The sequence below is a fragment of the Sphaerodactylus townsendi genome, linkage group LG05 (genome assembly GCF_021028975.2).
Source record: "Sphaerodactylus townsendi isolate TG3544 linkage group LG05, MPM_Stown_v2.3, whole genome shotgun sequence".
NCBI classification, from domain to species: domain Eukaryota; kingdom Metazoa; phylum Chordata; class Lepidosauria; order Squamata; family Sphaerodactylidae; genus Sphaerodactylus; species Sphaerodactylus townsendi.
In genome coordinates this window covers 93,339,625-93,457,111 of record NC_059429.1, presented here as the reverse complement: position 1 = coordinate 93,457,111, position 117,487 = coordinate 93,339,625, and the positions used below count along the sequence as shown (strand labels likewise).

Sequence of the window (117,487 nt, the reverse complement as noted above, 5' to 3'; positions counted from 1 at the left end):
TTAAAATGATACTTTGTTTTTCATTAGAGTTGAAACAAATGGGGGAAACATATTTGAATTCACAAATGCAAATGTGGACACCACAGTGGTTCTCTTCCCCTCCCCCCTGCATGCTTCTCAGCTCAGCTCCCTGCTGTTCCCATTGCTTAATGCTGAATAGCTCTCTCATCAAAGCTTCTGCAGGCCAGTAGCAAACTGTGCCAATACAACACTGCAAAGAATGTGAGAGATGACCTTCTTGTGCAGGTGGGAAAGTTTCAAAGTTGAGCTGCTTGTTGCCATGGAAGCAAAGAACCAGGTTCCCAGGTCTATGTTTTCTTCCTAATCAGACAAAATGAAAGCCGGGTGCTATTTGTTCTCAGTATTTCTTAGACATAGTCCATCCTTATGAGCATAAAAGTTCAGGCACACAATAGGCTTGGCGGCCTTTCAGCATAATATTTGATAAGGGAAGGTCTTAACGATGATCCAGTTTTATTTAGCCATTTAAAAAAAAGTTCTCTAGAAGTGTGAGTTCAATTTATGAAGACTTCTTTATGTACCTGAGCTTTCAGATTAGCAAATAAATCACTACCAGCTGGCAAGAGTTCATCAGAAATTTCTCTTATTTTCTATATGGACAGCTGTTTGAACAGCGAGGAGCTAAGCTTTGAGCAGCAGCAAAACTTTTTAATGGTGCTCTGTTTTAAATTTCAATACCTTCACCTATTTTTATGTAATCTTCCAGGAAGACCTTTTTGGATTTGGATGGTGCAATGTCTCAGCAAAAAATTGGGAGTTTGCCACAGAACAGAAATGTTGAATTACAGTATTGACTTGATTTTAAGGATGAGCAATTCCCTTAAATATTTGACAATGCATTGGGTTGGATCCAAGCAACAGGGTGAGACTGAAAAGATGTATTTTTATAAATACAAAGAATCCTTCCGCTGACAGAGTGGGTTTACCTTTTGCATCCAACCCAGTATTGTTCCATGTGACTATCCAGTGATAAGCAGCAATGACTTCTGTGTTGTCTGGTTTCTGCAAGGTCATTGCCTACTTTATCAGACCATAACCTCTGACCCCATTTTCTAAGAAAAAAGGTCAATGCGGTACAGTAGATAAAATGTTGGATTTGAATGTGGATGGTGTCAGTTTAAACATCAGTTATCGAAACAAAAAGAAACTCAAATTGAGCACAATAGTGAAACTCAAATTGAGCACAATAAATAAAACCAACTACACCACAGCTATCGGCCAAAACAAATCTAGTGCAACTCTTTAATAATGTATAATAGTGTAAGCATATAAAACAGTAATAAGGCTCAAACAGCTATGAGGTGGAAAAAAATAAACATGAACCAAAACCGCATTTAAAAAATCACAGAACAAATCACAAAGTACATGAAGCACAAAACAGACTAGTGTCACAATAAGAAGACCAACAAAGTGAATAGAAAATTCTCGGGTAAGTGGGTTCTCAACCTGACTCAAGGGTCTCACAGTCTGAAAGTAGTTCTTTTCAATGGTACAACTCAGGAGTCACAAAATGCAATCCGAGACACGGTTTCTGGATAAACATCACCTGTTTTGTCCAGACTTTTCAGGCTTTATAATTCCAAAGTGGATGGTGCTTGTCCTATCTTAGGGATTCTTAAATAGGCTTATGAGTTAGATAGCCTTTGTGGATTCCCATTTCAGTATAAGGACTATGCAGAAACGATTCTCATGCAAAAACGTCCTGTGGTTTTTGAATGCAGTGTTGGTTCATGTTTATTTGTTTCTACCTCATAGCTGTTTGAGCCTTATTATTGTTTTATATGTTTACACCATTATATATTATTAAAGAGTTGCACTTGATTTGTTTTGGCTAATAGCCACAGTGTAGTAGGTTTTATTTATTGTGCCCCATCAGTTTAAACAAGTCATAAAGCCCACTGTCTAATCCTCTTTAGAATTGTCAGGTACCCCCTGCCCTAAAAAATGTGTGTAGAAAAAAAAATAGTAAATGAAAGAAAAGTTATGCAATCCTACATGTTTACTTATGAGTGGGTCACACTGATCTCACTGGAACTTATTGCTGAGTCCCCAGGGTGAATGATGAGGCTGTTAATATGACGCTGCTGGGCTCTGGCTGGTCAGAGATATGTTACACTCCTATTTACTAACTTGGAAGCTTCGTACAGATTTTAGCCCCTAAGGCAGCGATTCCCAACCAGGGTTCCGCTGTGAGCATGTCCCAGGGGTACCGCAGCAATGCTACCGGCCCCCCTCATTTTTGTGGTGTCTCCTGCCAGCGCCAGGAAGGACATGAAGCTGGCCCAGGAGGCAGGGCCTGCCGCAAGATCAGCAGCCAATTCCCACCCCTGCAGCCCAGTGCTTCCCTTCAACCTGGGAGGGGAAGGTGGGGGATGGCAAGCAGGGGCACTGGGAGGGGAAGGTGGGGGGATGGCAGGGGTACCGTGAGATATGAAGAGTGAGGTCAAGGGTCCCGTGATGTCGAAAAGGTTGGGAAACACTGCCCTAAGGAATGTGCAGCTGTATCAATTAAATTTCTGTATTGATTCAAGAAAAGTATGTTAAACAAAACTGGTTCAACCCTGTGTTGTGGACTTGATTTAGACTGATTTGCTGACTTCTCTAAGTTCACCGAGGTTACATGAACGCTATAAACCTAAGCCAATTTAGATCTCAGGGTTTCCTCCTAAGGAATGAAAAACTTCAGCTAGAGACTGCATAGTCATCATTAACTGAGATGCTGTCGCTGATGACTGGGTTAGTTTGTACTGAGGAACTTTATAGCCAACATTTTAAAAATGATTGACGCTTTTGCACATGCACAGACCCACACTTTTGTTCCACGTATGTTGAATGAAGTGAAAGGAGACCTTCAAAAAGTCCATGTTCTGCAGGTTCTACAGGGCTTTGCTCAGCAGATGTCTGATGACAGAAGCAGGGATGGCAGAAGACTGTGGGTGTGGAAACTACGAGCTCAGGAACTCTGTGAGATTGCTCGTTACTGTGCAATATGAGCTGATGAAGATGACCCTTGTGCTCATGTCTATCTGTTGTATGAAGGATCAGGGATTTCCTTTTGCCTAATTATCTCTGTGTCTGCATATCAGACAATGGGAAGAGATGAAATATTGGCCAGGGAAGGAAGGATGGGAATGAGAGAGAAGGTGGGGTTGTGATGGCATCTATCTTATGATGTCTATCTTACGACAGCAAAATGACATCTTGTGCTTTCTAGCCATTTAGGGTGGCAAGCTCCCTTCAGTCTTGAGTCTTTCTTCTGACATAACTAAGGTGTACCAATAATGCAAGCAAGGACTTGTTACCTAATTAGTCCTGAATGTAGGAAGCCACAAAGCAGAAAACATCTTTTTTACTGATACAGGTTTATATAGATTTTTTTTGATTTAAAGTATTTAAAGCTGTGTACAAAATGTACAATTGAGTTTGTACAAAACAGTCACTATTATATTAGTGTCCTTTGAAAACCTACCAGTTTGTCCAGACACACCTGTGCGCTCTGACTTTCCCTGACTGTAGATACTGTTCTTTTTCTTTTTGCAGATAACTTGTAATTCCATCTCCAGCTGAGGAGGACAATTAGCAGTCCTTTTACACAACATTGCTTGTGTCCAGACACTGTCCATAGTGCAGGCATGTGTGGCCTCTGTTTGAGAGAAGACCTTAGCAGAGTATTAGAGTTTCCTAATGCTGTATAGCTGTCTTTCTTTGAGGAGAAGAATGCTTTCTTCCAGGGCTGAGAGATTTTTTCTCTCTTGCATTTTGGTACACTTCACTGGCTTTAGGTCTTGCAGCTAATTGCAACTTGATTCTTGGTCTCCAGAGCTCCTATGAAATTGCATTCTCTCTCCTTTTTTAAATACAGAATGTCACTATTTGTAGGAAACACCACAGTTCGATGTAATTTGCAGATTTCCTTTTTTAAAAAATGTAGGGAGTGAGTTTTGCGGGTGAGCAGAAGAGCTCAATGTTTCCCCCTCCCTGGGAAATGTGGTCTTCTCCTTTTAGTGCTTTGCAGAATTAATTAAATAAAAGCCATGCAGTTGAACTACAACTCCCAGAATGCCCAGGACTGTGAGTGGCATTATGCCAGTTTTTTCTTTTCTCTCTCTGGCTCCATTCCACACTGTCTCAAGTTTGGTCTACCCATTCTGCCCGTTTTGGTGCTTTACATGTGTGGATGTCCACGGTGTCCTCACACTCTTTGCAGCGGACTGCACAGCACCAGTGGAATTTGCACTCACATTTGGTAACTCGCGTCACTCGGGTGGTGTCATAACCTCGGCCGCAGCACATGACCTCACACCCATCTGTCCCACGTGATGCCTTGTTGCACACTCGCCCTGCTGTCCCTAATGAACCTGTCAAAAAAGAAGGGAATATGTTTTATTTTGCACCAAACAACCTGCTATACCATTCACTGAGAGACCCCCAAGAAGAGGGAAACATTATGCATGCAAGCACTGTCAAGTAGAACAGTGGAGTCTCTTCCAAGGTGAGGAAATTCTGGCCTATCAACAAGCACTTAACCTCAAAAGATCCTCCTACAGATATCTGTAAAAGTTGCAGTTGACCTGTCTAGTTCATGCTCATTGTGCCTAGGAACTGCTGTAGGCTTCATTTTAATGACTGGCAAATTCTTCTGGCTCTGAAGCAGTAGGAGATGAGAGGCCCTGGAGAAAGATGCTCTTAGACTAAAGTGACTTCAATTCAGGAGGAAAGGAGAAAGGGGTATTAGGAGCAGAAAAGCCCCTCCTCTGAACAAAAAAGCTAGCTTTGCAAACATTGTCATAACATTTTCAAAGTTATCCCCAAAATCATGAAGATAAGAAAGCTGGCATTACACACACACCCCCGCCCCCAATATTTTCAGCAATATGACAGCTCTAGGTTTTGCATGGACTTTCACCCACTTCATTATTCTTCACACAATGTCAGACTGTAAGTAAGTTCCCAAATGTTCTTTACCTGCAGACTTGTCCATCACACAGTAATCAGGAGAGTTCTCAAAATATACAAGGTCAGTTTTCGTGGGTTTCCGGAAATTCTTATTGGCCACGGTAAATCCAGTGCCATCCTGGTTCATGGTGACTTGGACGGCCCCGTTGTATTTTTTCCTTAAGTAATCTCCTGTTCGCCGAAAGTCTGACATTGCCAACCAACATGTCCTTAGAGTGCAGGAGCCACTCACACCATGACATTTGCACTCGAGTTTCAAAAAACGTTTCACAGCCTGGAAAGGAAGAGCCAACATCAAACCTAAGAAATGGCCTGGCACAATCCCAGCGAGGGTGTAAACTGCTCCAAGGGAGTTTCTGTGTTAGGTACAACTGCCAGTGCCTTTTCCATTTTTTTGCTGTCCTGTCTTTCAAATTTCAAAAGACGGCCTCTCTCTACATGCACCTGCTCTCAATCTTTGGTCAGTTCAGCATCTTCTCCTACAAGCAGTGGCGTAGCGCCGAGGGGACGGGGGGTTCGCAATGCACCAGATGTGTGCTGGGGGCGTGGCGGGGGTGTAACAGGGCAGAAAGGCATGGCAGGGGCTCAGGGCGCATGTGTGCCCCGGGCGCAGTTCCCCCTTGCTCTGGCCCTGCCTACAAGTCCCCGCCTTTCAGGAAGAAAACTTGACTTCTATACGAACTCCAGCTTTTTCTGTGGCAGACTTTATCCTTTGGAAAAGTTTTTCAGAAAAGGTGTGCATGATACTCCCTCTGGCAAGATATAGGAAATGATGGAAAGCATCTGATTCCATTGAGCTATTGGAAGGTCCAGTCCATATGTGTGATTCTAGAGTTTTCTCATAGGGCTAATTGCGTGCAATCAGTTCTTAGTATCTTTAGATACTGACGTTTCCTAGTGTGCGTGCGTGCGTGCGTAAGTGCGTGAGGGCAGGCAAACGGACGTGTGGGCGGGCGGGATAATGGCATTTTATTATAGTCTGAATAGTTTATGAAATGGTGTAATTATGCTGATCTGCTCTTAAAGGAGAGGAATATGATTTTTTGATGAAATCCTGCATTAGGAAAGACCTGTGAAACTGGCTAACAATAAATACCTTCATCTTCTCTGGTTTGCTAACTAAGAGTCATGAAAGATTCACCCCAATGGAAAGCCTCCCTTTAATTATTGCAACAGGGTAGCCACGTTAGTCCATTATGGCAAAACAGAAGAACAAGTCCAGTGACACCTTAAAAACTAACAATAATGTATTATTGAAGGCTTTCACGGCCGGAATCACTAGGGTGCTGAGGGTTTTCCGGGCTGTATGGCCATGTTCCAGTAGCATTTTCTCCTGATGTTTCGCCTGCATCTGTGGCTGGCATCTTCAGAGGATCCACATAAAATGCTACAAGAACATGGCCATACAGCTGGAAACCCTACAACACTCGACTAACAATAATTATTTCAGTATGAACTTTTGTCAGATTTACTTGTGACTCACAAAACCTCATATTTGAAATAAATGTTGTTAGTTTTAAGGGTGCCACTGGACTTCAGCCTTTAATGACCAAATTGAAAATGCTCTGACTGGAAAGGGATAACTGTATCTAATCCCACCTGGATGAATGTTGCTTTTAAATAGGGATGCAAATGGGACATTCCTGACTGGAACAAGCACCTTATAATTCATCCACAGCCACTTATATTCATTCACACATATGCTACATTCACATAAAACATATATTGTTTTTCATATGAAGAAAACACATAAGTTAGAACAGCAAGGGTTGTCTCCTTCCTTCACTGTGATCCTTTTCTTGAAATATCTTTCTTCCCAGCTCAGCTTAGTTCCACTATCATAACCATGTGTGCGTATTAAGTGCTGTCAAGTCACTTCTGACTTATGGTGAATCTATGAATCAATGTCCTTTGAAATGTCTAATTAAATAGTTAACAGCCTCGCTCTGGTCTTACAAACTGAGGGCCATGGCTTCCTTTATTCATGTTGGCGCTTTCTCTTTTCCCACTGCCTGCAGCTTTTCCTAGCATTGTCATCTTTTCCAGTGACTCTTGTTTTCTCATAATGTGACTAAATAACGATAGCCTCGGTTTAGTCATTTTAGCTTCTAGGGATAGTTCAGGTTTGATTTGATCTGCAATCATATCGGGAAACAAAAAGGCTTGAAGAACAGTAAGTAGGAGAAGGATGTATCCCCCCCCCCCCCCCAATACTTGTGTGCTCTTTTTCAGGGGGAAAATAGCTCTATACTTTGCTTTACAATGGATGAGAGACACGTGAATGTGTCTAAAAAGACCTAAAAAGCAGCCATTTGATGGTGCTAAAAACATTCCATTACATATATACTTCTCTGTGTAAAGCAACATTTCTAAAAACAATAGAAAATGAGGTCAGGAGATTGAAACAGTAATCCTTTTCCCTTGATACCTTATCTTCTTTCCCCCCTTCCTCTGTTTTTATTTAGCCCATTGGTATCTGGAGTCCACAGAAAGATAATGGCTGGAAGTGAACAAGACCAGGACACCCAAATTATAAAACTAACAGCCTGATTTCTGATTTAAATTTTAGATGCCAGTATTTTGTGCACGTGATGCTCTTCAACATAGAAAGTGTTCTTAGTGTTTCTGACTCTGAAGTGTAAGCCATCTTACTATATAATTGAGCAGCATGTTCCCAACAACAAAACAGAAAAAGCAAAGGACTCTGGGAGGTGTAATCCAGAGTGTCCATTTCTCATGTGCAGAGAGGCTGACAACTACTTCACCCTCAGTCAATGACACTTCTTAAAGCTCTGGAGTCCTTGCAGGGGTTGTCCTATTCCTTGCTTGAGTCAACTCTGGAGGAAGGCAGCAGCGAGCTTAGCGCCAGCTGCCAGGACTGAACAGGCCATCCTGCCCCAGCTGCTGGGGGGGCCGGGGAAGGCTTCGCAGCACCCAGAATGGCTCTGGCTGAGGCAGCGAGTATTGGCATGTGCAGGGAGAAGCCTCACCATGTTCACCCACTCCAGGCAAATTACCAGGAATTGGGCTTGGGGGAGTGGAGAGAGAGAAAGAGAGAGAGAGAATTGTAGTAGAAACAGAAGAGAATGAGTGCTGAGGAGAGGCAAAAAAAAAGCTAGGGTAGGTGACCAGAAAGAGAGAATGAAAGCTGAGGCAGGGTGGCAGAAAAATAGACAATTGGGGTAGGAAGAGGATAAGAGAGAGCTGGAATAAGTGAGCAGACAGAGAGAGTTGGGGTAGAGGGGGCTGAAAAAGAGTTGGAGTAGCAGGGAAGAAAGACAGAGAAAACGAGAGCTGGGATAGAAGGGCAGAAAGTTAAAAACAGCTGTAGTAGGGGGGCAGAAAGAGTGTTGGAGTAGTGGGGCAAAATAGAAAGGATTAAGAGAAGGGGTAGCAGGATTGAGAGTGAGAGGCAGAGGAGAAGGGGGGAAACAGGTGTGTGTGTGGGAGGGAGAGTAATGTCCTCTTGAGTCCCCACTTGCGGGCTACCACACAACCGGCTCCCCATCTTTACAGGTACCCTGTGGCTGCCCCCCTTGGAAAGATGGAATTCAGCTTTTCAAATGGAACTCTCCCCACCTTCACAGATACTCTGCTGGCTCTACAAAGTCAGGGTCTAGCTTTGCAGTTGAGGAGAGGTGCCCATGAAAATGGGGAGAATTCTTCTCACCTTCACAGGCATCCTGCTGCACCTCCCTGGCAAAGCTGGGATGTTTGGGGGGCACAATTACAGTGTTTGTACCAGATGCCATTTCCTATAGATATGCCCTATTTACATATCTTGCCCTGGGAGGATTAGATTTTCTAGACCCCATCATATTTTTTTCACACAATGGGCTTTATTGCTAGTTAAGCATAATTCATGTCCTGGCTACTGCTTAACTCCTAAGAGCATCACTAACCGTTCTGCCGCAGCGGTTGTTGTGCAGGTTCATCAAGGCCCGGGCATCTTTCACTGTTTTCTCCTTGGCATCCACAAAGTCTTTTGCAAACTTGATCCCATAGTTGATGTTGTCACTGCAACCTCCCCAGTCAAATTCTCCTCTATCATCTTTGGAACGGCCCCGCTTGTGGGGATCACAACTGCAGGCTTTCAGCTCACCTTGGCTGCAAGCCCGGGTGATGGCATATACAACTCCAGCAGAGGAGATGGCATAGACAAAGGCAGCTTCCCTACTACCTGCCAAACAAGGAGGGAGACAGTGAGGAGACGGTGTCCGCCGACTCAGATAGTAGATATGTGTGACACGAGTTGAGCTGAGAGACACCCCCCTCCCCAAACACACACACTGACTTCTGTCACATGTACAATCAGGGAACTAAATGCTAGGGAGAACAGACTCAGCTTGCAAGTGTGACAGTCCTGCTGAAATTAGTTAAATGCATTTCACGCCATAGACAACACTCAGACATCCATCTGAGATGGATCTAATGGCATTCCCAAGGTGCCCAATCTTGGAGTTTCTGCAAGAAGCCTCACAAAATGTGTTCCAACTCTCACTGCCATTCCTTTGTGACTGCAGAAACCATTTGGATTAATTCTCAGTAACCAGTGAAGCTGGGGCACTGGTGCTCTTCCTGCATCCCAGTCTGATTTACAATGTCATTTTTATTTGATGTTTGTGCTAATAGGGTATTCAGCAATGTAGACTATCCCCAAACCCTGTTTTACTGTTGCATACCTTGACATATTTAGCAATTTACACAGAGCATATACATCTTTGCACAATTTCCAAAACAGGTGTACACAATAAGTTTGTGTGGAAGGAGTACTACATACTATATATCTATGGTTCAACACATAGTGCTTTGAAATTTCATGCTGTGAGGGGACTAAGGTACATTTCTTGAGTATGAAAAACAGAATAGCAACCAAAACCACACACACAAACCTGGTGTACTGATCAAATGCATTTGAGTTATTTTTTAGAATGCTATGACAGAAAAATTCTCATAGCAACCATGAAAAAAAGAAGTCAGTTTTAGAGTGCACTTATTTATTTATTTATTTTATTTCTAAGTTTTATATACCGCCCTACCCCCAAAGGGCTCTGGGCGGTGAACAACATAATGTTAAAACTTATACAATTAAAAACCATTAAAATAAGCACAGCGGTAAATATAATAAAACAGTGTCAGCAATAAACCCTTATTAAAACTCTCCCAAAGAAGGGAGAAGGAAAAATGGGTCCCATGGATAGTAAAGGGACCCCAAGCACAGGAGAATAAAGGGGCACTTTATCAGCGGCTGGACACTCCAAAAGCCCGGTGGAACAACTCCGTCTTACAGGCCCTGCAGAACTCACCAAGATCCCGCAGGGCCCGGACAGCTGGAGGAAGAGTGTTCCACCAGGCAGGGGCCAGGGCTAAAAAAGTCCTGGCCCGAGTGGAGGCCAGCCGCATCATTGAGGGGCCAGGAACCACCAGCAGATTGGCCTTTGCTGAACGCAGAGGCCTAGTAGGGACATATGGGGTAGTGCGGTCCCAAAGGTACGAGGGTCCCAGGCCACATAAGGCTTTAAAGGTCAGCACCCATACCTTGAAGATGATTCAGAACTCAACTGGGAGCCAGTGCAGGTGGCGCAGCACAGGTTGAGTATGATATGGTAAATAGTATCAATCCTGGCTCCTGGGCACATGGAACACATGCTGTTGTGCTGATGTTTGGTGTATCCAGTTGCTTTTTACTTTCTGTACCCTCTGTTTGTCCACTACAAGTTACCACACATGGAGAGGAGGAGATGCATTTTTACTTGTCCAGTTCGAGGTTTCCCTTTTACTCTAAACGACTCCTATAGTTCCAAGTCGCTTAAATGGGTGCAGGGGTGACTAGGAAGGGTAGAGACAGGGGGGATTGTAGAAGCAAGGGAATGTTTAGTTCCTAATATGATGGCTGTGGAACAGCAAGGGTGGGGAACAATTCCTGCAGCATTGGACAGCAAGGACTCTTCGCTCCTAGATTTGTAGACCCATGCAGTAGTTCAGCTGGATGACTTTAGACTTTGGATTTAAATCAGAGATGTCTGGCTCAAACAATCACACAGGTTTTAATGGGTCTTGACTGGAGCTATGTGAGCCACCCTATCACATCACCTGGCTCCATTTTGGTATAAATGGTTTTTTTGGGGGGGAGAGGGGGGCTCAGAATGTTGCCTCAGCTGTTATTTGGTTAGACCCACCCCCAGCAAAATTTCTCTTTGCAGTCTGTGTGCTTGCAAATGCTAAGTTGTGCTGACTGTAGAGGTGCCATCCTCCAGATGTGGTCTGGAGATCTCCTGGAATTACATTTCATCACCAGACAATAAAGGTCAGTTCCTTTGGAGCAAATGGCAACTCAAGAGAGTGGACTCTATGGCATTTTACCTTGCTAAGGTCCCTCCCCAGACCCTGGCCTCCATAGGCTTCACCCCCAAATCTCCAGAAATTTCCCAATGTTGAGTTGAAACATTTTGCCACATTCCAGAATGGGGATGCAGAAGACATTTTTGGAGAAGTGGTAAAATCCCACCATATTGTTGCCTTCTAACCCCAGACTCATGAGAGGAGATTGTGGTCTTTCAACATGACTCAGCCAGGCTGCATGAAACTGACCCCATCTTGGATGGCTGTAGAGACTTCAAATGCAAGGCTGCAACCTTCACTGAACCTGAGACCAAACTCCAGCTCTGACAGCATCACTGGCATGATACACTAACCCAATTGGCCATGCTGGCAGGGGCTGATGGGAATTGTAGTCCATAACATCTGGAGTGCCAAAGGTTCGCCACCATGGCACTAACCTCTGACCAAGGATGTTCTTGGCTTAACTTGAGAGCATGAGAATATCAGACTTACTAGCCAACTGACTTGCCAACATCTCCAACCTTAATGGAGATGACAGTGAAAGTAGGCTAAGAAATCTAATACTAACTGCTCTAATGGTAATGTTCATCTTTATGGATTACTTTAGATAGTGCTAATGATCCTCAGAAGAATCACTTTCTCAACTTGATGAACCATGAATCCATGCCCTAGTAGCCAAAGCAAGGCATTCAGAGGAAATCCTTACATTATGTTTTCAGTTTCAAACAGGAATTATAGACAGGCAAGCCAAACAAGTGCCAGAAGATGAGAAACAGTGAAAATTCAAGAAGAGCATGCTGGGGAAAAAGAATGCTTACAGATGAACTAGCTTAGGAAAGAGGCTTGAAAGTCAAGGATGTGAGACCCCAGTGAAGAGCAATTTTTAAAACTGCTGGAAGAGCAATTAAAAAAATTATTTTTTAATTAAATGACAGAATCTTCCCAGGATTCTTGGATCTTCCTAGGAGGCCAAACTGGCTGGTCCTCTATCCACCTCTATTTCCATAGTGTCCCAAATTTCTGAGATTTGGGGTATTTGGGGGGTTTCTTGGTTGCTTATGTGTTAGTACATCTGTAGAAGTTTTCCCACACCGTTTCTTAGTTCCACACTCCTTCTCCTTATACCTCCTGAGTGTGAACAATATTGTACCCTCCCCCATTCCATTTGGGTGGCTCTTGTCTTTTTGGACAAATGCATACAGTATGGATTCTTCCCAAAGCTGTAAATTGCCTGGCAACTTCCCACACAGTGCAGGATGCTGCCTGGTATTTTATAGTTCTGCTTTGAATTTGCATCTGTTTTTATAATAGCCATAAAAACAGCTGCAAATCAAAACCACACTGTTGTGTTCCTCCACCGTAGCTTTAGAATAGGAGCTTCAAAGTGAGTTGTGCATTCTAACATCCTTAGGTAGAGATTTGGGAGGAAAGATTTCCACCAGAAGAACACAATGTAAGCTTGGCCCTCTCTCTCCCTTTCCAATTCTAGAGCTAAGGCTTCTAAATCTCTATAACCTGCCAGTTAAGAATACCCCGTGCCTTGTATCCATTGTGATCCAGCTGGAGGCCAAACTTAGCTTGAGAATATGCAAAGCAGCAGTAATACCCCTTAATGAATTTATGTGTGACAGGTTTTCCTGCTTCTATTCCTGTGATTGGATCAAGGCAAGTGCAATAGTGATTAAGTCTTATTCCACTGAGGAAGACTTCAGTTGAAAATGCAAGCTTGCGTTTTGGATCTTGGATTTGTCGATTTGGATTATTGTTTCCATATCATCTGTTTCAACAGGAGAGCAGCTGTCAGAATCTCCATTTGGGGGAACACATACACATGGTTTGTGCCCCAAGAACTCTACCAGACAAACAGCAGCATTGAAATAGTAGAGGCACCTATAGATACTGACTTTTGGGTCTTTAAATAGACTTGGACTGGTCCATTCATTTGTTCTTTAAGTAGACTTGGACTGGATTATTACTTATACACAATAGCAAGTGCTACTATAGTATGATGTAGGAATTGTATGTATATGTATCACTCTTGCACATTTGCACATTTTTGTAATTTGCAATACCAAATTCCACTGTCTATGCTTGAGTGTATTTCAGCAGCCAGGAGTACAGAGTAATGCTAAAATTTTATGGAATTCATTAACAAAGTCCCTTGGTCATGACACTGTAAGTGTGCACAATTGACAACAAATCCCATAATATTTTGCACTACCACTGTGCCAAAAACTGGTAGAAAACTCTCATTCTCAGCATCCTGTCTAGCAATTGAACTCCGCCTCTTTTGGGTAACTTTATACTTATATGCTTGGATAACATTATACTTCAAATACAAAAGATGATATGAGTTGCTGATGATCCTGAAGTAACATTATTTTCCTAAATGAAAGCAGAGTTACAGGAAACATAAGTGCACTTTTGTTAAACAGGCAGACAGCTTTGCAAAATCTTGTGCAAAAAAGAGGGACAGGATCGTGCCCAAACCAGTTTCATATTTAAGCCTAGCTTTCCTAATATTAAGCTCACCTTCTGGTCACTTGCCTATGCTGGTTTTAAAGTGAAGAAAAGCAGTGGTGCAGAGAGCTCTGAAAGTTTCCTCTAGATGCAGGCTGTACATGATTCAGGGATAGGTGGGGCTTTCCTGGGGACACTTTCCATCCCATGAGTGCTGACCCTATTTAAGAGGGAGGTCAAAAGGGTGGCTTGGCCTTTTGCACTGCACACAGTGATGACAAACTTTGCCCTCAACTGCTGACTCCCTGCCAGTTCTGCTAGCCAAATATTTATATATCTTGTTACAGTTTACTTTTGAGCTCATGCTTCCAGAGGTGTTCTCTCCCATCCTGAAGTGGCTACTTCCAGCACAGTGACATATCCCATTACTGTTCACTTAGCATACAAGGGAAGCAAAAACACAGCACAGGGAGATTTAGGCTCTGCTCTTTTCCCAGTTAATTCCTCTCATTGTAAGAGCACAAGAGCATCACTTTCTCTAAAGGATAGAGATCCAAACTGGATGCTGCAGGGGTAGACATGCCTCCTTAAATAGGGGTCTGCCCTCCCATGTATAAATCAAGATATGGGGTGTGATTTCTAAGAGTCCCCTCACCTGTAGGCAGGGAAGTTTGAAGTCTAGGTTGCTGCATTGGTTAAGATCAGCTGGTTATTCTTTTGTGGCAAATAAGTCACACTTTCCCTCATAGAGACTGTGGAAGCTGGGTTTACTTACTTTGTTACATTACAAACAACACAAAGGTCGATTCTCCACTTGCGTTATCGACCTAAGTTCGAGCTGCGTTCGACCTAAGTGCTCCGCACAACCACTGGGATCAACGTGGTTTTGTTCCAGCTTCGCCCCATGTAACGGTCAAATTTCCGACTCCAGTTGGGAACTACTACTTTTTCAGGGAACCACGCTCGAACTCAGCTCGATTCCAGTAAAGTGCGGAATCTCTGGTACCAGGAGTCCCCCATTAAGCCAATCACAGCTGAGTGTTTCGGGCATGCATACAGCTGGAGAACCGCTGCGGCGAAAATCGCGCCTAATTTTTTCCCCCTCCTCTTTCTTGTGTTCGAAGCGATGGCTGGTCACACAAATGGTGCACAATTTCCGTGTACCAATGTATGCAGCCCATCAAAAAAGGCCACCTTTGTCCCTCCGTTCCTGTGGCAGTTTTTTTAAACATGTGTGGGGGGATAGACGGAACATGGCCGTAGAACAGTAGCCAATCAGAACGGAGTGGCGAAGAGACACAGGATGATTCCACCCTCCAAGCTGGGATCAAACTGGTTGTGGTGGGGAACAACAATGGCTTCGACCTAGGTTAGTACCCTTCTCAGGGAACTGGGTTGAACCTATTTTACTCGTGTGTGGAATCGCCCAAAGTAACTCTTTTTTCATATTTACAGATTACAGGTTTCAGGTTTCAGATTTCAAGATTCAAGTAGAACAATAACAGTCTCTGAACTGTCAGAAGTACATGCACATACAGAGATTTTAGTTAACAGAGAGAGAGAGAGATCTTAATCAACTGACCTAACTGGGTCAGATAAAATGTTCACTTTGAAAATTCTCCCACCATGCATTGCTTGTGTACTAGAATGAAAACAACAACAACATACATCTCTTTCTGTGTATATGGAAGAGGAAGAGGAGTAATAGTTTGGATTTATATCCCCCCTTCTCCTTTCCCTTCCTCCCCACAACAAACACCCTGTGAGGTGGGTGGGGCTGAGAGAGCTCTGAAGATCTGTGACTAGCCCAAGGTCACCCAGCTGGCATGTGTTGGAGTGCACAAGCTAATCTAGTTCACCAGATAAGCCTCCACAGTTCAAGTGGCTCAGTGGGGAATCAAACCCAGATTAGAATGCACCTGGTCTTAACCACTACACCACCCTGGCTCTCTTTGGTTTGCTGCTTTGGTTTGGGCAGGCTCCCTTGCTGCTTTGGGGTAACTGTGCATGCAGATCATAAGTTTGTCACTGAATGCCAACTTCACACTTATTTATTTAGAATGCTTATCAACTGCCTTTCCATTCAGAGGATCTTGATGTGGCTGCTGGGGAAATCCAAGATATTTAAAACCATTTTGCAAGGTGCATTGCAGATATGCTGCCAAATGATGAGAAAACATGGCAGGAGCCACATTTGCTTTGGTTGTGGAGGTCAACAGCATCACACGTGTTGCCTTTCCTTTAAATGAGGAGGAGTGACATGGCAATTGGCAGCTCTGATGACCTTAAATGACAGCACCTACGTATGCATAAAAATAAATAGCAAATCAATGTGCTGGACATCTCATTAATGTAGACTCAAAGATTATCCAAAATGCTAATATTGCTAGATTAAAAATTGTTCATTGCAATGTCTATGAAATCTACAATCTCTCAATTCCAAAATAGCCCCATTACTAGGGCTGGGATTAGGGGCTGCAGGGCCCAATTGGGAACATTTTTTGGTGGGGCCCAAGGTTCAAAGCCAAGATCTGTAGAATCATAGAAATATAAATAAAACCTATTACAGACTTTATATCTCCATGGTAGAATGAAAAGCAATTAAAATGTGTCCTGAAACCTGCATGTGAGTTAATGGACCAAACAGATCTACATCTGCTTTAAGGTCTGGCTGAACTTCATTTCTATATCAAGCATTCCTCCCCCCAAACAGTCTTACTACATCTTAAATGTAACAAAAGTTTATTAAATATGCAGGTGGCATGTAAAGTTTATTTGGGACTGAAAATGTAAAGTTTACTTGGGACTGGAACCAGTTGACTATTTTACATGCCAAAGTGGCAGTCCCTCTGTAGATAACATATTATTTAAGTAAAGTACAGTAACAAATTTTCAAGATATAAACAGTGTAAACAAATGGATCTGGTGGGTTTTCTGGGCTGTGTGGCCGTGGTCTGGTGGATCTTGTTCCTAACATTTTGCCTGCATCTGTGGCTGGCATCTTCTAGAGGTGTATCACAGAGAGAAGTCTGTTACACACTGTGTCCAGTGAACCTCACCTCCTCCCTGATGAAATCAATCATCTAGACTGGGCTCACACAGCCCAGAAAACCCACCAGAACCAGTTGAATCCGGTCGTGAAAGCCTTTGACAATACAGTGTAAACAAACACTACTGACTTCTTAAGAATTCAGAAGAAAATTATAATAATTGCTGTTCTCTGTAAAACCTGCAATGTGGTTGTAGGTATTTGTTGCAATATGTTGTTGAGTGTAATTGACAAGACTAGAGTAGCTTACCCTAGTGTTGGGCCCCTTTGGGCATAGGGCCCAGTTGGGAGCAGTTGGTCCAATTGACTTAAAGCTGGCCCTGCCCATAATATGATTTATAAATAATAGACCCTTTCTGTTGCAAGTTTCCTAAATAATATTGAATGGGTATTCTGTGTACAGGTTGTGATTAACTGCATCAACATATACAGGGGTTTGTGTTCTGTTATTAACCCATGATGGTATACTTAGAACTAGAAAGCTCAGCCAGCAGTACATCCCCTCCCCCCCCCCTCCAGTTGTCAGAAATGGACTTTGGTGTCTCTGCAGCATGCCTACCCAATATTACAAGAGAGTGGAAAGTCCTATGCTTGTCAATGTCCAGACTATCAAAAGCGATTAGACAGTTTCACTGAGATGTCTCTCAGTGGCTGTTAGCTGTCATAGCTACATGAAACACCATGTTAAGAGGCATAGTATCTGTGCATATCAAAGCTGCAGAAGATCAACAGGTGGAATGTTGCCAGCATGTCCTTTTTGTGAACTTCCACCCATGCTGAGCTGTTGATGGAAATGGAATCTGTACTGTTCTGATGCAGCACATAGGTCTGATTCCTTTACTCTGAACAGAATAATACCACAGTACTCATTGCCAATCCTGGCCATCTGTGATGTAGAAATATAACACAATGACAGTGGGGCTTTTTTCCTCAGTGGACTTTAGAAAAAAATCAAAATAATTCTACATAAATGAAAACAGAGACAGTGATCCAAAGAAAGCCCCTGCTGAGGAGGGCAAGAAAAGAAGACCCACTGAAGGGTACCTACTTCGTAGCATGACTCTGCCAAAGACTGTGTAGTCCCTGTCCAAAGTACTGCAGTTCCAGCGGTGGTGACGAAACTGGTGCTGGCATTCCCGGATCCACTCCTTTGCTCCTTCTCCAACTGACTGCATAATGTCTGGGTAACTCTGGCACAGTTGTCGCTGTTTGTTTACCAGTCCAGGGATGTTATCACAGATTACCCTTGCTCCCAGCGCCCCAATATACCTGCAGAAACAGCAAGAACCAAGAGCACATCACTAACCATGTATTCAAGGTAATACATGAATATAATGGGAAGGCAGTAATCAAATGCTGGGCAAAGGAAGAGCAATGCATGTGTGAACCAGCCCATACAGATACCAGCAATATAGAGACCTGTCAACTGGGAATCATCAGATTCCACCTCAGCCCCAATCTCACAAAGATGGCACAAACAAGCTATTCTTCTCTTAGGTCCTGTGCTCTCAACTATTTTTGCCTGTGGCTGCAAATGCTGGTGGCAAGGATTGTAAGGAATCTAAAACAGAATTCAGTTTTAAATTTGAGTTGCTGATGGGTCACTCTTACATGGAAACCAAATCAACACAGAGGCAGCCAGCATAGGAACAAGACATCAGGATATTCCTTTGATTAACAAGATTATCATCTCCAGTCAAAGGAACAGGATGCAATGATACAAAGGTGCAACTTCTGCCAGGGTGGTGGGAATTCAGCAAACTGAAGTGCCAGGTTTCCAAGCTGTACTAACCCATTGGGCTTCTTTAAAAAGATTCAATGTTGCTGTCATTTTTAGAATGTTCTAAAACCATATGCCAAGCATGCTAAGACTAAAATGTAAAACAGGTGTTTTTTTTTTACTGTCAGATGCAGCAAGACTGAAGGTTTGATTCTTGTGTTTAAAGCAATATGTTATTTTCTCTTGAGACTCAAAGATAACTGAGAAAGAAAGACTACCAGAGTGACTTGCAGAGTAGATTACTGTACATGATATTTATTGGTACTACTATGTTTCTTTGTAACATGCCACGGGTTTTCCTTTGCTTACAGACTGTCCACCCCCAACTTAAAATAGGTTCTCACCAATAACCATCAACCACCCATCAGAGACACAAACCCAGGAGCCAAACTCTGCAACAAACCTAGATGCCAATTTTGTTGGCTTTTGAAAAAATTTGCAGTCTAGTGTCAATTACCTATGGGTTTTCAATGACCCATAAGGTTTTCAAGGCAATAGACATTCAGAGGCGTTTTGCCATTGCCTGCCTCTGTGTAGTGACCCTGACTTGGCTTGGTAGTCTCTCATCTGAATGCTTGAACTGACCCTGCTTGGCTTCTAACAAGATGGGACTATCTAGGTCAGGGTTTGTCATGCTCAGATATACAGTATGGGACCTAGTAACTTCAGCTACACCATCCATGGCTCATCAATTTGCATTTCATCCAATTTAATATATGACATCATCTGCCAGCAATGCCCTTCTATTGTTTATATTAGACAAACCTATCAGCCTGTGCTTGAAAGAGAATCAAATTGGACATAAGAAACTGCAAAATCCAGAAACCAATCAGAAAACATTATACTCTTTTTGAACACACTGTTACAGACTTGAAAATCATAAATAAAGTAAAAAGTAAAAGCTAAAGGTAATATACAACACAAAAGTGCTGAATTAGAATTCATTAAGAAATTAAACATTAGTGATCATCCTGGCTTTACACAGAGTTCTCCTAAGGCTGGTTTTTTTTAACTCACTACAATCTCTAACAACTCTACAGAATCAGCTTGATAGAAATTTTGATTGGCTGCTCTTAGTACATTTAATAGACTGTAACTTTGTACCAGTATCAATGAATTTTCATTAAATTTTATTACCTTTCTTATGTGTTTGAATCTCTGACCTTTCTAATCATCCATTATTTGTACCCGCTAACTCTGTTTGAGATGTAAAAGCCACACTTCAAAGTTTTATGATGGGATTCATTCATACCTCTGTGCCCCCCCCCCCCCCCGGCCCAATAGCAAATCTTCAGTTAGAAGGTACTCTTGGACTTTTGTTGTATTTTATTGTTATTAATAACAATAGCATTTAAGTAGTACTAGTAGAGTGTTCAGTGCACATCCATTGTACCATGATACTTATGAAAAGTAGGACATTATTATTATTATTATTATTATTATTATTATTATTATTATTATTATTATTATTATTATTATTATTATTATTATTGATACAAAACAGTTATACACAGCAAGCAAGATCAATATGCTGGATTTTGTATTACATCACCCTTCGGACACTTCCCAAGCATCTAGGACTGTGTGATGTATCGACGAATAATGCGTGCAGAGCCGAGTAGGGTGGCCTTTTGCAGCTGACATATGGTGATTTTGTCAGCGCCAATTGTTTTTAAGTGCCGTTCAAGATCTTTAGGCACTGCACCCAGTGTGCCGATCACCACTGGGACCACCTTTACTGGTTTGTGCCAGAGTCTTTGTAGTTCAATCCTTAAATCCTCGTATCGTGTAAGTTTTTCCAGTTGCTTCTCATCAATCCTGCTGTCACCAGGAATAATAATAATAATAATAATAATAATAATAATAATAATAATAATAATAATAATAATAATAATAATAATAATAATAATAATAATTATTATTATTATTATTATTTTGTAGACAAGAATGAGGCAAAGAGAACAGCAGCTTGCCTATGTCTTCATTGTGGAATTATAGCTAACATGGGACTTAAAACAGGGGGTTCCTATTTTATCCTGTTTGCCATCCCGCAACTGATCTGGCTCATTTTATCTGCTTCAGATGAATACATCTACACTGTCTTATTCATTTCTTATGTCTTCTGTACTCCCTTAACAGGACCCTGGAGGCATCGTGGTTGATATGAAAGTAACACAGACAGTGTAGTCAAGTGTGGAATTTTCCATATCCATCCAAGATCATCCTTTCTTTTAACTCCAGACCAAAAGCAGTAGATTTTTTTAGGCTGGAGAATGGCTTTTGCCACATATCACTAGCTGCATTTCTGGCTGAAAAATTGAGAAATCTGGGCAGCATTCAAGTGTTTCAAGCTCCTAGACTGGAATTAAGACCCTCCCTTTAATAATAATAATGAAAAAGCAATAAGCCTGGGCAATATTTCACTGTCTGCTTCACCATGTGCTATCATTTGTGTTGGTCACAGAGATAGCTTGCAGCCCTACGGAAACTCTGAGAATACAGACAAAAGCCCGTTATTTTTTCCCTTCTAAAATATTTGGTTTAAACTCTGGTGAGAAGTCAAGGTCATCGAGGATTGGCAAAGTGGCTAATAAACATTGCTCCCTACTTTGCAAGTGAGGAAGGGCTGTTTTGGTTAACACGCACTGTTTTCACAGGCCAACCCAACAGCCTTTCAGCAGCAAGGAAATTCACAGGGAGAAGCATCAGAAAAAAGCATCTTGTCAAATAAAAATACAAGAAAGTTAAAAGACCCAGGGGATTAAATCAGCGTCCACAGAAAAAAAGCTTGGTATGACTATAAATGTGGTGTGTTTAGATCCAGGTCTGGTCTTTGGCACTTCCTCCTTATCTGATGTAGAAAGATAAAGGCAGAAAGTGTTCATCACCCTGAATCTGAAGAGCAGTTTTGCAGATTCTAAGATAACTTATTCCAAAAAAAGTCAGTCCATAAATAGAGCATTCCTTTCTTGGTAGAACTGCCCATATTTACAGCTGGGGTATCAAAGAAATGAATGGGAAAAAATCGGTGAGTTCTTTAAAACTGACAGGTATTCTGGAGAGCCAGTGGGTTGGATCCAGCACAAAAATGTATATCTTCCCTGTTCTATTCTCCTCCCAGACGCCTGGAAGACCCTGGTAAAGTTTATTCTAGCAGTCTGTTGATCCATGTGGATTAATATCCATAAGAATCAGCAGACTGCAGTGAGGAGGGGCAAGATAGAGAAGTGATTACAGTGTTGGTCTAGGATGAGTTGTGTTTATATTCCCAACTTACCTTGACGTCACGGAGAGACCCAGAACTAGCCACTGATTCTTGGTCTAACGTACATCACAGGGTCTTTGTGAAGGTAAAAGGAAAGAGGGAAGAACCACGTGTTCTACACTCAGTTTCTTAAAGCGAAGCTGATGTAAATACTTTAATAGACATGTCTGACTATTTTGCCAATTCTGAGAGTGCTTGTGTTTTAGAGGCTTTGGTATGTTAGGTCAGAATATATAAGCTGAATATTCAATATTATTGATTTCCTAATCTTTCCTTCTAATGGACATTTTTCTTAAATCCTGAAGATCTTCCTTAAGTTATTGTTGCTGCTCTCTGCAAGCACTCTGTTGTGCTAAGAAACCATAAAAACTGGGGCTGGGGAGTAAAGATTGTTTAAGCATGACAAAGTAGACAGCAATCTTGGGAAAATTTACTAGAGAAAATCTTGTGTAAGCACAGAGGGGGTTTGAACCTGCTATGGGTAAAGTTAAGGATAGGGTATTAGCAAGGCTGGATTAAGACCTTTAAGGCCCTAAGCGGAGAAAAGATTATGGTACCCCAGTATACTGTACATGTAATTCAAAATAAAAACACTAATAAACTATTGTCTCTCTGTGTAATTTCGAATCAAATACTGTCATTATTTATGTGAAAAATATTTGTATGAAACAAAACACCTATTATTCCACTGCTTTCTTGTCTTGAAGATACATAGAATTTTAACTTACATAAATCAAAGACGCAAAATGTTTGTTGTTGCTTACTTATAATTTTATCAATACTACAAACATTTTCTACTGCATTTTTTAAGTTTGTGATCATATCCTCAAGTTTGTGATCATAACCTCAAAATTAATTTGACTTAACAAATCTGCTTCAATACTTAGCAGAGATAAGAAGAAGAAAAACTTCTACGGGGCCCTTTTTACTTGAGGGCCTAAGTGAATGCTTATTTTGCTTAATGGTGAATTCAGAGCTGGGCATTAGTGAAAAATTCTAAAAAGAACATTTGTTAAATGGAAATGTCTTAAATTATAAAACTTATGTTTTGAACTTTTTTGTGGCTGCATCGCTGCAAAAGAGACAGAGGATTGTTAGAGAGATAAATTTATGAATAAGTCTTATTTTCTAGAGCTCTTAAACTCTAGAAAACAAAAGTTACATGTAAGTGGTTTCTTCTATTGCGCCCAGATGTGCAGAGGTTCCACCTGGTGAATAACCACAGGCCATGTCTTGGAATTAAATTGGGCTGCAGCCCTTTTTATTGAGGCAGAAGCTGGGCAAGCAAGAGGAGCGCATCCGTTTTGTGGCCGGTCAGCACTCTTGGATGACCCCAGCACCACACCCCAATCCATATTGGGGAGGACAGGAGGTACTGGGCCACCTGGGCACCCACCCACTGTGGCCCCCTTCCTGCTGGGATGTCAGACTCTAATTGCAGAGGCCTCCGCAGCATGCGCCATGAGCCAGCCCCACCCCAAGCCTCTTATGGAGGCCCCCAACCACGGGGGGGGGGCGGGACCGGCACGCAAGCTCTGCCTCCCCCTAAAGATGTGCTCCTCTGCCCAAACCACCAAGGCTGCGACAAAGTGAGCAGCACAAAAACCCTGCCCAAATAAGGAGGGAGGGTGGGTCAGTTTGTTCCAGGCGTCGAAGAAGAATGGAACAACCGCATGCTGCCTAATATATAGGGAGTGTGCTCCACCCCTAACACTCGTGTGCATCACACGATCAGGCCGGGTGTGGCTCAGCTGTCTGGTTGGCCCAGGGCACGCATGCTCACTGCTCCAGAGCTCACCATGTGCCCTGCCCCCTGTCGCAATTACAGCCCAGTTGATTCTGGGGCCGTTTTTTATAGTTCTTACACCACAAAGACTACTCAGTTTACTGAATAATATGTTTTTGTAAGGCTGAGTTATAATAGCCAACTTTAGGTTGGGAAATTCCTGGCGGGGCTTTTGGGGGTGGGGGAGCCTGGGGAGGGTAGAGTTTGTGGAGGGGAGGGATTTCAGCAGGGCATAATGCCATAGAGACCTCCCTCCAATGCAGCTGTTTGCTCCAAGGAGAACAGATTCATGTAGTTAGGAAATGGGTTGTAATTTCAGGAGATTTCCAGGCCTTGCCTGGAGGTTGGCAACCCTCACCCAGAGCTCACTTAGTTACACAAGATGTCACAGTCAGTTGGCAGATATCTAATGATATGATGGATGAATACAACTACTTACTCAGGGGCAACTGAGTGTACATTTAATTATTTTAAAAAGTTGTTTGTAATGTTTTAGCATATGGTGAAAATGCATCTCTTCCCCAACTTCCCTGAGTTTCTGATTGGGCTCAAATGTAAGGTTACTAACATCCAAAGTGGGACCTGGAGTTCTCCAAATGTTACAGAGACCTTGGAGGACCTTGGAGGAAATGGCAGATTCAGATTCAGATCTATAGCACCTCTGCTAAGCTGCCTCCCCAAACACAGACCTCCCAAGGTTCTGCCTCCACGTCTTCAGAATTTCCCATCCTGGAATTGGGCTTGATACTCAGAGGCTTGGTGAAACTTAACAAGACATAATAGAGAAGAAATTACATGGATAAGCTACTCTTTGGGAAATGGTTGCTGGTATTCAGCCAGTGCTGCAGTGGCAGTTAGGCTGCCTCACTAACTTCCTGTCCGTATTCAGAGCTCTTTTAAAAAAAACAGAAGCCCAATCACTTTTGCAATATGGTCACCCATAACCAGGCCAAACCAGTTATTAAGTCTTCCAGGGAGGAAGTGCCAAAGTATGCAGAAGTATGGTTTTCAGAGATGCAAATAAAGTTGACCTTGCCAAAAAAGCCCACCTTCAAAAATAATATAGAGTAGGGGATCTTTCTACAGCATTCTTGGAATCACTTTTTCTCTCCTCCTCCTCTCTTTCTTCCCCTTGTTTATCCTATTTGGCTTTTTGACTCTGAACTCAGGAAATTGGACAAAAGGGAAACAAAACTCTTTGCATCATCATTATGGTGCTAACGAGGCTGTGAACAGAAAACAGCTTTTCTGAAAACTGCAGCGCAGTGTAAAGCTCCAACCTACATCCCTGAAAAATAGCCTATTAGTTTGACTTAGTATGTGAAAGCCAGGCTCAGCCTCCTCTTGGACTTAGCTCTGTAGCCTATACATTAATTCCTCAGCCTAGGAATCACCTATTCCAGCTTGCCTGAGGAGTTGTAGCTTACTAGTTGAGCAAGTGCTTTCTATGCACAAGATCTCGATTCAGTCCCTGGAATCTCCATTTTAACTGTCTCAAATTTCAAGTGTTGTTGGGAGGCCCTGGAGAGTCTCTGCCAGTTACTGCACAGAGCTAGAAGGTTCAGTAATCCAAATTGGTATAAGGCAGTTTCATATGTAAGGTGCAATTGATGGCACAAGACTCCAGCTGTCTCTATGACAGTGACTTTCCCCACTACCCTCTTTGCTCTTGGACATTGTTTTGTTCAGCTCTCTGCATTGCTCTCCCTTTCAAGTCTCTGACCCCAATCTAATGCCTATGCTGCAGGACTTAATGGGGAGCCAGGAGTCCAAAATTTAACAAGGCCCAGTCACCGTGTCTTTGGGAGCCAGAACTACCTTGCATGTGTTTGGAATGTGAAGGAAGCCCCCAGTAGAACTCATGATGGGAGCCCATAGTGGTTTCTGAGTCAGTCCTATTAACTCTATCCTCCTATTTCAGCCACTGTGCCTTTCAGCTCCCTTACCTTCCAACTTCAACAAGCCTTCATGTGAGTCTAGAACAGTGGTTCTCAACCTTCCTAATGCTGCAACCCTTTAATACAGTTCCTCGTGTTGTGGTGACCCCCAACCCCAACGTTTATCCATTTTACAGGTGGAGAACACTGATGCAGAGAGTCTTAGACGACCCCTGTGAAAGGGTCGTTTGACCTCCAAAGGGGTCCCGACCCACAGGTTGAGAACCACTGGTCTGGAGCCTCTGCCCCGTCCTGATTTCTCTCAAAATCATATAGTGCCACTTTTCATAATTTTATTCACCCACCATCCACCACAAATGTTGACTCCAATGGTTCCCTTATGATGTGTGAGGAATTTTCTTTTGGAGGAAGACTGCTTCCATCAGAAAGATTCTTCCTCACACTCAGGTCGAATCCCCACTACCTTCTTACCCAGGTTTCAGAACACAAACTAACCAGGTTTGAGAGACGACTTCCCCATTGCTTGTGTAACCCCCATGCCCAGAATGGGTTGGCCCAGAATGGGTTGACCCAGTAAGGGGGTGGAGACTCGGAGCAGCAGAGAGGTTGCAAGAGCTCTTTTGCAGAGGACAAGGCTACCAGACTCGGACCTTGATTTCTATAAGCCCTTAACACCTTGTTAAGGGTTTTCTTTTGTGGTTGTAATGGGTGAGAGTTCTCCTGGAGACCTTCATCATGTTGCAACCTGTTCATCAAGCCCTTGGAGTCTTCAGGAGCCAGCCAACTTGCAAAGGAGAATTTGGACTTGGCAATATCAGTAGACTGTAAATAGAAGGACTTGAAATGCAACCTGAAAAGGACCTTGAATTGTAACGTTAAATGTTGATGTTTTAAAAGTGTTAATTGTAAAGAAAAGTAAACCATTTTGTTGTTTAAAAATTGTTGTTGCAACTCATTCCAAGTACTGCCCCACAGAACCCACAGTTAGAGGTTACAAATGGCGCCCAACCAGCGTGGGGCTTGGAAGTGAGATTGCAAATATAAATTGCTTGCAATGGAAGTGTGCAGCAAGTTGGGGTTTGATCCCCATAAAACTGTTTTGTTATTTGATGTAAGTTCAAGAGATGTTGCTGTGTGAATTTAAAACACTGTTTGGAAGTTAAATGAAGGAAGGGATTCCAGTTGCAATCCCCCATCCCTTCTGCAAACTGCTTGGCTGAATTGCAACAATTGCTGTAAAGAGTTTTGCAAATGGCCAGTGCAGCTAAGCTTAAGGGAAAGACAATGTTCTGCATTCAGATGCACCAAATGTGGTTCCTCCAAGTACAGGAATCTCTGGGGAAATCATTGTTTAATGATTTCAAAAGTTGCATTGCAATTACTGTCGGGACGACAGAATTTTAGTGGGGGAGAATGTAACCCCCATGCCCAGAATGGGTTGGCCCAGAATGGGTTGACCCAGTAAGGGGTGGAGACTCGGAGCAGCAGAGAGGTTGCAAGAGCTCTTTTGCAGAGGACAAGGCTACCAGACTCGGACCTTGATTTCTATAAGCCCTTAACACCTTGTTAAGGGTTTTCTTTTGTGGTTGTAATGGGTGAGAGTTCTCCTGGAGACCTTCATCATGTTGCAACCTGTTCATCAAGCCCTTGGAGTCTTCAGGAGCCAGCCAACTTGCAAAGGAGAATTTGGACTTGGCAATATCAGTAGACTGTAAATAGAAGGACTTGAAATGCAACCTGAACAGGACCTTGAATTGTAACGTTAAATGTTGATGTTTTAAAAGTGTTAATTGTAAAGAAAAGTAAACCATTTTGTTGTTTAAAAATTGTTGTTGCAACTCATTCCAAGTACTGCCCCACAGAACCCACAGTTAGAGGTTACACTTGCGTGGCAGATTCCATTTCTGGTGCTCGTTCTCCCTGTTAAGTTTGCAGAATACAAGATCATATAAGATCATAATCTTCTCACTTTCTTTATCGTATGACAATATCCTCCATTAACCCTCTATTAAGGCACATAGTTGTCAAGTATGCTGCTTATGAAACAGAAAATAGAAAGTTACTGAAGTAAATGTTTCATTCAAAAAGTATCTAGCAAATAAAAAGTCATCCAGATGGCTCCAGCAAGTAAGCCTGAACAGAATTTGGAGGAAAGCAATTGCTCATCATCAATAGGTGCTTGCAAGTCTTTTCTGAGGCAAATTTTGGGACTCCTGGGATGTTGAACATAGTCCATGAAGTAAAGCCTCCCTCAAGGCAAAACCTCAAGGAAGATTGTCAGTCTACAGCTCATGTAACTGATTTATGCTTCTGTCCACTTTCACTGCCAGGGGTCCTGACTGAGATGAATATTATCTTAAGGATAAAGCAGGAGAGAGCAAGAGCACAGGAAGGTCACTAATTGCTTTCTTTTCCTGCAGTTCACCTTGCCAACAAAGTCCCACTTCCAAAGCGCCAGCCTCATGCTGTGAGGTGATTACTGTCTGCAATGACAGGCCAAAAATTTAGGAGACCTGTTTTGGCATTGCCCTACATAAATGTTAGTAGAAGTGTTTTTCATATCTGTTGCACACAGGCATAAATAAAGACCCAGTAGAGAATTAGAACCAGAACCAGCTGTTTACACATAACATTGTGTAGGAAAAAAAGTAGCAACATCTTAACAGTTGAAATTCTAGATAAGCTTGTTCTACAGTATCAATAACAGCTTGGGAACCTTGTCATGCTCAGAATTGACCTCATATCTTGACCTTGGGTGCATGTCTCAGCAAGTACCATGTTATGTTAAATATTTTTGATTTTGACCAGTGTGTTGGTCTGAGCTTAGCAATAACCAAGCACACCAATGTAATCAAATGCAGTGCGGTGCTATGGCTAGAATGTTGAACTAGAACTAGACATGCCAATTCAATCCATGATGAAGAAGAGGAGAAGAGTTTGGATTTATACCCTACTTCTCTCAACCATAAGGAGTCTCAAAGTGGCTTACAGTCCCCCTTTCCTTCCCCTCCCCACAACAGACACCTTGTGAGGTTGGTGGGGCTGAGAAAATTCTGAGAGAATTATGATTGGCCCAAGGTCACCTGCAGGCTTTATGTGTAGGAGTGGGGAATCAAACCCAGTGCTCCAGATTAGAATCCACTGTGCTTAACCACTTCCCCACATGATTCACACTCCTTCAGTCTGACTTCCTCACAGACTTGCTGAGGAGATGAAATAGAGGACAGAACCATACATGTGGTCTTGAGCTCCTTGGGAAAAGGATGGGTAAATAAAATTGCAGTGGACTGGTGGCAGATTGTGGGTGACTCAAAATCCATGCCCTCAGCTCAAAGGCTCAGTAGCAGTGCCTATATTTTACAACATTTAATTCTCTCTATATATCAAAGAGGCTTTGACCTTATTATATAGTGCAGGGGTCATGGTTCAGTGGGAGTGCTTGTCTCTTATGCACAAATTCTTAGGTCCATTCAAGCAAAAATGTAGCAGGTACTGGGAAAAACTACTCTGCCTGAGGCACTGCCTCACTATGATGAGCAAAGTACCCCTCCTCCCAATTTCTACTTCTTAAGCAGCTGCTAAAGACTCAATACTTATAGTAATCAAGAAGCATTCTTTGCAATCCTGAATATATTTACTTGGAGGTAAGTGCCATTGTCTGTACTGTCAAGAAAGTATGACAGAATGTTTATCCACAATAACATGGAACTAAATACTATAAGAAGTCAGTTTTCCCCTCCTTCATAACATGTAGTAGCTTATTATACACTGACAATTTAACATTTTGCATTCCTCTCAGGGAAACTTCCAAATTCTTCTAATTCAAATGTCTTCCTGAGTTTTGGAGTTCCAAATTACTTGGGCTTGTGTCCAAAGTGGAACTGACACATTTGGAATTTCTTGTTATGTGCACATTTTCCACAATGTACAATGTACCTGCAGGTTACTGCTGTTTCTTGCTCCTTCCTCTTATACATATTTTCTTCTCTTTGTGTATATGTGCACTGATAAGAGACAGCTGCAAAAAGTCCGTTGTATCTAGATTCTTTGAGAGTGGGGTCTTACCAGTGTGCAGGAGTGCAGGTCCCCTGCAGAGTAATACACACAAAAACAATCCTGATGCAACCGCTAGTACATTGCATCTTTTAAAAATCAGTGTGTGTGTGTATGAGAGAGAGAGAGAGAGAGAGAGAGAGAGAGAGAGAGAGAGAGAGAGAGAGGAATGTAAATGTAGGAAACAAAAAATTCACCAACTCCACATAATCTAACTCTGGAATTCATTTTAGAAATTCTCCTGTTCAACTGCAGTTGAGTGGCACACAGAGCAGAGACATAAGAACATAAGAACTAACCTGCTGGGTCAGACCAGAGTCCATCTAGTCCAGCACTCTGCTACTCGCAGTGGCCCACCAGGTGCCTTAGGGAGCTCACGTGCAGGATGTGAAAGCAATGGCCTTCTGCTGCTGCTGCTCCTGAGCACCTGGCCTGCTAAGGCATTTGCAATCTGAGATCAAGGAGGATCAAGATTGGTAGCCATAGATCGAATTCTCCATAAATCTGTCCAAGCCCTTTTTAAAGCTATCCAGGTTAGTGGCCATCACCACCTCCTGTGGCAGCATATTCCAAACACCAATCACACGTTGTGTGAAGAAGTGTTTCCTTTTATTAGTCCTAATTCTTCCCCCCAGCATTTTCAATAAATGCCCCCTGGTTCTAGTATTGTGAGAAAGAGAGAAAAATTTCTCTCTGTCAACATTTTCTACCCCATGCATAATTTTATAGACTTCAATCATATCCCCCCTCAGACGTCTCCTCTCCAAACTAAAGAGTCTCAAACGCTGCAGCTTCTCCTCATTAGGAAGGTTCTCCAATCCTTCAATTATCCTCATTGCCCTTCTCTTTGATATCCTTTTTGAGATGTGGCGACCAGAACTGAACACAGTACTCCAAGTGCGGTTGCACCATGGCTTTATATAAGGGCATGACAATCCTTGCAGTTTTATTATCAACTCCTTTCCTAATTATTCCCAGCATAGAGTTTGCCTTTTTCACAGCTGCCATGCATTGAGTTGACATTCCCATGGAACTATCAACTAAGATGCCCAAATCCCTTTTTTGGTCTGTGACTGATAGCACTGACCCTTGTAATGTGTATGTGAAGTTTGGATGTTTTGCCCCTATGTGCAGACATCCTGGAATTATAAAAGGAATGCAAACTGGGAATTGTGCTCTTCCCAAGTTTCTGCCTTATCATTGCTCCACATTACTGGCTGCTGCTGGTGGAAGTGAATGGGAAAATGCAAAGCATGCAAAGCATGGACTGGCGTATGAGATTATTAGCCTCACCATCTTTCAACGAGCTAAGGTTTGTTTGCATGATCCCTGTCTGTTTTTATTCTCTCTCTCCCTAGAGAGGGACTGGACCAGTGTCTCCCAGCAAACTTCATTAGCTGAGGAGGGATTTGAATTTACTTATTTACAATCTAAATAGAACACTGGCATTGGCTTTTCAGCTACGGAAGGGATGGGAAGCTTGTCATGGGGGAACATTATGGGAGGCAGCCCCATTTCCTGATTTGTTTTATTTTCCACTAACATAAAGGGATGACATAAAACTCAAAGCAATAGCATAGTGAATATGGCCAGAGCCTAGAATGAGCCAAAGGAGGTTGGAGGAGGGGTTCCCCTGACACTATGCTTGAGTTTCAGATCACACTCTTGGGAAGACTTACAAAAAAGCTTCTAAATAATTCCCGTCTTCCTTCCCACTCTAAATCTGTTTGGCACTGCTTGGAAGAATCCACATTAGATTGTTCTGAAGAAATGAAGTTTTACTGCTTTTCTTTCCCCTGTCTTCCCCCCCCCCCCACCTCATGAGTGAATCTCTTATCAACATAAATCTCAATAGGCCATTGCCAAGGGCTCTTTCTCTCCATGGCCCCTTAATGGAGGCTGCCCTTGATGCAGCCCTCAAGAAAACAGAAGAAAACTGTCACACATCGCCTCCCAGTTGCCTTAAGAATCTGCTGGCTCTTCTTCCAATAAACAAGGAGAATCCTAAATTGCCTCTTAGATAAACACAACAATCAGAGGCAGCCATATCTATTTACTCAGCAACATACGTTTCATTTTAAACCCCAAGAAGCATGTATTCCTGGTGCACACATGTTCCCAAGAGAGAAACAAGGAGTCAGAATCTCTAGGGACCAGGTGGTATTTGACTTGCTATTGCTGAGATGAAAACCATAATGATTTTCTGCTCTACTTATCAGTTTAAATATCTAGAAGATAGTTTCCCAAGTGCAATGGCTTGACATTTTACAGTGGAAATGCAAAGTTCTTTTTAGTATGTTTTTGCAGAAAGAAGTAGATGTTCTTCATTGTATTGTCAAAGATTTCATGGCTGGAATCAGTCGGCTTTGTGGGTTTTCCAGCTGTGTGGCTGTGATCTGGTAGTTTTTGCTCCTAATGTTTCACCTGCGTCTATGGCTAACATCTGTGCCCAACCTAGAAACCCCACAACAGCCAGTTCTCTTCATTTATAATAGGCACCACTAATTTCCCCAGAGAATGAGTGACATGTGCTCATGGTCCTACAAAACAACTGTGCCACCCCATTACATGACAAAAAGTGTCTCTGTGGCTTCCATTGCAGATACAGGCAGTATGCCTAGCAATGCACACAATATTGTGTGCATGGTAGCCTAAGGTCCCCATGACAGAGGAGAGAACAATAATTCCCTATAGAGGTTTTTTTCCAAGTGCATGGTTCTGTGAGCTGCATGTGCAGAAAGGGAAAGATTGACTCCATAATTATGATTGCCTTCAGTTATTAAAACTCTCCCCAAAACACAGAACAACAACTAGCAACAATACAGTACTAATCAGGGTGAGAGACTTATTATGTGATAGAGCCTCTCTTTAGTGAACTTATTTCATCGCCAATAATTCAATAATGTCCCTTTTGGCATGATCCAGAAGTGATGTCATCACATAATGACAATGCTGTAGCCACTGTGTTTTTAGCAAATAGAGCATTGCCTGACATGATGATGACACTTTGGGTTGTGCCGAAAGTGACATCACTGTGTCACTGTTGATGCCCTTATCACCCTGTAAGTCTCCCAATCAGTCCCCTATTTCACTTAGAATTCCACCCCCAGTGATGGGAAAAGCCTGTGGGAGGGGAGCAGACTTGGCCTCCATAGAACCAATAGTGCCCCACCCACAGGTAGGGGATGCTGTATAACCACTGTGTGTGTAAAATCTCATTAAGTCTCAGATGACCTAAGATGATCCCTTATAGTTTTCAAGGGAGGGGACAGAACAGAGGTAGTTCGCCTTTGCTTTCCTCTGCATATTGACCCTGGTATTCTTTGGTGGTCTCCCATCCAAGCACTAACCAGAACTGGCCCTACTTTGCATCTGAGATCTGATGAGATCGGGCCAGCCTGAGGCACCCAGATCAAGGCTGTATAACCACAGAGGTGGTGGTGGTGGTGGTGGTGAAAAATGCTGTCATCACAGCTGACTTATGGCAACCCCCATATGGTTTTCAAGGCAAGAGATATGAGGAGGTGGTTTGACATTACATACTAAATAACTTTTTTTTTGAAGACAGGTTCAAGGCAGCATTTTATTATTTATTTTATTTATTTCTTATATTTATACCCCGCCCATCTCCGAAGGGCTCAGGGTGGCACACAACAATAATCAAGCAATACAAATTTTAAAAACAGTATTAAATAATGAAAACAAAATACAGTAAAAATACAATAAGATACCAACAACAGGATAGAACAAGAATAAAAGATGGCGACTAAAAACCATTATCCCACGGGACAAGTATTTGATAGGTGTCAACCTGGCTGGCCTCCAGAAAATAGCTCTGTCTTACAGGCCCTGTGTAATTGATTCAGAGCCTGCAGAGCCCTGATCTCTCATGGGAGCTTATTCCACCAGGTAGGGGCCAGGACAGAAAAGGTCTTGGCCCTCATGGAGGCCAGCCAGATATTTTTCAGGCCAGGGATCACCAGAAAGTTCTCCTCTGAAGAGCGGAGGGACTTGACTGGGCAATATGGGGAAAGGCAGTCTGTAAGATATGTGGGTCCAAGACTGCTGATGGCCTAAAAAGTCAAAACCAACACCTTGAAGATGGTCTGGTACTCGATAGGCAGCCAATGAAGCTGGTAAAGGCCCAGTGTTACATGGGCCATGCTAGAGACTCCTGTCAGGAGTCTAGTGGCCGCATGTTGAATGAGCTTCAATTTCTGGATCAGGTTCAAGGGAAAGCCAGTGTAGAGTGAGTTACAATAGTCCAATCTGGAGGTGATTGTTGCGTGGATTACTGTGGCCAGTTCCAAATGGGAGAGGTACAGGGCCAACTGCCATGCCTGGTGAAGGTAATAGAAAGCAATCTGGGCTGTTGTTGTGATCTGGGCTTTCAATGAAATCTTGGAATCCAGGATCACGCCCAGGCTACTAACTGATGGGGCCAAATGTATGACCTCCCCAGCCAGCACAGGCAGACTAAAATCAGCCGGCATTTCCCCCTGACCCACCCACAGCACCTCCATCTTTGCTGGATTCAGCTTCAACCTGCTTACTCTCAACCATCCAGTGGCAGCTTCGAAACACTGCTGGAGAGCCTTAGGGGCCAAATGGGGCCGGCTAGACATTGTGAGAATGAGCTGGGTGTCATCTGCATATTGATGGCACTGCAGCCCGAAACTTCAGACCAACTTGGGCAGGGGGTGCGTATAGATGTTAAAAAGCATTGAGGAGAAGATTGCCCCCTGCAGCACCCCACTTACAATGGGGTGCTGCCTAGAGCTCTCCTCCACCCTTGACATCACTTGCAGTCCTGAGTCCCGGAGAAACGAGTTCATCCAGCTCAAGGCTGTCCCTCATACTCCGACATCAATGAGGCAGTGGACCAGAAGGTCATGATCTACCATGTCAAACGCTGTGGTGAGATCTAATAACACCAGCAGCATCAAACTGTCTCTGTCTAGTTCAGGGGTAGGGAACCTGCGGCTCTCCAGATGTTCAGGAACTACAATTCCCATCAGCCTCTGTCAGCATGGCCAATTGGCCATGCTGGTAGGGGCTGATGGGAATTGTAGTTCCTGAACATCTGGAGAGCCGCAGGTTCCCTACCCCTGGTCTAGTTGGAGCCGAAGTTCATCCACAATGGTGACCACGACAGAATCCAGACTAGTAGGGATCCAACACCTTAGCGTCATCAAGGAACTTCTGAACTTGTCCTGCCACCATTCTCTCAGTTACCTTATCCAGGAATGGTAGATTTGATATTGGGTGGTAATTGGCCAGATCTGAAGGATTCAAATTAGTTCTTTTAAGAAGAGGGTGGACTACTGCCTCTTTCAGCTGACCAGGAAAGACTCCTTGCTCAAATGAGTTATTTATGATATTCAACAGGTGGCTCTGTAGCTCCTCCCTACTGACTTACACCAGCCAGGAGAGACTCGGGTCAAAAGGACTATATTTTGAAGTGTAACATGTGAAAATGTACTTCAACAGTAAGGATTTCAAGGCCTAATCTTTACAGCAAAATGAATAACATGGTGTGCGCTGCACACACAGAAATATTTTAAGGCAGATATTCTAGGACTTCACCATTTATTTATGACTCAAGACAAAATGTCTCCTCATGCATTCCTCCTTAAGAATCAAAATACTCCTCTTTCAGCCACAGAAAGTCATAATGAAGAATTATGTTAAGAAGAGGGTATTTATGCTCGAAGTCAAGGAGCAGAGCCCTTGGTAGTGGATGGAGTTTTACTTCCATTTGGCCTTTTTTAAAACTGGGAAGGAATGTTTCCCCAGGCAAGCAAGACAATCAGCAATTCAAGCATGGTAATGGAAGCAGTTTGGCTTCCTCTGAAAGGTATTATTTAGTTTACTTGCATGAGTCATCTGGGGTTACCAGCTTTTGCAAATGCAAGATTTTGTGAGCAAAAACTGGGGAGGATAGAACTTGGGAAGGATGGACTGTCACTTCTAGGTAACACTTGAGAAATTTCACCTAAACTCTGTGCTAAAGACTTATAGGGTCATGGGGAAATTCCTTGAATGTCACTATGGAGGCCATTTTCTGTCCATTACCCACCCCCAACCTCCTGCAGGCACACATCAGTTTCTTGAGGATGGAAGATTGGGGCCTAGGGTGGCAAACGGCAAACCTGTGACATGAGTCCTTTTCTTAGTTTTGTTCTCTATTTGCAACACACCACAATTAGGAGGTGTATTTACATCTGTAAGTGTTCAGTGAGAGGTATGGATGTTAGTCTTGTTATTCTGAAACTGACTACACATAGAATCAACCTCAAATTCCTGTTTTTAGTTAAGCTGTAAAGGACGACTCCCTGACCTGGATGGCCCAGGCTACCTTGAGGAGAAGAAGAAGAAGAAGAAGAAGAAGAAGAAGAAGAAGAAGAAGAAGAAGAAGAAGAAGAAGAAGAAGAAGAGGAGGAGGAGGAGGAGGAGGAGGAGGAGGAGGAGGAGGAGTTTGGATTTATATCCCCCCTTTCTTTCCTATAGGAGACTCAAAGGGGTTTACAATCTCCTTGCCCTTCCCCCCTCACAACAAACACCCTGTAGGGTGGGTGGGGCTGAGAGAGCTCCAAAAAGCTGTGACTAGCCCAAGGTCACCCAGTTGGCGTGTGTGGGAGTGCACAGACTAATCTGAATTCCCCAGATAAGCCTCCACAACTCAAGCGGCAGAGCTGGGAATCAAATCTGGTTCCTCCAGATCAGAGTGCACCTGCTCTTAGCCACTACGCCACTGCTGCTCTGCTGCTGCACTATGCCACTGCTGACAAGCAAGGTCAGCCCTAGTTAGTCCTTGGATAGGAGACCACGAAGGAATATCAGGGTCACTATGTAGAGGAAGGCAATGGCAAACCATCTGTTAGTCTCTTGCCTTGAAAACCTTATGGGGTGACATGATGGCACTTTTCATTGGTTTGACAATGAAAGAACACTTGGCCATTTGGGGCTGTTCATCTATGAATGCTAGGCTCAAAGAAGGAAGAGCTGGTATACAACTGAGTTTTGCCTTCTGAAGGGCATCTTGCAAAATACTGTCTGACTTTAAATCTCTAAAGTAAAAAACCCCACCCATCTTCAAATATTAGTATCAAATTTGCAGTGTTTTGAAAACTACCTTGGAATGCAAAGTGTTACATAAAAGCGAGTTTTAAAAAAATATTATTATAAACTTTTATTATTTTGTTAAACCCTACTGGAAATGAGGCCATCCTGACTTGTTAAAGGAGTTGACACTGTGGAATGATTAATAGTGCTAATTTCCTTATATATAGTCACAGTTCTGAACTGACGCTGCCGGTCACTCACAGCAACCTCTGATCCTGGTTTAATTCCAGTATTTTTTTCCCATTATTCATTCTATATAGTCTTTTTTAGAACAATTTTTTTGACAATGTGCTTTCACACAACTAAAAGCTATCCCATTTCAGCGATCCCATCATTAAGTTCCCATAAACCAGATTTTTTTTCCTGTGGATGCTCTATAGCATCATGCAAAGAAGATGTTTGCAAGAAGTGGGTAAATTTTTAAAGGGAATTGCTGGAGCTTACACCTTCCTGGAAACTCTGGCCCCTTCCGCACACGCAAAATAATGCATTTTCAAACCACTTTTACAACTGTTTGCAAGTGGATTTTGCCATTCTGCACAGCTTCAAAGAGCACTGAAAGCAGTTTGAAAGTGCATTATTCTGCATGTGTGGAATGAGCCACTGTCTTCTGATCTGGCAGCCCTTCTTATGCTGTTAGTCAGGTTAATGATGGGTAGCTAATAAAGGGAGCTTTGACTCTCGCTAGCTTATACCCTGGGATTACAGTGACGTAAGTATAGATTTTTTATGGGGTGGGTTCGGTGACTGAGGGCTTTCTGGCTGTTCCATTCCATGCATTGCTTCAAGCAAGCTGGACATGTAATGGAAGGGGTTTGAACCCGAGGGAAAAACCCCCCCCCCACTTTACCTATGTCCCTGCCTGGGAATTTTGTAGGTCTTTAAGGTGGTATTGGACTTAAATCTTACTCAGGGGAAAGACATTGTGCATCCTTAGAGAACTCTTGTCTTTATCTTTATTTCTGTGTGTTTCAGTGGTGAGTCCTCTTTGAGTTTGAGGGTTGATCCATGGAGCCTAGATACACTGTAAGTGCTGGGTGCAGACAAAAGTTTCTAACAGCCAGTACTGTGGTATAAGAACTTCAGACTTCAGCTTTGGAGATCCAGGTTCAAATCCCCAGTCAGCCATGAAGTCCACTGGGTGACCTGGAATCTTAGAGAAGGAAGGGCCCATATAGTCCATCTAGTCCAATCCACTGCTCAATGCAAGATAAGCCTAAAGCATTCCTGACAAGTATTTGTCCAACTCCTGCTCAAAGGCTGCAAGTGACAGGGAGCTCACCCTATCCCTAGACAGCTGATTCTACTATTGACCAGCTCCTACTGTAAAAGAAAATTGGGCCAGTCTCCTTCTTCTCAGCCTAACTTACCTCACAGGGTCCTTATAAGTGTAAAATGGGTGACAGAAGAGCCATGTGTGATGTGCAGAAATCTTTGCCAGAAGGGCAAGATAAAAATGTGATAGACAGATTTTTAAAAAGGGGAGCAAACTGAAAACGTGCACTCTGTTGTCACAACAGTAAACATTTATAGGAGGTGGGCTAGTTCAAGAAACTAGCTTTCAATTAAATATTGGCAAGCGCTTGCTAATACTATACAACAGTGTAGAAGAATAGCATACATTTAACTGGTTGTGGTGGGTTTTCCAGGCTGCGTGGCCGTGGTGCAGTCTGACATAGTAACCTCCGAATTGTCCAGAATGTTATGTCCAGTTTTGTTTAAGATAAGTTCTGCAACTGCAGATTTTTCAGGATGGTTAAGCTGACAGTGTCTTTCGTGCTCCTTAATACGAGTCTGAATGCTGTGTTTTGTGGTTCCTATGTAGACCTTTCCACAGCTGCAGGGTATGCTATAGACTCCTGCAGAAATGAGGGGGTCTCTCTTGTCCTTTGCTGAGCATAGCATCTGCTGTATTTTCCTGGTAGGTTTGAAGATGGTTTGTAGGTTATGTTTCTTTATCAGTTTCCCTATTTGACGAGTGATTCCCTTGATGTACAGTAGAAATATTTTTCCTGTGGAGGGCTGTTTCTCCTCAGTCCTCTGGGTTTCTCTTGGTCTTAAAGCTCTTCTGATTTCTGTTTTGGAGTAGTCATTAGCCTGCAGAGCCCAGTCTAGATGATTGATTTCATCAGGGAGGAGGTGAGGTTCACTGGACACAGTGTGTAACAGACTTCCCTCTGTGATACACCTCTGAAGATGCCAGCCACAGATGCAGGCAAAAAGTTAGGAACTAGATCCACCAGGCCATGGGCACACAGTGTGGAAAAACCACAACAACCAGTTGAAATCAGCCATGAAAGCCTTTGACAAGGCATAAATTTAGTTTCATCTTATTTTATGGCGCCTCTGAACATTTTCTTCCTGCAGAAAAACTTCAAAAAGCTGAAAGCTTTAAAGAATTATTTGATCAAATGAACAATACACCTTTTGACTATTTTGTGTATTTCATAAAATTCCATTTAGCAATTTCACAAACTATTCTGAGATAAAATTGAATTTTCTTCCCTTGGGATTTCAAGTTAAGACAAATCTAAGAATTTGCTCATATTCTTCTCTTAATGGTGGAAAGTGCTGTTAAGTTACAGTCAACTTATGGCAACCACATAGGGTTTTCAGGGCAAGAGATGAACAGGGCCAATTTGTCTGGACTTCCTTGGTGGTCTCCCATCCAAATATTGAGGAGGCCTGGCACTACTTAGCTTTTGAGATCTGACAAGATCAGGCTAGCCTGGGCCATCCAGGTTAGGACAAATCTTCCTTTATTGAGAGTCCCTTATTGACAGAGCATCAAGACAAATAATAAACATATCTTTAAGTACAACCAGATCAGTAAACCAGCCAGAAGAACAGTAGGCCCATTGGATGACCAAGGAGTTAAGGGATTGTTGAAGGAAGATGGGGAGATGGCAGAAAAGCTCAATTATTTTTTTTCCTTCTGTGTTCACTATATGGGTTATATACCCGTGCCACAGCTGCTATTTTCAGGAATGGAGATTGAGCAGCTGAGTCAAATGTAGAGATCTTATGGAACTCCTATGTGAGATTGTAGATCTACTAATTCATGAATGTAAATTATCATTAAATTCAGCAAATGTTACAATTGTTTTTAAAAAGAGGTTCAAAGGAGAACCAGGAAATTACAGGCAAGTTAATGTAACATTTATCCCAGGTAAATTAGTAGAAGTCATAATCAAAGATAGAATTATTTGGTACATAGAGGAATAAAGTCTACTGAAATTCTGCATGACCTCTGCAAAGGGAAGTCCTGCTTCACTAGTCTTTTGGAGTTTTTTGAGAAAGTGAACAAGTGTGTATATAATTGTGACCCAGACCCAGCAGACTTTCAAATGGCTTTTGAAAAAGTACCTCACCAAAGACTTCTGGGTAAATGTAGACATCATGAGACAAGAGGATGGGTCCTCTTATGGATTAAAAATTGGTAAATGACAGGAAGCAGAGATTAGGAATAAGTGGACAATGTATTGTTGAAGGCTTTCACCACTGGAATCACTAGGATGTTGTGGGTTTTCCAGGTTGTATGGCTGGTTCCAAAAGTATTTTCTCCTGACGTTTCACTTGCATCTGAGGCTGGCATCTCAGATGCAGGTGAAACATCAGGAGAAAGGACTACTGGAACCAGCCATACAACCTGGAAAAATCACGATATCCTAATAAATGGACAGTTCTCATAATGGAGGGAAGGGAGCAGTGGAGTCACACAAGGATCAATATTAGGAATAGTATTAGGGCCAATGTTTAATTTGTTCATAAATAATCTGGAATTAGGAGTGCACAGTGCAGTGGCCGATTTGCAGAAGACAGAGAATTATTCAGGATGGTAAATACCAAGGACAAGTCAGAGCTGGGAAAAGTGTAGAAGAGAACAACCAAGATGATTAGGAGGTTGGACACCTTTCCTATTAAGGAAGGCTGAAACATCTGAGGCTGATTCCGCATGGGCCAAAAACAACGGTGTGAAAACGGTATGAAAACAGTATAAATCTTTTACACCGTTTTAAACCCTTTTACACCATTTTCACACTGTTTTCACACTGCTGTTTTTGGCCCATGCGGAATCAGCCTGAGACTTTTCAGTTTAATAAAAAGGAGATTAAGAGTGACATAAAAGAGGTTTATAAAATTATGCACAGGGTGGATGAAGAAAATATTTTCTCACTCTCCCCAAACACTAGAACTCAAGGGCATCCAATGAAGCCGACACACAGTTGATTCAAGACAGACAAAAGGTAATAATTCTTTATATTTTGTTGTTGTCTCCCCAGAGTAACTGGCTGGCCACTGGATGCTGTATCAGATGGATGAGTGGTCTGATCCAGCTGGGCTCTTTAGTCTTGCGAGTGTCAATATATATCGGACTAGGACTGTGGAGGACTACATTTAAATCCCTTCTGGGATGTAAACCTCATTTGGTAACCCTCAGCACATCTCTCTTTTTCTCTTTCTTTCTTTCTCTCTAAACCTAACCTACCTCAGGGCATGATTTCAGAATCAAGTGGGAAAGAGTGGATTTCAGGAGGGTGCAATTGCCCTTGGGAACCAGAGCAGTCAACTGTCATCTCTTTGCTCCCCGCCGTGGCAAATCATTCAAGTCCTACAATGCCTCCTGAAGTGCTGTGAGGCAACAAAATAGGAAAGCCAAAATGATGGGCAGACTCTGATGAGAGGAAGGCATCTCCGAAAAGGCCAAAGAGCCCCATAAGCTGGGGCATGCATAGCTCACTGTACTTTTTGAAAGTGTGGGGAATAAAGAAATCAAGGTGAAATAGCTATTCCAGCTTCTGGACAGAGACAGATTGTCGGCAGTTGAGCTAAGGCTCAGAAACGTCTCTATTTTGCTAATCTGATTGCAGAAATCAATCTCCGTTTGGGGCGATGGCAATCCTGCCTTAGCTGTATCTCTGTGTGTGCCTTTTGCCATGCCCACATCTGCTAATCTAAGGGGTGGGGTGGGGGGGTTACTTCAAATTCTATCCAATATTCATCTATTCATTGAAAGGTGAGTGATAGCTGTCCATCTGACTTCCGTTGCAGTCAACCTCAAATCACCTGCTAAACTGGTGCTGATTTGACGTGTTGAACAGAAAATCCCACCTTTGACTTCACTGTAGTTTGTAAGGTGCAAGTTTTTCTTGCCAGGCCAGTGCCATGGATGGAGACAGATCAGAGTTCATGGAACCATTTGAATAGCAATCATAATAAAATTATTAGTGCTCTTCCTCATGCACATCAGCTGGGTGAGCAAGTACAAAGAAGGGCAGGGCTCCTATACTTTTAACAGTTGTGTAGATAAGGGGATTTAGGTAGGCTGCAGGTTCTCCTGAAAAGCTAATCAAATTTGCACCTCCTTCAATTTCTTCTTCTAAAGACCAAAGGGCTTTGGTCTCCTTGACATTGGATAAGTCTACATTTCAGTGCAGCCTATTAGATTTCTGAGGTCCCCACCCCTGCCATTCTTTTGGAAGTGCTGTCCTGTAGCATCTGGGTCATAGCCAGTGATTACCTCCTCATTGCTGTGTTGCCCCTGTTGCTATTGTCCCATGCTATCAGTTGTTCAGAAGGCCTCCACTAAAATAACTAGTGCAGTGTGTTCCTCACCCCCCTCAGTAAATCCTGCAGAGACTCAATCTTAATTCTGCATTAACTTCATAATTGGACCATGAACCAGAAAGTAGAATTACACAAAATATTGTGAAAGGAAACAGAGAAAACTCAATAGTTATAAAATATTCCCTTATGACAGAATTATTGCAAAAGCTCTGAAGTTTGCTGGCATTTATCATTCTTAACCTCTGCTCAGGTATCAATTTATAATTAAAAATGATTTTATTTTCACATAAATAAAATGAGTTCTAAAATTATATATGTATGATTGGTTGTATATATTATTTATACATCAAATATTAATTATATCTCGTAAAATAATTAGAGATATAACAAAATATAAAAGAATAAACCTTCATGGATAAAAATGACAAAAGGTCACTCACTCACTCACACACAAATACAAACACACACACGCACACAACAGTTTTGATTGTTACTGTATTCTAAATTATATAAAACCATTCTTATTTACCATTATTCAAGTAATATAACTCTGTTAAGATTAGTTTTCTTTTAAAGGTCGGAAGAGATGAAATATCTGCTGCACAATTATATTAACTACAAATCAGACAGTTGCCTTTCTTACTTATCAAAAACATCTGCAGATAATAGTATGCTGGATCTATTTTTGAACATTAGTACCATATTTTAGTTGCCTTTCTCGCTTCTCCAAAACGTTATTTAGACATATCAGCACAATGCAAGAAATATAATTTCCATTTCTCATGAAATTCCAGTTTTGGATGTCTGTTTACAAGACTAGTAAGCGTTGCCATTGTAGTGTATTCTCTCATCTTCTCTTCCCACATTTCTCGGCCAGGACATGTGTCTGCTTTCCATCTGTATGCCGATACCACTCGAGCTGCAGTTAATAAATATAAGAATAGTTCTTGCAGTTTTCCTGGCAAATCCTTTGGTGGAATTCCAATAGTATAGTCTTTGCATCCATTTGGAACTTGATTTTCAGGGTTTTTTAAAGATTTCTGCACGTATTTCTTTACAATATTTTTTCACTTTTTTACAAGTTCCACCACATATGGTAAAATGTTCCATTGTCTTTTTTGGATTTCCAACAAGTTCTTTTCACATTTTTGCTCATTTGCTATATCTTTTGGAGTGATGTACCATCTATAAAATAACTTGTACCAGTTTTTCCTTAAAGGTTGCCAGGTTGTAAATTTATTATTCTTCATTCATTACAATTCCCACTGTTGGAAAGATATTTCTTCTTGAAAGTTTTGCATCCATTTTATCATACATTCTTTCACTTGTTCAGTTTTGATCTCATATTTTAACGAAAGTTTGTATATTCTTCCCAACAAATGCTGTTTTTGTCAGGTAATTTGTTTTATATTGTCAGCTCCCTTAATACACTTCCTATTGATCTTCGTTATCCTCTCAGTCTTGAAGTTAATTGAAAGTATATTGGCCTTGGTATTTTTTTCACCTTTCATCTCTTGCCATGATTTAATTTTTCCTTGTGTATTAATCATCTCTTTGTACCTTTTGGTCAAAATAAGTTTTTAGGACATCAGTGGTGAAATTGAGGTACTTACAACCCAATCCAGACCCCTTGGGTGGTGGGACATGGTGCTGCTGCAGCCCTACCCTGGCACCTCCCGAGGGCTTCTTTGCGGCATGAAACACCCAAAACTAAAGACCTGAACCCAGGCTGGCCAAAATCCCTCATAGGGGATAATGGACATACCCCAATAAAAAAGCAGCATACATTTCAGGCCAGCCAAATATATATATAAAACCTCAAGAGTTGAATATTTTAAAAATGATAGAGCAATGCTAAGTAAAAAAAGACAGTTACAAAAATAGAATTTCCATCTACCCCATCAAAAATGAAAACTGAAGATTTAGAGTTCTAAAAAAAAGTTCATCGGCAAAGGGCTTGAACTATCAGACTAAATGCAAACTGAATGAAAATGGTCTTGGCATGTCTCCTAAAAGTCATATAGGGGGAGGGTCAGATGAACAACCCAAAGGAGGGAGGTTCATTGACAGAGCCCTTTAACCAGTACTTACTCACTGTGCCATTGATGGCAGAACACTGATAAAAGTTTCTCCTTCTGACCTAAGTGTGTGTGCATAGAAGAGGAGTAATTTTGTATTATGGTGGTCTCAATCTTAAATGGTTTAGGGTTTTGGACCAAAAGCAGAATTCTTAGTTGAAATAAATTTGCTTTAGAATTAGCATATCCTCAAAGCAACTGATCTCAGTTAACAAATGGAATATGACATTCTGAAGTTTCTGGGGAATTTTCAACAGCATCCCTAGGAGACAAAACCATAGCAGTCCAATATGCAAGTCAGCAGAGAATCTATAATAAGTGGCAAAATCAGCATTCTCCAAGAAGGTCCACAATTGGTATGCAGGTCCTGAGCTTCCAGGAACAATGCTGGTCCAAGGAATGCACCTAAGCTGCAAAACTTGTCTTTCAGGGAAAGTCCCATCTACCCTGTTCTGGATGGCTCAGACTAGCCTAATTAGATCCTCAAAACCAAGCAGGGTTCGCTGTGGCCTACATTTAGATGGGAGACCACTAACAAAGTCCAGGGTTGCTGTGCTGAAACAGGCATAGCAAACCATCTTTGTTTATCCCTTGCCTTGAAACCCCTACAAAGTTTCCATAAACTGGTTGCAACTTTATGGCACTTTCTACCACCATCATAGTCTTACCCAGAACAGTGTGTATTCAACTACTCAAATTGTTTGACCCTTCAACCAATGGCATTTTCCATCTTGTCAGGATAAGTGATAACCTCATCCAGTCCATCACTAAATTCAGACTCTGGCCAAGCAAAACCACAGCTCCCTAAATGTCAAGGGAGTATCACCTAAATACTGAAGGCACTAAAAGCCAAACCTGCTGGTGATCTTCCATAATAGTTTAATTCAGTTACTATATAGGGGATAAGATAGAGCAAGTAGCACCCTCTGGATCCTAACCTTCAAGAAGGATCAGAAGAACCACCACAACATGCACATCCCAATCCTATCTGAACCAGTCAGTCCAGAAGAATATCATGGTCAGAGGTTCTCAATACTTCTAAGAACCCTGAGAGAACTAACAGGAGCACATTCCATCTGTCCTGCTTCCAGTACAAGCTGTCAGCTAAGGCAATTAAAGCTATTTCAGTGTCAAAATTAGGTTGAAGCCAGATCAAAAGTTCATATGAGAATCCCCTTGTAGATATCAGAAAGTTTAATATCTGATCTGCACTGCTGCTAGATGAAGGGAAAAAAGAAAGGAAACTTCTAAGAACTGTTGTTTCAATTGAACAGATTAGCTAATTAGAATCTGTTGTATGTGAAAGTGAATTTACAGGGGGGTGGGAGTGGGAGAGATGTGTTTGTATTTCTGTTTGCATGTGGTGTCAGTGTGTTGCAAATACATTTGCTTGTATACAGTTCACTCAAACTTCTCTCTCAGCAATGAATAAACTCTACTTAGATATTTACACCAAGATTGTTTATTGTACAGTTCATGTTTGGGAGCTGCATTGCTCTAATCTGCTCCAAATAGCTCTGCAATGAGGTTTATGGCCAGTGTTTAGGGCCATATCCTGAAAATGTCTTTTCTTTAGTGTGGAAAAAAAAATCCAACAAACTTCAGAAGAAAGTGCTGTACTGTTAAGCCCCTTTCTCCTTCCATTTACTCATTTATACTGTTCCATGGGACTTACAAAACATGGGAGAGGGGACAGAAGGTGAAGGTTAAAAAGGGAAGCCCTACAATATAGCATCCTTAGCAATCTAGCAGCTCTGGAAAAAAACAACCAGTCCTACCCCCAGCAGGTTTTTGTGCTATTGTGGGCAAGTTGAAAAGTCATCTGACATGAGTCAGAACTTTGTGAGTTGACTGTCTTACCCAAGGACAACCAGGTGTTTGGAATATGCTGCCTCAGGAGGTGGTGATGGCCACGAACCTGGATAGCTTTAAAAGGTGCTTGGACAGCTTTATGGAGAAGTCAATCTCTGGCTACCAATCTTGATCCTTCTTGATCTGAGGTTGCAAATGCCTTAGCAGACAAGGTGCTCAGGAGCAGCAACAGCAGAAGGCCATTTCTTTCACCTCCTGCATGTGAGCTCCCAAAGGCATCTGGTGGACCACTGCAAGTAGCAGAGTGCTGGACCAGATGGACTCTGGTCTGATCCAGCAGGCTCTTTCTTATGTTCGTATGTTCTTATGTTCTTATTAGGAGGAAGATTTTGGGTATCATTAAAAAGTAACATATTGTGAGATGTAACTAATCACCATACTTTTCACCTGGGAGAGGAGGATCACATTTTGGATTTCTACTTCAAGAGAAAAAAAACCAGTCCAGTCCAACCCTCCTACGTTTGTTGCTGCAATTAATGACATATCACCTGCCAGGATTGTTGCTGATTCCCCCCTCCTTCTGCAGACTCCTATTTTGTCCCCAGGCTCTTCCTAGAAGTCCTGTGACCCCCTAGGAACAAAGAGAAGCTCAGTGGACTGAAGAAAGAAGAATTGGATAAGTCCTGCTCTGCAAGGTCCCTGGATCACTGGATATAATAAGCCCATATGTATTTATAAGATTTGACAGCCAGGCTTTGTATTCCATCAAAGGGAAGCATAGAAATTAGATATTCTGAATTGTGTAAGAATCTCAGCTCTGCTCAAGAAATCCTATCACCTTGTGAAACTGCCAAACCAGACCATTGGTCTGCTATTATCTACTCTGGTGGGCAGAGACCCTCCAAAACGTCAAGCAGGCATTCCCTATCTCTTCTACCTGAGATAATTTTAACAGGAGATGCTAGGGATTGAACCAGAGTTTTTCTACTCTACCATTGAGCTGCAGTAGGGCTTGCCAGATCATCTACTATTGGGCTATAGCCAAAAGAGAGGTTCTGTATTAATAATTAGAAATTAATTCTATTTAAGGTTTCTGGATTTTGATACATAGTTGTTAGGCATGATAAATACAAGTTTCCCTCTTTTTGGGCAGCACATGTGAAGAGGTCCCAAACCAAAAACCACACTAGCCTCACAACTTTTTTCCAGCAAGTGGAATTACCTTATGGAGCCCATCTGCCACAGTTTTTTTTAAAACAAACAAACAATCACACACACACTGAGCTTCTGCTGTATTGTAAATAACATTTATTTAGAGTTACAGGGTTTTTTATACACACATCCATTTGCAAACCTCCATGCTGGAGTTCCTGGAGGTTTGTGAAGCAATCTCTGACATCACTGAAAATTCATAACTGGCTGCTGTTTAGAAGAAGCATTTGGTTGATATTTTCTTTTCACGCAAAGGAAGAGCAAAACCAACCTGGCCCTTTCCATGATTCAGCTTCAAAATCTGACTGAGGAAAATGACAAACATTTCCTCCTCTATACAGAAATCTGAAGATCATAAATCTCTGGAAGAATTTGGCAACCCTTATGCAATAATGAACCCATACTGTCAACACTGTCAACACTGTGATATCAGTGATACTGCCTTTGTGTGTACAAACATAAATTGCTATGAAAACATTTCTTTGGAATTCTGCTTTCAGTAAGAGAGACCTACATGGTTCTCCTCATCAAAACATCAGTTAGTTTGGGCCAAACATTTTACCTATCAACGAATACAGGGATAATTGCAATCTTGACATTTGGGGGAAGTGACTGTAGATTTCCGATCCAAGTGGAATGAATTCAGAGTGAAATAAACTCAGTGCTTTATTCAGACTAGTCTAGAACCAATTCCAAGCAGATCTACTCAGAATCCTATTCAGGTCTATAACATGCATGGAGCTTACTCCCAGGAAAAAAGTTCTTGGTATTTTACTAGTATTGTTACAAGGGCATTACCCCATGCTTAATCTGACCTAATGGTCATTCCAACATTCTAGGGTGTCATTCTGTGAAGACACTATGGATTTTTAAGCAGAATTCTCAGAAGTTTTTGATACCTAAAGCTTTCCCAGCCCTCACCAACAACTGTTCTCCATGATTCTCTGGAGACAACATTCAGTTACTTTCTTTGGATGATAATTCCACTGACTGACTTTCACAGCAGGAAACTTTGCTCAATATTTAACTTACTGGTAAGTTACCTTAAAAAAAAAAAGAACTAAATGCATTCTTTCTGGTCTTGTTCCCCACAGAAAACGATCTCCTTTTGGACATCCTCTGCAACCAATGCAGTCATTTTGCAGTGCTCAATTCCTGCCATAAATTGGCCTCCTTATTCTTACATGATTGTGATAAGCCTATTGTACCCTTCAGTTGTCTTGGGGATGGGGTGGGGAAAGTGGGAGTGCTTAGTTTTTAAAAGCATTGCACTATGAGGTAAGCATGAGGCTCTCTATACATATAACAACATTTTATGCAACAAGGTACAACATGCTCCAGCTTGGCAAGTCCAAGAGTGAATACCCAACAAGGTTCCTAGGAATGTCAAGGGATAATAGGATGCACTGTTGCTTCACTATGCACTGTTGCTTCACTATGCACTGTTGCTTCACAGCCTGCACTGAATCCTGCCTCTTTTATATTCCTATCAACAATTGCTCCTTGCCACATTCCATGCACACGCACACAAAAGATGCAGGGCCATATTTTGGTCTGCAAAGGTCATCAAGTGAGCACCTAATACCAAGTTCTTCTTCTCCCAGAACTGCATTCATTCTGATTACTTATTTTTTCCTTGTTCATGTAATATAAATGATCAAATAATTAGTAGCTGGTAGGCATGAAAAGAGCAACACTCCTGTTTCTGAAGAAACAAACCATCAATGGATAACAAAGGTAAGAGGTGCACCAGAAAAATAGCTTGACATCTATATGATGTTTTTAACGCTGCAGAAGAATTACATTCTCTTTTTGATCTTTAGAAGTACACTGAAACCATAGACTGTCACGAATGCCTTATTCAGATTGCAATAGAGATTTTGAGAAAGATGTCCAAATCCCTCAATCAGTCACATTTTATCACAATGCAGGAACATTATTATAATTCAAATAATACTATTAGTGCATTTCCAAAGTGCTCAAAGTGCTAGAGGAACTACTGTTTCATCAATCCTGTAAGCTCATCAGTAACCAGACTCTCCTCCATGTAATCATTGCTAATTCTAACCTCATTTACATCCCAACTAAATAAAACAGGAATCCAGTGGCACCTCAAAAAATGAACACAGGTTACAATATCATCAACTTTCCTGAATCAGAGCTCAGTCCATCCCATGCAAGAAGTTAGCTCTGCCCTGAGAAAGCTGATGCTGGAGCAGATGTTTAATCCTGCTGCTGCAGACTGACATCCATGGGGAGTTTATCTCCCAAAAGACTTAATTGTGTTAACTTACAAGAAAGGGTAGTGATGCCTGCAGCAAAGCTGCCGTCACAATGGGATCTTTCCCTATTTTTGACTGAGACTTTGGGACAAAGAAAGATTCTGATTCACGGTGCCTGTCACATATGGATAGTTTCCCTCTTGACTCTCGCAGAAGTTAGCAGCTATCTCATGGGATGGGAAGCATCCAAGAGAACTTGTTATGCTACCAACTGTGCCTGCTTCTTTTTATCTGTAGCTGACTCCTAAGGGATGGGTACAGCTCATTCCAAAGAAGTTACACAAGGCTGACTCCGACCAGTTTTTCTGCCCAGTTTATTCCCCACAAGTGATTTTTATTGACGGATGTTCCACCCCCGCCCTCCCACCCCGCTCTCCGCCCCCCACGGTCCTTGTATGTATCAAAGGGAAATCACTTTCACCAGTGGAAAAGCTGGTTGGCTCCAACTCAGAGAATCTCCCTAACTGTGTGTCTCCTCTACCCAGGAGTCAGCAGCCACCTGGGAATATTTGTTGGGATGACCTCATAGCCCATGTCACCAAAAGGTGCTATTTTACCTTCCTGACAGAGAACACTGGAGGGATTTCTCTTTCTCCCTTTGGAAGGGCTCTGGCTTGGGCCACCCTGATTCCCCCTGCAGTGGAGGCTCTGACAGCTGGGAAGAGACATGCCAGGCCCAAAGCTCTGCGCTCTCCGGGTGACAGTTGGCTCGGGCTGGGCGCTGTTTTGATGGCTAGAATCGCATTCCCCAGGAAAGATGTGGGCTGGCGACACCGACCGCGGTAGTGAAGCTGAGGCCAAGGGATGCCCTGGATCCAGACTGATGATGAGGGAGATGGGGAGGGAGTCACAGTCGGGACTGAGATGAAGCGACGAAGTCCCGACGTCCGGCGCTTCTAAAGACCCAAGGAGGAGACATTCTCTCATGACTGACCGGCTGCTCTCTCAAATCAAAATCTACAGGGGTGGAGGAGCAAGTCATGGGCTTCCTTGAGAGGAGCCGTGTGGGAATTCTTCATCACAAAGAAAGAAAGAAAGAAAGAAAGAAAGAAAGAAACTGATACCTAATAGATATTTTAGGTGCAGAAAGAGATGCGATTGAATTTTCTTCTAAAAACCCAGATGCGCTTGTGTTTTACAACCCGATTTGCAACAGTCGTACCTCCTGTCTACTCAGAAGTAAGTCCCAGTGCATTCAAAATGGAAACCTCTCGAGTACATGATGCACAGGATTGCCGGCTTTCAATCAATCCCATTCATTTAAATCCAAAGATTTGTGGATCATAGTATCCAACCACTCCGACTTCATTATTGACATTGTCCGGCTGCATTTTCCTTCGTCTGTTATTGATTATTATTATTATTAACATCAAGAAACACCGGCTTAAAATTGAGTTTAAACCCTGACAAAGGTGCGGCATGTGGAACCCAGAGGCCTTCTACATCTAGGAAAAAAGAAAAATCGAGCATAACGAGTGGAAATGGCCAATCAGTCTCACGCTCCCGATCCTCGTATGTTTACTCGGAAGTATTACCCCGATTGCATTAGGACTTCTTCACTCCCAATTAGAATCGTTCCGGGGTTGCCCCGAAATCAAACCTCAGATCTGTACTATATAGCTAATGTGTTTGTTTCAAATATTCATGCAGACACGAGGGAAAGCTATTCCGCCCTCCCCAGTTTAAAATCCCGCGATTACATATTTTCTGCGCTGCAACTACTTCGTGCTGTTCCTCGCTACCTATGGCTTAACGCCTCTACTGCACGGAAACCCCGCAGATGTCTTTCTTTAGCTCCCATCATCCTTCCATCGTAAATCTCTTTTTATTGACTGGAGTTTCTGACAGGCCGGGGGCTGGAGACAGCAGAGCCGGCGTTCCCCCCACTGGACTGGTTCACACGCCTTAGAAGCCTTTCACCATCGCGCATCACCTAATTGGTTGGCAGCCGCATCCGTGATCTGACTCCATTGAAAAAATATGTCTATGACGCCATCGGAAAGCTCTCTGTGACGTCAGGAGGCCCATTCACTCATGAAAGGACTGGACGCGGCTGCAAGTCCAAGGAGGAGTGTGCACGTGTGAAGGGGCGCTGCGGCGGCGGCTCTCCAGGGAGCGGGTGACTCGGAGTCGTTTAGCGCTTGCGGGTCGACCAATGCTCCCTGCAGCCCCTCTGCGGGCGTCGTGGCGCGTGTGAACCCGGCGGCCGCGTCTAGGGGCTCAGCGCTTCTGTACCTTCACTCCTCCTCCTCCTCCCCGCAGCCTGACAGCTGGTCCCGTTTCGGGAGGCGCGCTTGTTTACGTCCCACGGACGAACAGTTGGAAAGGCAAGGGAGCCGGGCATCAACAAGGCTCAAGCCGTGTTTACGCCGTCGGCCGCGGGCCCAGCAAACACAGGCGGCCGGCTTGGCTCGCCCCGTGGGATTCAGCTGGCCCAGAGCCCCGCGGGGCTCCTTCGCTCTCGGCTTGCGGAATGGCCTCCCCGTTGGGCGGAGGAGCAACTCAGGGCCAGCGGCGGAGCCGGCGGCCCAAAGCCGGGCGAGGGGGCTCCGCAAAGGCCAGGGAAGAAGAAGGACCCCTTGGGATCCCTATCCCTAACAGCTGGCGAGAAAACGCAGGTCGGCACAGCCGGCCCGTCTGGGCCGCTGGTGCAGACCGCGACGGCTCCGTCAGGGTGGTCAGTTCACAGCAAAGGCGGCCTCCTCCACGGGTAGCCCCACACAAAAGGGGGCAGAAACGAGCCCGAGCGGCTGATCCGGAGACGGCAAGAAGGGGCAGAGTGCCCTTCCGACAGACAGGCCGGGAATCCCACAGGGGAATGACCCGTCGTCGATCAGATAACAGCCCGACAGTGCCTTCCCCAGCTGTTCCTAACCGCTGGAGGCCTATAAAGGCGATGCTCCCTACTGTGGCTTCCTCTGTTGCTCCTTAATGCTCCTAGCTACCTGCTGTTGAGATAAGACCAGCTCTATCGCACTGGGCTGCCTACATACCTTGGCTAGTCGGGCAACACCCCCCACCTCCGGCCTGGCATCCCGCTAGCCAAGAAGTCACGGGATTGTAGAAGAAAACAGCGCGGCACTTCGAGGGTTAGAGCTATTGCTGCACGAGGATTGAGGAGCCAAAGCTCACTTCTTCAGGTGCGGGGGGTGCAGGTTGTCCTCCTGGGCTGCTGATTTCTATTAGTGCGGCTGCCGGGCGCCCAGCTCTTCCACGGGAAGCAGAGGGACTGACGGCTGCAGATGCCCCGCTTTCGAGGACACCTCCCTGGGGAGACCCGCCGGCCCAGGGCTTCGTTGCCCCCCCCCCCCGCACCCGTGTTTGTCTGTAGGGCGCCGAGGATGGCGGGAGTTGGGGAGAGCCGCAGGTCCGCGTCTCACCCCCCTCGCCCATCTTAGCTCTGTAGATTCGCTGTCCGGCGGGCATTGAGGAGCGCGATGCCAGGCGCGGCAGCCTTCCCCTTTGGCTTTCCCTCCCCCGTCCCCTCCCGGCTTGCTCGAACCCGAACTCCCTGGCCAACCTCGCCCGCCCTGCAGCCCAGCCGCCCAGCCCTACTCGATCCTGCCAAGCCGCCCAGGTCCGACGTCGGCCTCCGAAGGTGCGTGGCCCGAGGCAGACCGTGGGCAGAGAGGCTCTTCCTTCCTTCCTTCCTTCCTTCCTTCCTTCCTTCCTTCCTTCCTTCCTTCCTTCCTTCCTTCCTTCCTTCCTTAGCCGCCATCCCTAGCCGGACCCCTGGCTTCTGCCAGCCTAGAAGCCTCTCGGTTCCCGTGCCTGGCAGCTGGATCTCCCCTCCACTGCCCGGTGCCTGCCAGGGGCTCATTCCAATCGAAAGAGGTGCCCGCCGGGGCTGAAGCCTCCGCTGCGCGCCTTCCCCAGGTGGGACAGGTCTGGTGACTGATTGGCACTTTGCTCACGCTCAGACGTCCCCTTTCTTGGTGGCTGCTGCACATGTGTGGGGGCTCGGGTTTCGGCGTTTCAAACAGGCTGACAAGGGCCTGATCCCCCGCTGAGGATCTTCCAAGGCGCATCCTGCCTCTCCCCCACCCCACCCCACTTCGACTGGGAGAGGAAGTTGGTCTCCCAAGGCGACCCCCCACCCGCCGCCCCCCAAAAAGAGAAGCCAGGACTTTGCCTTCCACTTACCACCAAGAAGAGTCCACGCGGGGCGGGACAGTGAGCAGCATCAGGACCAGCGGCAAGCAGAGGCGGGAGGGGGCACGGAGACCCTCGGCCGCCCGTCGGGTGCCCCCGGGAGCCCAGGCAATCCTTGCAGCGCTTGCCAAGCGGGTTTGGCCGAGCATAATTCTCTTCCCGGAGCCTGGTGGAGATGAGGAGGCGGCGGAGGGCAAGCGGAGCTCCAGAGCGGGCCGGGCGAGAGGAGACGCCCTTGGCCGCACCCCCCTGGCCAGCCTCCGGCCGCGGGCCGAGTCCAGCTCGCCTACCGAGCCCCGGGCGGCTTCCCTGCGGAGATGCGCTAGCCTGTGCCCGGCCGGGAAGGAACCGATCCGAGGCAGGCAGCCCCCTGGACGGGCATCTGGGGGGAGCGCGGCTGATGACACGCCGGAGGGGTGGGCTCGGGGGCAGCAGCAGGCGGGGGAGACTGACACCTCCGGTGGGCTCTCATTGGGCAACCCGCCCCGGCCCGGAGACCAGACACGGCCGGGCAGCCCAGACTCTCTCCCAGCCTCGCCGCCTGCCTGCCTGCCTGCCTTCCCTCCCTCGGCCGCGGCTGAAGCGCTCACCTTTCCCCCTCCCAGGCAGGCACCACCTGCTGCGGAGAGCCGGAGCCAGCAGAGAGCCGAGACAGCGCCCGACACTCCCGGACTGGGCAGCTGACAGGCGCGGGCCGCCCCCCTCCGTGGGTCCTAGCGCCTCCCACACCGAGGGGGTCTGCGGCACTTGGAGCCCATGCTCCTCTCAGTCCCAGGGGAGGCGAGCGCACTTTAGGCCAGGCGCGAACCTGTTGGGCTTGGCCTGTCAAAAGGTTGGAAAATGCCTAACTTAACTCTTCTGGGATGATGCCTAATTCTTTACATGTCCATTAAAAAAAAAAACCTCCCAGTCATGTGTGTATTATAGAAGGGAAGGTCAAACAATTGCAAAAACGACTCCCTCAAACAGGGAGAACCCTTGTTGTTGGGTGCTGGGGAACCCTGGCTGTTGCCCAAATTGCTGTGTCAGGTCACTCTTGACACACACATCATAGGTTCACCATCACGGCTTTAGGCATCATTGGTGTTGGAGACCTCAATCAAAAACCTGGAGTTTGGTGGGTAAGGCTGCGTGACCAGGGCAATGCCCAGAAATGGAAGTGTTACCCCCTCCCCCACGCTACTTCTAGATTAGAAGGTGCCTTCAGCCAGCCAGTATGAGGAGTTCAAGTCTCACATCTGCCAAGCGCTCAGCCAAGGCAAGTTGCATTTTTAAAAATGGTAACAATTCGCCAGATGGTTGTGAGAACAAACAAACAAAAAGCAAAACATCTTTGTTATTGTTATGCTTTGGAAGGGGCAGTGCTTTGGTGTTAGGCACATGTTTTGGTGTGATGTTCACTGCCTCCTCCCTAGGTTGTGCAGAAGATGTTACATTCTGTCCCAGCTTTCTCCAATGGAATGCAAGATCTCTCTTCAAAGGTTTTCTATCCTAGGGCAGACCAGTCCCAAACATGCTTGGTTGCAGTGAGATTTCTGCATTAAGTGCTAGAATTCAGACCTTGTACTTTGTCAGTACAGACCTTCGGGTGGGGATGGGGCCCTCATGTGCACATCTCACATCCTCTCTCCACTGCTCATACTGGCCTTTTCTGCTATGCGTGAGAAATGGCTGAGAAAAACAGTGTATTTCAGAGATATTGCATTATCCAGTACCTATGCATGCGTCATAATAGCTAACAGCACAGTCCCAAGCAGAGTTACACCCTTCTTAGTCCACCAAAGGCTTAGAAGGGTGTAACTATTATTGCGCAGTACATGCCATATCCATTGTCAGAGGCATTACACATTTGAATCCCAAAATCTGGAGACAAAACTGGAGGTCAATAATTCCCCACATTTATATCCCCCAAGGGGCGTGGGATGGCATGATTTCCTCATAACCCTGTGAGGTAGGCTTGGGCTAAGGCAGAATGCCTAGTCTGGAGTCGCAGTGAGGTTTATGACCCAAACAAGGATTTAAACACAGATCTCCCTGTTGTAAGTTTAACATTCTGACCTTGGCACTAAATTAGTAAGCCTCTGCTTTTGGTACATCTGGCTAACTAGTATTGAAAACAGGATACTGAACTGGATTGATCAGATTTTTCCATCCATGCACTCCTTGTGTTTATATATATACTAGCAGGGCACCCGTGCTTTGCTACGCATACTTCATCACAGGCTCTCTATGAATTTTGGGGTGATATCCAACATACTTCTTTGCAGCCTGTTTGTGAACTTTGGGGTGACATGCAGCATATTTCCTCACAGCCTGTCTGTGCACTGATGGGTTTGTTTTCACATATTTTGCAGCAGTTCCCTGTAGTTGTCTTTTTGTAATGCAATGTGTTATTGCTCTCTTTCACTTGGTGGGCTCCAAAAGATGTCATGTGGAAGCACCCGTTGTATTTTTGGGATGCAGAAAGGAAGTATTCTGCCATTGGATGCTGATGAGTGAGAAGGCTGTGAAGAGGTTCAGGGTAGGGTTGAAGGGCAGGGAGCTGGACTGTACCACCACTGCAGCACATTGCTGGGGACTCATCCCACCACTTCAGAGCACGACACTAAGCACAGGGTGATCGGAGGCTGAGAGCAGTAAACTTGTCTGCACAGTAAGCAATCTGATGTCCATATGCAAAACCCAACAAATGTTTAGTAGTCCAAGGTGATAGTGTGGTTTATAATCATTTGATTGTATTTGGCTGTAGTGGTGTTGTTAACATGTGGGTGGGTGGAGGAATACTTTTTCACAGCCTGTTAACTTCGGGGTGACATTCAGCATGCTTTTTTGCAGCCTGTTGTTGAAGCTGGTGGTGTTTAACTGTCACCCTTAGAATGTTCGTGCAGCATGTCTGTGGACTGAGGGGCTGGTTTGCCCTTAGAATGTTTGCGCAGATGGCCAGAGATGAGCAGTGAATGTGTAATAACTCAAGTAAAACTGAATATTTTGAAAAATCCTTTCTTAGTGAGCACCTAAACCACATAATGAACCGGTGTGCCAAATTTCAACTTTGTAGGTTCGGTGATTTTTGAGTTCTTTTGATGAGTCAATCAGTGAGTCAGTCAGTGGTGTTTCGCATTTATAGATATAGTAGAATGCATTTTATTGGAGGCAAGACAAAGATGGAAACCACACAGGGTTGTTTAAGGGATTAGTTTTCTGAGAAAGTTCTCAGCATCTCTCTGTACTCCTTTCAGTGATCAAGAGATCAAAAATGTCAAGCACGCAATCAGCCCTGTATTTTAGTTCATCAACACAAACATACAATCCAACCACCTGCCCACCCCTGCAATAAAACAAAAAACAAACCAACTCAAGTTTAAAGGATAAATAATAACACTTAGGACATAATTAATAGGAAGGAACTGAGCACAATCAATTACTGAAGATTACACCAGTCCAAAGGATGTGCACTGTTTCTTTAAATTTATCTTGACAGTCAAGGCCAACAACAAATGATAAGAACAGCAAAAAACTAGAACAACATCTGAATGGTGTGGGATTGTTGTCTTCTTTTTTTGATTGGTACACACCTGCTGTGCTATTTGGAGGAAGTAATTTTTCCTATCGCTCCTTTATCTTCTGCCCACACATAACCTACAGTCTATTATTCCACGAATCCCTGCTGGAATTGCTGCCACTGAAAATCATAGTAAAGTGGGGTGATGAACCGCCCCCCCCCCCACAACATTCCATCACCCTTTTGATCTGCATTGGCTGTTTCACACATGTAAGTCTTCCTTTGGTGCTGTCCTTACACATTATGAACACGCACACTCACCCCAAGATATGCAGTTCTTTTACTCCTTACATAGTGATCAAGAAAAAAAAAACAGAACTAGAAACTATTTCCAATTTAACTGATATCTTTTAGGAAAATGGGGATTTTAATATTTCAATAAAGAAATGTGTGTGGTTGTCAGGAATCTGTTTACAAGCAAAGACTCCATCCCATAGAGTTCAGTGTTCAGCTGCTGGCTGCACATCATAGCTTTCAATTTCTCCTTGATCCACTGTGTGTGTGTGTGTGTGAGGGGCATTGAAAAACATGGTCTCCCATTCTCCTTTTCTCCAAATCTAATTTAACATTAGAGGTCCAAAACACCTCTTAAAGAGTTCAGTCTTGCATACCTTTGACAAGCCATGCATTTCCTCATGTCTCCCAGAAGGTCGTTCCATAAAACAAGGAAAGCAATAAGAAAGCCTGTGAGTTGACCACACCGGATTGAGGGAAAGGATCATATTGGGAGAGATGGATCTGTGGTCTAAAATCATGAAGAGCTTTAAAGATAAACATCAGAACGGGACCTGGAAACAAACTGTCAGCCAGTCACTACAGTATAGGAGTGATATGATCCCAGTTAGTTTCTGCTAATAAATGTGCTGTTGCATTGTAGTCCTGGTTCTGCTGCGCTGCTTATTGGAGGTCTTTGCTCCACTTTGTCACAGCACTATTTGTCACAGTGGCACAGGACGGAGCCCACAGAATCTGGATATTCATCATTCAAGCAGTTTTATAGCTGAATGTTACACACGTATAGGGGACATTGAACTCCAGGGAGCTAATAATCTCATTAAAAGGGACCCATACAAAATTTAAAATGTTTGTTGTGAGGGTAAAATGAAGAGGAGAAAATTATGTAAATGGATTGGGGTCTCCACTGAGGAGAAAGGCAGTGTAAAAGTGAACTGAATGAATCACTGAAGGGCGGGGGGAGGGATGAAAAGTAGGTTGGTTGTTGAATGGGATGGAGAGAAGGAATGGGATGGAAGAAGGAAGGAAGAAGAGAAAGGGGAGAGGCGATGGGTGCTTTTGGGGAAAGGAAGGAGGAAATAGGGGGGGGGAGGGGAATGAGATGCTCCTACAACTCCTTGCATGTAATCCACTTGTAATATACATATAATTTCCCAGGACTTGACTATCTAAGGAAACCTGTTCTAATTGCTGTCTTTTTCAAAGGTCTACAGAAGTCCTCTCATGTATGACTGTCAAACTTGTTTGCCATTAAATTCACACTATCTGCTATTCACACTATTTTGCCATTAAATTCACACTCCAAAGAGTAACATCCCTGATTCTTAGACTACATTTAATAACCATGAAGAGCAAAGATATGCTAGCACCCATGAGCCTCCCCTTGGTGAGTGCCATGAATTTTGAGGAAAGGGAAGTGAGAAAGATGATGGCCTGTATCAGAGGCACTCTAGCAACCCCCAAAGCCATTAGTTGTGCTTTTGGCAGATCCAAGCAGTTTGCCATTGGTGCCCTAGGCCTCATTCAAAATGCCATGTAACTACTCTCCACAGCAAAACTCTTATCTTGCTATTGTGGTACAGCAACAGTCTTATTCAATGTGTATTGTCTTCCTTATGTGTTTTGTATTCTAGCAGGGGGCCTATGTTTCTTTGCAGCCAACATTTTTTCTGAGCTGTATTCTGGGTTTTGTCTAATTAATTTCACAGGGTTGCAAGCCTTGCTATCAGCAGGCATTTTGGCACCTCTCCCTTCTCCCTTTGCCAAATCTCCTGCCGCCTTCCTCCTTGTCCAATAGTTAATAGAAGAAGAAAAAATGACTTTGTTTGGCTTGAGAGAAACTGAGACCCGAAAGTGACACTTCTTTATAATCCAACTAGGCTTCTCCAATTTGATGTGCTAGAAAGTAAAAGCTTGTGCTCTTTTGTCTGAGACCCAACTGAATGATTGTGTTACAACTTATTTATAAAACAATCCCAGGGTGGGGAGAGCGGTAGGAGAAAGTTGGATATTTATAGACTATAGCCTGGGCATTTGCTGATAAGCCTTAACCTGCTGCTCTATCCTGAGATCCTCCTGATAATTTTATGTGGTTACATCACTACATATTTGTTTCAGCCCCCAGCGTGCAAAGGTGCTATGAGGAACTTAGACATGATGGTCTCCTAAGTCAGAAGATTTGAAGCCTAAAGAAGGCTGAAAGCAGAAAGCAGAAAAGGAGTTTAACCTGGAGTTTAAACCCTGATACTTGTGCTCTGTCTGACCTCCATCCTGGTTCATTGGAACTAACCTCATAATAGACTTCCACTGAGCAGGTGCAGAGTGTTTTCCCTTCCTAATAACTTCAGCCAATTTCACACACTGGGCATGTCCATGCTGCACAGTCACACCCAGACTTAAACCTGTCTCGTTCTCATGTTGCCAGTGTAGGCTTTAGGAAGCATTGAGGGCTGATAAAGAAATCTCAGAACTGCCAAATAGCTGCTGTTCCCAGAGTTCCTTTGGCATATCTCTAACACAGAAACTAGCATCCTCTCTCCGCCCCACCCCCCCTTTACACACTGGCATTTAATAACTACCAGCAATATGCAACATTTCACATTCTTACTGGCTCATCTTGGAACTCTTGCACTGCATTTGCATGGTGTGCTGCTCATTTCAATAGACTAAAATTAGAGTTTTGCCAGTAATTTTACTGTAAAGGGCACCTTCTGTTGATTCTGGGGCAAGTCTACTGCTCTTCCATGCTTATTTCTCTGAACTTCTTTAGAGTGTTCTATTTCATTTCATCCCTGTACTGAAATGAACCTTGTATATTCTTTAACCTCACATCCATGCAAGCCTGCCAAGCCTGCTGTTTAACAGACAGAGGCATAGTCTTGTGAGAACTTTTCATAGTTCCTTTTTTTGCTACAACTTCTGTAGTTGTGAATCTTCTCCCTCCCCTTCCTATATTGCTTCTCAACCTCAGAAGTGTCCTTTGTAACCTGATCAAGCAGAAAAACCAGAAAGTCAACCAAATGCACTGTACTGTTGCCATTACATTTTTTTGGTAAGGAGTTTATGTTCTGTTGTGGTTAAAGGCAATGGCAGAAGCTGCCTTCCATTAGTGATGATCTAACAACAGAAATCCAAAACTCTATCCTTTGCTTTGGTCAAAATAAGAAAACAGGAAACTTAATAGTAGGCGCCATGAGTGAACAATGCCATCTTTGCACTTTGGTAATTCATTGATTACACATGGGACAGTGTCATTAGGTCAATGGTGGGTTTTTCCAGTCAGAAAAATAAAACCCATCTGCATGGAGGGAGGTGGATAGGGAAATATTTGGCTTTCCAACAGAGAACATGAAGTTTCCGAGCGGACTGCAATGCAAAAGGCAATTGCAAAAAATGCAAAAAAGCAAGCAAAAATGGTGGGGGCCGTAGGAGACTGAGAGGTCATTCTCCCTAGCTGCATGTGAAGTCCCCTGAGGGTGCAGTCACAACAGGTAAAACCATGAAAGTGGACCCACATTTTACCAAGGCACAAATATCTTTCTTGAAAAGCACGGGGGGATGACTGACATTTGCTGAATATATTGCCATAGTTACCATGAACTATAAAATATAATCACAACAAATGCTCTTTGAATACATTGCCGCTGCCCCCCCCCCCCGCAAGTGAGCTTGAAAATCTTCCTAACCTTGGCCTGTACTCAATACTAAAGTGAAACCTTTGGGGAATGGTTGATTATGCAGGGTTGATTTGAGAAGAAGGATAAGGTTAGAATTTTGTCTTTGGAAAAAGTCCAAGTATATGAAGTAGGAACAACACTACCAAGTGCAAATGCAAAAGACAGCAGGATTTTAAAAAGGACAAACAAAAACCTAGGATGTATCCACTGTTCCTCCTTTCTATTTGTGGCAGATGAAGCAGTGAATTCCTTCTGATACCCCACCCCACCCTGACACACTGCAAACCTCCACTTTGTCTCTGCATAGTTCCTGAGGATTTGATCTCCCAGGATAATATTTGAGATGACACAATGGACGGCAGAAAGAAGGGGAAGTAGGAAAGTCCAGTCTGCAAAGTCCACCAAAGGTTGGAGAACCATGTTATGTGTAGTCAGTATATGAAAATCTTCAAAAGAAGAGTTGAAGTTACCAGTTTATAAATATGAAAAATTGATAATAGAGTGGAATCACCAAGAATGATTCGAGTAAACAGTCCAGAATGCTGTATTAGAACATGAACGGCAGGTCTTGTATTAGATTGAATTTATGGGGAGTTTGCATTGAAATTACCCAGAACAGATCAGAGCATCAATGTGTCTCCACAAAAACTTCCATCTATCTCAGAAGACATGTGTTCACAATACGATGAATTCTGTTTGACAGTCAGGTCCATGCAGAGTGAAATATGGGTCTTTGGAGACATTTTCCCATTGACTCCATGAAAGTTTAAACCAGACTTTCACTTGTAGGACAAGAGAACTGCTTTCAGTGATCCCTGACATGACTCACAGTCTGGCCTGACTTCTATGCAGAGAGGCTGCTGGGGAGAACATTTGCCCTTCGAACTGCTTTATGCTGTTTGGCTCAACTTCATTTGATCTTCCATTCAAATTAGTGGCGTGTACAGAATGGGTGCTTGTTTTCTTCCCATGAGCTGCAGTGTGTAAATAAACAACTCCTGCTTGCAAATGCCTTCATGATTCATTAACTTCAAAGGGATAAACTCTCTGTTTTTCTAAGAGGTCAGTCGCTTCAGAGTTTCTCCAAGTTCCGTCAGCAGCGAAGGTGGTGACTTGATTTTGCTGAGTGTTTGGTCAGCCACTACTGCTGCTGTTGTGGCTACTATTTCTTTGCCAGCAGCCGCAGAAATGTTGAATGAGAGGGTTGTTTTCAAAATCAATTTGAATTGTACATTTGTTGTGTACACAGGCACATTGCCCTAGTGGTTGGGGTCATTAATTGATTCCATAACAATGAAGGCAGCTAATGTATTGTACAGGGAACCATATTTTCCATTAGAGTGCCATTTTGAAGTATGCTTAGTCGATGGCAGGTTCTAGGTAAAAGCAGTGCAGTGAGAATTATATTTAGCAACATCATTGTTTCATTGACTGAGGACTCTCAGCTTCTTCCAGGCAGCCCACAACATTTATTTTGTTCTCTTTTTGTTTTTGTTAAAGAGGAGCTTGTTGAATATTCTTAGAATTATTGGCTTTCTGTTGGGAACCTGTTAAAATAATATTAGGTGGCATTTGTCTTTGACAGAAGAATTCCACTAGAGGAATTATATTTAATTGTAAAGCCTGAACAGATGGTTTTCTCCTCCCATTTGTACTGCTATAACAATGGTCAGAGTTTTTAAAAAATTAAATTATTTCATCAGTTATAACAATAAACATCAAAACCCCCACAAAAACAAGTTTAATACATTCAGTTATCCCATTGTTATATTTGTTAACAATGGTCAGTGTTCTACTGATTAAACAGTTAAGAGCAGTGGACTCTAATCTGGAGAATTAGGTTTGATTTCCCACACCTCCACAGCAGACTCTTATCTGGTGAAGCAGGTTTGTTTTCCCCAGTCCTCCACTTGAAGCCTTCTGGGTAACCTTGGACTAGTTGTAGTTCTCTCAGAACTCTCTTGGCCCCACCTACCTCACAAGATGTCTGTTGTGGGAGTTGAAGGGAAGGCGATTTAAGCTGCTTTGAGACTCTTTCCAGTGGAGAAAAGTGCTGTATAAATCCAAACTCTTTTCTTCAACTCTTCTAAGCAAGGTTTGAGGCCTTCCTCCCATCTAAGCACCCTTCTTTCACCTTAAGTGGGACACAGATCACTGTTATTGCAGCACAAATGGGAGAAGACAGGCAGGCTTTACAGCTAAAGAGGCTTGCTGAATATGTTTGATGACTAGTAGCTGAGGGTCAGTGTTGGGCAGTTTGAATTTAGCCAGTAGAAGAACATGAAGCACAAAGCTTGCAACTGCCTAACAAGAAGGAGCTTTTTTGGGGTGGGGGGTGGGGGAGGCCCTTCAAGAACTGGCTATTTCTTTTGGGGATCTGATGCTGCTTTCAAAGCCAAAATTGTCTGCTGAACAAATTCCTCCTACAAATTTTGATGCACTTTCTGCTGAGCTGCCTGGAAGACCTCAATGTAATATAGCTCAGATCTTGCCCCAGGTAATGTCCAAAATAATCTCAAGAGCCAGCAGTGATCTACACATTTCTTTTCCACAATGCAATCTTTTAAAACAATTTTGTTTTTGAAGGGCAAACAGATGGGACAGACTTACATCCTAGGCACTCTAGGACCTGGTAAAGTATAGTCATTCCCTGCCTCCCATTGTTGACTTGTGACAGTTGATTAAGTGCTCCTCCAAACTCATAAGTAAGCATACTATTGAAAAATCACCACATATTTCCAGTGCTTCTGCCTCACAAGGAAACTGGCCCTGCCAAAAGCTATCCCTACATCTTTCCATTGGCCAAGGAAGTAGAACATTAAAAATGTTGTCTTTGATACATCTGAAATGGACTCGTGCCACAATTAATCTACTCTTTGTTCGGAGATATAGTCCACAATACAAAGCAGAAGTACCTTCTTCAGTTTGAAAGATGCTGGTTCCTTTTAGCACTCTGCAATCGAGGGGTTAAGTGCCCAGGCTTCGGGGTAGGGGATTCCCTCCATATGACACCAAATAATTGTATGAAACCACCTTATCATATCATCAGTTAACCAATTTATTCATTTTGCTTGGTATTGTCTGCTTTTGCCAGGAATGGCTCTTCAGAAACTCTGGTGAAGAGTCTTTCTCAACACCTGCTACTTGAAATCCTTCAACTGGAAATGTCTGTGACTGAACTTGGGACCTTTTGCATGCGAAACATGTATTCCATCACTGAACTGTACTTCTGCTAAAGCTTAAAGTCCTACCCTTCAAATCTGGGAGCTGTCCATATGTGTAACTCAGATATTGCCCCCAAATTATCCAGAACTGTCTAAAATAATCTCAAGAGCCGACTGTGGTTTATGGATTTTAAGGTGGCCCCACCAGTTTAAAAGTGTGTTTGTTTAGGGCTTACTACAGGATTTGATGTCCCTATTCCATATATCTGATCTCAACAGCACGCATAGATTGAACTCTGTCCCTACAGGTTACAATCCCTCTGCGGAACAAGAATGAGCCATGCAGTCTGTGCAAACATCAACTTCATGGTGTAGCCATGGGCGGTTTCCTTGTCTTACTTTTCTAGAGATGCTTCCTTTCCTTCCACTTGTGCACTAACATGTCAAACGGAGAGTGCAGAAAACTGTGTAACATTCCAGGACAGAAAAAAAACCCCAGCTGGAGGCCAGATTTTGCAAAAGTGCATGCCATGTTTTGCAAGCTAGCAATATTAAAGCAAAATGCTGGAGCTCAAAATTTTCAGGTCAGTGATGGATGCAGGTAGTAGATCAAGCATGGTGTTCAAACGGGCTACAACCCATTTTTTATACTTACAGCATATGGGAAGCCTTAATTCACACTATCACAGAGTGGGATCTTGCTTTTAAGCCCTTTTTATATCTTGAATATTGTGAACTCTTGACTACTGAAAATCAGGTCTTTTTAAGTACAGGGCTTTGGCTTAGAAGCCAGTTCCCTTAATCCTACACATGCTCTTGCCGAATATAATTATGTAGATAGTTTGGAAATAGTGCTCAACATATGCCTTGAAGTATTTTCAGCACTGCATATATTCCAGGGTAGATCTCTACCACCACTTAAAATGACGTCCCAAACTCAACCCAGGTTCAAATTCATCCCTGCTCTCACACCAAAACATTCCTTGGATTAACTTTGAAGGCCAGGTGTCAGAGTGTCCACTCCTGCTGGCAACATGACTCTTCCTGCCCTTCTGGGTGCCATTCACTGCCTTTCAAGGCTCTCATGAGAACCTGAGAGACTATCTTGGTCTAGAAATAAAGCTCAGTATCAACCTGGTGATCTCACAGGAGACACATTTTCTGAGATGACAAAGCCCATTATAAATACACTATTTATTAACAGCTTATTTTGGAACATGACATTAAGGTGGCAGAGCAGAGACTCTGAGGTGACGGATTTCCGAAGTCTTCAGATCTCTAGATAACAAGCCTGGCCTTAAAAAGTGAACCTTTGAGTACCTGGTGAGGCGTACTGAATTTTGTATTTAATAACATTAAGAACATTTCCAGACAACAATCTATTGTGCCATAAATGAGCAATAGCTACACAATCACCGAAGGAGAATATTTCTGTACCCTTTAAGGACAGAGGTGTTGCTGTGATTAAATCCCAAGGCTCCTCCAGGCATCATATTAGCAGCACTGATATTGTGAAACCATGAAGCACAACAAAAAGTATTCCACACATGCAGAATAATGCACTTTTGATCCACTTTCAGTGCACTTTGGAGCTGTGCAGAATAGCAAAATCCACTTGCAAACAATTGTGAAAGTGAAATGAAAGTGCATTATTCTGCATGTGTGGAAGGGGCCCAAAGAATAGTTATGTCCTATAGGTGGCAAATGTGGGGGTGGGATACCATTGCTGCCAATCTTATTGCTCAGTCTATCCCAGGAATGATCTGCATTGTGACTGAATGTGTACATTACACATGAGCAGTGCTCTATTTAGAGTGCCTGTCATGAATAAAATGATCCTTCTGGAAGTCCCCACATAACCCAGAAGATTCAGATTTCTGAAGAGCTGATCCTGTGCAAATCAATGGGACTAAACATAGCTCAGATCTATTTATGTACTGTATTTATAATTCACGTTTCTCTCTGATACTCAAGGCGGATTACACAGTGGTTAAGTGGTTAAAGCAGCAGACTCTAATCTGGAGAATTTGGTTCAATTTCCCACTTCTCCACATGAAGCCTGCTGGGTGACCTTAGGCCAGTCACAGTTCTCTCAGAACTCTCTCAACCCACATAGCAATGGCCAACCAGCTCCAAAAGGCCTCTTTTCTTGAAAACTCTATGGGGTCACCATAAGTTAGCTGTGACTCGATGACTGGCACATACACACAAGTCAATGTAGTCAGTAAAGGTCAGTGTTTCATCATAACTTACTTGAGAATTTGATTCAGAGCATTAACATTACAAAGGCAGCACATGGGTTTGGCTTTGCAAGTTGGGCACAGCAAGTTATGATATTTAGTGGAGATAATTCTGGGTAATTAAAAGTAGTATTAAATCTTGTAGTATTAAAAGTAGCAACACAGGTCCTTCATGTGAGGATGTGTTAGGAACTTAACACGGGGAGGGGGCAGGGCAGGATGGCGAGGGTCTCTACTGCGCGTTGAAATAAAATTTGGAGTGGGAGTGCCAAAGCAATCCTCTGCCTTCCCCATCTCTCCTCCTAAACTATCAAGACCCACATCTGCACATCTGTGATGCCGTCCCATTGCCTTGCAATGTTGGCAGCAGAGCAAAGTCACAGATCTGAGCTGTGAACCACCTGGGACAGAGTGTTAGGCTGAAGAGAAGCAGCAGTTTTTTGGGCCCAAATATCCCCCCCCCCCCACAATACCTTTTAAATTGTGCAGGGACTGTCCACTTGCAGTTTGAAGATTTAACAGGCGATGAAATTGCCTCAGTAGAGGCATGCCCTCTGGGGTTTCCTCTCCATTCCCAATTTTTCTCACAGCATTGAGAATTGGTGGAGGAAGTGACCCTCCTGTGTATGCTCTCTGAACCAGCTTCCCTCCTACAGACTGTTAAGCAGGGAGTGAATGCTCCAGTGCAATTAAAAAGTGTTTTTGGGGGACAGGTGTCAACCCCCCCCACTCTACCCAGAGGTGTATCTTCAAAAAATGGTGCCCAGGGCAAGCACTGAAATTGCTCCCCCATGATTCACAGCCTAACCTAAAGTGGGGGTGAGGAGAGAGTGCACAGGCGGGGGTGGGGAGCTTTGCCACCGAGGGCACACAGGGCAAGTGGCTTGGAGGGAGTCTCACAAGATTAAGTCAGTGCAGTGGCTGCAGAAGGTGGGCTGCTCAACGAAGCAGGCACTGGACCCTGCCATGATTTGTGGCACCCCCCCCCCCATGTGACATGTGAAAGTGGTGCCTTTGTTGTCTGCCACCTCTAGAAGTTCTTCCTGGAAAGCCAGCAGCAGCAGCCGCTCCAAGGGGCTGTGCCACTGATGGGCAGGGGGCTCGGAAAGCTGTCAGCACATTGTACCGTCTGACCTTCAAGAAGCTGGATGAGTCCAGGATTCCCCCTCTCAGGACCCCTGCCTTTCCCCTGCCCCAGTTTGCCCCACACTTTGGCTCCTGGGCTGGAGCCACCCTGGCACCTTTCTTGACCACTGGAGGGGAAGATTCCCAGGGATTTCAAGACAATAAAATCAGAGGAGGGGTTCTAAGGAACTGCAAGGGGGTGAGCCCTGGCACCTCTTCTTCCAGACAAGGTGCCTTGCCCAGGCTGAGACTCAAGAGGAGTATCACTTTCAAGGCTGTGTGGGACTGTAGGGGTGCCCAGAACTGGTTTGGCATGCTGGGACTGACTCTCAGCCTGAGGCAGGTGAAGTTACTAATTGCAGGCCGTTCCTTGGTTCGTGGACATGGTCTTTAATCAGCTGCCTTCCGAAGAGATGCCCATGGCAATTTCCTTTCCCAAGGGCATTGAATGATCTGGCTTTGCAGGGTCAGACTAAGCTCTTCAGGCACTGAGAGTCCCTTTAGGAAGCATAAGAAGCAAAGAGGGCAGTGTCGAAGGCTTTCACGGCCGGAATCACTTGGGCGCTGTGTGGTTTCCGGGCTGTATGGCCGTGTTCTAGCAGCATTCTCTCCTGACGTTTCGCCTGCATCTGTGGCTGGCATCTTCAGAGGATATCCTCTGAAGATGCCAGCCACAGATGCAGGCGAAACATCAGGAGAGAATGCTGCTAGAACACGGCCATACAGCCCGGAAACCAAACAGCACCCCAAAGAGGGCGGTGATTCTTGGCGGCGGTTGCTCTTTACTCTGGGGCAGCGGGGAGGTGGTGGCCAAATGTGCACCCCCCAATGTGACATGTGAAAGTGTTGCCTGGGTCGCCTGCCCCCTCTGCCCCCTCTAGATGTGCCATTGACCCTTCCAGTGAATTTTATGATGCCCAGTTTTATTTTTCTATGTCAATAGAACCTAATGAGGGTCTTTGGTGAGTGCAGGAATATAGTGATGGACTGGTTGAAGATGAATGAACTGAAGTTCATTTCAAACAAAATAGTGATATTAATGATGGCAGTGGAGATTGATTTGTGGGTTCCCAATTCTGGGAACAGGGATCACATATTAGTTTTCATCATGGTGCCTATATTCCCAGTGGTTGCTGTGACCAAGACTGCTTTGTATGCCAGCTATGACTGCTCCTAGACAACAATGGTCAAGTAATTGGGTCTCATACTTTGATAACTGTGCTGGATTAAAGTAACATGGGATAAATTGGATTGCCTTTAGCTAGAACAAAACACCATTAACTTTGGGAATAAGATGCAAGAAATACATTATATCTCTGTTGCAATGGTTGAATTGGTAGTGTGTGTGTTTCTAGGTCCAATTCAAATACTTGTCTAAACTTTAAAGCAATTACCAGCTTCTTCATACGATGAGACCCATCTACGCAGAGAGTTTTCTACTAACTCCTACTGAAGATTAGATTGATAGGGTTAAGAAAAAGGTGTTCAGAAGTGGTACTCTTTCCCCTGGGAAGTCTACCACTCCACTCCTCTCCACTCCTCCCTCACCAAACACCTTCTTAAAAAAACAAGTGACATTTAAAATTTGGGTGTACTTCAATTTTTAACGAAGATGGTAATATATTGTTCTGCTTCAGCACAGTGTTTTGTGTTTTATGGTTTTTAGTGATATCCTTTTATTCTGATATTGAATTGTGTTATTTTAAATAACTTTGCTTATTTTTATAATTCTGATTTTCAAACAGCTACCCTGAGGATACATTGGACCACGTGGCAAGGTACATAAATATGGAAATGAGGGGAATTTCCATTTAGACAGAAGCAAAAGGAAATACCATGATTTGTGAGGCAAGTTTTATTAAAACCATTGGGTATTACTAGGAAGTGCTCATAATATCTTTGGATGGCTAGAGGTAATTGTTATGTGAAACTATTTAACTCTACCTCCATGGTAATGGGAATGAAATAAATGAGGAAAAATGATAGCCTTCAATAGTGCAATCGAATATGTCACACAGCTGACCTGTTCACCATGTGCCACACAAATGACTCCAAACCGTTTATTAATTATCCTTTTGTCTTCTGATCAGCTAAATATCTAAATAATCCAAGAGCCAGCAACAGTGGCAACCATTCCTAAACATATCAGGTTTTTTTCCCCTCTTTCAATGGCTAGACTCTGATGTAGCAGAGAAAAAAATATGGGGCTGACAGAGATGGTGGGTCATAAATCTTCTAGACTTGGGTGCTACTTTTTCCCTTTCAAGGTTTGCCGTTTTGCTGAGGATGGGCTGCCTGCGTAGCTTAGTTTGTCTGTCACCAGCAGAGCTGAGAGAAGTGAAAGCTGGCAAGGCCAGTGTCAAATCCTAGAGTGACATCATACAGAGGCTTGTGCCCATTTATCCTCTTCTGAGGTGTTGGTGGTGACTGTTTTATTTATATTCCTAGGCAAGAGTTCCAGTTGGCTCCTATAATGATTCATAGCAAGTTTTTCAGAGCATGCAAAGTGCTTAGTCAGGGAATACAGCCAAATATGGCTACATTTCGTTGAACATAAATGCACTGCTGACAAAAGGTGGAGATTAAGGGGACAACATTCCATGGAACCTGGACATCCTGCGCTCCATAAAGCATGCTATGTTATGTGACCAATATTTATTTTTTGTACTCCAATGGGCAACCAAAGTAGCTAACAATAGAATGTTCCCCTTATCCATTTATTCTCACAACAGCAACTCTGTGAGGTAGGTTTGGCTATGAGCAAGTGACTGGTCCAAGGTTACCCACCAAGCTTCCATCACACCTTGACAGCTCTTATGTTTTCATTAATATTCAGGTTGTCTGGATGATGTGAGAGATAGGTGCCATTTTTTTCTGGAGGCTCTTAGTGTCCCTGAATGTATGAATAATTTGGAGCTCAGATAAAGCATGTATAGTAAACCTACAGACACAGTGAAATTGAAAAGGTTTCCCTGTGTCTTGCTGATTTGAGAAGCAGATTGCTCCCTAGTCTGGCTTCTGTTGAATAGAATATCTATGCATAATTCTTGGTCAAAGCTAACAGGATTCTGGCAGCAAATCCTGGTGGTCTTCAGTTTCCCTTCTTCTTCTCAGTTTGGATCATGTTATCACACAACTAACTTTTCACATAACTAGCTGCCTCCTCCCATTAATAATACCAGGACCTTTGGTTTCTCTGAGCCCCTGTAATTTCCTCCCATTAGTTGTAGACCATTTTTGGAAGCTGGGTAGGCAAATAACAGTCACTGTCCCAAAGTCTGGTGTTTCTAAGAGTCTTATGTTAATGCCATTTCAGGACAACTCATAATGTAATTAGACATTAAAGTTGTGAGCTGGGATAATAGCCATCCAAATTCCACTTGCTCTCTAGTTCTTAAAGTGACAGTATCCCAGTGGGATGCCCTAGCAATGGTTGGAATGCAGCCGAGTGATTTTCTAGTTGTACAAAGTCTTGTAACAGTAGGGGGGAAGTGCAAACAGAGAGTGGATCACTTGCTGTTGTGGGAGCTCTTATTTAAGGGAAAAGAAAAAATCCAAGCTAATAAATTAGGGGTTAGCATAATGTGGTGGGTCTGTTCCTTCACAGTGGGAAGTGCCCTCTATGTCGCAAGGCTTGTGAGAATGACCTGATAAATACTTTATTGTAAACATTTGTTTTAGTAGGTGAGGGGAAGGAGGAGTTTGATGTGAGAGGATTATGGAATTATCCTTCAGGCATACCAGGTGAGTTCTGCATTCTTTGATAGTATGCATTTCCCTAAAGGATAATGTGTGGGACCCTGAAAAATTGTCATATCCTTTTCTCTAGCCTAGTACTGTCTTTCTGCGAATCAAAGAGGCTTAACAAACTGCTGTTGTTCCATACTTTACATTAAATGAACAATACATGGAAGCCACCCAGAGTTGAATTCATATTTGCTTGTCCTGAGGTAACAGACCTTTCAAACTCTATGTTGCCATTAAAAAAATAGAGACAGTTTCTTCTCTTACCCTTATTGTTGAATTGATCACATTTTCAAAACCAAAACTGACTTTTGAAAAACACATAACAACAAATTGCAGATTAGCATATTAGTGTGCCATAGTATACCATATCTGCTCCATGGGATTCCAGCATGACAGTGAGAAGGAACAGCATGTACACATCCTTTTGTAGTAGTGCACTGCCGACCCAGCAGTGCCGTAGTAGAACGTTGGGACGCCAACGGACCTGCGGCCTTGCCGGTCGCATCGCACCCCCACTCCTCATCCCCCCATGAGTCACGGGTCGTGAACTGTCTGGCTCAATCACCGGGCGCAGGGACAATGGTCTTGCCCCCAGGTGAGGATTAGGCTCAGACGCGTACGCTCTTCTCCGCACGTAGCCAGATGAGATCATGCATCACCTGATGATCTCCCGACCTCCCGCTCTCCCGGAACTCCCCCCAGTCCTCCCTCCTACACGCCCCCGATAGAGTAACAATAAAAGGTGCCAGGAACCGGCAGACGGGAGACTCGCTAGGAACACGGACCTCCGGTCTCCCGCTGCTGGCGATCTCCACCAGATGTTATCTCCGCGTCTCGTCTCGTTCTTACGCTGACCGCGTGGGTCGACTACACCTTTCACTGCACTGCTCACTGCTGCTGCCACCTGCCCCAGCTCTTTCCTGACCACTACCATACCTGTACTCTTTGGTGATTTCAGCATCCTCCATAGCTCTGTAATTCATCCTTTCCCCATCCCAGTTCCCTAGCTGTAACATATTCAGACTCCTTCAGCCAGCGAAGGAGGGCAGCGCCAGTCTCGGGCAGCCTGGCAGGGCCTGGCTGAGGGGCGCCCAGTGGGCCTATGGTAGGCTCCAGGCCCGGCTGCTCCTTCAGCCAGGCTGGCCCTGCCAGGCCCAGCCCCTCCAGGCTGCCAAGGACCATTTATTGCCACTACGCCTCTGGAGATGGGTTGTGGGGTGTGTGTGTGTGCCAACTGCCAAAATTGGATGGAGCAGCTTTAACATCTGCCTCTTCTGCCAAAAGCCTGGGTGTGATCTTGGAGTCCTCCCTTTCTATGGAGGCACGTATCACACACATATCCCAAGTGGCCTTTTTTCAATTTCCACCAGGCCAAACAGTTGGCCCGTTACCTATCCTTTTTGGACCTGACCACAGTGATCCATGTAACAGTCTTCTCCAGGTTCGATTACTGTAACTACACTAGCCTGCCCTTGAGACTGCTTTGGAAATTACAAGTCCAGTGTGAGGTGGTGAGGACTCCAGTAAGTGCACATGTTCTACTATTGCCCTGCCAACTTCACTGGTTGCCAATTGAATTCTGGATCATGTTCAAGGTTCTGGTGTTGAGCTTTAAGATATTGAGCGATCTGAGACCTTCATATCTTAGGGACCGCATCTCCCCATATTGCCCTTGAAGGACACTTCACTTTTCTGATTGTAACCTTCTGGTAGTCCCTTGCTTCAAGGATATCCAATTAGCCACAATCAGGGCCAGGGCTTTTTATTGGCTTTGTGGGATCTCAGTCAGTTCTGCAGAGCCATCAAAATGGAGATGGCCCACTGGGCCTTTGTTGGAGGCAGTCATGGTCATTTTTCCAATTTGCTGGCCTCCCAATCTTGTGTCACCTTTTTTCTCTGCAACTGTAATAAAGTTTTCAAAAAATCCTTGGGGAGGGATGGGTGGAGGAAGGGGAATGCGAGGATGGGGTGTGAGGTCTGAAATAGTGTGCATTGGGGAATGCTAGTAAATTTCGTTGTCTGTGCACAATGACATTAAATGCTTCTTCTTCTTCTTCTTCTTCTTCTTCTTCTTCTTCTTCTTCTTCTTCTTCTTCTTCTTCTTCTTCTTCTTCTTCTTCTTCTTCTTCTTCTTCTTCTTCTTCTTCTTCATGGGGAGGAGGTGGGAATACATTTTTAGGCTATATTGGGGTTCCTAGTGGGTCCCTTGAAAATGTAGTTATTAGTCACCAACACTGATGTATTTTGATAGTACTGTTTTAATGTTTATTACCATTAGTATGATTGTGATTTTATTATTCTCATGACTGTTGATTGTATTGAATCTGATATTGATTGTTATTGTTTAACTACGTGTGTAAGCTGCTCTGAGCCCGGCCTCTGACTGGGAAAAGGCGGGATAGCAAATTTAATAAAATAAAACCTATGCCATCTTACACAAGATTGCCAGATCTGAGCCTTTGGCTTGAGGCTTGGGTTTGGTGGGTCATTCTTAGGGCAGCAGGTTGATGTCTCAGGATTGTCATCTAGCCAACACACTTGACAGCATCTTCTGTGACTTCAATGTATATAGGGCAGCTTCATGTTTTAATGTGACAGAGATTAAAAATGTTGTCTGAAAGAGAATTTGCACCCAGCATGGCTGAACTTCCTTGGCAATGTGCAACTGCAGAAGAGTGTTCGGATGTTCACGCCAAACATAATGGAGGCCCATGAAGTGTATGTAATGTGCTAGGATTTCATGATAGACAAAAGTCTGAGAATTGTTCCCTGAAGGCAGAAAGTCTGAAAAGGGGAAAATGTATTGTTTGAAAATGAATGAAGAATAGTATTAATATAACATGGAATATTCAAATGATACAATAATTTTTTTTTTTAAAAAAAGAAAGTCTGAAAAGCACGGACTGATTTAAGACAGTGGCTACTATATTTTGTATGGTGTAATTTTCTGCCGTAGCACAGTGCAACATCAATGAAGTGACTCATTCTCACCCCCTCTTTCCAAATCAGTTCCCTGCAGTCAAAGGTGCAGGGAGTTATTTCATGTAGCATGTGGCACTGTGAGACCGGCCTAATCCCCCTGAATGGAAAAGAAGATCAAGCTGCTCTTCCTTCCCGCTGCCTGCATATCAAAGCCAAATGGCCAGCAAACCCCCTTTTGTTATGATATTTTCAATCACAAGTGACTGTGCCTCACCATGTTCAAGGAAGTTTGCAGAGTCCCAGCCAGCAGAGGGAGGGAGCCCTGAGCTGAATCACAGCCCGATGAGCTTTGATTTACTCGGAGTTCCCAAGTGAGTAATCCTATTAAAGTCAGAGTGTCTGATTCAGCTGTCTCTCTATGGCAGCTAATCCTAGCAGCAGGGGGGCACATTATCCCATTTCCAAGGGAGGTTTTTCTGGGAGACTCCCGGATCACTCCAGGCACGGAGCCACAAAGAGAGCACATTCTTATCTTTCTCTGTCACCTTTTATATGTGGCAAACAAAAAGGACCCCCACAACTCTGCCTGAAACAAACTGCTGAAGTGCATGCCTGTGAATGCAGGAAATTGTTTGATGCCTTTATAAAAATATGAGACTGTGTGGCTGACTTTGATCTTTCAAAGGTAGCTAATTAACCAGATTTCTGACTCTTTGGAGTCAGCCAAGCCTAGTATATGGCTGGACAAGAGGGTGTTTAAGAAAACTTCGTGTACTTTCACCAGCAGATGATGGCCCAGTTTGAAGGTGCCACTGCCATCTGACCAACTTTGTGGTAGGGCAAGGCAAAAAAGTGTGGGAACAAGCCCTGCTCCCCAGTATGTTAACAGAGTCTCAAGTAGAAACTGCTGGTGGGACTGACAATTGTGTTGACATCAGCCTGTAGTTTTCAGTTTGCAAGGGTGCAATTTTCAGATTTGCAGTCTGCAGTTCCTTTGTTTATCATACAGATTCAACAAACTGAATGTACAGATTAGGGAAAGTGGTGAATCTCATGATTTGTTTGCTGAAGGCCCCAGAAAATCTACAACTAAGATGTGAAGGCTGGTGAAGAGCCCCTGTAAGTTTCCTGTCTATGGTGGCATTTCTGGCCACTGTATGCAGGTTGCCTGACTTGCTGCCACTGAACTGGTCCTGCAGTATGGTATAGTACTGTTCAGCCTGCATAAAGGAGGTGTGTCGTCGCAGAACTGCATATTCTGATTTTGTATCTCAAAAACCATATCTCAGAGCTCAAAAAAGTAAGAAGAGGGCAACCAAGATGATTAATAGATTAGAATACCTTTCTGGGCAGAAAGCCAAAGAGGCTGGATTTTTCAGTTTAGAAAGAAGACGACTACGAGGGGGTTATGATAGAGGTTAAAACTGGAAACACTTGGATGTGATGAAGTACAGAGTATAACACATGCCCAGTTCTGCCCGATTGTCTTACAGGTTTATTAGAGAAAATCCCACATGCAGGAGAATAGTAGGCTGACGTAATAGGACACATTATTGTTTGTGAGAAAACACCAACAAATCTATTCTAGGGAACAAAGAAAGCCAATTAAAAAGGTGTGTCATTTTTATGACTTAAAACAATATCTTTTTTTTAAATTAACCACATCCCTGTCCATTTGATTTGGAGTTCAGTTTATGTTACGCCCAAAGCAGCAGATTCCTGAATGAGCTGGGGGAATACCTGTTTCAAAACCACTGACACAGTCTGAGTCTGCAAATCTATTAAAAGCCCAAGGCAAGGCTGATAAACTTCTTTAATGTAAACTTTTCAAAGTGTAAAAATTTGGAAAACTCTGGAGGAAGTCAATATAATACATTCCTGGAGACACGCCTCTCTCCCTCTCTCCAACTTTGTGTTCTCCGGCAGCAGAGTTCAGAACAGTGTATCACCTTGGAAGAATGCTGAGGCTCGGGGTGGGGGGTGGGGGGCACTGTCTGTTGGCTAAACAAATCATTTTGCTTTCTTTCTCGCCAGTTATGGTTAATGATGAGGCAGCACCCAGCATTCCCACTGCTTTCCAAGCAGAACTTGCAAACTCACAGCGAGTATTCCATAGCAACATTTTTTTTGGTAACTTTGGGGCTAGAGAAAAATCAAATTCTGAAAAATCACTTTTTCATCTGATATGTATTTGGTCTCCTTACGTTCATGTTGAGTCTGTAACCTGAGTGGCGGTTAGTCATTGTAGAGGAGATCCACTGCCTTATTCTATAGTACCAACTCTTTGCAAATAAACAACCATCGCTCTGGTCAGTATGAACTCAGATGGGAAATACCGAATCTCCCATCCTGTCCTGGGAAACACACTGTGACCTGCCAAACTGATGTTTTGAGAGGCATGTAGGGATGCCACAAAATAACTGTGATTTTCCACTCCTGATAAGAAAACCACATATGCAGTGTGGTGGACAAGTGACTGGAACAGGAAGCAAGTCAGACAGTGCACCCCTATGAAGAGTTATTCTGGTCAAGACACATTGATTGCAGCAGGCTTGGATTGGAGTGCTTTGTAGGTTTGCCCTGCAATAATTTTATTATTGGATCCATGAAAAATGGGGTGACTATCTGCTCAAGTTGAAGGGCAGTAAAGTTCATTATGTAATGAGTGCTCTATTCAGAACAGTAGTATACTTCTTAAATGGGTGCTTTGATTGGACAAAGAACAATGCAAATCAACCAATCACTAACAATAACAGTAACAATACTGAACAGGCAATTAGCAGCCGTGATTCAGGTCTGAATTGCACAAGCAGCATAGAGATAAGTTGCCCAAACCAGGGATGGCAGTGTATAGGTGAAATCTCTGGAGCAGAAACAGGACAAATTTCTATCTGGCTATAGTTATGTAATGATAGCCCTATCAAACACAACACCTCCCTCCCTCTCCCAGTTTACACTGAATGTCTGAATGATGGGCTTTACTCAGTACCATATTTGGGAAGAGGATGGAATTTTCTTGAGGTCAGGTTGGTCAATGACTCAAGGGAAGTTTCCTTCCGCAGAATGTGGCGTTTGTATTTGTTCGTCTGCTTTCCACTTGCATATCCTTTATAGTGGCAGAGAGTTGTTTTGAACAGAACATGGAATGAGGTAGTAGAATTCTGTACTGCAGATAGAAGGTGGGAGTGCCATAGTTTAAAATGCTGCCTCATGCCCAAAGGCCCTCTATCATTCTGCATGATGTATAAAATAGCTTATCGGATGTTGTCTTGTGAAGCCAAGTGTTGGCATCCTTTCTAGTTTGTTTAGCACTTGCAATACGTTTTCTTTCTCCTTCTCTTGGACCCAGGGCTGCTTTTATCCTGTAGATACCAGTTTCCCACAAATTATCTTCTGTGCTGGCAATGCGTAAAGTAAGTATTTATTTACTTCATTTATACCCCACCTCCCCCCCCCCCGCAACACCTGAGAGAGTGCACTCGCCCATATATTCCTGCCTGTGTATTGAGATCAGAAAGGGAGGACTGTCTGGCTATTCCACTCCAGTCATAGGTAAGATAAGGGGTGGGGATAGGGGAGAGCCCAGCGGGCCTTCTCCACAGTGGCTCCTACACTGTGGAATGCCCTCCCTCCACAGGTTCGCGGGGTGCCTCCTCTCTTGGAGTTTCGACACCTGGTGAAGACCGTCCTCTTCACCCAGGTGTTTGGCTGACCCCCCTTCCTGCTGGGAGTCCCCCTCCCGGGATGTCTGAACACCCCTCCTTTTTTGAGGGTGGGTGTGAGAGATTTTAGATTGTGTCTGGGTTTTTAGTATGGGATTTTTGGAATGATGGTTAATGATGAGGTTTTTGAATGGGTTTTATAGTATCATTTTAAAATGGGTTTTTAAGAATGGTTTTTGTTGTGTTTTATTCTGTTTTTACTGTCATGGTTTTAATGTTGCATTAAAACCTCACCTGAGACTGTGGAATAGAGCGGGTAATTACATGCAAATAGAAATGGAAAATAATGAGGATTCAAAGTGGCTTACATTGTTCTTTCACTTTACCCTACAAAAACCCTGTGAGATGGGTTAGACTAAGAAAGTGTGAGTGGCCCAAGGTCACCCAGCAAGCTTCAATGACAGAGTGGGGATTCAACCTGAGGTCTTCCATATCCTAGTCAAACACTTGAACCACTACACTATACTGCCTCTAGAACAAGACTGGGACAAAAATAGTCTGTTTAATCTGTTGTTAATCTGTTATAAGAAAACAGCTGCACCAAACAGGTGGATGTCTTCTCTGGACTCATGGCAGCTTTGCACTTGAGGGAGTATTGAGCAAAAGCCTATGGACTAGAGGAACATTATTCCCATCTCACACAAGATCTACTGCATGAGCCAAACAAAATTATTCCCATCTAATTTTTGTCCCTAAAGTATGTGTACATGGTCATGGTGTTGGCTCCTTGGGTATCCAAAGAAAATAAGTGATAAGGAGGCTGCTTTGCTCCAGTCTGGCCTGCAGTTACTAACTGTGATTTGGGATTTATTTCCAATGCTCCCTGCTCCATAACTACTTGCTTATTTGTGCTTGAACTGTTATAGTCTTGGGATGCACCTCAGCACTTCCGCTTGGAAATTGAGAGCCCAACCCAGGCTGAAAGGCTATTTGCAGTGGAAAAGAAACAATTATGTTTGAAGGTTGTTTGTTTGCCATTTCCCTAAACCACTTCCTCTGGTCTACTCCTTTCCTCACTTTATGTTCTGTTTCTTTCCATATCTGTCAGCCTCTCCAGCTGTTTATTGTTTTTAGGGACCACAGCTTTAGGCTGCGTGTCGGATCTGTTCCTTCGATGCTGAGGCCTCAGTGTTTACAAATTGCAGTCTGTTTTCCTTTGGGCTAATCACTGAGATCATCTAAGGTGATCCCTACAGGGCAGCTAACTGGACAATGATGGGGGACTCTGTTCTGGCATTTGGTGCCTCTCGTACATTTAAACTCAGACCCGAAAACTTACAATTTCAAAAAAGCTCACATGGCTTTGGGGGTCTGGAATTCAGTTTTAAGATTATAATTCCACAAAGTTAACTGGCTCCAGTCCTAAACATGCTTACACATAAATAGGACAATTCACACACAACCCCGCTGTTTCCTTCTCCCCCGCCCTGTTATCAGTGATACCCCCTTCCCCATGGATAGAGACTGAAGTGGCAAAAAACAATAATTTGAGCAATCCACTGCAGGGTCAGTTTCTCCTAGAGACTTCAGTCTACACGTCTACATGTCCGTTCTCCTATGCAAACTATGTCAAAGACAACTCAGAAACTATAGGACATCAGGAGGAACACACAGGCAACACCCACTCTGCAGACACTCAATTGCTTACCAATCAGTTACCAAATTCAATTCAAGGTTCTGGTTGTAATCTAGAAAGGCCTTGGACTCAACTACCTTCCTCTTCTGCTCTGCTGAGACAGCTTTGCACATCCAAGTAAACTCTCCTGAAGGTGGTACTCTGCAAATGGGTAAGACTGACAGTTGACTGTTCATGCACATTGTCAATGATGGCTCCCATCTAGTGAAACTGTCTACCCGAGGAGGTCAAGAAGTTCCCTGCACTTATGCTGTTTTATAAAATGTACAAAAAAACTAATGTTCAAAAGGGCATTTTGAAATAACTGAAATAGAATGAACAGCCCAGAGGAAACCATTAGCATGGAATAAAATTTTAATCCACAATGATTACTGTAGATGTTGTCGGTGTTGTTTTATATCTTGTAAACCACCTTCTGGATTGTCTATACTTTCCTTCAGATAGTTTAGATAGTGTACCTTCCTTTAGTTTTCTCCTCATATTGTTCCCTTATTCTGTAACCCTAGTCCTATTATATAGTTCACTGGTTATTTTATGCTGCCTGGGGTTTTTTTTTGGGGGGGGGAGGGCTGTTTTTGTCTTGATATCTGCCTTGAGACTCAGTGAGAAAGACTGACTATAAACAAAATGAAACCAGCCAGCCAGCCAGCAAGCAAACAAATAAGAATATTAACACATATGGGTGTTGCAGAAGAACACATGTTAATTTTGATGTGGCTTCCTTAGGAGATGCATTATGGATGATTTCTTCAGTGCCTCCATTGCTAATGAAGTTTTTGAAACATGCTAAACTGGGATGTAGGTCCATGGTGGAGCTACTCTATTCATTTTACCTTCCTTTTCTAGCCATTAAGAACATAAGAACAAGCCAGCTGGATCAGAACAAAGTCCATCTAGTCCAGCTCTCTGCTACTCGCAGTGGCCCACCAGGTGCCTTTGGGAGCTCACATGCAGGATGTGAACGCAATGGCCTTCTGCGGCTGTTGCTCCCGATCACCTGGTCTGTTAAGGCATTTGCAATCTCACATCAAGGAGGATCAAGATTGGTAGCCATAAATCGACTTCTCCTCCATAAATCTGTCCAAGCCCCTTTTAAAGCTATCCAGGTTAGTGGCCATCACCACCTCCTGTGGCAGCATATTCCAAACACCAATCACACGCTATGAAGAAGTGTTTCCTTTTATTAGTCCTAATTCTTCCCCCAGCATTTTCAATATATGCCCCCGGATCTAGTATTGTGAGAAAGAGAGAAAAATTTCTCTCTGTCAACATTTTCTACCCCATGCATAATTTTATAGACTTCAATCATATCCCCCCTCCGCCGCCCCCTCTCCAAACTAAAGAGTCCCAAACGCTGCAGCCTCTCCTCATAGGGAAGGTGCTCCAGTCCCTCACTCATCCTCGTTGCCCTTCTCTGCGCTTTTTCTATCTCCTCAATATCCTTTTTGAGATGCGGCGACCAGAACTGGACACAGTACTCCAAGTGCGGTCGCACCACTGCTTTTATATAAGGGCAATTCCACAATCTTTGCAGTTTTATTATCAATTCCTTTTCTAATGATCCCCAGCATAGAGTTTGCCTTTTTTTACAGCTGCCATGCATTGAGTTGACATTCCCATGGAACTATCAACTAAGATGCCTAAATCCCTTTCCTGGTCTGTGACTGATAGCACTGACCCCTGTAGCGTGTATGTGAAGTTTGGATTTTTTGCCCCTATGTGCATCACTTTACATTTTGCTACATTGAACTGCATTTGCCACTTCTTAGCCCACTCACCTAATTTATCAAGGTCCGCTTGGAGCTCTTCGCAATCCTTTGTGGTTCTCACCACCCTACATAATTTGGTATCATCTGCAAACTTGGCCACCACGCTACCCACCCCTACTTCCAGGTCATTTATGAATAGGTTAAAGAGCACTGGTCCCAAAACGGATCCTTGGGGGACACCACTCCCGACATCTCTCCATTGTGAGAACTTCCCATTTACACCCACTCTTTGTTTCGTTTTCTCAACCAGTTTTTAATCCATAGGAGGACTTCCCCTCTTATTCCTTCATTGCTGAGTTTTCTCAACAGTCTCTGGTGAGGAACTTTGTCAAAAGCCTTTTGGAAATCCAAGTAGACAATGTCCACCGGTTCACCCCTGTCCACATGTCTGTTTACACCCTCAAGAACTCTAGTAAGTTTGTAAGACATTATAACAACCCAACCACAAAAGTTATCACAGTTGCAAAACAGTTCCCAGAAATGGTTGTGTCAATGTGATGCAATCTGTGGGATGTGTCTTCAAGGTCAGGTTGCCAATCTAACTGACAGCAACGCGGACTTTCAGTCTTGGCTTTTGAAGCCATGCAGTACACAGCAGACCTTTTAAAACAAGCAAGTCACTCAACTGTAATGTCTTTGGAACTTGCAGCTAAAGAATCTGATTCAAAAACTTTCTGTACTCATGTCCCCCATAGTCCTGTCAAAGACCAACTTTACTCTGAATCCCAAAAAAGGACCCTATTTTTCTATGATGTTGTAACTGAATGGAGCACTTTATAAACCATTTTGATTTATTATTACGTTTTGAGAGCTTCACTAGCTTGGACTATTTCTCTCTGATTTTCTCCTACTGCCTGGATTGATTTACATAGGTTGGATCTATGCCTGCCATTCTTCAGGTCCCAGATTCAAGTGTGGCTGCAGGCTAGCACTGAGTTCGTACAGGACACATGAGTTATTCTGTCCCTCTTTAGATATCCCTAGAGATAGCCAATGGTAAATGCTAGCTGCATTGCAGCCATGAAAAAGGACCTTCCTCTGGAAGCAGCTCCATCTTGAGCTGGCTATAAAGCAGAAAACTTCCTGCAAACCCCACGCTTTGCTTAGGAACTCTACATGCCAGGGTTATCTTGCCACGTTGTATACATGCATACTTTCAAAGTCTTGGAATTGAATTTGTAAGGCAGGAGAGCTCTACAAGGGCAAGTGTTCAGAAAAGAAAATAGTTCCAAATATCATTCAACATGTATGCGGCGATAAACCTTCAGAGCAATCAGTTCTATTTATATCACCAACTCTTAAAATGATAACTTTTATCAGAGTGCTGGCCTCATTCATACTTGATTGAACAGGACAGCCCCAGTATCCATAGACCTTTCTTAAAAACCCATATCTGTGGATTACTCTGTGTACCTCAGTACAGACTATGGTGGTGTGGAGAGTTTATATATCGTGAAGTGATTCAACGCAAATCCCTGGTTCCACTGCTCTCCCCTCAAGCTAAAATAACTGTGATGCTTCAACAGCTGTAAACATCAATGAAGCTGTTTCTGGGATGAAAGGGAGTTCAGTTCAATGCAATCTACAAAAACTCTTCCAAATAAATCCACATGGAAAAACTGTGCTCTGCACAATCTACTAGCCAAAGAAGCAGGGAAGGTCTTAATGCTGAGGTGGTGACATCTGGATCAGGCACTCTATACAAGAAGCTATTTTTCTTTTCTACAGCTGTTGCAATGTTTTATGGTGGGAGCAAACCTTTCCCATACACAGCAAGTGCCTTCCACATGCTTTGGTGATGGTGCATCCCTTTAATATAAACCAGAGCAGATACTAAAGGGAAACTATTGCCTTTAGACCTGCTTGGTGCTTGTTCTTCTAAGGGCCCCAGGCTCACCAGGCACTGTCGCCAAATTGGTACAAAGCGTTTGGCAAAAGACTTGGTCCTTTAGGAGCAGCAGTGGCGTAGGAGGTTAAGAGCTCATGTATTTAATCTGGAGGGACCGGGTTTGATTCCCAGCTCTGCCGCCTGAGCTGTGGAGGCTTATCTGGGGAATTCAGATTAGCCTGTACACTCCCACACACACCAGCTGGGTGACCTTGGGCTAGTCACAGCTTCTCGGAGCTCTCTCAGCCCCACCTACCTCACAGGGTGTTTGTTGTGAGGGGGGAAGGGCAAGGAGATTGTAAGCCCCTTTGAGTCTCCTGCCGGAGAGAAAGGCGGGATATAAATCCAAACTCTTCTTCTTCTTCTTCTTCTTCTTCTTCTTCTTCTTCTTCTTCTTCTTCTTCTTCTTCTTCTTCTTCTTCTTCTTCTTCTTCTTCTTCTTCTTCTTCTTCTTCTTCTTCTTCTTCTTCTTCTTTATGATTCTCATAATGGATGCAATTCAAGGAGGCAGATGGATTGGAAACTTTGGACAAAGTTAACTAAAACTTTCGGATTCAAATTATTTTTGCATGCTCAAATGAAAAATAGTAAGATTTAAGTCTCATTGATTTCCATGAAAAAGGTATAGGTACATTATTGTTGTAAAATATGGGGCTGTTATCTGATATGCACCTCCCCCTCTAAAACTGGGTGGTATTTTAAATCAGTGTTTTAGCACATTGACATCTTAATAAAATTTGAGATCTACTCTATACAGATCTACTCATAAGTAAATCCAATTCTAGTCAATGGAACTTTTTCCTAGGAAAGTGATCTTAAGATGCAGCCTTTGATTCAAGTAGAATTTGACAGGATTTGGTATTTTATTTTTGTTACCATAGAGCAGAAGGAAATTTATTATGACCAGAGCTCTCATTGCTGGTCTCTGGGTCACTTGTGTATCTGGGAGGGGAAAGGAAGGGCCATTTGACCCAGGTGCCATTCACCTGCATCATGGGGGTGGGTGGGGTAAAATGCACCTTCCCCTCTTTGTTACCCACCCACCGGCAGCTGCCCAGTCTCCTTGGGACCGACTGCCTGATTCTGCAGACTTCCCAACTTCCAAGCCCTGGAGTGGTTGCCATGCCTGATGCATTTGGGTGTGCACTCCCTTCCCATCACCCTGCCTCATCTCCCAGATGCCCTCCAGATGTCTCCATCCATCTTGGAGCGGTGAGATCTCCCGAGAACCTGCCCAACTCTTTCCTTTTCTGGCCACCCAGGAGGAAGGTGGGAGAAGAAACCCAGCCTTTGCTGTCCAATAAGTCCTGCCTGCCTGCCTGCCTGCCTGCCTGCCTGCCTGCCTGCTTGGTGGCTGCTTGGGACTGCAGTGGTTGCTTGGGACTGCAGTGGCTGGGTGGCATGAAGTCCTCCAGAGATGCACTGTTTTTCCTTCTTCCCCTTCCTACCTCCTTATAGTGTTTGCTCATGGCAAAAGTACCAAGGTTCCCTCAGCAAGTGGTATTCAGGCTGCAGAGCACCAGGTGATCTTTGAGCCAAGGGTGCAGTCAAGTGGGTGTGAAGAAGGGGAGATAGTCACTCAGCTGGTGTGCCAGGACTTGGTTTCTCATGCACAAAAAGCACCGTGCCGCCAAGGTCCTGGATATGTTTCTGGCAGGGACTGAAGGGAGGTGTACCTTGAAGAGATTAGGCTGCCTGCTTTTCCTGGTGGTGGTGGTGGGGGGGGGGGACAGGGTGCAGGCCAGGGTGGATGCAAGTTCAGTTCTTGTCCTGGGAGCCATTTTAGGTAGGTAGGTACGCTACTGCTCTGAGTACATGGAAGGATAAAAATGGGGGCAATACTAAAAGGAGAATGAGTGATCAAAACACATTCGGTACTTTCTGTGTCTCTTTTTCATTGGTTGTCTCTCAACTTTCCTTCCTTCCTTCCTTCCTTCCTTCCTTCCTTCCTTCCTTCCTTCCTTCCTTCCTTCCTTCCTTCCTTCCTTCCTTCCTTCCTTCCTTCCTTCCTTCCTTCCTTCCTTCCTTCCTTCCTTCCTTCCTTCCTTCCTTCCTTCCTTCCTTCCTTCCTTCCTTCCTCCCTCCCTCCCTCCCTCCCTCCCTCCCTCCCTCCCTCCCTCCCTCCCTCCCTGAGACTCAAATAGGGTCACAAAATTTAGCAATGCAATAGGTACAGTATAATACTGTATTATACTGTATTATTTGTGTATTATACTGCAGTAGGTTTGGATTGTAAAGTTACAAAACAGAAACATAAAAAAGCAGGTCATTGCACAAAGTGAAAGCACAGCCTCTATTTACAAGGTAAGAAATGAATCTTCCAATAAGTGCCTTTGGATTGCTGCATCTCCTCCAACAATACTTTCTGTGGTCACTTGTTAAACAGTCTCGCAGAAGTAGAGGAGCTGGAGGATGGAGACTTGGAACTGGAGGCTGAACCACACCTGCAATTTCAGAAAGAACAATTCCATTATGTGAAGTAAGTATTCCCAGTCTAGAACTGAGGGGCTAAAGGGGGGTGTTTTTTTTATGTGAGTCCACATTTATCTGCAAATCAGTAAACTATGAACACAGGAACAAAATCCACTAGAACTTTGTAAGAGCCTTGACAAGACTTTTTCCTGAAAATGTGTACATGTGACAGATTCTTATACAGATATGTGATGCATATCTTCTACAGATACAATCACAGAAGCCCTAAGGGTGAAGTGAACTCAAAGAATCCACAAGAAAAAGAGAGTTAGTTGGCATATTTATGTAGCCAAACTACTGACTATTTCAACAAGACATATTCATCCACAACTTGAGTCAGGGCTTTTAAGTGTCTTAAAACTTTAACACTGGAAGTGATCCTTTACTGATTGAGGCTAGGGGGATAGATTCTCTCAGTGCAGTAAAGAGCTAGTATAAATACGCTGCTGATTTCCTAGCCTTTGTATACCCTTTGCTCAGTTCTGTTTATCTTACATCTCCAAAGTACTCAATCCTTTTATGAGTTCTTACAATTACTACCGTTTTATTGGTTCCTAATGGGGACACTATCACTGGCACCACTGATACTAAGATCGACTCATCCTGGATGGTCTTAGGGTGGAGTGAGAGAATCGAGTGAGTCTCTATGAGCAGGTCTGGTCTGCGTAAATGAGGCTCTGGCTCTATGCCAACACACCTCCTAAGAATGAATCCTAATCATCTGAGAAAATCACCCAGCAACCAATTTATCCCAAATATGTCATGTTGAGAATGTTAATAGTGCATGATTCCAGGGGCTCGCACATTGAAAAATGTGTTGTAGTGCAGCAGTTTCTCAGAAGACTGTTAAAAGAGCATTGGGGTGATTTATGGGTGCCAGTTTATATCCTACTGACTAACCTCCCTAAAGCATTATGCATCTTATTGGCCATTAGGTTGGCAAAGATACTAAGCTTCTAAGGTGTTATTTCTGGATAGTGCTCCTGACCACCCTAATCTCCTGATGTATTAAATAGACTGTTTATTAGACCTGACAGTGGAAACACAAGCAGTTGTCATTCCCTTCTGCTAAAGTGGTGTCTTCTGATGATGGGGCAAACACAACAGGACTTGTGGCAAACACAGCTCAGAGTTTTATGTGCTCTCAGCTAACATGTCCCATATGGTCCCTCAGTACAGTTAAATCTGCAAAGCAGGCTTTTGGCAGACTGGGGTGATATAGACAGCTTGGCAAGGTGATAGCATGGCTGGCCTTTGACTTGTAGGTGACCCGGAGAAGGTCTTTTGCAGTGCCCCAACTTCAGTATGGCATTAACCTTTCAAATATCCACTCTGTAGTTCCACATTCCCTTTACATAGATTTCATAGGGTTTGGGCCACCACTCCTGTCTCCGCCTTGCTCTTTTGTTTTTCAATCACTGTTGTTTACAACTGCTGGTTGTGTTACTACCTGGGGCAGGAGGGGATGCATCTGATAGCCGGCTGCCTGGCGCCATCTACAGGACTAAAAGCTGGGACAAAAGTTTTTTCTGAGATATGGGGTTGGTTCAAACTGAATGGGAAATTGCTGTGAGACTTTTGCAGACAGTTGTCAGTGTTAGTCTGAGTTTGTTCTCACATTATGCTAACATGTTTTTAACCCCCTAGTAAATATCTGCTTTGATTCTTTGACTTGCATGTCCAATGAGAGTCAGATTGGTTTAGTGGTTAGAATGTTGAATTTAGGTGGAAGATTAGGCCTTAGCTACTCATTATCTTAGCTACCAAGAACATATGCATGGAAAGGTGGAGGCCAAAAGAAATACTCATTAAATTTTCAAAGGATACTAAATTGGAAGGGGTAGCAAATACAGTAGAAGACAGAGTCAAGGTGCAGGATGATCTTGGCAAGCTGGAAAACAGAGCTAAAACAACAAAATGAATTTCAACAGAGGCTTAACTTCATGGTGTGGTTGTGAGGATAAAATGGAGGAAAGGAAAAAGATAAGCTGCTCTGAGTTCCCACTGGGGAGAAAGGCAGGCTATACGTGAATGAATGAATCTAGTCATGTATGCATACCAGCGTCTAACCCAGAGCAGTCCTCAGTGATTTTGTCTTCAAAGTAAGTGGCAAATTGATCAAGCAGGCCATGGTGCGGTCAGAATCCAAATCATTGGGGCTATGACATAAAAGTATCTGAACTACCTAAAACAACTCAGTTGGATGATTATGTGCAGATACAATAGTGGTGGAAAAGTACTGCCTTTTCACCATTTTCACTGCCACAGAATATAATCTAATATGGGCCCTATGTTGTGTTCAATCAATGTTGCTCTCAGTTTTCTGCTAGCAGTACTCTAGTAGTCATCCCTCCAACTTAATAACCATTAGCTCTCCAAGTGAAGCAGGGAGGTAGCTTGTCTATGTCCAGAGGGAGAAGGCACTTAGGGTTGATTGTATCAATAGCCCTGGTCATCTCCCTATTTCAGACAGTGGTCAATCTTGTTCCAGATTGTGGTCAATCTTGGGGTATCCACTAGCATTCCTGAGTCCATATCAGCTAGTTCAGGAAGAGAGCTGGCTGGACAGCTAGGTAGATGGTACACCAGCAGAATCCCTACCCTGACCCAGACACCCATCTTCAGAAGCACACATTCAAAACTGGCAGAATTCTGGATGAGGCGTCTTGATAGATGGATAGAATTAGGGTAGACTACTGTGACCCCTTCCCCCTCCACCCTACCCTAGCTGGTTGCTGCACAGAGAAACCAGAAGGACAAAGTTAGGCCAGATTTACATTGCCACCCTCATCCAGCAAGATCTCTGTAATTCATGTCAGGTCAGTCAGTTCTTACGAGGATTAGTTAGGGCAGAAGGATATAGTCCTTTGCCCTCATGTTCCCACCAAAGCGCAGCCCTAAGTTGCAGGTAAGTAAGTAAGATTTATTTACGGTTTATTTAAAATAAACCAGCTTAGAACCTTCTTAGCTAATATAAGATAACAATTAAAATAATGCTCCTGCAGCCAAGATGACCAAAACTTATAATGGTGTTTCTCAGTATCTATTTAAAAAGTCACTTCACCCTATTTTTCATTGTTCTTCAAAATTCTTAAATTTACACAAGTAAACACAAAATCTTTCAACTGATGATGTAATATTAGGGTCTGTTTCCTGGAGTAAACTTTTTAATATATATTTATTATTATTACCAGCAAATCTCTTTAATATCGGACCCAACATATCTTTATGAGGCTCTTCTAGCAAAAGACACCTGAAAAACATATGTTCCATCGTATCAATCTCTTTTAATGGACAATCACATAGCCTTTTTTCAAAGGGAATTTTCCTGTATCTTCCCTCCAAAACCCTAGAGGGGAGTGAGTCACTTCTAGCTAAAGTGAATGCTCTTCTCTTATTACTTCCTTCTAGAAAATATATATAGGGTGCTGGATCATTTTTGTATTTTAGATGATCTGGAGAGGGATACTCTGAAAAAGCCACTAAATCAGACTGACGCTCAATATCAAAAATTCTTTGCTTGATAAATGATTTCGCCCGTGCATGTCCCAGCTCTAGAATAGCCTGGGGGGATATGTCCATCTTGTACAGTGAACTGACGACTGATTTAAGCCACCTAGATTGAAAATTATCCCGCAGTATTAAAGGAAAAAGACCTTGGGGATTGAAATGGTCTGACAACCATTTGTAGATGGAGAAGAGATGTATCGTAGCCTCTACCCTAATCAGCCCCGTTTCCAATCTAAGCCATGTGTTGGAAACACACTTTGGAACCTGCATTAAGGATCTTAAAAATCTAGATTGAACTCTTTCCAAAGTGCCAAACGAACGGTGAGAAGGTCCTAGAAAGGAACCATTAGTTAATTGGGGAATTAGTTTCGCTTTGTAAAGCTTGAGAGCTGCTGGAACATATGAGCCTCCATGGGTCTTGTGAAATTTTAGAATACTGTTTGCTGTTTTCTGTCCTTTTATAGCTTTGGCACCGGAGGCCTGTATTGTTACCCCTAAATATGTAAATCTGGTAACTTGATCTATTTTATTACCCTGGATTTGCCATTTTCTCATCTTTGGTCTTTTCCCAGACACAAAAATTTTAGTTTTTTGGAAATTTATTTCTAATTTTTCTTCTATAAAATAGCTGGACAATTCTAAAAGAGCTCTTTTAATTCCTATAAATGTTCTCAACAGGATTACCGTGTCATCGGCATATAACAGAACCGGGATATGGTGATTTGCCACTTTTGGGGGGTGGAATCTTACATTTTTCAGAGCATCTACTATATTATTTAGGTAGAAAGCAAACAATAGCGGAGCAAGCATACAACCTTGTCTCACACCCCTGTGTGTTCTTACAGGCTCAGTCAGGTGACCTTCACGACTGCATCCGACTCTAAGAAAGGTGTCCTTATACAAAATTTGCATGAGACTCAACAATTGCTTATCTATAGAGGTGTTTTGGAGTTTATACCATAATCTTTCTCTAGAAACAGTATCTTAAGCAGATCTCAAGTCTAAAAATGCTGCATGAAGGGTTGTGTCTTTCTTTGACCCATACTTCTCCAGAAGATGTTGCAGCACCAAACAATGGTCTATAGCTGATCTACCTTCTCTGAAACTGGCCTGTTCAATAGCCTAAGTTGTGACCCCCCTTTGGAGTCACGACTTCTGTAGCAACCCCTTCTTTGGTGGTCCCACCCCTGCAGGAGTCCAGTTGTTATCACAGAAGCCCTGGGAAAGATGCTGATGACTTGTTTCAGCAAAGCATGGCAAGTTGTGTATAATTTATAGGATCCTGAAACCCTCATAAAATTCTTATCATTTGTTACAGTCCAGCTACCATTTTGGTTGCCCTATCAAAAGGCAACCAAAAATTGTAGCCAAATTCTCATGGAAGGAATTGTGTGAAAATGTTGGAAGTCTTATAAAGGATATCCAGCTATTTATAGTTTATTGAAAGAGGCTGAGTTTGGGCAGGAGGATTTGCTCCTCTGGCTCTTAAATGGAGCTGGTAATGGGGAGTTGGGATAAAGCAGAGGAGATGGAGTGGGGTGAGTAGGAGGCACAAAGGGTAGAGAAGATGGGAGTGTGGGATGGAAGGTTACTGCCCTCCCCATCCATTGCCTGTCCACAGCCTCAGTCATCATCATTGTAGACCCAGCCCTGACACAGAGTTATTTGATGAAGACGATTTGCAGTAGATACAGGGCACAATCAGCTGCTACAATATGGTGTGATGGCTACCAGTTCAGACTGCTTTAAAATGATATAGACAAATGTATGAAGGTTTAGTGTTATTATGGGCTATTTTAATGGCCTCCACCTTCATGTATGCTTTTGAATACAAGATTCCGGGGGGGGGGGGCATCTGTGGACTTCCTGTGGCATCTGGATGACCATCATTGCAAACAAGTTGCAATGTCATGAAGAAGCTTTGAACTTTGGTTAGATATAATACAGGGAATCCCCTCCCCCATGCAGCTTAATTCTTCCCAATCTTGCATTTTGCAGAATATTTGCCTTCAGGTTCTCATTTGATCAAAGTGGTGTTCTCTTAACTCTGGTTTTAACTTGCTGACTGCACTTTGTATTTCACACTTCTTGAGCTTCCACAGAAAAAACCCCTAAATGATATGCACATTTATACACATATTTTCCACACCTGTGCAGTGTGTTATTAATAGATTATAAAGCTATATATCATGCCTGTTATGAAGTGCCTGGCAAATGTTTTTAAACTTCATCCTTTTTGTATCTCAGCTAAGTTTTCAGCAAGGAAATGTGGGCAGAATTGTGTTATTGGTGACCAGTCACTCTAGTCTGAGCCCTCTTGAACTCAGCCTATAGGCTTAAATAAAACAAAGAAGTCATATGAGTGCATTGCCTTGTATGATATTTTCATTAATGTAGTGGTCACAACTACAGTTTCTTTATCAGGAATTCACTTGTAAAAAGAAGCAATCACACACTCCAGTACCAGGTACAATTGTGGTGATCCAGAATACTAGTATAGGTATAAGGGCTCCAGTGTAACAGAAGGTTAAGAAGAAAAAGGGGACATTGTACTACACGTGTAGTTGCAAATGTCTGAAAATTTCCCTTTGTCTTCTACCCTTATCACATAAGGCAGCTACAACCATGAAAAATGCTTACCTGGATAAATTTTCCATGTAGGCAAAAACATACATATATGATTGTCATGCATACCTGTCTTGTGTGTATACTTAAATTTAGAAGTCACAAAAAACCCTGGAATTTATGGCTTAATGTATGACTTTACCCCATCTTGTTCCTGAACTATGACTAAAGATTTCCTGTTTTAGGAATTCTTTGATATAACTTCAGTTTCCTCTGATGTCTGAATCTGAGTGTTGTAATATATTATTCCATCCTGGAATAGAATCTGGTTTGTGATCAAGAAGAAAAGCCCTAATTTATTATGGTGAATGAATTTAAACATCACAACAAACTGTAGCTAGATCAAAGACTCATTCAACTTGGAAGCCTTCAAGCATGGCTTGGCACATGAGTGGAAGAGAGAAGTAGAATAGAGTGCTCAAGTGCAAGAACAAACCAGTCTCATTCTCATCACAAACTAACACTGGTTTGTTCAAGATGTATGACTACAACTGCAGTGTGTACATGCTGGTATCATGATGATCCCCATTCTAGTAACTTTTGGCCCAAATAAAGTGGGAAGATCCACATAGACAGTGCAGCAATGGGTCCATCAAACCAGTTCCAGCTGTATCAACTCCTTCTTTGTACGACTCTCCATGCTGGTGCTCCACTTCCATGTTGGCACCACCACCTGGAAAGACTCCAAGCCCTTTCAAATGGCTCACTCTTTTGCCTCCTTGATCATCACAGAAGTGAAACAAGCTCAGGTGTTTAACCTCTTCCTGTGATGAAGGCATGTTCAGTAGCCACTGGTTGGGTTGCAGAGTTTGTTCTGCTGTTACTCTTGCTTGTTCCCACAATTTCCCAACTTTTACTTTGAGGTTTTGATTTACCCACCCAATAAATTCCTGATATAAACACTTCACTATTGGTCACACCCTTTGGTCCAGACTCACCTCCCCACCCTTTTGCTTCCCTGCCAGGTTTTGTGGTATTGCTTTTTCACCATAGCAGCTCTTCAATAAAAACAAACTGCCTATGGAATGTTCATGGGGCCGGATAGCAGGGTGTGGGCAGCTCACTTGCACTTCTCGTGCCTTGGAAAGGCTGCCGGTGTGATTCTACAGACATAGGCTGTTGAGAATTAGCCAGGCATCAGTATGTGTTTTGTTGTCTACAGCGGGAAGGTAAAGGTTCTTAGCAATGGACTTGATTCTTCAGAGAAACAACTATACTGAAGTTTATTCTTCTGTTAACCCATGTACCACCTCTGATGTATTAGGGGTTTCAAGCCAAGAGACATTCAGAGGTGGTCTCCCATCAAAATACTAACAAGGGTTGACCCTGCTTATTTTCTTGGATCTGAGAAGATCAAGCTAGCCTGGGCTATCCAGGTCAGAGCTATATTATTTGTGAATATGGATTATTCAGAGCTATGTCCTGTTATGGTGTATGATGCTTTATAACAATGGTCACAATATCCTAACATTCAGGACACCAGATCTATCAATCTTCTACACGAACTGGTAAAGCAAAGCATACATAAGTAAGAACTTGAACAGGAGGCTCAAAATAGATGAGATTATGGGAGAGCTAGGATCAGATCTTCACATAGCCTTCAATCATTATGAGAGTGTACAGTGGTGACAATGTAAAAATAGGAGAGCATCTTTTTACTCTTTCCTCACTGCATTTTCACAAATCAGAACTGGGTTTTCCAAACCTCCGTTATAGCCTTTTAAAGACAGAAGGGGGGGGGGGTGAGTTATAGGTTGAGCACAGGGAGTTCCTGTCCCAAGACCATGAAGCCCCAGGCCTGGTCTGAAGATTATCCACCCTTCATATGATGCTCCAGGGTGCTTACCTAAACTGAATTGTGTTCCCATTCAAGCAACTTTTCCTGCACTGCTAGCATACGGGGGGTGGGGGGGCATTCATTGCTTTGTCAACCCCCACCTCCTGAACTCCCATACTGTATGCTTCTTCCTCACCCTCTTAAATATGATTCACCCCCATGCAGTATAACCCAGTTGAAATGGAATAAATGAGTAATTTTAAAAAATGACATTTGCTTAAAAATATAAAATTACCATTTAGATAAGCTGTTATGTCCTCAAAATCACAGAAATTATAATTGGGAGGGAGAACTAAAGAGGGAGCTAAGTTTCTGAGAAGACCCTGTTTCCCACTGAGCACTTAGGTTAAGGAGTAGGGATGGGCATTCAGCTAAGGCCAAACAGGACTCCCCTGTCTGAAAAATACCTTGTCATCATTTTCAGTTTTTTTGTACACCCCCCCCCACACACACACACACAGAGAGAGAGAGAGAGAGAGAGAGAGAGAGAGAGAGAGAGAGAGAGAGGGGCGCAATAAAACAGAACCAAAAAAGTGTATCCCCAAAAATGCTGAATGTTTATCAGCATTTTTCAGGCCCATTACTTCTATAGAAAAAGCCCCTCTTCCCCTCCTTCCCTCACATACCTGCAGGCTAGCTGGGTTCAGCTTTGAACTGCGTGCTCCACTTCTGAAGTCCAAGACCCACATGTTCAGAGGCAGATGGTTCTGCTTGGCAAGTTTGCCTATTCTGTAACCTCCAGGAAAACATCCCAGTGGATCAAGTCAGAAACCAAATTCATCACTGGTCAGGTCTGGAAATACTCTGTTTGGCAAGATGTCAGGAGAGTGGGTGAAGATATCATGTTCAGACACAACATAGGTCGTCATCAGGGCTGCATTCAGTCTGGTATGTTACACTAATTATAATGTGCTATGTATTTACCATTGTTAAATCCCCTGCCACAGTAGCATTTGCTTCTCATCATGGGAAATAAATTACAACAAGATGAAAACCATGTAGTTTATACTCTGGTTGTTTGCTTGCTTGCTTATTATGTTGCTGTACTTCATGCCTGAAGAGTTTAATTACCATTCTGTCTGGAAAAAGGATTTTCCTGTTAAACTGCACTTTTATGTTTAGCATGTAGAATTTCTGCTGAAACAGTTTCACTAATGATGGTATCAAATAATGTAAGCGTTATTCCTACAAAGATTGCACTTCTGCACTGAATAAAGATTGTGCAAACTCCTTTAAGGCTCTGTTGGTGATTATTTGATTTTTGAAGGATTGAATCTGGTGTTCAACCGAGATCTGCATGTTGTTCCATCCGGAAGGAAAATGCCAGAGACACCACAAGTATAACAAATGCTCTGCCAGCTCTGGTATCCAGAAAATTATTGCAGATGGAAGTGAGGGTGGGTATATACCATCCCATTTGTCCTAAACAAAACTGGACATAACATTTTATTTGAAAACACTGAAATTCTGGACAATTCGGAAAGTTACTATGTCAGACTTCACAGGGAGGCCATTGAAATTCACAAACACCAAGACAACTTCAACAAGAAAGAAGAGATTCTGAGAATTAACAAAGTTTGGCTACCAGTACTTAAAAACAACAGAATCAAAGGCCAAGGGCATGCTAAATTCATGGACAATGGACTCCACCCAAACACAGGATTTGGAGCAAAGGCAGTAAACTGTGCTATGTGATGAAGACATTTTACAGTTTCTTGGTATAATCCCATACTATCATACCCAATATTCCATGCTTTGACCAAACTCACTTTCAGTACTGTATATACATGCCATACCCATGTACACAGAAGGTGAGGGGAAATTATTTTGTTCATGTCTTCAGATGTGCAGACAACTGAGTTAAATCCTCTGAGAATGCATGAACTGTGCAAAGTTCAAAGTGACTCTTTCTTTCCCGCCATTTCCCCCTCTTGAACTGGAAAAAAGGAATGTTCTTTGTCCTTGGTGACACCATTTGGTGTGTGGTTCTTTAGTCCAGCTTCTCTTCACAATGCCCCTCTTAGCACTCAGGAAGTTTTATGTCTTGGACAAGCTTTAGAAAATGAGATACTGTAATTCAAATTCAAGGCCTTCTTGGTTCTGTTGTTAGTGTAAACATCACATTATAGCATGTCTTCTGGGCAATGGCTACATTAATCTCCTGGCCATTTGATACCTTCTGACTGACAGAAATTACTTTAGACTGTTTTGCAATTTAAAATTAACCCTTTTCACCTAATGAATTGGTTGGTATGTGGGATCGGAACTGGATGGTGCTGCATCCTAGGAGTTCTTCGTTCCCTTTTCTGCCCCCTTCTGTGGCTAAACCAATATCAAACTTGTTCATTAAAAGAAATTTGATCCTGTTGTTGGCTGTGGGATGTGGGGAAAATAAAGCTGAGCTACTCTTGCATAAAGAAAGTCAGTAGAACTGATTTCCTTACAATCCAAAGGCACCTCAGTTCCTTCTTGTTAGAAGGATCCTATTTCTACTTTGAATTTTCAGCAGTGTCTTTGCAAATTAACTAGGAACGTACAGACGTTTTATCTAGGCTTATTTTATTCTGCAATAATTTTGTTTGAAATGGCATGCAATGGTTTTGGGGGGCACTATTTGTGCGGTTGGAAAAACTGTGGGTGTCCACAATATGCCAATTAATGCACCCTAGGCAGTGGTGGGATTCAGCCTATTTGCACCAGTTCAGTAGAACCAGTAGCTAATTTTTTGTCTAGTTCAGAGAACTGGTTGTAATCCCACCACTGAGTCCTTTCAGAACCGGCTGTTAAATTATTTGAATCCCACCACTGACCCTGGGATTAGGTCAGGTCAGGAAAATAGCATGATGTGTGTTATTGTAGAGTTGAGGCATGAAGCTCCTTCTCCACAAGCATCTCAGTTACAATCTGAATCAGGAACCATATGCATAGGAATTGAAAAGAACCTGCAATTCCAGTTTGACTGTTACATAGGACACGTGGTGGGGACCCTGGACATAATGTGCAAAGAGGTCAGGATCATCAGTCAGAGGCCTCTCTCACTCAGAGAGAGCTAACCATTTAGGATGGCTCTCTCCTTCCAACCTTTGTGCACATGTAGAAACTGTATCCTCCACTCTGCTAATCCAGCAAATTGCCTATTATGAAAGGGGAGAACAGAAAGGAAACCTTTACTAGTATCCTGTCTCATTGCTAGCAGTGGTTGCAAGCCAGAAATTTGCTTGTTCCTACTGTGAATCTAATGCCAGATAACTGGAACCACACAGGCAAGGAATGCCCTTGCTTTTACAGAATAGAAACTCTCTCCAAGTCAGTCAGTGAGAGGCAAATGCCACTCAAGGTTGTGACCATAGATCAAAGGTGTGTTTGGATATGGCATGATTGCTAGGCACATATATGCTGAGTCACTCTTTCCCTCACTGTCTCTCCAGCACTTCTTCACACCTGGAGAAAATGGAAACTAACAAGTAGAATCAAGTCTTATTGGTCATGTTGCTGCCAGACAAAATTTCAATTAGTTATCATTCAATTAGTTACCAAGATTTATGAATGGGGCACAATAGTCCCTTCCCACCATGCGGAAGTTCCCTACCTCTGAGTGCCACAGAGCCACCTGCAAGAGCTCTGCAAGAACTCTCCCTGCTGGCAGCTACCTGATCTGCATGGTACCAATACTGTGTTTCAGCTGCCGCACAGTTTACAGCAGTGGTTCTCAACCTTCCTAATGCCGCAACCCTTTAATACAGTTCCTCATATTGTGGTGACCCCTAACCCTAACATTTATCCATTTTACAGATGAAGAACACTGATGCAGAGAGTCTTAGGCGACCCCTGTGAAAGGGTTGTTCGACCCCCAAAGGGGTCCTGACCCCCAGGTTGAGAACCACTGGTTTACAGGAAACATTGATGGGTCATATTCCAAGTGTAATTCTATTTTATGGAAAAAATGCCACCAAAGTTCTCTTCCAAGAGATTAGCAGCTGCGTATCCTAGCATCAGCTGAACATTTTTCAGAAAGGAACAGAATGTTATAACTCCTTTTTACTTCCCTCAAAATTGCTCAGAGGTTTCACTGGGCAGGGAGCACCAGAGTCATCGTTGACTTTAGTGTCAGTGGTAGTAGCATCAAATTCAGACTTGTCATGAACACATATCCTGCTATGGATGATGTGTTGTGTCTAAAGGGATGTTTCTTCTAACATGACCCCATGCTTCCACTATACTATTTACTGGTATCCAGAGTGGTGTAGTGGTTAAGAGCAGGTGGATTCTAATCTGGAGAATTGGGTTGGATTCCCCACTCCTCCAACTGAGTGGCAGAGGTTTATTTAGTGAACCAGATATGTTTCCACACTCCTACATTCCTGTTGGGTGACCATGGGCTACTTACAGTTCTTCAGAACTCTCTTAGCCCCACCTACCTCACTAGGTATCTGTTGTGGGGAGAGGAAGGGAAAAGAGCTTTAAGCCGCCTTGAGTCTCCTTACAAGAGAGAAAGGTGGGGTATAAATCCAAACTCTTCTTCTTCTTTTTATCATATGCTGCAAGTCATGATGGCACCTTCTCAAATGGTCAGGTCTCCAATCAGGGCCCTGGCCTTCATGATATGTCCCAATACTATGGGATTAATCTGTATGAGGGAATGACTCCTTAGGAATCTTCAGAGGAAAATGGAAATTAGATTTGTTTAAAAGGGTATTTCTTTGTTGTCGTGAAAGTCACAGAATTTAATGAATTGGACAGTTATTTTATTTGTATTTTTTTAAAAAACCATGAACTGCTTTGATTGTTGTTTCTGATGCTATTTTGCATCAGCTTTGCAAACCACTTTGAGAGAAAGACAGAATATAAATATTTCAAATATATGCAATAAAAATAATTTCAGAAAGTGATGCGTCTCTTTGCTGCTATGACTTCTCCATGGAAACCACTGTGTGCACTGACTCTGCTCTAAAACCACAGGAAAGTAAACAGACTCTTATCATCCAGAGGGTGGCAAGTGATGTGGCATCATTATTGAGTGACTTTCAGGCTTTGCCCAAGAGGAGGAAAGTACTGTTTGTTTTTGTAATCCCTTCACTTTTTTAAAAAATAGAGAAATTAGCAGTGGTGAAAGGTGCTGGATTGACAAACTATGGAGCGGAAGGGTCTCTAGACTCACCCATAGTTTACACTCATGGAGGACACCCAGGATAAACAGCAGACAATGTTTAGAGTCATCCAGAGACACTTTGGACTTGCTTATATTGCCCTAGGAACTCCATCATCTCCAATGTGATGGATGCTTTCTATAAATACTTAAAATGTGCCTTAAAAATACTTCTTGTGTGTGGCTGGAACCCTCTTTAATATATCCCCTCCTCCATTTTGCTCTTTTCCCCTTTTTTGCTGATGGCTGATAAAAAAAAATCTGTATTTTATATTGAGAACGTGATAGGTCGGAACATCAGAGAAATTACTTAATTCACTACATTTAGATCATTTCTGTGCTTCTTGTCTATAAAGAAACCTGCTCAGGGCAGCTCGCAAAAATAAAACAGATAAAATATAGCATAACAACAACATTACCACAAACACACAGTACAAAAACTAATAACAGAACTCTGAGACAATGTCAATTTTATTTAGCCAGCCACATCAAAATTGCTGGAAAGCCTTTGATGAGAGGACTGGGGCAAGCTCTTCTAGAAGGGAATTCCCAGGGAGGTGCCCTGTGATAAAGCAGTTTCCCATTAAAAAAAAATTATTTGATAATCCTAGGGTCAATTCACATGTTCCAAAGCCCATGTGCCTGCCATTTGGAGTTTGTACACGTGTCATCAGAGAATTCTCAGCTGGGAATTTAATTCCTGGGCAAACTTGGGCCTGATTTGAGTTGGAACCATGGTGTGCAAGGAGAAAGGTCTTCACCCTTCACCTCCCCAAGTCATTTTCCCAACCTGAAATGACTCTGGTGAGCCACTGTTTGTCTACTAGAGAACCTTACATGTGCTGATGGCTACACACATTTTTTCACAGTGAGATAAACAGCAACCCCCGGGTCTGATTCAGATTCGGAACATCAGAGCAGTAGCGAGGGGGAACTACACCTGGGGCACATGTGTGCCATGTGCCCCTGCCATGCCCCTGCCCGCCCCGCCCCGCCCCGCCCCGCCCCACCTCACAATGCCCCAATGCCCAGGGATGGCCCTGCCTTGCCTCTGCACTGGTGTGCGCCTGGTACAAGGCCCCCCACCGTCCCTTGGGCACTACACCACTATGGGACATGGCACAGGAGGGGAGCTGAAGCCCCTTCTCCTTGTAAGTCACAGTTCTGATCAATATTAAGTTTCCATACACCTAGGAATTGAATTCCCAGAAAGGAATTCCTAGAATACATCTGTACAAAGTTCTCATAATGGCTTCTTGTTCCTCTCATGTGAGAACTGGCACCTAGAGCATGGGCAGCTATGGGTTTTTGTTTTTGTTTTGCTTTGGTTGGATAGTCTTCTTTGTGTCCAGTTTCACTTTGTTCTGCATCCATGACATCATGTAGATCAGTGGTGGCGAACCTTTGGCACTCCAGATGTTATGGACTACAATTCCCATCAGCCCCTGCCAGCATGGCCAATTGGCCATGCTGGCAGGGGCTGATGGGAATTGTAGTCCATAACATCTGGAGTGCCAAAGGTTCGCCACCATGGATGTAGATCAAATAGGAACTCCTAATATTGCACTGAGATTATTTTCTACTTACCCAAACACAACTGTGAAGTCAGAATGATAAATAATTTAACATTTTCAAATAACATTTCAGAAAAAACGGTGAATGGTAGGATAATCCCCAATGGAATCAGACTAAATACTGGCTTTGTGTCTACTATTAGATTTTTTTCAGTGTTATTATTCAAACATCTGAGATTAGCTCAACAACTTATTTCTTTTCTTTTTTCTGCTTTGACATCAGTGTTCAGCCTACCCTTCCAGAAGTTCACAGAGGATGACAGGAGACATGTCAAGAATAATGAAGAAAAATAGAGCAGCCCATCGAGCCGTCAGAAGAAATAAATCTCCTTGCCTTAATCCCTGCCTGTTGTTTGTTTCATCAGAAGGACATTGACAAATGGCAAGCCAATAAGATGTGCACTTCTTCCAATCACATCTGATACTCATTTCCAAAGAAGACACAAAACACGCTAAGAATGTTACAAGGGTTATAAGAAAGGAAGATTGACTTCAAACTTTTCCCTCTAACCCTGACCTTAAGAAGTCCAGTCCCTCCAGCATTTAAATTCTCTCTCATTTTCTGCTTTTCTTCAGCATGTCCAGGTCCTTCACAAACAGATATAGAGGTTCTTGTGGGTTGCTGCCTAACATTCCACCGTTTAGTTTTGGCATTGCTTGTTGCAATCTTCCACAAACAACTCAGCTATTACTGTTTCTCATGTGAGCTTTTATTTCATCATTTCCACAAATCTCATAGTAGGTAATGATTAGGGTTGCAAACTTGGAGAAAAAACATGTCTGTCCCTGTGGAAAAGGGCATATTCAGCTTTTCATAACATGTAGGTAAGAAATATCACCTGCTGTATACCATTTGATAAATCTCTGTTAAGGGGACAGACTATTTTTTTTCTCCAGGTTGTTGGTAACTAGTAACAATATGCTTGAAACATATACATAGAACTAAAATCAACTAAAATACGATATTTGAAGGAAAGTAACAATGGGAACTCATCAATTTAACTTTGGCAGGCAAATGCATGAAAATAACATATCTTTCGGTTCTGCTTTTCAAGTAGAGTTGCATACTTGTAGGGCAGACATGTGAATGCCTCTATTAACATGGCTTTGCTGTCAGGACTTATAAATAGTGCCAAAAAAGATGCAGGCTGTTCATGGTAAAGATTGTGATGAGACATAGGGAAAAGGGCAGTGGTCCACTCACTGCGGGTCTGTCAACACTGAATAGCATTTCCAACCATTGCTTAGAGCCCACTTTTCCAATTTAGTTTTACGCAATGGCTCACATAAAAAAACCCCAAGAATATACAATACAATAGAAAAGTTATGCTGCATACATAGAATTAAGCATTTCAAAAATGATTAATAAAAATCACAGGTAAAGTAGTAAGCTAAAAACAGCAACACACCAATTACTTCTCCCCAACAGAAATCAAGATTTACCTGAACAACTTACTGAAAAAAGCTAGAATCAAATTAAAAGTTTTACACTGGAAACCATAATTAAACCAATGCCAAGACAAACAAACAAGCAAAAACCCTTAATAAAAACCAGGATTGATCAGAGAGTCAGTGTGGAGTCTAATTTGGAGAACTGTGTTTGATTCCCCACTCCTCCACATGAGTGGTGGATGGATTCCTATCTGATGAACCAGATTTGCTTCTGCATGCCTGCATTTTTGCTGGGTGACTTGAGCTAGTCACAGTTCTTCAGAACTCTCTTAGCCCCACCTATCTCACAAGGTGTCTGTTGTGGGAAGAGGAAGAGAAAAGAGTTTATAAGCCACCTTGAGTCTCTTTACAAAAGAGAAAGGTGGGGTATAAATCTAAACTCTTCTATGTCTAGTACTAGGATGGGAGACCAAGGAAGACTCTGCAGAGGGAGATAATGACAAACTATCTCTGTCATTTAAAGCTTGTTGGGGCATGGAGCTAAAAACACCACCTGATAGTTGCTGCAGATTAGACTAGATGGATCAGTTCAAAAAGTTGATTACCCTAGTGAAAATATCCCAGATAGTCTTCTTTGAAACTCAAGCTTCCATTTTCTTGAGAGCAAAAGATGTCTTGATCAAAATGACCATAACATTTGGCATGGTTTTCCTTTGAAAAAAAATCTCTCAATATATTTCTTCCTGTAAAACAATTAATATATATTCACACATATTTCTGCCTTTTTTCCTTGGATTATCGTCCATCTAACTGAGTATTGTCTGACTTCAGAATCTCAGGCAGATAAATGTTTCTCCCATCATCAACTACCTGAGGTTGTTTTAACCAGAGACGCCCTGTATATCCTTGATGACTAAACCACAGCCATTTCCTGAAACAGAACTGTCCATAGGAAGAAGAAGCCTTGTGTCAAGTCAGACTACCGGTCCCTCTAATTTTTACTGTCTCCACTGACAGCACTGACAGCTATCAAAGATCTTAGACTGAGGCCTTCACAAAACCTGAGAATCTTTAACTGGAGATATTCTATGCTCTACTATTGAACCATGGTCCAACAACTGGTCCTGTTGGTATATAGTCAGTCTAGACTTTTCATGAACTTTGCTGTCACTAAGTAATTACTGGCTTCTATTCTGTAAGAGTTTGTTTTCTTTGTGGCACTGGCAGATGACTTCAGGCCCTTAGTCCTCCATTTCTTCTGTCATTCTAACTTGTCTTCATGTGGGAGAGTCATTCTGGAGTTGATTCTGCAAGGTACAAATATAATGGCTTGATTAAGGGAAATATCCCGGTTTGGGGATATTTGGGGATATGGGGACCTGCAATATTTCCCTTGACTTGGTTTTTTTTAAAAATGCCAAAATTGCAATCTTTTTGAAAAATCCTGGTTTGGACCCGCTTCCATGAGAACGGCACGGGTGCCAAACTGCTTTAGTTCTCCTGCACTGCTGCCCATTTTCTCCCCTTGGAAGTGACTGTGAGCATCATTTCATCCAAATGTGTACAGGAATGCATTCACAACAAATGGGGCCATTGCAAGCAATGGCTCCATTTCCTTTCCTTTTTATTTTCTGGGTGCTCAGAGCCCGTAGCTAGGCAATTGCACATCTTTGGATATGGATGGGACATATTGCTTTGATCACTTTTCAGACAGATTTTATTATTTGCATATCACAATGTTTCATGCTTCATGCTTACATGTGTCATGGTTTCAAAGCCCTAATTTTTTTTCCATACTGGAGAAATGGGAGTGAGCAGAAGGGACACTGTGCAGAGGATGGGAGCAGGTAGAAGGATGGGAGGGGGTGGGAAGGGGTGGAAGGGACACTGTGGTGGTAGAACAGCAAATCAGAATGCAGGAAAAATGCAATGTTAGCGCCTGTGCATTTGCGTTGTAAAAAATAGAGAGAGAAAGGATTAGTGCGAAGTAGCAGAAAGAAAATGGATTATTTCCTTCATGGAAAATGGGCACCCATGCTAAGGACAAAAACAGAATAAAATAGACCTGGATTAAAAAATAACAGATGTAACCCATTATTATTATGCTGTGTGGAATTGACCTGGATGGGAAAAGGTTTGAGAAAGGGCTTACTTATCCTATCTTTGCTCTGAGATATTAAAGAGTCTTACGACTAGAAAATTAGATTCCAGGGAATGGTGGTTTTGTATAACAGCATTAAGAATTTTCTGCAAGGCTGCAGAGAATATTAATGCTTTAAAAAAAAACCTTTCAACTCTGACTAATCATAATCTCTGAGTTCTGGAACTTAATGAACTTTCTAAGCAGCTACATCAGAGATCTGAGTGAATGTTCAGCCATTCAGCATTGCTTGCTTGTTTCTTCCAAGTGGATGTTTCCCTTGGTTTCATGGGAACAATTGATCTTTCTCCTCTTGCTGGCTCTTGATGTCAGCTTGCAGTGCAATATTATTTGGAAAAGTGGCTCAGTTGTATGTATTAGGGTTTGGAGGACTTTGCAATATATCAAGTGACCTCTCAATCTCTCTTTTTTTCTGTTCTGGGCCATATGAGGCAAGGTGAACTTTAAAGGTCTTCCAATGTCTTTTAAATATGAATCTCAGGCTTATGCATGAAATACAAAGGAAATCCTTCACACTACCTCACCTTCCAAAATTACCCTCTCTGTGGCTGCTATTTCCTTTAAAAAAGAAACAAGATAGATATTCATCTTTTGCCAGATTTTGGCCAAGGACTAATAACAAGTCTATGTAATGGTGAAACTGACTGGGCAGGGCAAGAGATATACCCCACTTTTCTCTGCATGGCCCTGATCCAAACTGGGCCCCTGTTTCTTTCTGTTGTCATTTTAAAAAATGCTGCAAGGATTTGATCATGAATCTGCACTATCTTGTCTGTTTTGACTCTGAATGTAACTTTGTCTCTGTCATGAGCAGCTGTGCAACAATCTTTCCTTTGTTTTATTTTCTAAGGATCAGCTTCCACCTGCCCTAACCACTAGACCACTGAATTGCCAATACTGGCAACAGATAACGTTTATATCTATATCTACTCTTCCAGCAGATAAATTAGTACAGCTTTCTCTTTATTTAATCCCAGCTTTAACCCTTGCATGTCAAAAGTAATATTACCTCACCTAATTATAGGTTAGAGAACCTGGACTCTCTGGGTTTCAAAATCAAATATTATTTTTCTCTTCTCTTCCTGCCTTTGTGTAACGGAAAATGGCAATGCACTGAAACAACCTGAGTCACATAATTTGAGGCAGCACAAAATGTTAAGTGCCTGAGCTTGAAACTGGAATTTAGACTATCTGCTCTGAAAGAACCCCCATCTACTGACGAAATGGATTTCAAATGGCAGTTTAGCATCTGTACCAAATTTAAGGCTAACCTTTTGTACTGCACTAACTCCTCCAAAGGGGGCTTTGCTTTCTGTTTCCAGGGACATCTGCAGGCCTCATGTTCAATTTTGGCAGTGCTCTCACCCGTTGTCAGCCAGTTACATTTCATTAGTTGGTAATGGATATAAATACATTCACCAAGTATCCCCATATATACACATCAGATTTCAGTCTGGTAGCAAATAAGTGCTGTTTTGCTGATGCCTATTAAAAGGAAAGGATGCAAGAACATCCTTGGAAGGAGCACCTGCAGAAATGCCCTTTCCCAGTTGTGCCCAAAGTTAACAGATGTCCCTGAATCTCCCGCCCGAATCGCATACATGTTAGCTCATGGGCAGTCCTACGCGAGTGACTCCTGTGTGGCCAAATGCAACACTGACATTGAATTGACACTGTTAGTAAAGGTTTGCAGTAAGGAAGGATTTGGTTTTCTCAAGCTCCTGTGCTCGCTTCAAAAGCTTCCGCGGCTTGAGGCACATCAAAGGCTCACCTAGTTTCCTTGGCAGTGTTCCCAAAACTTTGGCAGATGAGATCCCAGAGTGTTAACATTTGGGGTAGAAATATGATGATGGATAAGTGCTTGAAGAGGAGTAGATTATGGCAGGCATGGCATGATGGTTGATGCTGGGAAGAGTGGTTTTCAATGTTCCCTTTAATAAAGGCATAGACATTCTGGTGAGGAAGAGGCTATGGTCATGATCCAAAGAAAAATAAAGTGTTTTAGAACATTTTTTGTCTCTTGAAGAAGTCCCTCCCCAGCACCCTTACCTTCACAGAGAAAAAATTGTGTGATATGATGCTGGGGGAAGGGAAACTATTCAAAGAAGAGTTTAAAAATCCACTGGACTAGAATAATCCCCTTGCATTAGCATAATGTTCTTTGTTTTTTGGCTTCTAGCCTCCATATTCTAAAATAATTTCACTTTTGCTCTAGCAGTTCTGTTATTCGGGGCCAGATCTAAAATGTCATAAATAGGATGTAGCATGAAGTTAGCCTCCTCCTCAATCTTCCCTGTAAAATCCATATGGATTTTTTAAAATGTCATCTTAATGTTTCCTAAAATTTCCTCCAGAGGTCAAATTTACTTATCTAAGGCTCATTCCGCACACACAGAATAATGCACTTTCAAGCTGCTTTCAGGGCTCTTTGAAGCTGTGCGGAATGGCAAAAACAGTTGTGAAAGCAGCTTGAAAGTGCATTATTTTGTGTGTGCGGAATGAGCCAATGTCCCAGAGAATGGTTGGAGAACACATGATACTACTTACTGAAGCTAGACAGGTATGGGTCTGTCAAGTATCTGCATTGTAGACCTCCTGGGAATCTCATGGAAGGCTCCTTAAGAAAGAAAAGTGCGACACTGTAGATGGTGGTGGTGCCGATGACTTCAGAACTGGACCTTTTCACTGAACATTATAAACACCTGCTGCAATCCTGCTTTGTTTATAGATCTGTAGGTTTGCATATATTTTATTATAAGCCAACTTTCCTTGCATTAATTCAATAACTTCTAGGAAAACATAGAACATGTAGAAAGAACCAGATGGACTCAAACACATGATTCATTCATCTCCATTTTGTCAGGCAGGGCTCCTGGTTAGCAGAGAGAGTTACCATTAATTCCAGCTGGGAGACTCACACAACAACCCACAGTCCTCCTGACCTCGGAAGTCAGATGACACTAGAGGTCAATGCAATGCCCTGGTGAATATAAAGATTTTTGGACCTGCTGACACTTCTGTCAACTTGTCGCTGAGGGAGGCCACCTGGTCTGCCAGCTGGGGGACTGCAGAGCTTCAGCCTACTTGACTCTTAAGTTATTCTCCAGCCAATAGACTTGCAGATTGACATGCAGTATACCACACATCAATTGCTTTTGAACACATATGAACAGCCATGTCATAATCCTTTCCAGGAAAGTTGAAGAGTAGCAACAGGGGGCCAATAACGTACGCAATGACAGGGCATTCAGATCCCAGGATTGTAGCCATTCAGAAAAGGTGGCTGAGTACTTCCTTGCTCCTTTATTTCAATAATTCGAAGAGGTTTGATTGTATCCAGAAAGATGAAAATGATGAGATAGATGTATATCAAAAAAGGAATGGAAGAGCTTAACTTTTGCCCTGGGAAGCTGTCAGATCAAGAAAAGACGAATCACAGATGCAAAATGCTTTCACTCAATATTCACTTACATAATTTGCATTTGAAGTAGTGCAGCAAATTGTCAATATTTAACCAATAAATTGAATTTTAAAAATTGAACAATCCAAGTAACTAGACAACTTGATTTTTAGAGCTGTAACTATTTTTTTAAATTCGAGTATATTTAAAAGTGACAGGTGGTGAGCATAAAATGGTGCTCAATGACCATTGCAGCCTGGGTCCGAACCCAGCAGCCTCTGTGGTGCTGCCAGCATAAAAGGGCCACTTACTTCTGCTTGACCCAGCACTGCTTTGCCCTGACCTGGGTAGCTCAGGCTAGCCTGATCTCATCAGATCTCAGAAGCTAAGCAGAGTCAGCCTCAGTTAGTAAATGGATATGAGACCACCAATGAAGTTCAGGGTTGCCGTGCAAAGGCAGGCAATGGTAAATCACCTCTAAATACCTCTTGCCTTGAAAACCCTGCAGGGTCACTATAAGTTGGCTGTGACTTGAAACACTTTTCACCATCACCACCCGGGGCTGTAGTATCCCAATCTACCAGCTAGTTAAAATTATCCAGTTCTTTACTGGGACACTCCAGGGAGCCTAAGTCCCAGAGGCCCCTCATGAATCTGTTTGCCTTCTGAATTCTTTTGCTAGCATTGGCAATAATGGTACCACTGGAAAGCTAAAAGAGGGAGGGGCTGTGACTCAGTAGAAGAGCCCTGGCATCTCCACTTAAAAGGAGCAGGCAGAAGGTGATCTGAGACCCTGGAGACCAACGACCAACCTGAGTAGGCAAGAATAACCTTGATGGACTGATGGTCTGATTCATTATAAGGCTGATGCATGTGTGTGATGAATGTGTATTCATGCATGTGTATTCATGTGTGTATTCATGTGTGTATATTCATGTGTGGTATTCACATGTGGTAGCAGTGAAGGGGAAATTGTAGGCTATGAAAGGTGATCAGGTCTTTCACCATCTCTGTAGGATGGCAAGTATTACTATAGAATAAGTTGTCCCATGTGCGGAAAAGGGTATAGTTACACACTGGTCAAACTACACCAAAACAAATTGATCCTGATCATAGCAGCAGGTTGTCACTTGCAGAATCACAAGTTAAAAGGGGCTAATAGGCCATCTAGTCCAACCCTTTGATCAAAAACAAGATCAACCTAGGGCATCCCTGACAAGTATTTGTCCAGTCACTGCTTGAAGACTGCCAGAGAGAAAGAGCACAATCCCTGCCGCCCAGGCACCTGGTTCCACTACTGAACTACTCTTACTGTAAAAAAAAAACTTTTCTTAATAGTCATCTGGTACCTTTTCACCTGTAATTTAAAGCCTGTAATTTAAAGCCAGAGCCCTTTGGGGGAGGGGCGGTATATAAATTTAATAATAAATAAATAAAATAAAATTATTGTGAGTCCTATCCCCAGAAGCTAACAGGAACAGCTCCTTGCCATCCTCTGCCTTTCAAATACTTAAGGAAAGCAATCATGTCTCCCCTCAATCTCCTCTTCTCCAGACTGAACATTCCCAAGTCCCTCAGCCTTTCTTTAGGGGGCTTGGCCTCCAAGTCCCTCATCATCCATGCCACTCTCCTTAGCGTTCGCTCCATTCTGTCCATATCCTTTATGAAGTGAGGCCTCCAGAACGAGAGGTGGCCACCTTTTTCTTGGTATTTTGGGAGTTCAGGTTTAATAGACCCAAACATTTGCTTTTTAGTTTTTCCCCAATTTTTTTTTTGGGGGGGGTTATTAAACCCCCAAAATATGCCTGCCTGCAAACACTACATGGGTCTTGGGGACACAACAACCTCTCTGTCCATGTCACCAGCAGTCCAGAGTTTGGACGTTGCCTGGGGGGCCTTTCCCCACTCTCGTCGTTCCCCTCTATGCCGTGCGCTGCTCTCAGCGCGCAGCATCCCAGGCGCGCGCCCGGCCGTCCCCACGACCCCGCACTCTGCGCGGGGCCATTAAAAGGCACCGTTAAGAAGAGCGCCTGGGATGCTGCATGCTGAGGGGCGCGACAGCAGCAGCTTCGCGGTGGCTGCGCTGTCACCGCCCCTCTCAGTGGGGAGTGCCGAGGGACCCCGCGCTACTCTCCTCGAGTAGCGTGGGGCTTAAGGTAAGTGGGGAAAGGCCCACTGTCACCTCTAGATGAGCCTGTTCCCTTCTCCGGGGGAGGGGGAAACTGAGACAGCACAGGCATTGAGCCTTTCTGCTTTCTCTCTGTCCTTTGTCAGAGTTTCTCCACTTTCATCCAACAGTGACCTATTACAGCTTTTACCTTGTGCTTGCTCCTCACATAGCTGAAGCTTTTCTTGATCTAGCAAGCCTTCTTGACCAGCTTCAGCTTCCTCAACTCACTCCTGCTGAATGGTTCAGTGGTCAAAAGCACACAGATGCAACCTTTCTTCTCATTCTGAATCTATCCTTTATCCTGTCATTTGGGGGGGGGGCATTTTTGAGCAGGGATACTTGATCATCTGCTGATCATATTCTTTGGTTGACTGTCCATCTGTTTGTTGACCTATTTATTGCTGGCAGGCTGCTTTGCCTTCCTAACAGTAGAGCACAGTTTAATTGACTTTTGGGGCATGGACATTTTCACACAACCGGGAAGAGGTCTACTTCCCCTAGCTTCACTGCACTTCTGCTTTACTCAGCAGGCAATTGTTTAAATAGATAGTTAAATCTATCATAAATCCTGTAAACCAGAAATAAATGCCATTTGTTTTTAATCCTATCATTTAGAGTTTAAGTAGTGCTTAGGGACCTTAATGGCTACCACCCTTTTTAGATAGGCCAAGTTTTCACATATGTGCAGTTTTGCCAAAACCTGGTACTAAGGGCATGCAAAAAAAAAAATCATTAAAATTTGGATTCAAGTCTAATGTACCAGAAATTTTTTGGTAAACCCAGATATTTCCAACCCCAACCCCCCCAATATCAGGAAAATCTAAATTCCTGAAAAGAATTCAGGTCTGTTAGACCCAAATCTTTTATCTTTCCAATGTTGTAACAGGGCTCACAGCTTATTGACACAGTCAAACAGTGAGTTCAACTTGTCAAACATGTTTGCCACAAAATTCATAGCATCTCTATTTAGATGCCAAATTGCTTTCCTTACAGAACATAAGAATGAGTCTTGTGTGACATGCAATGAGATGGTAAAGGGTGATGGGAAGCACAGATAGACTTACTTACAGAGAATGCCAGTTACACACTGTGAATGCCACTGCTCTCAACATCATGCAGAAATGCTGAGAGCTGCATGTTCTGCATGGTCACCTCAGCATGCGGCACTGCAGCTGTAAGTCAACATAAACAGACTGTGGATGGCCAGTATGGACAGAGAAGTTCAGAAATTTTCAGAATTGGATTCTAAAAGTGCATCTCTAGCACAATAACAGTGTGCTAGTCAAACAAGTCATTCTTTTTTGAACAAAAATGTTTAGTGCCTTCACTTTACTGCTAAAGTGGTTTTCAAAAAAGGTTAGAGCCATCAATTAACAGTCTGATCCTCAAACTGTTTAAATTGAAATAAGCTGTTTCAGCCCTCTTGAAGTTTGTGGGCTGGGTTATAAATCACTTCAGGACTTACCATCTGTAAAAGATGTTCCCCATTTGTAAAATGTAGACAGTAGTATTCCTGATAGGGGTGTAATATAGAAAAGTAGATTAAAGCTGCATTTCCTACTTTATTTCACTGTGACTCTATATGGGATTTTGGTACCACATAGTTTTGTAAAATTTCAGATGAGATTAGTTTTCTCTTTATAAAAAATAGGTTTAAAGGAAGTTACTTATTAGGAGTAAGATCACAAGTCTGTAGAAAAAACCTTAGATTGGGTTCTCTTACTTTTCATAACCCATAAATCTTTCTTAGTGTTTGTTCACTATTTGGTCTATACATTTTTTATCTTAACTTTCCTCTAAGGAGATCAGGACAGCACAAATGATTCTCTCCCTCCTATATAGACACAACAACCTTATCAGGTAGGGCAGGATAAAGACTGATTAGCCCATGGTCATCCAATGAACTTTAAAGATGAGACAGAGATTTAAATCCTGTCTTCCCTGGACCTAGTCTAAAATACTAACTACTATACTACTTCCCTTTCTTCCTCCAGTTTTCTATTATGATACCCCAAAACCAGGGGATATGTATATATAGGCCTCTGGGGAGGCAGAGTTTGATTTTACTTTGATGCTCCATTGATTTTGAAACCCAGGAATGAAGATTTTTTGGGTTGTAATCTCTGAATGCTGGGATGTTCTGAGTGATTGTGGGGTTCTATTTTGTTATCATAGGCAAACATAGGCACTAGTTTAAATAGCTTACCATCTGATTATGTATCTGATTGTTTTCTGTCTGAGGGTTTCCAAACTCATGTGGAGAGTAATTTTGGAAAGTTTGCATTAGATTGTGAGAGTTATGAATAATAGTCAAGTGTACTAAACGAAGACGAAAAGAAGTTCCACAAAAAGTCAGGCAATGATTAGACAGCCAGACTATTTTGGTTTTGGCTGTTTTTTCAGTGCCCCCAATGTCCCTCCAACACTCCCATCTGACTCATTCCCCTCTGTCTTCACTGGCCAAGTTTCTTGCCCGAACTATGAGTGGAATCAAACAATGCAATCAGGACACTTTATAAAAATCTTTAATTACATTTCATAACCTCTTTCCGTAAACCATCTCTGGCATGTTTATAAACTTCCCACAAATTCTTCTTAGTTCCTCGAAGTCACAAGGAAAGCCTCAGATTTGGCAGTCTGTGGCTGAGGAGAAGATTCTGATATACCTGTGATATATTTGAGACATACCTACCTGAGGCAAGAAGCCACACAGTCAATATACAAAACAGTTATTATCTAACAAACATTTCTTCACATTCCTAGGCCAAATCTGTGGAATAATTTATTTAGCTGTGTGGCTCACACCACACTGCTCCCTGAACAACAATTCTCCCCGTCATCTTGTTTGCACGGCTGTGCTCATCTGCAATTTGAGTCCACATGTCTTTTGTCAGAAATATATTCCATAGATTTCAGTGGGACTTATTTCCAGTTCCTATGAGACCAAAGGCTGAGTCAGTTTTCATTTGCTTCATTGGTAAGGGTTTTATTTTAATTCAGTCAAATCAAGTGTAAGATCATGAAGCCTTCGTTGCATTATGTGTGTTCTGTTTCCACTTTTGAAAACTTATTGTACTTTGGGGGACTTGGGTAGAGAGATAGATGTGAGGTTTCCTTCAAGAGGTCAGCATTTTAGCTTTCAACATTTTTAATGTGTGCAGCTTTCCCAGAAAGTTCACTTTTCTGTCAGTTAAGAGTCATTAAAGCCTCCACAAAGATCCAGCTTGTAGAAGGTTGGTTTAATGTGGCCAGACCATCAGCCATTACTCATGAGACATTAATCAATTCATCCTTCTCCATTGGGGCCCAAATTAGCAAGGCAATCAGCCAATATGCACTCCATGCTACTTTTTGTTGATCACTTCCTTTATGTAAATGTTGAGTAATACAACTTCTTCTAAATCTTTAAATGTGCGAATGTTATTGACTAATAATCTGGGGATGAGAAAGATTTTGGCAATTGTATCTTGTCCTCAGCAATGACATTAACACATCTGGAGCAGCACCTTCTCATGGAGCTATGGAAGTTCTTGTGTTCATGCCCTGCTAGTCACAGATTGCCTTAGTTGTGACTTAGTTATCTGATTTGTGTTATAGTGAGGCAATGGAGAAAGGGGCATGTTTATTTGAGACATATCCACCAATTTTGCTCATGTGATGATTGCTTCAGGGAGCCACTCTATCAATGGGCGGATTGGCTTCTCAAGACACAATCATTCTTGTTTGGTGGCTTATTCTTTAAAGAAACCCCGAGCATTAGAGTACAGAGTAATTGTGCATACACATTCTCATAAAAGAGCTGGTGTAGCGGTTAAGAGCAGGTGGACCCCAACCCGGAGAACTGAGTTTGATTTCCCATTCCTCTACATGAGTGTTGGAGTCTTATCTGGTGAAACAGATTTGCTTCCACACTCCTACATTCCTGCTGGGTAGCCTTGGTCTAGTCAGTTTTTCGGAATTTTCTCAGCCCCACCTACCTCACAAGGAATCTGTTGCAAGGAAAGGAAGGGAAAGGAGTTTGTAATCCCCTTTGAGTCTCCTTACAGGAGAGAAAGGGGGGTATAAATTCAAACTCTTCTTCTTCACACTTGTTTATTATTTTTTTTGCCATCAAGTAAAGCTGACATGATTACCCCAAAGGGTTTTCAAGGCAAGAGATGTTTGGAGGTGATTTGCCATAGCCTGCTTCTATGTCATGACTGTGGTATTCCTTGGAGGTTTCTCATCCAAATACTAGCCAGGGTCAGGGCTGAGAGTGTGTGACTGGCCCAAGGTCACCCAACAAGCTTTCATGGGATATGTGGGGATCTGAATCTGGGTTTCTCATGTCCTGGTGAGACACCTTACCCATTACACCATACTGGCTCTCTTCTCAGACTTATATCCTGATGGAATCAGTCCTTCTTTCTTCCCCTCCCCTTTTATTGATGCACACTTCTTCTCCATGGCAAATAGTTAAAACAATGAGTGAGCAAAGTGGTAACTAGGCATATAAATCACTCATAAATTGTGTGTACAAAAATTCCTCCTATCATCTGGTGTTCATTCAAGACTTTAGCAAGCTTCATGGGAGTTACCACTGTCTGTTTTTTCCTACTGGTTTGTTATATGAAAATGGAAATTAAAACTCAACAGGAAGCACTCAAACATGGGGAAAATATTTTAGAAGCAAGCAGCCTGATCATGGGCAAACATCTGCATGAACCAAGGTTCATGAATGAGGACTGACTGACCTAGGAAAGTACTTCCTTTTGTGTCTTCTTGCCAACCAGTTGGGTGTTGTGTGAGGGCTGCCGTGCTTGGCTATTTGGATGGGAAAATATGGAGAAGCAGCACCAAAGGGTTAGGTGCTAATGAAGGTGACAGATAATATAGAAATGAAAGTTAACAAATACAACAATTGCTTAGCTACAAAGCTGTTTGGGAGCTGATTGACTAATGTGGTGCTCAGATGAGGACATCGGGGGCTCAAGACATGTCTAACTGCAGCTGTTGAAAATGGTATGTTCACATGCAGAAGTTATTTAGCACTAAGTTCTCAGTACCCATACTGAAGGTATTCAGAACTATAAAGCTAAACTCATAGAGAAGCAAAAGAATAAGGAAAGTGTCTGGATCCTGGGCCACACCTTAGCCACCATCTATTAGTAGAAGAAAGGAACACTAATCAGCTCCAGATATGAATATCTGAAGAACACTCTCTTGGATGAATAGCTAGAGGAGGGGTCCCGACCTTTTTGAGCTGCTCGGCTGTCACAAAATGTCTGCTACAGGAGGCAGAACCAACCACAGAATAGCAGGGAATGAGGCCATGCATAAGTTTAATAGTAACTTTTCAACATTCACGCAGAAGCACTGTTTAACAGGATGCTTTAAAAATAAACATATTGTTTAAAAATATTTTCTTGCGTACAAAAAGCTTGCCTTTGGTCAATGATGGCCAATTAAAATTCCAATGGCCAATCAGAAAGCCTGTTAGGAAAAAGCTCCACCTGGCTCTTCCCACTTTCTAAAAACACTTGGTGGATACCAGGAAAAACAGCAGCAGACACAATGGTGTCCACAGGGACCGCATAACACTAACTGCATCTATATGGCAAGAAAGTGTAAAATTATATGCAATATAAAATTATATTATATATGACAACTTTTTTCTAGGTCATTTTATCTGCTTTTCTGATTTAGCACTGAGCTGTCATCTAGAGTTGTCTCAGATTTATCGATAGTTGTTTCATCTGAGTGTTCTTAGTGGTTTTTATGTTTCACATTGATAAAACAGCTTCAAAACACAGGGTGAGGTTGCTTGGACAATTTTGTATCCCTGCAAATTTGGCTGAAATTCCACCTAGGAGAGGGACAGAAATCAGATCACTTGATTCTGATAGAGTAGGAAGGTGTGAAGGAGAAGAAGACTGCAATCCCTTTGTAACAGGAAAGGGGAAACAGTGATTCTTTGAAGGTAAACACTACTTGTCAAATTCTTGCCCTAAATTATCCCTCAGAAAAGTTTCCCTGTGCTATTTTTTTAAATCTAAGTGAGGCAGACTCCACAAGATTCTTTGTAATGTGTTCCATGGACTAATTATTCCAGTCTTCACAAACATTATTTCAGAACTTTAATTCTTTCCTCCTTCATTTCAACTTAATTGCTCCTTGAAACAGTCTCAGTGGCCACAGAGTGTTGGCATATGTGGAGCAACGTTTGACGTACTGGAAAACAGATACCATAACCTCATCCATCCCACCAATTTGCTACTTGAAACAAAATTATCCCAGATTTCTTTTCAATTGTTTTTCATAAGTCTTGTTTCAAACTGTCTTTATTGTCTGAAAACATACTTTCCCAGTTGCTGATGTCACTGTTAAATTTTGGTGCAGGAAATGTGGGCTGAACCCACTTCCCCCTTGTGTGAAAGGAAAGCACCGTCTGCTTTTCAAGGGACTCTGTGAGCTCTGCAGATTGCAGCCTCTAGCTGCATCTTAGGCCCTACAACCCACCCTGTTGCTAAGGGCCCCCTGATCCTCACGAGTGGCATGGGAAGAGCACACAAGACAGTTCAACGAACAGGGAAGGAAAAATCTGTTCCCCAAGCTGGGCATTGCTCATGGAATCCAATCTTGTATACGCTCGATGGCTAGGTAACACTTTTGGAACATTTATTATATTTTTATCCTGCTCTTTCTCCAAGGAGCATACATGTTATCCCAATTTCTCCTCACAACAACTCTGTAAGGAAGGCTGGACTGAGAGAGCTATTGGCCTAAGCTCGCTCCATGAGCTTCCTGGCTGAGTGGGGATTTGAACCAGGTCTCCCCAATCCTCGTCTGACACTCTGAGAATTATAACACACAGGTCAAAGAATATCTATAACCATCCTGCTTAAGTGCACTCCCCATTGCTCCTTGTTCAATGGCAATGTCTCTTTACAGGTTAAAAGATCATGAGAAAAAGGGAAAAAAGGTACCGGCTTCTAGAAGTGTGCACCATCTTTTTGAGGGAGTGGTGGTGGTATTTTTTGGATTTGCATTTAAATAGGCCCCACAATTTTCAGAAATTAAAAAGTCAAATCCTCATACTGATATGAGTTTTTTTCAGTCTTTTTTGGGGGGGAATATCTAAAAAAATGTTTATCCCTTAAATTCTGTGGAAAATCTTTGCAAGGCTCTGGGGGGAGTATAGTTTTTTAAGGTAGAGCCACCAAATTTTATGGGTAGCTGAAGTTGACTATCCTTATAAGAACTCCTAAGTTTGGTGAAGAATGAGTCAGGAGGTCCAGTTTTATGGGCCCCCCAAAAGGGTGCCCCATTAATCCTCTACTAAAAACAATGAAGGGAAATTTGGGGGCTCATAAAATTGGACCCTCATACTCAAACTTCACCAGACTTGGGTGCTCTTGTAAAGGGAAGCATCTGCAGCTACACTGAAAATTTGGTGTCTTGAACTCAAAAACAGCCACCCCAGATCCCCCAAAGTCTCCCAAAAGGTGCAATGTTTCTTGAAAATGTTTCTACAGCTGTTTCTGCATGGTGAAACATCATTGGGGGGAGGGAGCCTTCACACAGGCACCACTGCCAAATTGATGCAGCTGCACTCTCCCCGCCTGAAACGGCATTTTTGAACCTCGCTCAGGGAGCAAGGTTTTTAGAAAATGCCAGCTTCCATTCGGTGCTGAGC

At 43.0% G+C, this 117,487-nt stretch overlaps 1 protein-coding gene and 1 long non-coding RNA gene across 2 annotated transcripts; one reads left to right on the top strand and one right to left on the bottom strand.

The window, feature by feature from the left end:
• Positions 1–3,403: 3,403 nt before the first annotated feature.
• On the bottom strand, positions 3,404–54,466 carry WNT2B (Wnt family member 2B). The gene is made up of 5 exons (XM_048498793.1): positions 53,831–54,466; positions 17,877–18,097; positions 8,880–9,157; positions 4,987–5,251; positions 3,404–4,379 (listed from the first exon to the last, which is right to left on the bottom strand). The coding sequence occupies exons 1-5, from the start codon at positions 53,986–53,988 to the stop codon at positions 4,150–4,152; spliced, it is 1,152 nt and encodes a 383-aa protein (XP_048354750.1). The 5' UTR covers positions 53,989–54,466; the 3' UTR covers positions 3,404–4,149.
• Positions 54,467–77,831: 23,365 nt separating this feature from the next.
• LOC125432596 lies at positions 77,832–101,005 on the top strand. The gene is made up of 3 exons (XR_007244501.1): positions 77,832–77,923; positions 85,912–86,004; positions 100,913–101,005. It is a non-coding gene; the product is annotated as an uncharacterized LOC125432596 (long non-coding RNA).
• The last annotated feature ends 16,482 nt before the right edge of the window (positions 101,006–117,487 follow it).

What these genes read in the sequence shown, in the direction of transcription:
- WNT2B (XM_048498793.1), bottom strand. Translation starts at nt 53,988, where the DNA reads ATGCTCGGCCAAACCCGCTTGGCAAGCGCTGCAAGGATTGCCTGGGCT. An exon ending in CGCGTGGACTCTTCTTGGTG is followed by an intron (nt 18,098 to 53,830) that starts GTAAGTGGAAGG and finishes CTGTTTCTGCAG; the next exon opens with GTATATTGGGGCGCTGGGAG. An exon ending in TGGCAGAGTCATGCTACGAA is followed by an intron (nt 9,158 to 17,876) that starts GTAGGTACCCTT and finishes CTTGTTTGGCAG; the next exon opens with GTAGTAGGGAAGCTGCCTTT.